The sequence below is a fragment of the Rhinoderma darwinii genome, chromosome 3, assembly GCF_050947455.1.
Source record: "Rhinoderma darwinii isolate aRhiDar2 chromosome 3, aRhiDar2.hap1, whole genome shotgun sequence".
Classification (NCBI taxonomy): domain Eukaryota; kingdom Metazoa; phylum Chordata; class Amphibia; order Anura; family Rhinodermatidae; genus Rhinoderma; species Rhinoderma darwinii.
The window spans coordinates 102,473,040-102,617,218 of record NC_134689.1 but is presented as its reverse complement, the minus strand read 5'-3'; the positions used below and the strand labels follow the sequence as shown (position 1 = coordinate 102,617,218).

General features: G+C 42.6%; 1 protein-coding gene across 1 annotated transcript; it reads left to right on the top strand.

Moving 5' to 3' along the window:
• The first annotated feature begins 56,193 nt into the window (after positions 1-56,193).
• Positions 56,194-111,944, top strand: DRD1 (dopamine receptor D1). Its single transcript, XM_075856515.1, has 3 exons — positions 56,194-56,288; positions 56,630-57,513; positions 104,236-111,944. Exon 3 carries the CDS (start codon positions 104,726-104,728, stop codon positions 106,079-106,081), a length of 1,356 nt encoding a protein of 451 aa, XP_075712630.1. The 5' UTR covers positions 56,194-56,288; positions 56,630-57,513; positions 104,236-104,725; the 3' UTR covers positions 106,082-111,944.
• The last annotated feature ends 32,235 nt before the right edge of the window (positions 111,945-144,179 follow it).

Genomic DNA, 144,179 nt, shown 5'->3' with positions numbered 1-144,179 from the left:
GGACCTAAAAGAAGGCAAACTATATATCCCTAAAGACGCCCCATTTAGGTGTCCATTAAATAGAGAGGAACCCGAGACATATACTGAAATTGCTAAATTAGACGTCCTTTTAAAAGGACACCTCTTGTAAGATGGATAACGTATCAGGATAGCTTCAGGATGTGGTTGTTTGTGTTGTTATCAAAATATATATATTCCTTTAGAAGGGCATGTTAAGTATATGCACAAATTAGATGTGGAGAATGTAAAATATGATGATAAGTTGTGTGGCAAATTTGGATTTAAAGGGAAGTTGAGTGTAATTGAATGTGATAATTCAGTGAAGGAAATTGAAAAGTTTGATGAGAAAAAGAGAAGAAAGTTCATTGTGCAAGATGATGGTTGCAAGAATCTCAGAAAAGGGAACAAGGTATAAGGTTCTGACAGAATGCTAAAATGATCAGGAATGTCAAAAGGAGGTTGTTTATATAGTTCAAGATGAAAAACTTTCATAGAACAAAATGCCGGCTGGTTAAAAGACCATGAACTGATAGGAAAAGCAGAACTATAGAAGAGTGTGTCAATAAATGTTGATATGAATAGTATGTGCATAAAAGAATAGCTTTCGATAAGAGTGACCGTACTAGTGACGATCAAGAGTAATACAGCTAGGTACATTGCAATGAGTTAGCGCCATACAGCCCCCTCTGTAGATAACGCCATACAGCCCCCACTGTAGAGAACGCCATACAGCCCCCACTGTAGAGAATGCCATACAGTCCCCACTGTAGAGAACGCCATGCAGCCCCCCTGTAGATAACGCCATACAGCCCCCTTTGTAGATAACGCCATACAGCCCCCTCTGTAGATATCTACAAAGGGGGCTGTATGGCGTTATCTACAGGGGGGACTCTGTATGGCGTTCTCTACAGTGGGTCTGTATGGCGTTCTCTACAGGGGAGGCTGTATGGCGTTATCTACAGAGGGGGCTGTTTGGCGCTATCTACAGAGGGGGCTGTATGGAGTTATCTACAGAGGGGGCTGTATGGCGTTATCTACAGGGGGCTGTATGGCGTTATCTACAAAGGGGGCTGTATGGTGTTATCTACAGGGGGGGGCTCTGTATGGCGTCCTCTACAGGGGGGGGCTGTATGGCGTTATCTACAGAGGGGGCTGTATGGCGTTATCTACAGAGGGGTCTGTATGGTGCTATCTACAGAGGGGGCTATATGGCGCTATCTACAGAGGGGGCTGTATGGAGTTATCTACAGAGGGGGCTGTATGGCGTTATCTACAGGGGGGCTGTATGGCGTTATCTACAGAGGGGGCTGTATGGCGTTCTCTACTGGGGGGCTGTATGACGTTCTCTACAGGGGGGCTGTATGGCATTCTCTACAGTGGGGGCTGTATGGCGTTATCTACAGGGGGCTGTATGGCGTTATCTACAGAGGGGGCTGTGTGGCGTTATCTACAGGGGGGGGGCTGTAAAAAAGGCACTATCTACAAGGGGGGGTTGTGTGACACCCAGGGGAGGGAGGGCCCCAGTCAAAAGTTTGCTATGGGGCCCAGTCTTTCCTAGTTACGCCCCTGCATAGAAGTCTATGGGCTCTTCCGCAAATGTGTGTCCGTAGCCGTCTTATCCGTATTTGCGGTCATACAAATTCCTTACGAAACAAACAGAGGAGGAAGGATTAGGAGAAGAAGGAAAAAGTTTGGATGTTGACTGGAGAAGCAAGTTGATAGTGGAAGTGGAGGGAAGAGTCATGATGGTACAAGACCCAATTCAAATAAATATATTAAATAATAAATAAAAAAACACAAGACACTGAACTTCGGATGAAATAGACGGCAATGTTTTTATTAAGTGTTACCATAAATTAATAATAAATAAGCATAACATTTTAATAAATAACCAATAAATACTGAAAAACCAATAAAAATATACCACATAAAATCATCCAATGTAATAAACCAGTCCACCCAGCAGAAGCTGGGAGACTAAAACCCCACTACAAAAGCATTGCGACAAAACAACACTTTTTAAAAAAAATAATAATAATAATAATTGTGAGAGAGGGCACTGGAACCCCCTCGAAACTGGACTTTTATAGTTTCAAAAGGTATTTATTGGTATATAAGGATAAAGAATGAACATACAATCATATCAAAGAAAGAAAAAACAAAAACAAAAACAGTCCACACGCAGGAGAATAGAATGAGATGGAGTTGGTACAAAATGAGGATATGAATATTGAGGAAAGCGGATGTGGAGGGACATAGGAACGGAATAAAGAAGCCAAAAATCAGAGCGACAAAATCAAAATTTACATAGTAGTCACTTAAATATAGAAAGAACAAAGTATCTCTGTATCAATAGCACACACTTCACTGGCACAGAGATATAAGGAAACAATATGTTATAATGTAACGGTATATTGAAAGTCAGGCACATGAGAGGAGGAAAGCCATGGGTCCCACACCGCACGATATACGTGAAATGAGTCCGTTCTTATAGCCTCTAATTTCTCATAGATAGCTATACTCTTAATTATGTTAATAACCGCAGAGAAATCAAGATCTACTGTGCGCCACTTTGAGGCTATATAAATTCGAGCTGCCAGTAATATATATTGGGCAAGTTTAAATTTGGAGTTTGTCATTCGGGGAGGGATAGCCCCCACTAAGCATGTGGGTAGTCGTTTTGGGGCGGTAAACTGACATACGTTGGAGATTAAAATACAGACTTCTGTCCAGAACGTTGATACTCGGGGGCAAGACCACCATGTATGATACATAGTGCCCTCAAAGGTACAGCCTCTAAAACAACTGGCAGAAACCGTAGGATAGATGGCATGTGGAGTCACTGGGACATAGTATGCTTTATGAAGCAATTTTGTGGATGTCTCTACCAGTGATACCTGACAGCTACCCTTACCTATCGTGTCACAGCACTGTCTCCATTGTGCAGGGGAGTGTGTGGTACCCATGTCCTCCTCCCATTTAAGCATATATTGTAGTTTAATATCAGGATGTGGTGTATTAAAAATACTGTACAGCATAGATAACAAACCTATTCGAGAGGGTGAGTAAATTAGCATTTTTTCTACAGTGGTGTAGGACATATTTACTTGGCCAGGAACTAATTGTTGCAAAAAAGAGAACAATTGGACGGCCCTGTATTGCTCAGAAATAGGGGAGATAAAGGTGTAATTAAAATGAACGTATGAGATCAATCGTCCCTCCCTAATAAAATCATGAACTTTGGTTAGTTGCCTAGAGTACCACCAATGAAAATTGGAGTACTGCAGACCTGAGGCGAACCCTGGGGTCCCAAAAACAGATGTCAGTGGGGAGTGACGGGATTGGAGACCATGCTTAAATCTAACTAGACGCCATAGTAGTAAAGAATGGTATGAGAGGAGTGAAAGATTCTTCAGAGTAGTCGGTAGGGGTGTAACCACCCACATCAGTGCTCCCCAAGAATATGGGGCAAATTGGGCCATTTCCAAGGAAACCCAGAGCGGCGCGTTACCCGGGGGGAGATGTGTCAACAATAGTTGAGCCACTCTAGCTGCCTTATATTATTTGAGCAGATTGGGGACTGAAAGACCCCCAATTTTCCTATGGAACATCATTATACGTGTCGATATTCTGGGGCGTTTATTGATCCAGATGAATTTCAAAATGTCCTCTTGGAGGGCTTGTAGATCACCCTTCTGAAGGGGGATGAGAAGGGTTCTAAATAAGTAAAGCAGTCTGGGGAGGGTTACCATTTTAATCGTGTTAATTCTGCCCACCCAGGAAATTGGTAGTTTGGTCCATTTAGCTAGATCAGCACTAATGGCCTTAAACAACGGAGGATAGTTACGTTTATAAAGGGTATAAAAGGTGGGAGTTAGGACTATCCCTAAATTGGGAAGAGAATATTTTTGGGTGTGAAAACCAAAATTTAGTTCCAATAGTTTTTCTAGAGAAGGTGGGACGTTACAATAAAGGGTCTCTGACTTGGATTGATTTACACGAAGACCTGAGACTGCGGAGAAGGAGTCAAGAGCCGCCAACAAATTTGGAAGGGAAGTCAACGGTTTGGAAAGAGTGAGGATCAGATCATCAGCAAAGAGACTTAGTTTATGTTCCCTGTTCTCAACATGTAGACATGATATATCTGGGTTGCATCTAATTACATCAGCTAAGGGTTCCATAGCCAGTGCAAACAATGCGGGTGAGAGGGGGCAGCCCTGCCTAGTGCCTCTCCGAATATGTATAGGATGTAATTTGGTGGTCGGTAATTTGAGGTGCGCCTCAGGATTTTTATAAATAGCCTTCACAGCTTGAAGAAAAGGACCCTTGATACCTACTTTTTCCAGCACTTTAAATATGTATTCCCATGAAAGGCTATCAAAAGCTTTTTCGATATACAAAGCGAGAAGGACCATTTGAGACTTAGAGGTATTAGCTGAGTGAATGTTATTAAGGATTTTTCCTAACATTGTCAGGGGCTTCTCGTTCTGGAATAAAACCCACCTGGTCTCTATGAACTAGTTGAGATTAAAATTTGAATATTGAAGTGAATATTTTGGTGTCTATGTTAAGTATGGAGATCGGCCTATAGTTACCTGGCATCAAGGGATCCCTTTTGGGTTTCGGAATAACTGTTATCATCGAGGAGAGGAATTCAGGAGGCATGGGCTGACACCTCATTAAATCCGTAAAGAAATTCAAAATATGGGGAGCTAACTGTTGGGAATTTTTTTTATAATATAGAGCTTTGAACCCATCTGGTCCCGGGGCTTTTCCTAATTTCAACTCTTTAATTCTGACTTCAATTTCCTCAATAGAAATCTCAGTGTTTAGTGCATTAATATCGGTTTGGGGGAGTTGAGGGATATTGATAATAGCCAGAAAGTCCTTCACCGCAGTCTCAGAAGGGGGAGAGGGATTAGCATATAAAGATTGGTAAAAGGTGGCAAAGGCATCATTAATACCTTCTGGGTTAGAAGTGATCTGTCCTGGGCGTGACTGAATACAAAACACCTGCTTAATTCTCTGTTGTGCCTTTAGTTGCTGGGCCATAAGTTTATCAGGCTTATTAGGCCATTTCCCCACCCCCAGACGAAGGCATTAGTGCTGAAACCCGTGTTGGAGCGGACGTTTGCTGTGTCTCTTGCTGCATCCATTATGGGTATGATATATCCCTTTGATATGCCTCAGTATTTCTGTGTATAACTGCTTTCCTCCTCGTTTATATGGACTTAATACATGTTTAATCACTATTCATATATTTTTTGTGCTTATGCAGCACATCATTGTATGTATATATGGTCTCCTCACTTTAGTCTATATCAAAACTTTTTGGAAGGCGTGTCATTGGTACAATTTTGTACTTTTTGTTCATCTGTTAGACTCACAGTTTATCGTCCTTTTAATCTGCTGGTTTATGGATTCCTCATTTTATCTATTGTCTTTTATCATGTAACTCAATAAAGATTTTTTCTATTTTTGCATATTCTCTTGTCTTCTGAGCATCTGTCTTTTTTAGGTTATATTTATTAGTCCATTTATAGTATTTCGATTGTGTCCATTTAAGGGCCTTTTCCGTCCTGTGGGTTAACAACATATCAATCTGAAGTTTGGTATCTTTAATAGCAGGAATAGAGAAATAGAAGGACATCTTTTATTGGCCGCTACTAAACGGGCAAGCTTGGCTTCAAGGGCAGTCTGAGCCTGGGAGCGTTCTTTTTTACACTTAGAAGCTAATGCTATTATCCTACCCCTTATAAATGTTTTATGGGCAAGCCACACAGTATGAGAATTAACATTAGGAGTGGCATTATACTCAAAATATTGAAAGAGCTCAGTCTGAATCTGTGACTGGATAGTAGGGTTGGATAATAGGGATTCATTAAGTCTCCAGGAGAAGGGCATGGTACCTCGTTTGGAGAAATCAAATTCAGCTAAGACTATATCATGATCAGACCAGGCAGACAGTACGTGTCTAGAGTAAGCCAAGAAGGGAAGGGAATTAGTAGAAGCAAAGAAATACGTATAAACCCCTCCTCTAACCATTATGTTCTCTCCAAGTATCAGCAATAGATAGGGAGCCCATAACCTTAGTGAGCAGATTGACGATGTTCGTCTGTGGGGGCAGGTGAGGAGCAAGCGATCCAATGTGGTGTTCAATACAAAATTAAAATCTCCACTCCATATTAAATGTTGGTACTGTGACTTTGCATGGTGTTTGAGGAGCCTGGACGAGTCTCCCTTGCAGCGGCCTCCTTGCTGAACCTACGCTAAGGAGACACCTCCGTGGGCGAGTACGCCATCCACTTCCGCACCCTGGTGGGAGAACTGTTGTGGAACAATGAGGCCCTGGTGGCTACATTCTGGCATGGACTGTCTCCTAAAATTAAGGATGAACTTGCCGCTTGAGATCAACCGTCTACCCTAGATGACCTCATCCTTCTAGCCACCCGGATTGATAGAAGGATCCGAGAATGTCTCCAAGAAGCTTGTTGGGAGGGAGGTCTTTCTAGTCTTGTCCCTACCTTGCAACAACCCCTGTTGTCTTCAGGTGCCGATCCTCCCAAGGAGTCTGTGAGGATGGACCAGTTTGGGCTATCTATCCAGGAGAGACAATGCAGATGCACTTTGGGACCCTGTCTATATTGCGGCCTCGGAGGCCATCTTGTGCGTCTGTGTCCCCAAAAGCCCCAAAGCCCAGGGTTGGTAGGAGAGACAACCTTGGGTAAAGAAGGACTTTCGTCTAAATTGTACATACCTGTGACCATAGTGTCCAGCGAGAAAACGCATCGGGTCTCTGCTTATCTGGACTCTGGATCTGCTGCTAATTTCATTCGTAGAGACCTGGTGAATCTTCTCCAATTGGCCATTGATGGTTGCATCAGTAAATGGACTACCTCTGCCAGACCCAGTTATAGCTGTGACCAAGCCGCTGAGGCTCCAAGTGGGAGCTCTCCACTCCGAGCTTCTATCGTTCTTTGTCTTGTCCAAGGCTGTTAACCCGGTGATGCTGAGCCTGCCTTGGCTCCGACTGCATGCCCCAGTCCTGGACTGGAAGTCTCGAGAGGTTCTCCAGTGGGGCCCCGAGTGTCGAAACCGTTGCCTGCTACAGATTAGTTCGGCTCAGCCTCATCTGCCCCGGTTATTGGCACGATTGCCTGGTCATTATGCTGCATGTTCGAACGTCTTCATCAAGAGGGAGGCGGAGATGCTGCCCCCACACTGGGCATATGACTGTCCTATCGAGCTGATTCCTGGTGCATCCCTTCCCCGTGGTAGGGTATATCCTCTCTCCCAGAGACTTTGTACATGTCCGCCTATGTTAAGGAGAACTTGGAGAGGGGCTTCATACGGAAGTCTTCCTCAACGGCAGGAGCCGGGTTCTTCTTCGTCAAGAAAAAGGATGGTTCCCTGCGTCCTTGTATTGACTACCGGAGTCTCAACCAGATCACGGTGAAAAATAAGTATCCGTTGCCACTGATCTCAGAACTGTTTGATCGTATATGTGGTGGCAAGATTTTTTCCAAACTAGATTTGCGTGGGGCTTACAACCTAATCCGGATTCGCCGGGGTGACGAATGGAAGACTGCATTCAACACCCGTGATGGACACTATGAATATCTAGTAATGCCCTTCGGCCTGTGTAATACTCCTGCAGTCTTCCAGGAGTTCGTTAATGACATCTTCCGTGACCTCCTCTATGTTTGTGTTTTGGTCTATCTTGATGACTTGTTGATTTTTTCTCCAGATCTTATGACTCATCAGAGACATGTCAGTCAAGTTTTGCTGCGGTTAAAGGAGAATCTTCTGTACGCCAAGTTGGAGAAGTGCGTGTTTGAGAAATATGCTCTACCCTTCCTGGGCTACATCGTCTCAAATCGAGGTTTCAAGATGGATCCTGAAAAAGTAAAGTCCGTTCTGGAATGGCCACGCCCTCAAGGCTTGAGGGCCATACAGCGCTTTCTGGGATTCGCCAATTTTTACAGACAGTTCATCCCAATCTTCTCCTCACTGACATCTCCTATCTCTAACCTCACCAGGAAGGGCATGAACGCCAAGGTGTGGACTCCTGAGTCCGCATTCAATAGCCTGAAGGGTGCCTTTATGTCAGCCTCTATCCTCCATCATCCAGATGTTTCTCTACAATTCTTGTTGGAGGTGGGCGTCTTGTCCAGGTCTTTCGAGACAGAGGACACCATGGAAATTCCACAGAACATTATTGACCCATCTTGCGTTGTCTCTGTCAACCCCCTGCAAGTTCGGGACATTTCTCCAGGGAGAACTTTTGTGCGCCTGGCTGACAGAGGGAGAATCCTCTGCTGGGGACACTCCTCTAGACTGGCAGGTCACGCGGGGACCCGTAAGACCCGAGATCTGATTGCCCGTCATTTCTGGTGGCCCACACTGCCCAAAGACATTATGGACTTTGTTTCTTCCTGCTCAGTGTGTGCAGCTAACAAGGTCGCTCACTCCAGACCTGCTGGCCTGCTCCAGCCATTGCCTGTGACTGATGCTCCCTGGCAGCATACAGCTATGGACTTTATCACTGATCTGCCTCTTTCTGCGTTTAGCTGTACTGTCTGGGTGGTGGTGGATCGATTTTCGAAGATGGCTCACTTCGTTCTTCTGACCGGTCTTCCTTCTGCTCCTCAACTGGCCAAGCTTTTCATCCAACGCATCTTCCACCTGCACGGCATGCCGCAGCATATTGGGTCTGATCAGGGGGGTCAGTTCACCTCGAAGTTCTGGAGAGCCCTCTGCGGACTCCTTGGTGTGAAGTTGGACTTTTCCTCGGCCTACCATGCTCAGTCCACTGGTCAGGTCGAGAGGATCAATCAGATCCCGGAGAACTACCTACGCCACTTCATCTTCAAGCAGATGATGACTGGGTGCAATTGCTCCCGTGGGCTGAATTCTCATACAATAATCACACCAGCGAGTCCACAAGGAATACACCGTTCTTCATTGTCTATGGCCAACACCCACAAATTCCTCTCCCTGTGCCTGATACGTCCGAGGTACCAGCAGCTGACACTGCTTTTCGGGACTTTCTGCAGATCTAGCAGCAGACTCGATCCTCCATCCTACTGGCAGTCGACCGCATGAAATGGAAGGCAGGCACAAGGAGAAGAGAACCTCCTCAATTTCTCCTTGGCACGAGGGTCCGGCTGTCGTCTAGGAATATCTGACTGAGGGTGCCATCATACAAATTTGGAGGAGCAATTAGAAGACCCTTAGTGGTTGGCAGGGATATATTTTTCACAACATATATTTTTCACAACAACTAATATGTCTAAGGACAATGGTCCCAATGGTCCCAATTTCCCAACAACTAGTCATGGTATGTAGCAATTAAAATATAACTTTTATTAGTATAACTTAAATAAAGGACGTACAACAAAAAGAGGTTAAAATTTATACAGAGAAGGCCAGCATATCATATGGAATAGAATGTGTGTATATAGCGTATCGCTACAATGCAGTGTGACTAACTCAGTCGGCAGCTGCAGACTGCCGTTTAAACAACAGGTCACACTGAAGTAAGGTAGATTGCTAGGCCGCCAGTGAACATTAAAATTGTGATAGCCCCCCCCCCCCGACATGTTTCACTGCAAAAGCAGTGTCCTCAGGGGATAATTTAGGGCAAATTTGCTCCAAGGTTCCTCCCGTCGAGATCTTACAGTAGATCAACCCTGTCACCTACAAGCTTCGGCTGCCTCCTACCCTCAAGATCCCCAACTCCTTCCATGTCTCCCTCCTGAAGCCGGTGGTTCTAAACCGCTATACCATGCGGCCCTTTAGACACCTTCGAGGTTAAGGAGGTCTTGGACACCAAGAAAGTAAGAGGAAAGACTTTTTATTTGGTGGATTGGAAGGAGTTTGGTCCTGAAGAGAGGCCCTGGGAGCCAGAGGAGAACCTCAATGCTCCTACTCTTCTGAAGAAGTTTCTCTCTCGCTCTGGTCCCAAGAAGAGGGGGCATAAGAGAGGGGATACTGTCATGTCCATGGTTGCGGGCTGTCAGGCTAACTCAGCCATGGGTCTACAGGGGCTGGCCCCAGTCTCCTCCTCAGGAGATGCCAGCGCTCACTTCCGCTTACTTCAACCGGGTCCCGTAGGGTGCGCGCGCACGCTCGTGCCCGCTCTTAAAGGGGCAGCGCGCGCACCGTAGTTTAATGTAAAATTAGCCCATGAGTACCCTGGACTATAAAAATCGCCCAGCCCCTTCCTCCCATGCCTAAGCGTTGTTGTCGTACCCAAAGTTTGTCTATGCAAATGGTCTCCTAGTATTTTCCAGTACCTGTATCCTGTATCCTGTATCCCGTGCTATCCTGGTCAAGTGCCGTGCTGAGCTGTAGTCATGCTGTGCTGTATTCCACGCCTGTCCTGCTACGCCACGCCTGACGTCTGCCTGCTGCCTAGTCCCAGCCAAGCCTGCCTTGCTACTGATCGAGCTGCCACAGGTACACTATACGAATTATAGACTGTGACCTGTGCCCTGTTGGCCAGCTGCCATACCGTCAAGGTGGTATGGCCCAGTGGGTCCATGAACCCAATGTGACATACACATAATGGGGAAATTATAAGTATTATAAGTATAGGAGTGGCACTTTCCAAGGTAGGTATACAAACATGAGAGATACTAGGTATACAGTAGAGTGTGTTTAATTGTATTTTTCTTGTAAAGGCATATGTGAAGGGGTAAACTTAACAAACAAATAACAATGAACATGTGTCCAAAAAATCTTTAGAGCATCCAATAAGCAGGTAGTGCCCCTAGGGGTGCACATCTCTGCTACCATGAGTCTCAAATATGAGGTTAGGATGATGGCCGGCAACAACAAGCCTGGAAAAAACACACAGCCTTATAGTCCTCCTGAAGAACAAGGTATAGCATAGGTGGATTAAGTAAGGCATAACATACTGAGAGAAAAAAATAAAATAAAATAGAGTCCTTGATAGAGAAAAATACTCATCTAAGTGCCATGAAAGAGGTGAGCACAAAAACGAAAAAAGCCCCTGGTAGTTTGCGGGCACTTGAACATCATATATACAAAATTGCCACCGGCAAAGAACCCTATTTCCCAACTACCCCTAAATAATTGTTAACAACTTTATTATGTTATTAAAGTGAACAGACGAACCACATGTATGTTTAAAAGATAAACATGCATGCTGCTGCAAGAATAGTACCATATTCTATGCCTACCACTTTTGTAATCCTATAGACAGCAAAGTCTATCAGATTAAACAATTCATAAACTGCCAAAGTAGTGGAGTTGTTTATATAGCCAAATGCCCCTGTCCAAAATTATATGTGGGCATAACCGTTCAAAAACTGAGGAGAAGAATCTCCAGACATTTCAGTGCTATTAACAATAAAGAGGATACGCCTTTATCTTGACATATTCGATCTGTCCACGATGGCAATACTCGATCATTAACATTTTGGGGCATTACCCAGATCAAGTTGGGTCCACGAGCTGGGAACCTTGATCATAAACTTTGCAAGAGGAGGCAAGGTGGGCACTCTTAGCGGCTTTACTTTTGCAGCATTCTTTGATGACTAAACAATTATATACCTGTAACGTCTATGGCCACGGTGCGTCGTTCTGCCGTAAACCTCGACGGCCGTGGCCATGGACATCTTACCTCTCTGCAGCGTCGTCCTCCTGTGAGGCGCCGGCACTCACTTACGGACTTCGAGTGTCTCCGGCGGGTGCGCACGCCCGCGCGTGCACGGTCTTAAAGGGCCAGTGCGCGCATTTTGCAGGAAGTCTGCAATCTAGCCCAGGATGCCCTGGGCTATAAAAAGGGCTCTGCCCTCTTGCTCTTTGCCAGAGCGTTGTTTGTTACCCATAGTTTGTCGTGCTAATGGTCTCCCAGTGTCTTCCAGTTTCCCAGTGTACCTTGTTCCTGTATCCCGTATCCTGTTTCCGTGCTACCCAGTTCTAGTGCCATGCTGTGCTGTTGCCGAGCTGTGCTGTGCTACAGTCTCGCTTGATTTGCTACGCCTCTCCTGACGTCTGCCCGCCAACTGGTCCTGGACGTGCCTGCCTCGTTACTGCATACGATTGCCTCAGGTACCCTCGCTGAACTATTTGAACTCTGTACTTACCTGTTTGGCCAGCTGCCATCCCTCTACGCGGTACGGCCCAGTGGGTCCACACTCCGCATCATGACAATACCATCTTAAAGACTGTTTTGTCTTTTGGGTTTAAAAATAAATCGACAATTTAACATTACAGATATATCTTCTCATCAGTTGTATGGCTCAACTGAGAGAAGTCTCTCCCTTAATGAGAAGTTTAGTTTCTTGAAATATAATATACACTGTCTATCGTTTACTTTATTCTTTGAACCACCTTGTTTTTATTACAATATATTGACAGCTACGACTTTTTCATTTTTCCTGATCTATACGTCTACTCTTTATATCCATCATGGCATATAGGTATAATCTAATATATAAATTTGCATAAATGCACAGTTGTGAAAGGTTCTTGGGATACTACAATCCCTTTAATATAGTGCCAATGGCCTTTTTTATGGCTTTACATAAAGCTCCCGTAGTGGTGCGATGATCTCTGCGCATGCGCCAGGGACACTATTATATCTCTATGTGTCCATGCAGAGACTTAGATATTCATGGCTACATGCCTCATACGCGCTTGCACCGGGAATACTGTGCTATAGACCAACGACATAGCACTCTTATTGGTCAATCCAGATGTCTGTCACACGGCGAGAGGCCCGACCTCTTTGCTTTGACTGGTTTGGCTAGCTCCTTAATGACTCTATAGGCCAATGACACGATATCCTGATTGGACAACTTAGGTGCTCGTCAAACAGCAGGAGGCTCGACCTCGCTGCCTGAATTTGATTGGCAGATTCTCTACCCGTTGAACCCTTCCGGTCTCTATTTTATTCCAGGAAAACTGCGGCACGCTATTAATAGCCCCAGTACCCCTGAGGACGCTACTCGTGTAGCAAAACATGTCGGGGGGGGGGGGGGGGGTTCTGAATAACTTTTAAATTACGTGCTATGCTGCTATCTCTTGCAACTACAGTGTTGATCAGGCTCGGCGTTCTGCAGCCGATGGCCATCTTTAACACTGTGTACCACATACTACATAGGCATTGTCCTATGGTACTATTCTTGCAGCAGCATGCATGTTTATCTTTTAAACATACATGTGGTTCGTCTGTTCGGTTTAGTAGCATAATAAAGTTAACAATTATTTAGGGGTAGTTGGGAAATAGGGTTCTTTGCCGGTGGCAACTTTGTATATATGAAAGAGGTGAGGACCCGACAAGACGTGTCGTCAGGTTATAGAGGGTTCCGGCCAGTAGGTATATTCGAGGTACTGGGTCTAGGAGTCCAATTTCTAGCCGGTCGTGGAGGTCGAGGCGGCAGAGCCGAAGAGGAATCCGCTGGAATACCTGCACGACGTAGGGCATCTCGTCCCTCTGCAGGTGATTTAAACACATAGGTTCTGTTGTTAACTTGGAAGTTGAGCGAAAAAGGGAAACCCCACCGGTAACGGTCGTGTGCCTTTTGTAGAGCTTGTGTGATTTCTCGCATGTCCCTTCTACGTTGCAGTGTAGAGGGTGCTAGATCTTCATAGAGGTGGACAGAGGGTGGCATTCCCGGTAAAGGCGAGTGGTTCCGAGCTACCAGTATTTTAGCTCTAGCCTCTGGGTAGGGAAATTTCAATATCACAGCACGCGGCAGATCTTGGTTCCTCCGTCGGTTCAAGGCTCTGTGGATCCTTCTAGTCGAAATAGAGCAGTGTCATCTTGAATCACAAGGATATGGAAAAGTGTGGTAAGAGTGGATTCCAGGTCCACAATGGTCTCCGGCAGTCCTCTGACCCATAAATTCCCCCTCCGAGATCTATTCTCTAGATCTTCTAATTGAAGTTCTAATGTCTCCAATTGAGCAGTATGGGAGTCTATATCCCTGCGGTCTGAATGCAATGCATCTGCCATGTCATCCACTCTAGTGTCCATGTCAGAGACCCTTTGACCCACATCATGGATTTAGCGGGAAAATTCTGCTACCGCTTGTGAGAGTTCAGTTCAGAATAATTTAGCAATATTCCGGAATAAATCATCCATATCAGTGTGGGTCGTTGATGCTGGAGGCAAAGGGGGTGGGGATGATTCCACCGGAGAAGGACTCTCACTAGTCTGAGCCGCGGCCTGGTTGGCCATGATGGATTGCCTCGTGGCGCGGAAGATCTCCGGTATTGTTTGGGAAGGGACTGGAGTCGCCGGTCCTCTAGGCTTGGATCTGTTGGTCTGGGTCATACTGAGCCCTACCGGACACTTTGGCTGCTGTGGAGCTGTAGAAAACAGCGCTAAGACGGCTTTATCTGTGCTGCCGGAGACAGGACGCTTAGGTGCGTCCTGTCTCTTGAGCTTCGCGCATGCGCCTCGAAACTGGACTTTTATAAGGGGGATTTTTCCCACCACTGGGGAGTAATGGCAATCAGGAACAGAAACCAGGTGCTGGGCAGAATAACAGAACCTTCTAGACGCTGCTCGTAAATTCCACAGCTGACCCAGCAGTGACCCGGTAAGTACCACTATAACAAAATAAGAAGGGGGGGGGGGGAACACAGTGGACCAAACCAACAAACAGACAAATATTAAAACATTACCAAAATGTAACATTTAACCCCTTAACGACCGCCAATATGCCTTTTCACGGCGGCCGCTAAGGGTACTTATGCCAGAGCGCCGCCTTTTCACGGTGCTGTGACATAAGCCCGGCACGGGTGTCCTGTGCCGGCTAAAGCGGGTGACAGGCGGTCTAAAGACAGCCGGGCACCTGCTCTAATGGGCGGGATTGATTTCAACATCGATTTCACCCGTTTAACCACTTAGATGTGGCGCTTAATAGCGTTGCGCCGCATCCAAGTAGTTTTGGAGGGAGGGAGCACCCTCCGGAGCACCCTCCCTCACCCCACCGGCACCCTTCAATTGCAACTGCAGGGTGTCAGTGATTTCTATGGCAGCTGGGAGCCTAACAAAGGCCCCCAGGTCTGCCTGTAGTGGATGCCTGCTAGGCCAGTTTTACACTGACCGGCAATAATATGCTGCAATACAGAAGTATTGCAGTGTATTATAAAAGTGATCAGAAGATTGCATAGTGAAGTCCCCTAGTGGGACTAAAAATAAAGTTATCAAAAACTTTAATAAAGTTAATAATAAATAAATAAAAATCCGAAATAAAAAAAAATGAAAAATCCACTTTTTCTCGTATAAAATACTTTAATATGAAAAACCCCCCCAAAAAATGTATACATTACACATATTTGATATTGCCGCATCTGTAACGACCCCACCTATAAAGCTATTATGTTATGTAAGCCGCACGGTGAACGCCGTAAAAACTAAAATAAAAAACGATGCCAGAATTGCTGTTTTCTGTTCATTCTGCCTTAAAAAAAAATTTGATTAAAAGTGATCAAAAAGTTGCATATACTCCAAAATGGTGTCAATGAATACTAAAAGTCGTCATGCAAAAATCAAACCCTCATACAGCTGCATCGGCATAAAAATAAAGCAATTATGGCTCTTAAAACAAGGCGACACAAAAACAAATAATTTTGAAAAAAAGTGTTTTTGCTGTGTAAAAGTAGTAAAACATACAAAATCTGTATAAATTTGGTATTGTCACAATTGTAATGACCCACTGAATAACGTTATTATGTCATTCATACCACACAGTAAATGGCGTAAATCTAAGACGCAAAAAAGAGTGGCAATGTAAGTTTTTTTTTTCCATTACCCCCCAAAATAGTTAATAAAAGTTAATCAATAAATTATATGTACATTTAAAAAATACAACTTGTCCTGCAAAAAACAAGACCTTATACAGCTATGTCGACTCAAAAATAAAAAATGTTATAGATCTTGGAATGCAACGATGGAAAAACGTAAAAAATTGCTTGGTCATTAAGGTCTAAAGGGGTTAAATGTGCCTGATGCCATCATGTGTCCCCCAAGCAATATTGCTCTGGGGGCCCCTATCAGGAGGAGGGAGACCAGCTGGAGAAAAGAGAACTGAAAATCTTGGCCCAGCTCTATTTTAGTTATTAAAGAATTTATACTAACTACACATCTGTCAGTTTATCTGTTAATTGCTCTATTTTGCGCTGAACTCTAATTTAAAGAACACACAATTTACATTAATTATACATCAGTAATTTCATGAAACTATTGTAGAAATGAACACAATAAATGTGGAAAACATATACAATGTTTACAATCTTCCAAAGACACATATAAGTTAAAATGTAAAATAATTGCTGCTTTTTTTTAATGTTTAATTGACTGTCAGGAATGGCCTCAAGTAGCTGCCCCTTTGATAACGAGCAGGACTGGCCTTAAAGAGGCTCTGTCACCAGATTTTGCAACCCCTATCTCCTATTGCAGCAGATCGGCGCTGCAATGTAGATAACAGTAACGTTTTTTTTTTCAAAAACGAGCATTTTTGGCCAAGTTATGACCATTTTTATATTTATGCAAATGAGCCTTTCTTAAGTACATCTGGACGTGTTTAAAGTTATGTACAAGTGGGCGTGTATTGTGTTCGTTACATCTGGGCGTTTTTACTTGTTTTACTAGCTGGGCGTTGTGAATGGAAGTGTATGATGCTGACGAATCAGCATCATCCACTTCTCTTCGTTACCACCCTGCTTCTGGCAGTTCAGACACACAGCGTGTCCTCGCTCATCCGACGCGATGAAGTTCCTGTGGGAGGAAGTGAGTGACGTCACAGCGTGATCTCGCGAGGACACGCTGTGTGTCTGTGCACTGCCAGAAGCTGGGCGTTGTGAATAGAAGTGGATGATGCTGATTTGTCAGCATCATACACTTCCATTCACAACGCCCAGCTAGTAAAACAAGTAAAAATGCCCAGATGTACACACACAATACACGCCCACTTGGACATAACTTTAAACACGCCCAGTTGTACTTAAGAAAGGCTCATTTGCATAAATATAAAAATGGTCATAACTTGGCCAAAAATGCTCGTTTAAAAAAAAAAACAAAAAACACGTTACTGTTATCTACATTGCAGCGCCGATCTGCTGCAATAGGAGATAGGGGTTTGAAAATCTGGTGACAGAGCCTCTTTAAGTTTATTCCCCTTTTTATAAAGAGCAGGACTGGCCTCAAGTAAATGCTCCTTTGATAACAGGCAGGACTGGCCTCAAGTAAATACTCCTTTGATAAAAGGCAGGACTGGCCTCAAGTAAATGCTCCTTTGATAACGGGCAGGACTGGCCTCAAGTAAATACTCCTTTGATAACAGGCAGGACTGGCCTCAAGTAAATGCTCCTTTGATAACAGGCAGTACTGGCTTCAAGTAAATGCTCCTTTGATAATGGGCAGGACTAGCCTCAAGTAAATGCTCCTTTGATAATGGGCAGGACTGGCCTCAAGTAAATGCCTCTTTGAGCATTTGTGTGCAGTGTGCAAGACTAGCCCGAATACACAGCATAAAAATACAGCTTCTATGTATAAAGGACACATAGCAGCTGTATAGTAAAAAGTTGAAACATTTTTAAATAAAAGTAAATTAGAAAAGTGCTTAAAACCCCCCAAAAACATTGAGTTAACAATAAAAAAAAATTAAAAGTGTACATAGTCTTTAAGCTTTTTTATCTGTTAATGGATGAACATGAACTCACATGTCCTCCACATCAAGACAGAAGTTCAGTGGAGAGGTAATCAGGATTACAGAAACTCCTATAAAAGTAAATACTTATAGAAACTACGTAGCCCAGTGAGTTAAACTTTTTCCGTTACTCCCAAGTTCAGAAACAGTGTAGCTCGCTGTGCTACGCTATTTCTGTAACTTACATTCACCTCAATTCAGAGGCGCAGCTAGGGGTTTAGCACAGGGGGGGGGGGGGAGCGAAACATATCTAAGCGGGCCCCAACCCAGTAGGCCCCCCAATGCATTTTTACAACTGCAGAGGCGCAACCTAATCATAGTGGTTATCATTGTAAATGCGCAAGAGTGCTGTACTGTATACGCTGCTATATTGTCCATGATAATTAAAAGTTTGAGAGCAGTATAAAAGGCTGTCTTAAAGAGGCTCTGTCACCAGATTCTCAAATCCATATCTCCTATTGCATGTGATCGGCGCTGCAATGCAGATAACAGTAACGTTTTTTTTTTTTTTTTTAAACGTTCATTTTTGGCCAAGTTATGAGCTATTATATATATATGCAAATGAGATTTGAAATGGACAACTGTGTTTTTTTTTTTCGTTATGTCCAACTGGGCGTGTATTGTGCTTTTAACTGGGCGTGTTTACGTGTATGACGCTGACCAATCAGTGACCAGTCAGCATCATACACTCATCTCCATTGATTTACACAGCAGCGATGTGCAGCCACATAAACAGAGATTAACGTTAATCAAGTGTCCTGATAATGAATACATATGACCATCCAGCCTGGACGTCATGTGTATTCAGAATTCTGACACTTCTGAATCTTTTCTGTGAGACTCCGGCAAGGGAAGCAAAATCTCGCGAGATTACGAGGTAAACGAGATTTTGTTTCCCTTGCTGCAAATCTCACAGAAAAGATTCAGAAGTGTCAGCATTCTGAATACACATGACGTCCAGGCTGGATGGTCATGTGTATTCATTATCAGGACACTTGATTAACGTTAATCTCTGTTTATGTGGCTGCAAATCGCTGCTGTGTAAATCAATGGAGATGAGTGTATGATGCTGACTGGTCACTGATTGGTCAGCGTCATACACGTAAACACGCCCAGTTAAAAACACAATACACGCCCAGTTGGACATAACGAAAAAAAAAACTACATTATGCAAAACAGTAGAAAAGAAGGGGACTATTACATTAAGAATAATTAACAAGAGAAGACACGGCAGCCATCTCAATATCAGACACATCCTAATCTATAGAAGTTTAATAGCAGACTATAATATCAGGTCAGCGGTATATGAAAAGGAGATACAAATCCAAACCAACTTGATACTTGAAAGCAGTAGACTAGTCAAATATAAGCAAGGAGAACATTGGCTCTAATCCATCACATACACCTTATCATATACAAATCCCAGAAGCAGAGCAGGTGAGCTAGAAGTACATTCACAATTAGGCCTACAGCATGGAACTATTATAATTCAGATAGAAAAACACTTTAATATGCTCACAGAAAATACATTTAAAAAGCATAGTTACTCGGTATATACAGGGATGATAGGGGGTTGTTTACAGGGATGATGGAGGTTATATACAGTTATATACAGGGATGATAGGGGGTATTGTACAGGAATGATGGGGGTTATATACATGGATAATGGTTGCTTCAGCTATCATCCCCGTATATATAACCCCATCATCCCTGTATATATCAACCATCATCCCTGTATATACCAGCCATCATTCCTGTATATAAGCGCCATCATCCCTGTATATACCAGCCAGGCTGGTATATACAGGTATGATGGGGGTTATATACAGTGATGATGGGGGTTATATATAGTTATATACATGGATGATGGCTGGTATATACAGGAATGATTATTGGAGTTGTGTACAGTGATGATGGGGTTATATACAGGGATGATGGCTGGTATATACAGGGATGATAGGGGGTTGTGCACAGAGATGATGGGGGTTATATACATGGATGATGGCTGCTCCAGCTATCATCCCCATATATAACCCCCATCACCCCTGTATATAACAACCATCATCCCTGTATATACCACCCATCATTCCTGTATATAACCTCCATCATCCCTGTATATACCAGCCAGGCTGGTATAAACAGGGATGATGGGGGTTACATACGGTGATGATGGGGGTTATATACAGTTATATACAGGGATGATGGCTGGTATATACAGGAATGATAGGGGGTTGTGTACAGAGAAAATGAGGGTTGTATACATGGATGATGGCTGCTCCAGCTATCATCCCCATATATAACCCCCATCATCCCTGTATATATCAACCATCATCCCTGTATATAACGCCATAATTCCTGTATATAACCTCCATCATTCATCATACCAGTCATGCTGGTATATACAGGTAGGTATGATGGGGGTTATATACAGTGATGATGGGGGTTATATACAGTTATATACAGGGATTATGGTTGGCATATACAGAAATGATGGGGTTTATATACAGGGATGATGGGTAGTCCAGCCATCATCCCTGTATTAACCCCCATCATCCCTGTTTAAGCCCTTAGTGACCAGCCTATTTTAGGCCCTAATGACAAAGCTATCTTTTTAGTTTTTCCATCGTTGCATTCAAAGAGCTATAACTTTTTTATTCTTCTGTCGACATAGCTGTATGAGCACTTGCTTTTTGCAGGATTAGTTGTACTTTTTAATGGCACTATTTTGGGGTAGATATAATTTTTAGATTAACTTTTATTAACTTTTTTTTCGGGGAATAGAAAAAAAACCTGAAATTCCGCCATAGATCTATGCATTTTAAATTTACGCCATTCACTGTGCGACGTAAATAACACAATACGTTTGTTCTATGGGTCGGTACGATTACGACGATACCACATATGTATAGGTTTTTTATATTTTACCAATTTTGCACAATAAAAACACTTTTGAACTAAAATTATTTCGTTTTGCATCGATGCGTTTCAAGAGCTGTAATTTTTTGTAATGTAGTTATATGAGGGCTTGGTTTTTGCGGGACCGGATGTAGTTTTGATTGGTACTATTTTGGGGTACATGGGTCTCATTGATTAACTTTTATTATGACGTTTTTGGGGGCCCTCTGGCGTGTCCTAATAGGCATATGCCCAGAGCAGACCTGGGGGCCATTATAAGGCCCCCGGCTGCCATGACACCTCATTGGAGGCCCGCAATTTCATTTGCGGGTCACTGATGGATGACAGAGGGAGCTCACTCCCTCTGCAAATGATTTAAATGCCGCTGTCAGTAATGACTGCGGCATTTAATGGTTTAAACAGCCGCGATCAAAGTAAACTTTAATCAGGCTGGTAGAGCAGTAGCCCGGTTGTCATCAGACAGCCGAGTCCCGGCTCCAGCCTACACGGGACACCCGTGCAGGGCTTAGACTGGGCCACCATGAAAAGGCGCCGGCCTAGCCTAAGGCCCCTTAGTGACCGCCGTGAAAAGGTGTATTGGTGGTCACTAAGAGGATAAAGCAGCTATTATCCCTGTATAATTTCAGAACAGGATACAGGCTTCTTCTGTTCATGGCGGGCAGCGTTAGTAGCGTGCACTAGCAGACTGCCTAGCGTACGTGCACGTCTGCTAGCTTCAATAACTGTGTGGCCGCGTACAGTCATGGTGAGAGCGACGGGAGCGGCGAGAGAAGAGTGGAGCAGTGGGAGAAGAGCAGAGTGGCGGGAGCGGTGGGAGCAGAGCGGAGGGCCCCACCATCGCCGCGAGTGGGCCCCACCATCTCAGTGGGCACGGAGCCACTGCCCATCCGCCCCCCCCTCCGGTAGCTACGCTACTGTTCAATTACAGTTACGGAAACAGCACAGCACAGCAAGCTGAACTGTTTCCGTAATCCCAGACACATTTCTACTGGGTCTCCACCTGGATGTGCCAGCCAGCAGCCACCTCACCAGGCGGAGTTGGGGGACCCCCATTCTCGAGAGAAGTAAGGGTCCTGTGGATATGCCATTAAAGTCTAAGATGGGAATACCCCTTTAATTGCAAGATAAGAAAAAACTTAATAAATGGTGGTTTGTACCTTCATGCACACAACCTCCAACTGTAAGGGTATGTTCACACGGCTTATTTATGGACGTAATTCTGGCATTTTACCCCTCGAATTACGTCCGAAAATTCGCCTCGATAGCGTTGACAAACATCTGCCCATTGAAAGCAATGGGCTGACGTTTGTCTGTTCACACGAGGCGTATATTTACGCGTCGCTGTCAAAAGACGGCGCGTAAATAGTGTCATGTCACTTCTTTAGACGTAAATGGAGCCGTTTTCCATGGACTCCACGGAAAACCAGCTCAAGCGCCTGCACATGCCGTTACGGCTGAAATGGCGGGGCTGTTTTCTCCTGGAAACAGCCCCGTAATTTCTGCCGTTATGGACGCTGCCGTGTGAACATACCCTTATGGAGACATAATACAGCACTTATAGCAGTCTATTGGGCCTGCTGTATCTCTGTATGCCTCTGGGTTAATACAGAGTTTTATTCTGTCTAATTCTTTATAATTTAGACAGCAAAACAATTGTGGCATGTTCCTTCAGATGCCGTATTTACAGATCCCGCAGGACAGAATCTTTCCGTAATATGTTCCTGTGCTGATATAGCAAAAAGTGGTAAATTTATATATTCTTTTCAGTTTTTGTTTACTATGTTTCAGTTTAACATTTTTGCTGAACTTACAAATATTGCAGAAATGTTGATTCCATAATTAGTCTATCTTTTCACCATGATGCACACCGCTTATCTTATTATCATATTTTATTTGCACACCATTGGAATTGATGTGCATCCCTAACTGCTGTGTGGTTCACTGCCACAGCTATATTTATGAATAGAATGAATGAATGCATCATTATTTTCGCAGTATGGCTGTTATATAAAATACTGTATCTTTTCTGACAGATTCACATTTTTTAACTTGGTCTCAGCGTGGGTGGCTTACGTAAGCAAATCTGGAGTTTTCTTACGAATATGTATTTATATGAACTTATTTCAAGGAGTTCTGAAGTACATAGAAGTCTGGTTATCTGTCTTCAGCAATGAAGATATTAGCCCTTGAAAATGAGCATTCATAACTTTTCACTTGTATTAGGGCTCCATGTAGCAGCGTCCGCCCGTGGCAGAAATCTGGCTCACTTGTGGTGGCCAATCGCCACATGATTTTGGCGAGTGTTATTGTGCTGCCATTCATCACAGTGGGTGTGGTTTCGGCTGCATGCGAACATGTGGGACCGTGCCCTTAGAGTGGATCTGTCAGCTTAATTAATATGCTGGCCTGTGAAATGACAGCATACGTATTACACCTACAGGTTCGTATTCCAAAACGACGCAGAAAATGTTGTGCTGTTTGGGTAATAGGAACACTCAGAGCATACACGTGCCTCATAGTTATAAGTCCCGTATTCAGGAGGGTAGTCTTCTCCCCGTTCTTCTCTGTGGTCACTGTATACATATGGTCGGGATCTGTGCGTATGGGGGTTTGCGGTTGGCAATGAAAAGGTAGACACCGTTCAAGTTTAAAGTCCACGTTTGGCTTTAATGCAGTCCAAAAATAAACAAGTGCTTATATAGCATACAAGACTTGTGGCATATTAACAAAACAAACACTGGTGGGCCTGGCTGGGCACTAACTAATCAGCAGGTTTCCTGACCTATTATAAATTATGAGTACAGTGTTCCATGGATCATGGTTTCCAAACTTTCCTTGCGTGGATTCCCAGACTCTGACCCTCTCTACACGTGCTACAGAGATTGTACGGCTCTGTAATGAGCCCAGTAGCCTCACCTAAGCCCGTGATGCCTGTAATGAAGTTCGGAAGGGAATGACAGGTCCCACTACCAGTCCTACTTGCCATTCTATAGAAATCCAGTACCACTGTAAAGGATCTGCCAGACACAGCTTCTGTGTCGACGCCCGTGGTTAATCAGTCTGCATCTGCTCCTAGGTCTAATAGAGTGACTCGATCTGCTACCACTCAGGCTGGTAGGCTGAGGAGTGGGAGAACCTATCACAGCCTGGCCAGACGGTTCTAGCTCCCACCCTCGGTCTATGTATACCTTCATTTGCTTCTTGTCTTTGCCTGTGATTCTTTCTTGTTTCCTGGCTCTGCTGTTCCAGCTATAACTATTGACCTCTGCTTCATTTTGACCCTGGCTTTACTGACTACGCTCCTGCTCTGCGTTCGGTTCCTCGTACACTCCTGGTTTGACTCGGCTCGTTCACTACTCTTGTTGCTCTTGGTGTTGCCGTCTGCAACTGCCCCATTTCCCTTAGCTTCTATGTACCCTTGTCAGTTTGTCTGTCGTGCACTTACTGAGCGTAGGGACCGTCGCCCAGTTATACGCCGTCGCCTAGGACGGGTCGTGCAAGTAGGCAGGGACTGAGTGGCGGGTAGATTAGGGCTCACCTGTCTGTCTCCCCACCCCGTCATTACAACCAAAACCACATTTTACAAAAGCCTCAACAAACGTAGTAATCCGGTGTTCCTTTATCTCACCCATCTCAACAAACTGAGTGAAATATAGACCCCCTTGGGTACTTTGTCTGCTGCGGGCTTACAATGAATACACAGCAGCCTGTCAATCACCGGCCTGCAGGGTGGGGAAAGGGGGATGGAGTGCACATCTCATGAATATGCCGGACTCATAACTATTTAAAAGTCCAGTGTATTCTTTCAGCGCTCCTATTATCTATATTCAGCTGAAAGATCCTCTTTAAGATGATCTTAAAAAAATACCCAGAATAACCCATGGGGTTCACTTTTAGCTGTCACCTCTGTGATTTTACGTTAGGAATATACAGTGAATGATAAGCATGTCACCATTAAGTACACTACAAACTACATGCATCTCCTTTTTATTTTTCAGTCTGCATAAACAATTTAGGCAAAAAGTTATTAAAGTGTTTAAAGATTATATAATAACAACCCCAGGCAGCATTAATATTTTGCCCCTGTTACTAGGGTCGGTCTGGCCCACCAGGGTACCAGGGCTTCCCCTGGTGGGCCCTAACTCTGACTCAGTAATGGGCTGTGAAGGTCTAGAAGAAAACATTGATAACTTTTGAAGCCAATCTCTTGCCACTTGAGTCTATTTATTATGGCATGATTCATAAGTAACCTATTTGAATTTATTAATATGTGCTGTGTGTGCAATGATAGCAACAAAGATTACAATGCAAATAAAAGTGGACATGTACATGTTCTGTATAGATGGAGAGTGGGCCTCAGGATTATCGCCTCAGACACCCCAGTCTAATACTGCCTGTTATCCATATAAACAGATACACTCTTTGAAGTGACAGATAATCATATACCTGCATACTATAAATAGATGCTCTAAATTGTCATTGTACCCTTGGGTTTAATAATTTATGATTTGCTTTATGCTATCTCATGGAGAGCTTTGCCAGTAAATGAAGCAGAAAAGTAATACTTTAAAGATCAAGATCCCGTAAAGAAAGCTTGTAGCCTGCAGAGTCGAAGGAGGCAGTCACAGTTTTAAATGGGTTGTCAAGTCTTAGGCAAATGAACAAGGCCGTAACAAGATAAAGTCAGGCCCCGTGCCAATAATTCCCTAGATCAAACCCTCCAAGATGGGACATAAAAAAAAAAATTACTCACTGCTCCTCTTCTCATGTCCACATGTGGCCCTTCCTAGATCCTCAAGACTGCCACAGTAAGACGTGGTGTATACAAGGTGCTGACGTCACAGAGCGCCTGGACGTTATTTTGGACGCATCACATATACTTGTGTGCTGCATCACATACAATGTCCTGACTCTGCCAGCGTCAGGGCTTTGAAGGCACCACGGTGCAGACTTTTGCCCGGGGCCTGATGTGGTAGCCTGATAGGATTCAGGGTGGGCCACCTGCAGGCCCCCTATCCCCCAGTCACAGTCGAACCCCCTGCGACTGAGATCGTTGCGCCACTGTTAATGAAGCATAATTATTGTATAATAAAAATGTATGCAACTTTCTAATATACGTTATTTCAATTCATCAACATTTTCAAAATCTTTACTTGTTGCTAGTTAATTCTTATTTACATTCAAACGCTGAAAAGATTTCTTGACCTAGTGTTACTTTCAAATAGCTGCAGTTTGTCAGATCCATAGCTGCCTCAGATGTATAGATGAAAAATATGGAAAAGCTAAAAAATTACCAAAATAAATACCTGACTGGATTATTGTCAGTACACTGGGGCATGACTGTCACTAAAACTAATGTAATATAACTACCTAGAATATCGTGAGAAAGAAAAAAATTTATGTAAAAGGCTGCAGGCCTACTCCTCAACCCAGGGATGTAAACACAATATAGCTAAATTAGCTGTAAAGGCTTATAGCATACCAATTAAAAAGCTACACATAATAAATGGAGGCAATGAATCAAAATATGTACCCATATTAGTTAAATAGATATCAATCTTTTAGACTTTAGAACACATACCATTAGCCATGGTGACTCGTTGAGGGAAGACCTGAAGGGGATGGATGAAATGCAAAAGCACGCCTCGACGCCCGTTTCTCCTGGGCTTCGTAAGGAGGCTCATATTATTATCAGCTATCCTAGTGATATGTTTGTATTGCCCTTATATTCCTATCCATCACCCTCAGATGCTGCCGCTAAACATAAACATAAATGTTAGTTTGTATTAGCAAATCTTCCATCATATTATAGTTTGGTAGTTGATGTGGGTCATTTCACATACTGCACTGTATTACCAGTGCGATATTTTTCTATACATTGCACTGCGCTGACTGTATGAATGCAAGAATTGAAAACAGAGCGGAGATCAGACTCATTGATCTTATATTGCTACACATTATCTGTTTTCAGATTTAACCTGAATTTACCCAAGAATGCCGCATACATTGTGGTTTAATATGCATGACATTGTCACTGTCTCCTACTTACATAGAGATTATTGATCTCTGGGATAGGGATAGGGTATTTACGAACACTATAAAGGGAAACATCCGTAAAAATGTGCAGTAGCCAATTGCATTTATTTATTAGAGAGCTCTTCAGGTTCCCTGATAAATCATTTCCATAAGCCCTCCATGACCATTAGTCATTAGACTTTCCATGTCTACATTCCCCACCTGACTGTATACCACACTCTACACTTCTTTTATGTATACTGTACTTACTTTTTGAGCTGTTGCCTTGTCTGTGCTTTAAAAAGCCTCCACCTTGATTCTGACATTTCCCCAGCTTTCTCTTCCTCTCTGCTTTGCTGTCAATCCCTTGATGCTTCAGTACAGCATCACATGACCAGATAAGGACCATACCATTTCTGCATGCTGGGGGACACTGTGATTATAAATCTCTTTGTATTCTTCTAAATAAGCTGAGAAACCAGCCTCAGGGAGGCTGCACTATATTCTTCTACATTATACCGGTGTGACAGAAACGTGTCTATGTATCAGTGGTAGCTGATGGCAGAAGTTTCTGTCCCCCCCTCTGAAAAACTAATGTGGTACAGGAACTGTTGAAGCCTGGGATGGGTGACACATAAATCTCCATAGACTCAAGTAGAGAATTGCTGTTTGTAAGTCTTCTACCTGTTCCTGTAAAAAACAGTCTTGTAAAAATCATTCAAAGAACACCGGGGTTAATTTCCTGCAAACGATTTCATCTGGTAGAGAAATGGATGAGGAGACGGGGCTTGGCAAAGGAGCATATTTTAACAATCTCTGTGTCCCACTGCAGACAAGGCAGAGAGGGAGGCTTCTTACGCAGCCAGTTATCTTACAGCAAAATACAGGATTGAAAGTTAGAGTGGGGACATGGCTGATCTCCTGGGACACATATAAAAAGTCTTTATATACTTCTCAGCATTTATTGCAATGCGAGACAGAATAGGATCGAAGGATAAGACTAGATTGAGGGAGGAATTGTTGAAATAATTTTTTTGGCCATTTTAGATGTTTAGTGTTTTTTTTTATAAAGGTAAAATAAAGATATTGACACTCATGTTGATAATTATAATAAGGGTGATAAAACATTTGCTACAGCAAGCTTGGAATGCTGATAAAAGCAATCTATGTTGCATTATCGTACCTTGCCTGCAAAGGTGCCTGACACTTTTTTTTATACCCTGCCTTGGCTTTTTTTTTTAAGGTCTGCAAGGATTACTATTAATCAATGTCCACCTAAAGTGAAAACTGCAGGGAAAAAATACTAGATTCTCCCACTCACTGGAACATCAATTTCTCATGAGTTTTGCTTAGATCATCCATCAGTTGTTTTAGTTTAGAGGTAGCAGAATTACTGTAGTATTTACTGCAGGAGAGTAAGGTCCTATTCACACAAAAGGGATTCCCGGCCGTGTGATGGCCGTTTTCTGAACAACCGTCACACGGCCACAGTAGGAACAATAGACCCCAAATGGGGCTATTCACACAAACGGGCCGTAATAAAATGGGCCATGCCCTATATTCGGCCGTTCTACCGGCAGCACGGCTCCCATAGAAGTCTATGGGGCCGTGTAAATCACGGCTGTCACTTCGGTGTGATCCGAGTGATGGCCGTGCTTTCTGCCGCTCGCTCTCTTCTCCTTCTCACAGTGTAAAGTGCATATGAGGAGAAGTCCCTAACTTCACCGTCCATATATGGACAGTCACGTCAGCAGTCCCCTACAGGAAGGTGGGGGGTGCCATCTATGTGGGGGGGGGGTGCAATTTATGGGAGGTGGCTATGTACAAGGGTGCTGTGTAGCACTACTTACAGGTGGGCTGTGTGGCATTACCTACAAGGGGGGCTAAATGGCACTAACTACAAGGGGTGGAATCCCTAATTCCCGGCCACAGCATTTACCGAAGCTGTGGCCGTGGATTCCGCTCCACATATAGACAGTCTTGTGAGGGACTTCTCCTGGAGCAGTCCCCTACTCCTGAAGCGGAATCCCTGGCGCTGTGGTCAGTGATTCCAATCCAGGAAAAGTCCCTAACTTCACTCTCCATATATGGACACAGTGAGATCAGGGACTTCTGAAGCGGAATCCCCAGCGCTGTGGCCGGTGATTCCGATCCAGAAGTCCCTTACTTCACTCTCCATATATAGAGAGTGAAGTAAGGGACTTCTTCTGGAGCGGTCCCCTACCGTGGCGCTATCTACAGTGAGGTAGGGGGTGCCATCTAAGGGGGGAGGTGCTATGTAAAAGAGGGCTGTGTAGCACTACCTACAGGGGGGGCCGTGTGGTACTACCTACAGGGGGGCTGTGTGGTACTACCTACAGGGGGGCTGTGTGGCACTACCTATAAGGGGGGCTGTGTGGCACTACCTACAAGGGGGGCTGTGGGGCACTACCTACAGGGGGCTGTAGCAGTATCTACAGAGGGCAGTGTGTAGCATTATCTACAAAGGGAAGTGTGTGGCAAGAATGACATTCAACCATTTTTAAAACAAACAGGGAAAAAAACGGATGCAGAACGGGTCAAAATCGTCTGTTAAAAATGGAAACGGAACGGATGTAAAACGGCCAAGAAAAACGGACCGAAACTGCAGTTTTCATCAGCCGACACTCGGACCATGTCATGTCAATATCTATACCAGGCTGTACTTCTACTCTATAAAACTGGCACAATGGTCGTGTGCATGAGGCATTAAGGCCTCAGGCCCACTTCAGTTATTTTCATCAGGGTGCTATTTGTTTTTTTTTACTGATAGCACCCTGACACATTCATTTCTATGGGGCCATGGACACTTACGTTTTTTTGACGGTTCCGTTCATCCGTTCTGTCAAAAGTAGAGCATGTCCCACTCCAGTCCGTTGATCAGTAACCGTGAGGCCCATTGAAGTCTATGGGTCCGTCAAAATAACGGACTCAACACAGAAGGCATCCGTGTGCCGTCCGTTTTTGACGGATCCGTTGCCAAGCAACTGTAGGGCATGCCAAAGTTCCCAGCATTCAAGACACAAGATGGATGTTGAGAGACTGATGGTGCATGACCACCCTGAACTCTGGGATACGCGATCAGAATGCTACCACGACCGCTATAAAAAGGACGCAGCGTGGGAGGAACTGTCCAAGGAGCTTCTGCAGCGCAGATGGGAGCAGGGAACAAGTGCACAGCGTCAAAAAATAAGTAAGTAAATACACACATTGCACTTTTGCTGTCATTTATTATTTCTGACCTGTTTTGCTATTATGCCATTAACGAATGCTTGTTTGCGGTCAAACTTTACGCACCCACGCAAAAATGTTTTGTTGAAATGAGCCGCTGTGCATGTGCGAGCGCTGCAGCCATTTCAATGACTATTGGCTCATTACAGTGCTTTTCAAACACAGTTGTATGTGTGGTATACAGTATGCGCAGCTCCAAGTGTGTCAGAGGGTAAACAGGATAATCGCCAATCGCCACGGCACCTTCAGCTGATTCGCGTGGGTGCATCTAATTTCACCGCCAACGAGCATTCATATGGCCTGTTCTATGTCTAGTGCAATAATAACGTATTTTTATTTTTGATAAAGAGGTTAAAACTCGTTGGAATTCGTGACGAGACCAATTTCAACGTGAGTGCTCACAAGTTGGAAAGAGTGGACAGCTCCATCCAAAAAAAAGCCTACATGTTCACGCAGCAGCTTATGTTCTTGACAGATGTTATGGAACTTCGGCCGTAAGTATATATTAATTTTTTTTGTGCAATTTTTAAACAATATTTTTAAACAATAACAGATTTGTGGCGTCTCCACAATGATGAGGCCATTGATAGTGGAGCGCCATTAACAAACCCGCTAAACATTAGAGGAGAAAAAACAACACAAAGCGCACATAGTGCATCAAATGATATAGTAAAAAAGCCACATATAGGTGATCAGTTCTGCTGACCTGGTTAGTTGTGCTAGGAGCACAACATCCTTAAAAGCGTGTTTTAAAATATTGCTGCAGCCTGGGTTCCGATCCGGATCCAAAGGGTCCAATGATAAATGGTAATTTGAGAAGTTTGAGGAAAAACGGATTTTCCCTGGCGCTGCTAACTGGTAAAACCCTTCTTGAGTGGTGAGGATTTAAAAACCTTTTTAAATCTTCACTTCTCGAAAAGGGTTTTACCAGTTAGCAGCGCCAGGGAAAATCAGTTTTTTCCTCAAACTTCTCAAATTACCATTTAATAAACCCTTACACTCCTGTAGCGCGAACTACGCACACTACCCATTATAGGCCTACGTACGAGTCCTCACCTAGTCTGTTCAGCAAGGATAGAGGCATAAACGTACGGCCTGATTACTACGGCCCCTCATCAAGCGGGCAAAGTTACCAAGGGAACGTGGCATACCCCTACCAAGGGCATCAACAGGGCCACCACATGTCAGACAGACATGCCCCAGGTCGACCTGCTTCATCTACTGCTGGACCATTAGGTCATGAACTTTTTGAACTTTAATTGTGTCTTGAAAAGATCTCAACTGCTGGCACCATGTTGGTGCATATGAACCATGTTGTATTTTTGTGTTTTTGTTAATAAACTTTGTTGTGTTTAAAAAAAATTCTCTAACAAAAAACAAAACCCCCAAAAAATAGCGTAATCGCTGTTTTTTGGCCATTTCATCCCACAAATATTTTTTTTTTCAGCTTCCCAGTACATTATGCAATACAATAAATGGCGCCATGAAAAACTACAACTTGTCCCGCAAAAAACAAGCCCTCATATGGCTATATAGACAGAAAAATTAAAAAATGATTGCTTTTGAAAGGTGGGGAGGAAAAAACTGAGGAGGGAATCAGCTGCATGCCTATTGTGTGGCAGAATTGTAACGTATTTCATTCTTTAGGGTATGTTCACACGGCCTATTTACGGACGTAATTCGGGCGTTTTTGCCCCGAATTACGTCTGAAAATAGCGCCTCAATAGCGCTGACAAACATCTGCCCATTGAAAGCAATGGGCAGACGTTTGTCTGTTCACACGAGGCGTATATTTACGCGCCGCTGTCAAATGACGGCGCGTAAATAGACGCCCGCGTAGAAGAAGTGACCTGTCACTTCTTTGGCCGTAATTGGAGCCGCTATTCATTGACTCCAATGAATAGCAGCGCTAATTACGGCCGTAATTGACGCGGCGTTCAAGCGCCTGCACATGCCGGTACGGCTGAAATTACGGGGATGTTTTCAGGCTGAAACATCCCCGTAATTTCAGCCGTTACGGACCCCCGCAGTGTGAACATACCCTTACAATGTAAAGGGTTAATTTGCTGTAAATCCTTAGCAAATTCTGTAACGCACACATTGAGGAATTTGGTGCACAAAATCTGCATCAAAACCGAAGGTAAAATCTAATAGTGCGTTTTTTTATAAGTTTTTAGGTGTGGTTTTTACATTTTGATGCGGAAATAGGTGCAGGTTTTATGCTGCAGATTTTTTTTTATTTTTTTAAACTAGTCAGAAACAATTCGCAAGTGGAAACGCAAGATAAATTGACATTGATCATATTTTCAAATGCGCACCGCAGGGCAATTTTTGTGCAGAAAATGCGACATATAGATGAGATTTCTTGATCTCATTTACTTTGCGGGTACTGTATTACACTGCGGATTTGCCTCACGAAAATACCAGCGACAAATTTGCATGTAATAAGTATCGTGTGCATTTGGCCTATCAGTTTTTTTAACTCACCCTAAGGGCATGACCACACGTGGCGGATTTCCTCCGCAACTGTCCGCATCAATGCCGCACAGAATCTGCGTTGCAGATTCTGCTGCGGATCTGCACAAAATGTGCAGAAAATTGATGCGGACTAGCTGCTGCGGACTGCGGTAAAAGTACTTCCCTTCTCCCTATTCAGTGCAGGATAGAGAGAAGGGACAGCACTTTCCCTTGTGAAAGTCAAAGAAATTCATACTTACTGCCCGTTGTCTTGGTGACGCGTCCCTCCTTCGGCATCCAGCCCGATCTCCCTGGATGACGCGGCAGTCCATGTGACCGCTGCAGCCTGTTATTAGCCTGTGATTGGCTGTAGCCGTCACTTAGACTGAAACGTCATCCTGGGAGGCCGGACTGGAGACAGAAGCAGGGAGTTCTCGGTAAGTATGAACTTCTATTTTTTTACAGGTTGCTGTATATTGGGATCGGTAGTCACTGTCCCGGGTGCAGAAACAGTTACTGCCGATCGCTTAACTCTTTCAGCACCCTGGACAGTGACTATTTACTGACGTCTCCTAGCAACGCTCCCGTCATTACGGGAGCCCCATTGACTTCCTCAGTCTGGCTGTAGACCTAGAAATACATAGGTCCAGCCAGAATGAAGAAATGTCAAGTTAAAAAAGCAAGACGGATCCGCAGCACACATAACATGTGCATGACAGCTGCGGACTTCATTGCGGAAATTAGAATCTCCATTGAAGTCAATGGAGAAATTCCGCCATGAGTCCGCCACTGCTCCGCAACAGACAGAGCATGCTGCGGACACCAAATTCCGCTCCGCAGCCTATGCTCCGCAGCGGAATTTTACGCCTCGTCTAAACGAACACTGCTGAATTAAAGTGTAAGTCAATGGACAAACGGCTCCGCTGCGGATTAACGCTGCGGAGTGTCCGCAGCGGAATTTAAGTGAAATTCCGCCACGTGTGAACCCAGCCTAACTCACACATGTTGGATTTGACATGGATTCCGATGACAAGCCGATGATTCTGCATCCCATGCATATGAGGTTTCTGCAACCCAGTCCACATGCTGCGAAAAATTTTCCACGTGTATTTTTGTCCGCACCATGAAAAGAAATCCAGCACAGCAATAAGTAGCATGCGACTTATATTACGTGGAAAAGCTGAGGATAAGCAACTTTGAATGACAATGGGACTTAGGCCTTGTTCACACAGTTTTTTGCAGGCAGAAAAATCTGCCTCGAAATTCCTTCAGGCTTTCTCTGCCTCCCATTGATGTCAATGGGAGGTCAGAGACGGAAATGACCGAAGAAAGGGCATGTCGCTTCTTTTTCTCGTACGCCTTTGCCTCCCGTTGAAATCAATAGGAGGCGATTTTGGCTGTTTTTTGCTGTAGTTTCTAATGCGGTTTCCTCTGCAAAAAATGTGGCAAAAAACTCTGTGTGAACCCCTAGGGCCTTATTCTTGTGCGGATCTGCTACACGCTTGTGGCACATCTGTGTCAGAAATCAAAGGGTAAGCCTCCAATTTTTGCTGTGGAAAAACACATTGAACTTTAATGGCAACGTAAGAACGGAGCACTAGTTCTTCATACATCCTTACAAGCGCTTCCCCTTCACTTAAAGGGTTATTCCCAAGTTGACTCAAATGTGTTTTTTTAGACATTCTAAGCAGGAAATGAATTTTAAAACATTTGCTGTTAAAAAATTGTAAAAATTAATTCCCTAAGTACCTTTTTTTTACACTTGATACCTCAGCAAGTGCTGGTTATCTTTTCTAAAAAGGGATGTGAGCGGCTCGATGTCAATCAAGCCGCTCTGCTCTGCATTGTGCGCGCTCCCGATGTTGCTAGATACTGTAGTTCTAGCAACATCGGGAGAATGTTCGTCTCAAGCGGGAATGGTAAGCCCGCTTCAGACGAACTTACCGTGAATGTCAACTACACTACACTACACTACATTACATTCACCCCATTTCGGCAACCAACTTTTCCCTCCCCCACCCTGTCACTACATGTAATTTTTGTAGCCGCCGCACCGGTGCTGCATCAGCACCTGGCGAACAACAAAAAATATATAAAAAAAATAAACTCACCTAAGACGTTCCTACGGAGCTCTGAAAGGTCCCGTCACTTGCCATCTTCCTGCTACTTGGCGCCGCTCGCATTCATAGTAACAATGCGTTGTGGCGCAGATGACGTAATCATATCAGGCACACGTGATTACGTAATCTGCGCCCACCGCTCTGTTATTGTGAATGGGATCAGTAAGAAGAAAAGTGACGGGACCGTTCAGCTCTTCGTGGGAACGTCTTAGGTGAGTTTATTTATGTATGTATGTATGTGTATATGTGCATGTATGTATGTTTGCATGTATGTATGTATGTATGTATGTATGTTCTCATGTATGTTGTCATGTATGTGTATATGTGCATGTATGTATGTATGTATGTATGCATGTTGCCATGTATGTATGTTGTCATGTATGTATGTTGGCATGTATGTATATATGTGCATGTTAGTATATATGTGCATGTTAGTATGTATGTTTGCATGTATGTATGTATGTATGTATGTTTGCATGTATGTATGTTGTCATGTATGTGTATATGTGCATGTATGTATGTATGTATGTATATATGTTTGCATGTATGTATGTTGTCATGTATGTGTATATGTGCATGTATGTATGTATGTTTGCATGTAGGTATGTTGTCATGTATGTATGTATGTATGTATGTTGTCATGTATGTATGTTTGTATGTATGTATGTATGTGTATATGTGCATGTATGTATGTTTCCATGTATGTACGTTGGCATGTATGTATGTAAGTTGTCATGTATGTATGTGTGTGCATGTATGCATGTATGTTATGTATGTATGTGTATATGTGCATGTATGTTTGCATGTGTGTATGGTTGCATGTATGTTGGCATGTATGTATATGTGTGCATGTATGTTTGTATGTATGGTTGCTTGTATGTATGTTTGCATGTATGTATGTTTGCATGTATGTATGTTGGCATGTATGTAGATACGTGCATGTTAGTATATATGTGCATGTTAGTATGTATGTTTGCATGTGTGTATGTTTGCATGTATGTATGTATGTTGTCATGTATGTATGTGTATATGTGCATGTATGTATGTATGTATGTATGTTTGCATGTATGTTGTCATGTATGTATGTGTATATGTGCATGTATGTTTGCATGTAGGTATGTTGTCATGTATGTATCTTGTCATGTATATATGTGTATATGTGCCTGTATGTATGTATGTTTGCATGTATGTATGTATGTATGTATGTATGTTGGCATTTATGTATGTATGTTGTCATGTATGTATGTGTGTTGTCATGTATGTATGTATGTATGTGTATATGTGCATGTATGTTTGCATGTATGTATGTATGTATGCTTGCATGTATGTTGGCATGTATGTATATGTGTGCATGTATGTTTGTATGTATGGTTGCTTGTATGTATGTTTGCATGTATGTATGGTTGCATGTATGTATGTTGTCATGTATGTATGTTGTCATGTATGTATATATGTGCATGTATGTGTGTATGTTTGCATGTATGTATATATGTGCATGTTAGTATATATGTGCATGTTAGTATGTATGTATGTATGTTGTCATGTATGTATGTTGTCATGTATGTAGATATGTGCATGTTAGTATGTATGTTTGCATGTATGTATGTTTGCATGTATATATGTGCATGCTTGTATATATGTATGTATGTATGTATGTTTGTATGTATGTTTGTTTGTATATATATCTGTATGGCCATGTATGATACTGTCTGCTGGCGCCCTGTATCTAAGTCAACTTGGCGGCAGGTTTCTATACATGGTATAACCGTCAGTATCACACATGAAACTGAAACTAAGCCTACGACATGTTTTATTTCTTTTTTTTTTTATATATTTTTTTTTACAGGTTTGGTGTTTGGACTACGTCGGTTTCGAGGACTACTTAGATGACTTTTTTTTTCTACAACAAAATGGTTAATGAGGGTTGTGTTGGGGGTGCTTTATTTCAATAAAATATTTTATCTATATCTTTGTCTTTTCTTTTCAAGTTTTATTACTACCACTTTAGTAATGGCCGCTGTCTGAGTGACAACGTCCATTACTAAGGGGAGGCTTAGTATTAGCCGGTGCAGAGGCTAACACTAACCACCATTATTACCCCGGTACCCACCACCACCAGGGGTGCCGGGAAGAGCCAGGTACGATCCAGTACCCGACCATCTGTTGTGATGGTCGGGCTCTGAGGCGGCCGCAGGCTGGTATTATGAGGCTGGGAAGGGCCAAAAACAGTGGACCTTCCCACCCTTGTAATGCTAGGCTGCTGCTGCTGTGTTGTATCTGGCTGGTTATAAAAGTGGGGGGGACCCCACGTCATTTTTTATTATTATTTATTTTTATTTTTTTAATTTTTTTAAAAGGCATGGGATTCCACCCAATTTATCATAACCAGCCACAAACAACACAGTGTTGTTAGCCTGGGAATGTACTAAACCAGTGGCCCCTCCCACCCGTGTAATGCCAGGCTGCTGTGGCCTTGTATATGGCTGGTTATTAAAAATGTGGGGGACCCAACGTCTATTGTTAAATTTAAAAAAAAAACGACGTGTAACCAGCCCGATACAACACAGCAGCCTAGCATTACAAGGGTGGGAAGGTCCACTGTTTTTGGCCCTTCCCAGACAAATAATACCAGCCTGCGGCCGCCCCAGTGCCCGACCATCACAACAGATGGTCGGGTACTGGATCGTACCAAGCTCTTCCCAGCACCCCTGGTGGTGGTGGGTACCGGGGTAATAATGGGTGGTTAGTGCTAGCCTCTGCACCGGCTAACACTAAGTACCGCCTTAATAATGGACGCTGTCAATCAGCCAACTGCCATTATCTAGGCACTAATAAAGTTTGAAAAAAACCCACAAATACATTTTTTTTATTGAAATAAGAAATCCCCAACAAAACCCTAGTTAACCATTTTATTAAAATTTGCAAAAAACGTAGATCTACGCAGTAGTCCAAAGAATCGAAGATGTAGTCCAATCCGTACATAAAAATCTGCAACAACATTAAAAAAAAGTTATCAATGTGAACAATACCAATACTTATACTCACCTACACACACACAAACAACCACACGCAAACATATACACAAACACATATAAACACACACCCATATATTACACAAACACACACATAAACACACAAACACATACACACACAAACACACACATATACACACAAACATATACACAAACACATGTACACAAACACACCCATATATACACAAACACACACACGAACACATACACAAACACACACATATACAAAAACACACACACACAAACATATACTCAAACACACCCATATATACACAAACACACCCATATATACACAAACACACACACAAACATATGCACACAAACATATACATATATGCACAAACACACCCATATATACACAAACACACACACACACACAAACATATATACACACACATGTACACAAACACACCCATATATACACAAACACACACACACATAAACACACATACACAAACACACACATATACAAAACACACACACACACACAAACATATACACACAAACACACCCATATATACACAAACACACCCATATATACACAAACACACACATATACAAAAACACACACAAACTTATACACACAAACATATACACATATGCACAAACACACCCATATATACACAAACACACACATAAACACACAAAAAAAACACACATATACACACAAACATATACACAAACACACACATATACACACAAACATATACACAAACACATGTACACAAACACACCCATATATACACAAACACATACACAAACACACACATATACAAAAACACACACACACAGAAACATATACACACACACATATACACAAACACACCCATATATACACAAACACACATATACAAAAACACACACAAACATATACACATACACACAAACACACAGATATACACAAACACACACACACAAAAATATACACACAAACATATACACATACACACAAATACACCCATATATACACAAACACACACATAAACACACACACATATACACAAACACACACACAAACATATACACAAACACAAATACACAAACACACCCATATATACACAAACACACACACATATACACAAACACACAGATATACACAAACACGCACATACACACACACACACACACACACACACACATATATATATACTTACCTTTAGCGGAGCGCAGACTTCTCGCGACGGGTGCCCTCCACTGCATCTCCTGCGCATGTGCCGAGATGCGCGTTCACGAGTAAATGACATCCTCTGCTCAGGACGCAGAGGATGTCATTACGTATGCGCGGCCACCGCTAAAGGTAAATAGCGGTGGCCGGGAACCTAGACAACGAGCAGGATACAAAGAGGGACCGACCTGGACTTCTATCAAGAATATCAAGAAAACAACATCGCTGGGCGACGGACAGGTAATTAGAAAACTTCTTATTTTTACATGGGGGAGCTTCCTAGATACATTTTTGAAGATGGGAATAACCCTTTAAGGCCCCTTCACATCATGTTGTTGCCCTAAGTTTATCGTGCACGTCAGGAAATCTCCTAATGTACACTATAAACAACGTAGACGATAATTCACAGGGCTCCATTATGTCCTTTTAGCCTACGTCGGGCTGGTAGATGTCGGTATACCTTATTTTTGAAGGATGGAATAGCGTAGTAGACTTTGCTATTCCAGGGTCCCCATGCAGAGCATCACAAGTGCTCTACCTGTGGACTTTGTCCCTGGGAAAGCTCCTGACATCACTGTCCATATATGTAAAGTGACGTCAGGAGATTCTCCAGGGCCGGAATCCCTGGACAGGGCGTTGCCGACGCTCCGACCGTGTACTCAGGCTTTGCAAAGCATCTGACGCCACTTTACGTATATGGACGTCAGGAACAGCGCCATAGTCCCTGGGCAGAGCGCTACTAGAAGGCTCCTGCCCTCTTCATGGACAGTGACTTCAGGAGTTTCCCCTGGGCCATTCCCTGGGCGACGTATCCCACTGTATGCCATACAGTCGGATAGGTTTGGGCTAAATAGATCAAAATCCAGAGCATTAACAGGTCACTGCCTGTTTCATGGTTTCCTGCACTGTAATTGACATCAGCACCAAAATCAGTTAATGCGTATAATGTACAAATGTGAGTGCCACACCGGTAATGGAGGGGGAGGCAGACATCTTGGCTGTATGGAGCTCAGAAATTCCTGATGGCGGCCCTGGCTAGCTGTATCAGGGTCAGATGGCGGGTTTATGGAAAGGGGGCATTTACGTTAATGCTAGCTGTATGAGGGTGACATGGCGGGTTTATGGAAAGGGGGCATTTACGTTACCTTAAGGTGATGATCAGTCGTTCTTCAGGGGAAATCCAGCGCCTCATATATGTGTCCCGGAGAGTAATTCCTGGACGCACAGCCTCTAGCAGAGAATCAAAGGTTCTGATTGACATACCGCAGAAATGTTGTAAGTTTTCTGGGTGCTGCTGCAGGTCACTGTAGAGGGTATGGAAATGCCCTTTAGAAGCCCGTTGGGAGACAATGGGATGGACCCAATACCTCCCTCTCAGGGGCGTAACTAGGAAAGACTGGGCCCCATAGCAAACTTTTGACTGGGGCCCCCCCTCCCCTGGGTGTCACACAGCCCCCTCTTGTAGATAGTGCCTTATTTACAGCCCCCTGTAGATAACAGCATACAGCCCCCTGTAGATAACGCCATACAGCCCCCTGTAGATAACGCCATACAGCCCCCCTGTAGATAACGCCATACAGCCCCCCTGTAGATAACGCCATACAGCCCCCACTGTAGAAAACGCCATACAGCCCCCACTGTAGAGAACGCCATACAGCCCCCACTGTAGAGAACGCCATACAGCCCCCACTGTAGAGAACGCCATACAGCCCCCCCTGTAGGGAACGCCATACAGCCCCCCCTGTAAGGAACGCCATACAGCCCCCCTGTAGGGAACGGCATACAGCCCCCCCTGTAGGGAACGCCATACCACCCCCCCTGTAGGGAGCGCCATACAGTCCCCCCTGTAGGGAACACCATACAGCATCCCCCAACCCCCCAAAAAAATGCGACCTACAGTGTGGCCTACAAAAGACATGTATCCCCTATCCACAGGATAGGGGATACATGTGTGATAGCTGGCAGCGATAGGGAGAACGGGGGACCAAAAGTCCCCTGAAGTTCTCCATGACTAACCTCTGACTTCCGGGGTCTGTGTCGGCAGCTCAATAAAAATGAAAGGAGCGCTGGTTACTCCACTGCTCCTTCTCCTCCTCGGTTCTTCTTCCAGCATAGAAGATTGCTGTCCAAAGCACTGAGAAATAAGCCAGGCTAAAAGTACACGATCAACTGGTTTGGAGCACACTTTTCAGTCAAAAAATCGCAAGAAACCAAAGCAAGACAAGCAGAGGAATCTCAAACTGTTCTCTATGCTCTGAAAGCTACAGAAAACAGCGCCAAAACGATCATGTGACGTTCCTATGGGTGTTCCCTGTGTCTTGTGACAATTTCAAGTGAATTGTAATACCTTCCATTTTTTTAACGGACCGTTTAAAATGGAAGACAAACAGAAGCACAACGTCCATTTAACCGGTTAAGGACTAGGCTGTTTTACAGCTAAATGACCAGAGCAAATTTCACAATTTTGCTATGCGCTTCTTTAGATGATTATAACTCAGCAGGTGAATAAAGTTCATCTTTGAATTTTACACTCTTTTTAAAGGACAGATAGGGCTTTGTTTTAGTGGCATTTGTCAGTATATATCATTTTTATTTTTTTCTCTAAAGTGGGCAAAACTGGAAAAAAATGCAAGAATTTAGCAATTGCGCCAGTTTATGCTAGCATTTTTCACACACGGTATGGACCACGGACAAAATTAATCTCCTTTCACATTCTTCCACTTCTCCCGTGCATGGGGATACCAAATATGTGTGCCTTATTCACTGTGCGGGCATGTGCCAGGGCTTGGCATAAAAGGAGGCTTTTCGGCCTTTTCGGTCCAGGAATTTTGAATTTGATTTTATAGCAGCATACTGTTTTCTGGGGGGCGTAATGCTGCTGAAACATTAGAATTACCCCATAAATTACTTCATTCACACAAGTAGACCCCACAAGGTTTCCTTCAAGGGGTTTATCATATTTTTAGCAAGTCCAGTTTTATTCTGAAAGTTTCTTGAATAAGATGGAACAAAAAAAAATCAGCTATTTTTTAGCAAATGCGTCAGTTTAGGCTAGTATTTTTCACATACGGCATAGACCACGGACAAAATTCATCTCCTTTCACATTCTTTCACTTCTCCCGTGCATGGGGATACCAAATATGTGTGCCTTATTCACTGTGCGGGCATGTGCCAGGGCTTGGCATAAAAGGAGGCTTTTCGGCCTTTTCGGTCCAGGAATTCTGCATTTGATTTTATAGCCGCATACTGTTTTCTGGGGGGCCTAATGCTGCTGAAACATTAGAATCACCCCATAAATGACTTCATTCACACAAGTAGACCCCACAAGGTTTCCTTCAAGGGGTTTATCATATTTTTAGCAAGTCCAGTTTTCTTCTGAAAGTTTCTTGAATAAGATGGAACAAAAAAAAATCTGCTATTTTTTAGCAAATGCGTCAGTTTAGGCTAGTATTTTTCACACACGGTATAGACCACGGACAAAATTCATCTCCTTTCACATTCTTCCACTTCTCCCGTGCATGGGGATACCAAATATGTGTGCCTTATTCACTGTGCGGGCATGTGCCAGGGCTTGGCATAAAAGGAGGCTTTTCGGTCCAGGAATTTTGCATTTGATTTTATAGCAGCATACTGTTTTCTGGTGGACGTAATGCTGCTGAAACATTAGAATCACCCCATAAATGACTTGATTCACACAAGTAGACCCCGCAAGGTTTTCTTCAAGGGGTTTATCATATTTTTAGACAGTCCAGTTTTCTTCTGAAAGTTTCTTGAATAAGATGGATCAAAATAAAATTAGCAATTTTTTAGCAAATGCGTCAGTTTATACCAGCATTTTTCACACACGGCATGGACCACGGCCAAAATTCATCTCCTTTCACATTCTTCCACTTCTCCCATGCATGGGGATACCAAATATGTGTGTCTTATTTATCACATAGAGAAGTAGGAGGGCGGACGATACAAGAAGCTTATTTCACAAATCGCTTTTTTTCAAAGCTGGTTTTACAAAACTCAACAGAGTTTCTATAACACTTCCAAAATATCTGCTCTTGAAGCAGAAATCCCAAAATATTCATCTAAGGGGTATAATGGGAATTTATTTTTTTGGGTTTTCTAAAATAAGAAATTGCAGGTTTATGCAAATGGAGCTCTCCAGCAGATGAACTTTAGAGAATATGCAAACATGACATCCACCCCCCACCCACCCATTCCCTCCCTCACCCTTGGAGTAAAATCAGGGGAAAAATAAAAACGTAATGTAGGGCAAATATATTTTCAACGAATTGACTAAAATCTAATAATTCAGAACAGTGTGGTATTTTTTAAAACATGGCTCAATGCACAGGCCTGGTTGTGAGGGACATGAGGGACAGAAATATCGGGAATCTTTGCGGTGCCCGTCTTTTCTGCAGACGCGGCACTTTTTCTGAGGGTTGCTTCTGGTTGGTGTTGGGGGAATCCGACTGATGAAGTGTCTTTCAGTCAGTCGCGTGACATCCTCAGACTGGGGGCATTCTCGGGTGTCCTGAACATCAAAAATGAGGCCTTCAATAATTTTTTCCTGGAAATCCAGGTATGTGTCTCTGCCTCTGTTTTTTTTGTAGAGCACAAATGAGTTGTGGATGGCCACCTGTAACAAATAAATGGCCACTTTTTTGTACCAGGTTTTAGTTTTGCGTTTTACTAAATAGGGCTGTAAAACCTGGTCGCTTAAATCCACCCCCCCCATGTACTTGTTATATTCGGACACACTCACTGGTTTGTGCTTGTCCGATGTTGCCCCCCTTTCCCTCACTGCCACTGTTCCTGCGGTATGAATCGTGCTTAGCACATATACATCTTTGCGATCCCTGAACTTGACCGCCAGCAATTCTTCAGATGCATAAGCACAGGAGTCCCCCTTTACCATGCGCTTCCCCACTAATTGCTGTGGAAAACCAATTCTGTTTTTGCGCATGGTACCACATGCCCCAGTCCTTGCAGCATGCAAATGCCTAAACAGGGGCACACTGGAATAAAAATTATCACAGTACAGGTGGTACCCCTTGTGAAGCAGAGGCTGCATTATCTCCCACACGATCTTACTGCTGGTGGAAAGATCAGGGGGGCATCCAGGAACATTTATTGTGCGGTCCCGCCCTTCATAAATTCTGAAGGCGGTGGTATATCCTGACCCGCTTTCACACAATTTGTAGAGCTTAACGCCATATCTTGCCCTTTTTGAAGGTAGATATTGGCGAAAGCTAAGTCTGCCATGAAAGTTGAGGAGGGATTCGTCCACACTTACATTCTGCTCAGGGGTGTAGAGTTGCAGAAATAAATTATTCAGGGAATTTATTAGCGGTCTTATTTTGAACAACCGATCCCGGTTTGCATCGGTACTTGGGGGGGCCTGTGCGTTGTCATTGAAGTGGAGGAACCTCATTATTGTCTCATAACGAGACCTACTGCAGAATATACTGGGGTGGCTTGGGCGGGTCTTGTTGACCAGTAAGACCTAATGGAGGGCTTTTTGACAATACCCATATTTAGGGTGAGCCCAAAATTTTTTTTTAATTCCAGCAAATTGGTGGGCGTCCAATCTCTGGCATGGGTGGATGAAGGTTTCTGCCTTATATATTGAGTGGCATATAAATTTGTTTCGTGGACAATCTGATTTAGGATGTCGTCCGTTATAAATAAATGGAAGTAATCCATTTGGACAAAATTTGTATTGTCCACGGTTATGCCAGGAGTGGCAGTAAATCCGTGGATTCTAGGCCCAAAAGATGGGGCAGGTGCCCATACAAGAGCCTGGACTGAAGGGACCAGGCTGTCCCTTGCTACAGCGCTACTTGGCCCTGCGCTTTCAAGTTCTGCAGTTTCAACTGCATCAGGGACAACGTCCCCTGAAGATGAACCTGAAGTGACGCTGTCATCGTCACTACCTAAAACAGGTTCCATCTCGGACGCCATCTCTGATGCGGTCTCCGACTCAGACCACAGCATGGCGTATGCCTCCTCGGCGCTAAACAACTTCCTCGCCATAACGTAACTAACACTAACTAAACAAATTGTTTGTTTTTTTTTGTTTTTTTTTATATAAAACACACAAACTAACTGCTATATATATCTACACTACCGCTAACAAAAAAATAAACCGCTATTGCTATATATATTATATATATATGTGGATATATATATAATTATATACTCCCTACCTGCCTATTCTAATAGAATAAAAGATAGAAAGGTAGATATATAGAAAAAAAGATAGATGGATAGATAGATTGTATAGATAGATAGAAATCTATCTATACAGAGAATGTTTTAGAGTGTAACTGTATTTTTTGTGTAACTGTAACTGTAATCTTCTGGCAGCAATTCTCCCGAGTCTCTTCTTCTCCTCAAACTGAAACAATGTTTGAGGAGAAGAAAAGAGGCAGGAGATTTACTGCCAGAAAAGTCCAAATAAAACAAATGTGGTCGCTGTGATAGGTTTTCACAGCGACCACATGTTCAGGGACCATCAGATTGGTCCCTGATACTCTGCCCAGTGCCCAGAGCTGTTGGTAACAGCGTGGGCACAGGGCTGTGTGCACGCGATCGCGTGCACACTGTTTTCTATGCAGAAATGCATGTGATCGCTGTGATTGGTTGTCACAGCGATCACATGTTCAGGGGCCAAAAGATTGACCCCTGACATTCTGCCCAGTGCCCATGGCTGTTAGCAACAGCCAGGGCACAGAGCTGTGTGCACGCGATCGCGCGTGCACAGTCTCTGAAGTGCCGCCGTAAATAGTCTATACGGCGGACTTTAGAGACCCTGACCGCTGGCCGTATATTTACGGCCAGAGGTCGGGAACCTGTTAAAACAGAACAATAGAACGGACACGGAGTGACAACGGAAAGCACACGGAAGTCATAACGGACACACGGATCCGTTTTAAACGGACGTGAAAATGGTGAAGGATGTGTGCATTAGGCCTTAGAATGTCTTGATAGATGTTTCAATTAGTGAAACAAATTTTCATAGATCAGAGGCAATTATTTTGGTACCGTGGCTGTAATGGATATTTTGGCTTGTTAAAGGGATTTTTATTTTAAATAAATAAAGCATAAAGGCTATTTACACTATTTGAATGTAATTTTTTTTGTGCGTTTTAAGCACTTTTGTAATTGACTTTTATAAAATACGTTTTTACTTTTTACGATGCAGCCTCTTTGTATTCCTTATACACAGAAGCTGTATTGTTCTCTCTCAGCCATTTCCTTCAGTTCAGCTGAACTGACGGCTCAATTGATAGGCAGTGTAACGGCGGTCCCCGCCGCCAGGTCTTGTACCTTCCTTGGCAGCCTGTCCTTCCACGAGGCCACCGTCATCCTCTGCTGTCTCCTGCCCGCGGCCACTGTGTACACTTTGCGCGCCTCAGCTTTGTCTTAAAGGGTTAGCGTGCGCAAAATTCAATATTCACCCAATCTGCTGCTCCCCAGGTCTATTTAAGGCACCTTCACCATCTCCCAGGTGCCTGAGCAAGTTTGGAACAACCTAGAGTTATCCTGCGAAGGTACCTATATGCACCTTATCCCATCTGCTATTGCTGCCAGTTATCATCCTGTATCCAGTTGTCCAGTACCAGCCTATGTCCAGTAATCCCCTACCGGCCTGTGTCCAGTAATCCACTATCAGCCTCTATCCAGTAATCTGCTACCAGCCTGCCTCCAGTTATCCACTACCAGCCTGCATACAGTTAACCGCTACCACCCTGAATCCAGTAATCCGCTACCAGCCTGCATTCAGTAATCCGCTACCAACCTGCATTCAGTGATCTGCTACCACCCTGCATTCAGTAATCCGCTACCAGCCTGCATCCAGTAATCCGCTACTAGCCTGCATTCAGTAATCCGCTACCAGCCTGCGTCAAGTAATCTGCTACCTGCCTGTCACCTGTTACCTGCCTGTGTACCGCTGTCTGCTATCCACCAGCCACCTGTGACCTACAATCAAGCCTCCATCCACCAAGGTACCATCTACCTGTTCCTGCCAAGCACCTGTCTGGCCAGCAGTTACTCTGCTGGGACCCCCTCAAGAGGTATCAACTTGGCAGCCTCCCCGCAGCGAAGACCATATTCCTGTATAGGGTTAAAGGGTGAAGACCGCGGAGGCTGATTAGGCAACGCCCTTAGAAGTGGCCCAAATCCAAACGAGTGGCGTAGCCCAGTGGGGCCACAAACCTGCTGGTCATTACAGGCGGGTCCTGTGTGTCTCTGACACACAGGATCTATCTTAAAGAGGCTCTGTCACCACATTATTAGTGCCCTATCTCCTACATAATATGATCAGTGCTGTAATGTAGGTTACAGAAGTGGTTTTTATTTAGAAAAACAATAAATTTTGACGGAGTTATGACCTATTTTAGATTTATGCTAATGAGTTTCTTAATAGACAATTGGGCGTGTTTTTACTTTTTGACCAAGTGGGCGTTGTAAAGAGAAGTGTATGACGCTGACCAATCAGCGTCATACACTTCACTCCATTCATGTACTCAGACATCGTGATCTTGCGAGATCACGATATGCTGTCACTTACTCACACATTAACTTTACTAAAGTGTCTTGAGAGTGAATAGACATCGCTTCCAGCCAGGACGCGATGTCTATTCACAATCCCGACACTTCGGTAACATTTGTGTGGGACTTACAGCACATCGAGATCACGCTGTACTGTCCTGGCTGGAAGCGATGTCTATTCACTCTCAAGACACTTCAGTGAAGGTAATGTGTGAGTGACAGCACATCGTGATCTCGCAAGATCACGATGTCTGAGTACATGCATGGAGAGAAGTGTATGACGCTGATTGGTCACTGATTGGTCAGCGTCATACACTTCTCTTTACAACGCCCACTTAAAAAGTAAAAACATGCCCAATTGTCTATTAAGAAAGTCATTTTCATAAATCTAAAATAGGTCATAACTCCATAAAAATGTATTGTTTTTCTAAATAAAAACCACTGCTGTGATCTACATTACAGTGCCGATCAGATTATGTAGGAGATAGAAGGCACTTATAATGTGGTGACAGAGTCTCTTTAAATTGATCACACCTAAGTTGATGGAAAATTAATAAAAGTCAATTTAAAAAAAATCCATTCATAAGTGTACATATATATTTATATATATATATATATATATATATATATATATATATATATATATATACACACATATATATACACGGCGCTGTCAGGAAGGTGTTCCCGCAAACCACAGTACAGCTGAATTATACAGCTGGCACCCTCCTGTAACTGCCAGGACCGGAACTATTCTCTGATCCGGCCGATTAACCCTTCAGATGGTGCGCTCAATAGAGCGCAGCCTCTGATGGGTTTTAACCTGACCAGCAACCCAGCGACGCAATCGCTGGGTTGCGATGGCAATCGGAGGCCAAATAATGGTGTCCGTGTCTGTCTTGTACAGGAGCCGATGAGGACCCACCTGCTGCGGTTCCTCATAGGCTTGCTGTCAGTGAATAATAGAGTAGTGATCGGGGCATCAGGTCCTCAAGTCCCCTAGTGGGACAAGTCAGAAAAGTTAAAAAAAGTTAATAAAAATGGCATAAAACAATGAAAACACACAAGTTTCAAGTAAATAAAAGCTAAACTGCCTTTTTTCCCATAATAAGTCTTTATTATGGGAAAAAACGTAAAAAATTAAAAAAAACTATATATAATTGGTATTGCCGCATCTGCAACGACCCAAACTATAAAACCGTTATGTAATTCATCCCGCATGGTGAAGGCTTAAATAAAACCCATGAAAAACAACACCAGAATCTTTGTTTTTAGGTCACATCTCCTCCCAAAAAATGCTATAAAAAGTGATCAAAAAGTCACATTTACTCCAAAATAGTACCAATAAAAATTACAATCCGTCCCGCAAAAAATAATCCCTGACACCGCTTTGTCCACACAAAAAGAAAAAAGTTATGGGTCTTAGAATATGGTGACACAGAAAACAAATGATTTTATAAAAAAAGTGATTTTATTGTGCAAAAGCTGCAATATATAAAAAAAACTATATAAATTTGTTATCGCCGTAATCGTATTGACCCGCAGAATAAAGTTAACATGTAATTTATGGCACACTGGGGATGCAGAAAAAAACTCCAATAAAACACTATTCCAGAATTGCTTGTTTTTGGTCATTTCCTTTACCAAAAAATGAAATAGAAAGTGATCAAAAAGTCGTATGTGTTCGAAAATGGTACCAATAAAATCTACAGCCCGTCTCGCAAAAAACAAGCCTGCACACCACTCAATCAACTGAAAAATAAAAAAGTTATGGCACTAGTAATGCGGTGATGAAAAAACATCTCAATGCGCAGGCCGGAGGCAGTGCCGCATCTGCCATGAGGCCAGGTGAGCCGACGGCCTCAGGCGGCACCACCTACCCAAATGGGGGGGCGGCATTTTCAGCCCGGGACGGACTGGACCGGGGAGAGACGTGCCGAACGTCTGTAATACTCCTCCTCCTCTCTGACGCTGCACACAGCACATGCAGGCAGAGAGGAGCAAGTCTGCAGGAGGAGCGACGAGCAGCAGAGGTAAGTTCCTGCCTTGCTGGGACCGGGACCCGTGACGTGAGTATACTGCAAGGGGGGGTCTGGCCATTTTACCAACAGCAGAGGGCTCTATGGGGCTGGAATAATCCACCCCATAGAGCCCTCACATCACTATAATGCAACGATTAGTGTGGGTGGGGGAGGGTCTGACTTACTGCAGAGAGCTCTATAGGGGGGGATTCTGCCCCCCCCTTTAGAGCAGTCAGTCAGATGCTCAGACCCCCCTAACCTTTCAGTATACTAACTAGTCAGGGCTCTATGTTGGGGGGGATAATTCCCCCCTATAGAGCCCTCTGCTGTCAGTAAAACGCCCCCCCCCCCTTGTAGTATACTCCTGGCTTTGTAGCTTTCCTGTGCTTAATTAGCGTGGGAAAGCTACAAATAGGGCTGTGACTGGTGAGTCTCACAGTCACTCACAGTGCACACTGAATGCGGCAGCTGCGGCAGCCAGTCTGACTGTGAGTCTCTGACCAGTCACCACCCACACGCAGCAGAGAGACAGGAGAGACTAATAGTAAACCCTCAACTACTACAGTTTCACAGGGATTGTCTATGACAGCTTCTATTGTGTAGTGGTCAGCTTGTCTGCCTTATACATGGAAGGTTGCTGGTTCAAATCCCAGCTGGGGTTTTTTTTTTTTTTTATATTAATATCTTGTATTGGGCTTTGTTCACACTAGCATTAATATACATTTACCTCTCTTCCGTCAGAGGGCGAGGATCGATACGTTAAACGGAAAGCAACGGTTCCATTAGAATTACCATTGCTTTCAATGGTAATTCTTTTGTATCAGTTGCTTTCCGTTTGTCTCCGTTCACTAGGTTTCCGTTCTTTTGAACGGAAATAAAAGTTCTGCAGACTGCACTTTTGTTTCCTTTAAAAAAAACTGAAACTTAGCGAACGGAGACAAACGGAAAGCAACTGATACAAAAGAATTACCATTGAAAGCAATGGTAATTCTAATGGAACCGTTGCTTTCCGTTTAACGTATCGATCCTCTCTTCCTTTGACGGAGGAGAGGTAAACGTATATTAATGCTAGTGTGAAAGAAGCCTTAGGGCCTGTTCACATCAGCGTTGGCTTTCCGTTCTGGGGTTCCGTTGGAGGTAACCCCGCAACGGAAAGTCAAACTGAAACCACAGCTTCCGTTTCCGTCACCATTAGCGCAGTCGACTGCGCTATTGATTCCGTCACAAAAACGTAAACCTGCCGGAATGGTGACGAACGGAAACCATTAGCAATGTTTCCGTCACCATTGATTTCCTTTGGTTTGACTTTCCGTTGCGGGGTTCACCCGACGGAAACCTCCCATGGAACCCCGGAACGGAAAGCCAACGCTGATGTGAACAGGCCCTAATCCTTCCACATAAACCTGCCCCCGCTAATTAAAATAAATATATTATATAATGTATATAGCGCTGTATCCTGTATCCGTCAGGTCAGCAGGACTGACTGATTCAGTGTCAGCGAGTCCTGCAGGATCGAGCTGTTACCGATCACATCTAAGTTCATAACTTAGATGTGATCAGTAATAGGCGACCTAATGCATTCAGGTCTCAGCGCTATATACAGCTGCGCTGTATACAGGATACAGAGCAGCTGTATCTCAAAAAGTACAAATCATTTTCAATAAAAAGTAATTAAAATTTGCACCAATCGCATTAATAGATATCTTTATATATCATAGTGACATGTCCGAAGTTTTCATCGGTGGGGGACCGAGCGCTGAGGCCCCCACCGATCGCTAAAACGAAGCAGCAGAAGTGCTCGGGTGAGCGCTGTGCCGCTTCATTTATGATCGACTTTCAGCCGAGTGAGCGGTGTACGGACTCCTAGACTTTCTATTGAGCCCGTACACTGCTCCAAGGAAAGCCAAACAGAATTGAAGTGGCACACCGCTCACCCGAGCACTTCTGTTGCTTCGTTTTAGCGACTAGTGGGGGGTCTCAGTGTTCGGACGCCACTGATCAAAACTTCTGACATGTCAAAAGTTTTTTAAAAAGTTGTTACACTTTAAAGAGAATCTTTCACCTGCCCACAGATTTACATTTGAGTGCAGCATGTAATGGTCTGGGGCACTTTAAAAAAAAATTTCCTACCCTCTTTCCTTACTTAGATATCGGTGCCGTAATGTTTGGCGCCGATATTTAAATAACCCCATGAACTGCCAATGGGGCGGTAATTGGCAAGGGGGCGTGTAACATCGCTGTGACACTGTCCAATCAGCTACGGACAATGTCAACAGCAAGAGCTGGAGAGAGGAGAGCATGTGCGCGCGCACGCTCTCACTCTTCAGCTCTCGGCAGGCAAGTACAAGACTGTGATCTCAGGTGAGAGATCAGTCTTGTCGTCCTTGTCTGCCGAGAGCTAAAGAGTGAGAGCGTGTGTGCGCGCACAGCTCCGATGCCATGAAACAGAAGAAGAAGAATTCACACTCTTCTTCTGTTCCTTAGTGGTGGCGGAGCTGCGCGCTCGCGCGCACGCGCTCTCTGTCCAGCTCTTGCTCTGAAACTGTCTGTAGCTGATTGGACAGTGTCACAGCGATGTTACACGCCCCCTTGCCAATTACCTCCCCATTGACAGTTCAGGGGGTTATTTAAATATCGGGCACCAAATATTACAGCACCGATATCTAAATAACGAAGGAGGCTAGGAAAAAAATGGAAAGTGCCCCAGGGTTTGTGCGGCCCTCCCCATTACATGCTGCACTCAGCTGTACATGTATGGGGAGATGAAAGGTTCTCTTTAAAAGAAAGGTGTTATAATTTTTTTTTTTCTTATTTGATATGTTTTATTTTATGGGCCTAATTTTTCTTATTATTTTAATATGTTCCCGAAGGTAGCTATTTATTCATATGTTTGTACGTCTGTGTGGGCAGCCAACTTAATATTAATTTTCATACTGCTAATTTTAGTTTTGTAGGTTCCGCTGGACCATTTGGACTACGTCGTAGATTCGTTGGACTACTTCGCTTTTTTTCTTTTTTTTTTTAATAAAATGGTTAAAGTGGATTGTGTGGAAGAGTTGTCATTTCAATAAAATAAATTACTTTATGTCTCTGTTTTTTAATACTTCATTACCGCCTTAGTAATGGCTGCTGTCTGATCGAGAGCGTCCATTACTAAGAAGGGGCTTAGTGTTAGCCAGTAATAAGGCTATCACTAACCCCTATTATTACCCCGGTACCCACCGCCACCAGGAGTACCGGGAAGAGCTCAGCACCCGACCGTCTGAAGAGAAGGGCACTTGGGTGGCCACAGGCTGGTACTATCAGGCTAGGAAGGGACAAAAACCATGGCCCTTCCCACCCTGGTAATGCTAGGCTGCTGCTGCTTTATTGTATCTGGCTGGCTATGAAAAATGGAGGGGATCTCACGTAATTTTTTTTTAAATGTATTTTTAAAAAATGACGAGGGGTTTCCCCAATTTTTCGTAACCAGCCAGATACAATAAAGCAGCTGCAGCCTAGCATCCCCAGGGTGGGAAGGGCCACTTTTTTGGCCCTTCCCAGCCTGATAATACCAGCCTGATTCCTAACAGTCGTTTCAGATGGCCAGGTACTGAATCGTACTCGACTCTTCCCGGTATCCCTGGCGGCAGTGGGAACCGGGGTAATAATAGGGGTTAGTGATAGCCTTTTTACTGGCTAATGCTAAGCCCCAGCCTTAGTAATTGAACGCTGTCAATCAGGCAGCTGCCATTACTAAGGCCATAATAAAGTATTAAAAAAAAACAGACATAAGATTTTTTTTTTATTGAAATCAAAACTCCCCCATGCAACCCTCTTTCACAATTTTATTTTATTTTTTTAACGTAGATCATTGAAGTAGTCCAATGAATCTACGACGTAGTCCAAATGGTCCAGCGGAACCTACCAAAAAAAGGTTAGCAGTATAAAATGTAAAAAAAAAATGAATTTGCCACAATAGAAACCCCTGCTCCGCCGTTTGCTCTTGTAGGCCACAGCCTGGTTTAGGCCTTAGGCCTACAAGAGATCGGGAGCACGCTGATGACGTCAACTGCCCGGCACGATGACGTCACTGCATCATGCCGTCCACGCCGGGCCACTGAACTCGGTTAAAAATCATAAGTCAATTAGGTAATAAAAAGGGGGCATAGAAGATGTTAAACCATTTTCAGTGTTAATGCTGCGTTGCTGATCTATGATACTAAAGTAATACAGTAAAAAGAGTTCTTTAAATCTTCTCTATACATTAAACATCACTTTACAAATAAACAACAAATGTTTTCCTTTTTTTTTTATATATATATATATTGCGTGTTTTATGTGTAAAGGTAGTAATGAGAAAACTCCAATAGATTGGGGGGCACCTTTTTATAGTTCGCCTCAGGCAGCAGAGGGGCTAGGTTCACCCCTGGCCGGAGGGGAACATTCCTTCAGTTTCAGGGCCCTAGTATTTAGGAACTAGGAAAGGGAAGGAACATGGCACATCCGCTGGAAGCGAGGGCGCCCGTATTATACCAGCGCAAAACTTTCCCAGCAATATTTCCCAAACTACGAAGGAGAAAAATTCCCCAATAGGTGCAGAGCGTTACAGAAGGGGGATAAGAAAGAAAACCGTTTATCAGTGTGACACCGGCCTGCGCATAACGGATCGCTTCACAGCGTAACACACATCTATGGATAATTGTATTATTTACCCCATTATTATACCCTCTTATTATGCCCTGATGTACTCCGCACAGATTACATATACCCTGATGTACTCCGCACAGATTACATATACCCCTGATATACTCCGCACAGATTACATATACCCCTGATGTACTCCGCACAGATTGCATATGCCACCACATTATAAACTGAAATACCAGCAAAACCCCAAACAGAACTATTACCAAGCAAAATCCATGCTCAAAATGGCGGTCTATTCCTTCTTAGCCCTACAGTGTGCCTAAACAGCAATTTATGGCCACAAGTAAGGCATTACCATACCCGGGAGAACACGCTTAACAATTTATGGGGTAAGGTTCTCCAGTGGTACAATCTGGGCACAACATATTGTGCGGTGAATAGGCAGATCAATGGAAAAATTGCAATTTTCACTTTGCACCATCCACTGCGTATTAATTTCTGAAAAACACCTGTGGAGTCTAAATTCTCACTACACCCCTTGATAAATGCCTTTAAGGGCGTAGTTTCTAAAACGTGGTCACTTTTGTTTGGTACATCAGTGGTTTTGCAAATGCAACATGGCGTCCGCAAACCATTCCAGCAAAATCTACGCTCCAAAAGTTAAATACCGCTCCTTTTCTTCTGAATGCTCCCATATATGTAAACAGCCTATTATAACCACATATGGGGTGTTACCGTACTCGGGAGAAATTACTTTACAAATGTTGGGGTTCTTTTTCTTCTTTATTCCTTGTGAAAATGAAAAATGTTGATCTAAAACTACATCTTATTGTGGTTATCCGGTTTGTGAACTTGGATAGAAATGAGATAAATAAGCCAAAAAAGCAATACTTACCTATCCTTGCCCCCAAAAATCCAGCGCTGACGCTCTGACGGCACTACCGATGGTTATGTACATGCATTTTCTTCCAGTCAATAGAATTTTGTCCATGGTCATGTGATGGACACACAAGGGCTGGGGTCATTAGAATACACAGCTCTGATCTACATACTGTAATTGTAACAAGCCATGCACCTGTGTGTCCATCACATGACCATGGACAGAATTTTATCCACTGGAAGAAAACAATGAATGTTTCTACTGAATGACAGCAAGCAGAGATCTTGAAAACCATGAGGAGTTAATACAGAAAGTATATAGAAAAATTGTATAACTTTTAATTATGCAGAAAATAACATTAATTTGCTGAAACCGGACAACCCCTTTAACTAGCTAAAATACCTAAAGCCAAGGTAGGATTAGGGTCGCTTTGAGATGTTGTGGTTAAAATGCATATGAAGCCTGCAATACCTGGACCCCGTGCGATTCTACTAGACGGTACTTCGATCACCATAGCAGCGCTAGTCTTGAAATAAAAAAAATACTAAATTCCGATAGAAACCTGATGGCTCTTTTATAAGTTAATGCCATCTGACAGGATTTGTTGGGATCCGTCACAGCTGTCATGGCTCCGTTATAAACTGAAGTCCCGATGCTAGTGTGAACAGAGCATTAAAGAATTTTCACCTCAAGGAAAGTGAGAATATGCCATCATGTTCTGATTGGTCAGGGCCTATCTCCTGGGACCCCCACCGATCCTGTGAATGTATAGGTCCCCTTGCTGGTTTAGCTTGAATGGAGCTGTGTTATAGTTACCTGCACAGCGGTTGACTGGGAGTACAGGGGAAAATTGCTAATCCAGGGCTGCAAGAACTTCTTTCCTGGGATCGGTGGGGGTGATATCCTAAGGAAATGCATCGCTTTCTATGATAGGAAAACCATTAAAGTAAACCTACATTGTATAATAGTAAATTGCTATCGAAGGCATTCTCGAAAATACGCTTTTTTCCTAGAGTATAAATTCTCAGCATCTTACTTGGTCCATAAATATATATTACTGAGTTGCTATATATACCATTTCTTAATATATTTAACATAGGTTCATCACTTTATATGCATATCGCATCCCTCTGTTCCCTACAAATGTAATTTGCCCAATTTTGCACTGAAATGTCAATCGTTCACCCATCTACTAATGCAGTAAATGAAATGAAGTGTATGAATAGCTACTAAGTTTAACACCTAAGTGCTAAATAATTAAATGAGCCCTGATAACCCAAAGGGTATGTTCCAAAATCTATTGCATCGCAATGAATGTTATTTTGTGGAGTGCCTTTCCATTTTGGACCACTAGAGGGCGATCTGAATACATATTCTCTGTACAGGACGTCAGATAATTTAACAATGGAATGAAGAGCATAACCAAGCTGGGAGATACAGCAGCACTCTCAAAGTGAAGAAGACAAGACAGCATTGTTTTAATAGGAAGGCTACTTTCATCTACAACAAGATGAGGTCGGAATCATCTTGAGGATCAGATGAATTCTTCAAGATCCATGTAAGTGATGCCTGCTGGATGAGTGATATGCTGAAGCTTAGTTCTTCATGTCTGCATATAGTGTACATTTATTTCTACTTAATGTTATAGAAAGGTAAAGGAATAATATATATGGGTGACATTTACAACCTACATTTTTTAAAGTTTTTTTTATTCTTTATTAATTTGCATGTCATTTTATATTGATTTATTTTTTTAGTAGGTTTTTGTCTATGGTGGTGGTGGTGGCTTCATTCAGTCTCATGAGTGTGAACACACATAATAGAATAATATTTTTTTCTGTTATTTTTCACTGAACTATATCTTTGTGTCTTGTTACTGTGTCATGTATATAATCTTAGGAGGAACTGAATAACCAAAGATTCTGGACACTGAATGTGTGAAACTTAGGTAGACTTGAGGAACACGAGGCCATGATGATATTTCATAGAAGAGGACCATGCAAAGAATAACTTAACTCTTCTCTCATAGTAAATTGGTTCATTCTGGATCAGACGGATGCCGCTGGTTAATGTAAAGATGCTGAATGATGCAAATCAGTCCGAAAACGTAACATCTGGAGGACAGAAGCCGGGTACCTCCTGCCTGGACCCCTCTTTTATGTACACAAAAAAAACCTTCAGAGATCCAAACATTTAGAGCCAAACCATGATCCCGAGATGAAACTTTTGGCTACCATCCTAAACTGCTTGTGTTGATACTTTCTAAGAGCCGACTTTGGAGATCGTCTATGGACAAATATTGAAGAATACTTTCGGAGTGATGCAGATGAGGCTTCTTGATATGACCGCCCCTGAGGCATAGAATCTATTCATTTTCTTTGGCTGACTTTGAAATGATTTTGCACTTTACATAGAAACACATTTGACATGTGGCATCGTTCATACTGTTGCTATTTCTTAGAGGATCTCACCAGAGGCAATATGATTAATCCCAAGGTTCAGTTGGTCGTTGGCATAAAGGAATTGGGACGGTGGTGAAATATAAGCTCTGGGGACAAATATATATTGTCTGAATATTTTAGGAAATAAATATGAAGTTTACAGAGAATTAAGGAGCAATTTGAACTCAAGCCTTTTAAATGACAAGCGAGAAGAATGTAAAAGTACAGTCAAACTGGGAGAATGGTCCGGGATGAAAATCTATTATCAAGTAAACAGAAACTCTGACACGGCAAGATCCTCTGGTTCGTCTCCTATGAAGGCTCGAGCTTCAGGTCCTCCAGGTACAGTATGATCATTATTTCACAATGCATACATGAAATCTGCTGTATATCAAAGCAGATAGGCAATGGAGAGTGGGCTTTAACAACATCTGCAGCATCGAAGGCATATCAAATAAATAAATAATGCAGTGACATTTATTCTGTGTGATACATTTAGGGCTGCCTACAGTGTCCTAGATATGCAGACCGGAATAATGAAGCCTCCAATGTGGGCTTTTAATGGCTGAAGATAAACTGAGCTCTATGGGAGCTTATAATGAGGAGATTCAAGGGTAATTGGGAATCATTTGATCTTACAAATATACAAACCTACTAAGATGCCAATGTTTGATAGCTGATGTGTTGAAGATAGTTATATCTGATAGCAATAATTGTCCTTCCAGTGAAAAGACATCTTTACAAAGTTCCTTTGGCCATAGCGACATCCGAATGACAAACAATTTAAAGGAAAAACGGATTAAACATGTGATTCATTCATTACTTGTTATTTATATAGCACCAACATATTATGCAACCCTGTACACAGGTTGTAATTACTCACGTTAATCCCTAAATCCACTGGGGCTCACAATACACATATATACATATACATATATACATATATGTATACACATACACACATACATACATACACACACACACACACACACACACACACACACACACACATACACACATATATATATACACACACACACACACACACACACATGCATACGTACACATACACACACACACACACACACACACACACACACACATACCTACACCCACACATATACACATATATACACACACACACACACACATACATACATACACATATGCACATACACACACACACACATATACACACATACACACACACACACACACACGCACACATATATATACACACTCACACATACATATATACACACACACACACACACACACACACACGCACACGCACACAAACACACACACACACACACACACACACACACACACACACACACACACACACAGTATATAAAGTTCTAAATCAAAACGTTGTTCATGTCACAAAGCCTTTATTATGTTAGATAACCGTAAATAAAGTTACTATTTTGCAGTTGTACTCAATTTTAAGCCACTGAAGGCATGCTGGGTTTGGCATGGCGATTTTGGTTTGTTGCCGTTTTACACTAAACGCCAGATGCTAATTTACAGTAAAATATATGAGAACGCCTACGTACACAGCTTTTTGGTTTGTGGCTTTTTTTGTGGAGTCTTTGGGGTTAGTGACATTTTGTTTTTTTTCAAAAGCACAGCAAGCTCTGGGTGTGTTTTCTTTCTGGAAATTAGTTTAATAACTTTCTTTATAGGACATGAAAAACGCGTGTTGAAAAAGTTACAAAGTGACAGAAACGCCACCAGAAAGGCCTGTAAGGCCAGGATCACACACACACACACACACACACACACACACACACACACACACACACACACACACACACACACACACACACACACACACACACACACACACACATTCTATTGTGTCCACTGCTGTGCTTCGCTCAAAGAGCTGACCCAAAAACTGCCTCAAAACTGTGTGTGTGATCCTGGCCTCAAAACACTGAAAGAAAAACCAGGTGTGAATGAGGCCTACGGAAAACAAGTTCAACCAGCCATTCATTTATATTATGTCAAGAGCAATAACATACTTTTCCAAGTGTCTTGAAGAACTTTGATTGAGATCTAATACCTTGATTTACTACATGTGAAACATTTTGTTGCAAAATAAACAGTTCTCTGCTATAACATATGTAGCAGAGCTGAATATGTCATTTGAGTCACTAGGGCTGCATTGGGCTAGCTCTCTAAATAATTTACTAGGTTTACCTGCATACCTATTGTATTTAAATCCAAAGATAACACCTAGTAGCAAAATAAGTTGTACCAAATGGCAAACTCAGCTCTTCTTCATCCATAGCACAACGCGATTGGTTGATCTTCTTAATAATGATCTTTCTATTAACTACTGTTTCTCTTGCTGTACTAAAAATGTTTTCCCTAATGGAATTTTTGCATATTAAAACACTAAATATAGAGATTAAGTCTAGAAATAAAAGTCAGCGTGCTTTTATTTCGCCAGACAATCCGTAATTAGCAAGCGTCATCATTTTACCCGTTGGACTTTTTGCTGTGCCCTAGAAGTATTTGCATTACATAATGAATGTCATTACAGAGAAGCAGCTCCTGAATTATTCTCTAGTGTTGCTGCATGAAGAATACTTTAGATGACAGCAGATTTCATTTATGTTTGTATAGTGGACACCAAAAGCCAAGAAATGTAACAATAAACAGACTGAAAATGGCCATGTGCATCCATGTGTTCTGTAGACAAATGAATCCATCTTCCTGTATTGAATGAGTCAAGTATTATGTAAGAGCCCTAGACTCAGATCTAGCATTATAAAATGGTAACCAAGCATTAACTGTGTAGATACAGCTGCAAAATATATACCAGCTATATATCATTACATTACCCAAAATAGAGAAATGCAAGTATCAAAAATGTACAGCATCATCATTATATTCTCAGAGGAAGGGTATATGTCATTAGAGCTCATATAATAATAACTAACAAGATAATGGTCCCTCTCATTAACACTGGTATTATTTATATATATATATATATATATATATATATATATATATATATATATATATATATATATATATATATATATACATAGATATAGATATATAGATATAGATATATAGATATGTAGTAACGGCACCAGGACTTCAAGATAGATGAAAGCAGGGTGGATTTATTCACCACAATAATACAAGCCATCCTGGCTTGAGAAAGGTTCCTGTTGAGCCGAAACGTCGCTGTATTGAGGTGAATAAATCCACCCTGTTTTCATCTACCTTGAAGTCCTGGTGCCGTTACTGCGTTCTATGTTTTTCTCTATCTTAAAAAAGGGGAATTGATACATCCCCTGGTGACGAACACATGGCCTGATTCTCTGGATTCATGGAGTGCTGTGTTCACTTGTATCTGGACTGTATATAGATATGCATATACATATATATATATATATATATATACATGTATATATGTGTGTGTATATATATATATATATATATATATATATATTAGCATAACCCTTTCGCTAGGGCTCCATGACGTCTTCTGTAAGTTGTGGTAAAACGAAAGGATTACTGCAACCACATCATGACGTGAATTTTTTGCTATGGAGAAAAAGTTGCAAACAACCTTATACACATGCAAAAATCCGGGCCTGTTAATCCTGCGATTTTACTGTGACTCATGGGCGACACTGTGTCACAGTGTGGCTTCAGTCCTGCACACTAAACCTGAAGTCAATCTTATCTACATTGTATATGTAGTTGAATGAAATCCATTGTTCCCTGTTACCAGCCATTTCGGGCTAGGGTGAAGCTGACTATGCTGTCCTTCTTTAGGATCACTGACATCTAACATATCTTCAGACTTGAGAGCCTGCAGAATCACTCCCATCCATATATTGGAATGGTATTTCACATCACTAGTAATGAGTGGCAGTTTTATATGCTTTGTACTTAAGATTTACTGCTCCTTAAATAGACAAAAAAACATAGTACACAGGCTGGACACAAGATACATGTGCTTCTTGCTTTACATCACTAAGGGTATGTTCACACGGCGGGGGTCCGTAACGGCTGAAATTACGGGGATGTTTCAGCCTGAAAACATCCCCGTAATTTCAGCCGTACCGGCATGTGCAGGCGCTTGAACGCCGCGTCAATTACGGCCGTAATTAGCGCTGCTATTCATTGGAGTCAATGAATAGCGGCTCCAATTACGGCCAAAGAAGTGACAGGTCACTTCTTCTACGCGGGCGTCAATTTACGCGCCGTCATTTGACAGCGGCGCGTAAATATACGCCTCGTGTGAACAGACAAACGTCTGCCCATTGCTTTCAATGGGCAGATGTTTGTCAGCGCTATTGAGGCGCTATTTTCGGGCGTATTTCGGGGCAAAAACGCCCGATTTACGTCCGTATATAGGCCGTGTGAACATACCCTAAGAGTAACATTCTGCTTGCATAATGAGGATGTGAAGTTACAATCTACTAAGTTTATTAAAGGCTATGTACATTTTCAAAAGATTTTTAAAATTTAAATCACTGAGCTGATTTTGAACATTTTTTAAGTGACTTTCAATTAAAAAATATCGATCAACTTAGATGTGATTGATATTATGGTGATTCAGTTTGTTAGTGACACAGGACCCACTCTCAGTTCAGCTGTCAGTTCAGCTGAACTGATGGAATTGGCTATTTGTGAACGATACAGCTTCTATGTATCGAGGACACATAGAAGCTGTATCGCCCCAAATTTTTTTTTTAATGAAAGTCAACTCAAAAATTTTGTATAATCATCTAAAACATGAATTTAATAATTAGATATAAAATTAATTCAAAAGTGTGCATAGCCTCTAAAGCATTCATTTAAAAAATATTGACTTGAAATTACAATCTGTTGGTGATTTTTCTTCTTCATGGACATCCGGATTGTCTAAGGGCCAGTTTACACACGTTTTTTGACGCGGAAACTGCGTCGAAAAGCGCGGCAAAAAACGGCCGAAAATGCCTCCCATTGATTTCAATGGGAGGTGGAGGCGTTTTTTTCCCCGCGAGCTGAAAAACCGTCTCGCGGGAAAAAGAAGCGATATGCCCTATCTTCGGGCATTTACGTCCCTGACCTCCTATTGACATAAATGGGAAGCAGAGAAGGCGTATTTCGCTGCGTTTTTTGCCCGTGGCACTCAATGGCCGCGGGCAAAAACTGCTGCAAAAAACTCTGTGTGAACATAGCCTAAAAAGGAATAGTCCAATAGAAGGCTGTGGATCAGTCGGTGGTAGTTCAGGTTTCCACATCCCCTTTCTACGGCTGTCAGCAGTTTTAGAAGAGGGTCAAAACTGTTGACAGACTCCCTTTAAGTTGGCCAGACACCTTAGATAGCTGTCGTCGGTATGCTTGAATGGCCGACAGTTATTCCTCCAGACCCCTCCATACACATGCACGCTTGTCTCGGCCAACACCCCTTGCAGCGGTTTATCCCCCTAAGATTAAAGGATCAGGTTGAAATCCAACATGCCTGAGCCTTCTTTCCCCCGACATCTGACGTTGGGGAGAGTAAGGACCAGTGGCAGATTAAGTAGACCATAGGCCCTGGGCTGTTCCACAAGCTTGGGCCCCCCTCTCCACCACCGCCCTGCCGCACCGTGTCTATAGTGAACACCAACTTTCTGTGCAAGCATTGACAAATGGCTGTTACGATTCCCCTTGTCAAAGGGCTGTGTCCCTACATACTGACAGTCTTCAACCATTGCTGACAGCATAACACTGTGTAGGGACACATCCTCTTGACAATGGGAATGGTAACACGCATTTGTCTATTAGTCCTGGGTACACAAGGACTTTATGTGGAATACAAGGATTTCCTATAACATACTTGTCAAGAGAGGGGACAGATCCTCTATAGATCCAGTGACTCGCAAGTGATTTCTTCTCTGATGGGAGTCGTTCTCTTTTCTTCTCTTCTCCATCTCACACAGACCAGTATGGCGACTTCTCCTGATGACTGCAGAGTTTTCTGTTGAGAAATGTTTGCCCCACGCAGCAATTTTCAGAGTCTATAACAACACAAAAATTCAGAAACGAAACACCCTAAATTGTTTTATACCCCAGACCAAACCCCTAAGCAAATTAAGACCCTAGGCCCATACATTAACTCAGACCAATAAATTCAGCCCACAAGGGGTAACTCAACTTTTAAAAAGCATTTGGTGTGCCATAGTGATATGTCTGAAGTTTTGATCAATGGGGATCCGATCACTGAGACCCCCACTGATCACTAAAATAAAATGACAGAAGTGCTCGGGTGAGCGCTGTTCCACTTAATTTCCGATAATCTTTCCATGGAGCGGTGTACGGACTCATAGGCTTTCTATTGAGCCCGTACACCCCTTGCTCGGCTACAGAGGAAAGACGATCAGAACACAGTGGCTCAAAACTCACCTGAGCGCTTCTGCCACTTTGTTTTAGCGATTGACTGATCAGAACTTTTGACATGTCACTATGACATGTCAATTTTTTTTTTAAAGTTTAGTTACCACTTAAGCAGTCAGACACCCCTCTTCAGTGCATCTGACTGACTGCTCTATGGGAGGGTCTAAGCGTCTCACTGACTGCTCTATGGGAGGGTTTGAGCGTCTAACTAACTGCTGAGTGCTCTATGGGAGGGTCTGAGCGTCTGACACTTATGGCTTTGGGGGGAAGGAGTTATCCCCCCATAGAACCCTCAGCAGTCATTCAGACGCTCTTACCCACCCCCCCGCTCTTGCAGTATAATAACTACTGAGAGCTCTATGGGGGGGATTATACTGCAAGGAGGGTTCTGTGCATCAGACTGACTGCTGAGTGCTCTATGGGTGGGAAATTATTTCACACACAAAAATTTGGAAACTAAAGACCCTATTCACACTAACATCACACACTATATATTCAAACTACACACACTACATGCATACATTTACACTATATAGACTTACATTATACACAATATAAACGCTACACACACACACACACACACTATATACACTATACACACACACACCCACACACACACACACACACACACACACACACACACACACACACACACGCACGCACACAGGCACACACACTATATAGATTTACATTATACACACACACACACACACACACACACACACACACACTATAAACTCTATACACACGGCACACACTATATAGACTTACACTATGTTCACCATATACACACACCGCACCAGAGCCTCTTCCTCTGCGGTGCTTGTGCTCTGGTGCAGCCTTTCCGGACCTTAATCATGTGACTGTGATGTCACCACAAGTCCTTCACCTCCCAGTTGCAGTCTTGCCGTTGTCAAGCAGTCGCTGGAGATTTAGATAGATGGGACAGTGCACAGCAGCACAGAGGAGCTGACTGTCAGGAAGAGTGACTGCCCATCACTATGTCTGACAGTCTGCTCTGTACAGCTGATGTGCTGTGCCGGCCGCCCCCTGTTCCCTGGCCGCTATTGACTCCCCCTGCACATGCCTCCCCAACTTCTCCTCATCAGCAAGTGGGGCCGATGACCGCAAGAATGCGGCAGGCAGCAGCCCTGGATAGTTTTTTTTAACTTATGTGCGGTTTGGGTGGCCATGGGCCCCCTGGGAGCCATGGGCCCCGGGTGGCCGCCCGAACCACCCATATGAGGATCCGTCACTGGTCAGGACACCCTCATACACATTAGAGGGTTAGCCGAGGTTATTCTAATGTGTTTAGGCACCTTTAGACATTACATATCTGAAATCTACATTTTTTCAGATAAAAATAAAGTTAGTGGAGGGATATTAACCCCTTCCCTCTTTGGCCACTTTTGACTTTCTTGACAGAGCCTAATTTTTCAAATCATGACATGTTTCACTTTATGTGGTAATAACTTCGGAATGCTTTTACCTATCCAAGCGATTCTTCCCATATGTCTACTTTAGATTGGCATCGTTTTTTGAGCATCCTTTTATTTTTCTAGTACGTTACAATGCTTAGAACTTTAGCTGCAATTTCTCACATTTTCAAGAAAATTTCAAAAGGCTATATTTTCAGGGGCCAGTTCAGTTGTGAAGTGGCTTTGGGGGACTTATATATTAGAAACCCCCAATAAGTCACCCCATTTTACAAACTGAACCCCTTTAAAGTATTCAAAACAGCATTTAGAAAGTTTCTTAACCCTTTGGACATTTCACAGGAATTAAAGCAAAGTAGATGAGAATTTTACAAATTTCATTTTGTTTTTGCAGAAATAAATTTTTTATCCATTCTTTTGTAACACAGAAGGTTTTAAAAGAGAAACACAACTCAATATTTATTGCCCAGATTCTGCAGTTTTTATAAATATCCCACATGTGGCCCTAATGTGCTTATGGACTGAAGCACAGGCCTCAGAAGCAAAGGAGCACCTTTAGGATTTTGGGGCCTCCTTTTTATGAAAATATATTTTAGGCACCATGTCTGGTTTGAAGGGCTCTTGTGATACCAAAGCAGTGGAAACCCCACAAGTTTAAGTTTTATTGCAACAACTTTACCATCTTTTGTTGCAATAAAACTTAAATTTGTTTGCATCTGGATCTTTTGCGTACCTCTGTGAGTGCTGGGGTTATATATTTTCAATATTGTGGGATTCTCGTCCCTACCTTACTAGCACCACGCCAATTGATTGAGGAGTGCATCCCAATATCTATTTTTGAAACCCCACAAGTGACCCCATTTTGGAAACTACACCGCTTGAGGAAATGATCTAGGGGTATAGTGAGCATTTTGACCCCACAGATTTTTTGCAGAAATTATTGGAATTAGGCCATCAAAATGAAAATCTAAATTTTTTCCAATAAAACGTAGGTTTAGCTAATTTTTTAGGAGAAAAAGCTCCACAACATTTGTAAATCAATTTCTCTCGAGTAAAACAGTACCACACATATGGTTTTAAACGGCTGTTTGGACACACGGCAGGGCTCAGAAGGGAAAGAGCGCCATTTGGCTTTTTGAGCTCAAATTTAGCAGGAATGGTTTGCAGAGGCCATGTCACATTTGCAAAGCCCCTGAGGGACCAAAACTGTGAAAACACACATAGTGTAGTAAGCATTTTGACCCCACAGGTGTTTCATAGATTTTATTAGGATTGGGGAGTGAAAAAAAATAAAAAATCCTTTTTCTTCAACAAGACGTAGCTTTAGCTCAAAATTTTCATTTTCTCAACGAATCCCAACATTTGTAAAGCAACTTCTTTAGAGTACGGAAATACACTATACTTGGTCATAAACTGCTGTTTGGGCACACAGCAAGGATAAGAAGAGAAGGAGCGCCATTTGGCTTTTGGAGCACAGATTTTGCTGGATTGATTTCTTGGCACCATGTCGCTATTGCAAAGCCCCTAAGGTACCAGTACAGTGGAAACTACCCAAAAGTGACTCCATTTACGAAACTACACCACGTGAAGAATTAATCTAGGGGTGTAGTGAGCTTTTTGATCCCCACAGGTGTTTCATAGATTTTATTAGGATTGGGCAGTCAAAATAAAAAAAAACATTTTTCTTCAATAAGACGTATCTTTAGCTAAAGAATTTTGATTTTGTCAACAAATAAAGGAAAAAATTAACCCCAACATTTGTAAAGCAATTTCTCCCGAGTACAGCAATACCCCATATGTGGTCATAAACTGCTGTTTGGGCACACAGTAGGGCTCAGAAGTGAAGGAGCTCCATTTGGCTTTTGGAGTGTAGATTTTGCTGGATTGGTTTCTGGGCGCTATGTTGCATTTGCAAAGCCTCTGTGGGACCAAAACAGTGGAAATCCCCCAGAAGTGACCACATTTTGGAAACTACACCCCTCAAGGTATTCACCTAGGGGTGTAGAGAGCATGTTAACCCCACAGGTGTTTTGCAGAAATTAGTGTGCCCTCGATGTTGCAGAGTGAAAATTTTATTTTTTCCATAGATATACCAACATGTGGTCCCCAGCTTGTGCCACCATAACAAGACAGCTGTCTAATTATTATGCAGTGTTTCCTGCTTTTAGAAACACCCTACATGTGGCCTTAACCCCTTCCCGCAGCAGGCCTTTTTCAGATTTTCATTTTAGTTTTTTCCTCCCCACCTTCCAAAAGCCATAACTTCTTTATTTTTCCGTCTATATAGTCCTATGAGGGCTTAATGTTTGTGGGGGGAGTTGTAGTTTTTGTAGCACCATTTATTGTGCCATATAATGTACTAGGAAACGGGAAAATAATTATTTGTGGGGTAGAAAATGAAAAAAACTGTGATTCCTCCATTGTTTTTTGTGCGTGGTTTTTACAGAATTCACTGTGCAATTAAAACAACATGTTAACTTTATTCTGTGGGTCAATACGATTATGGCGATACCAAATATATATCGTTTTTTCTATATTTTACTACTTTTACAAGTAAAAACCTAAGTGTAAAAAATAAAATTTATTTTGTGTCACCAAATTCCGAGAGCCATAAGTTTTTGATTTTTCCGTCGATTAAGTGATATGAGGGCTTATTTTTTGCGGGATAAGCTGGTAGTCTTTAATAATACCATTTTGGTGTACATGCAATGTTTTGATCACTTTTTATTTAATTTTCTGTGGGAGATGAGGTGCAGGTTAAATAATGATATATTGTAATAGTTCAGACTTTTACGGACGCGGCAATACCAATTATGTTTATTTATTTATTTTTTCACTATGCTCTAGGGGGAAAATGGGAAAAGAGAGGTTTTTTGAACTTTTCACTTTTTAATTTATTTTGTACATAAAAAAAAAACTTTAACTCATTTTTACTTTTTTTATTAGTCCCCCTAGGGGACTTCAACCAGCGATCGCTAGATCGCTTGCACAATATTCTAATACTAATGAATTGCAGTATATCGTGATTCGGACAGGCATCTATTAAGCCCTTAATAGGTGCACAAAGATGGCGGACCTGGGGGCCTTCATTAGGCCCCCAGGCAGCCATAGCAATTATAGCCCCCCCCGCGATTACGTTGCGGGGGGTGCAATGAGCGGTTAGAGGGAGTCGCCCCCCTCTTTCTAACAATTTAAATGCTGCGGTCGCTATTGACCATGACATTTAACGAGTTAAACGAGCAGGATCGCGCTCGAACGCGATGCGGCTCGTTACTCTGAAGTGAGCCCGTTCCATACTTCCCCTACCCGACTTTGGCGTATGGATACGTAGAATGCCGGGAAGGGGTTCATCTTTTTCCTGGACATTCGACCAGGCTCAGGAGTGAAAGAGCACCATACGAAGTTGAGGCCTTATTTGGCGATTTACACTGTATTGGTACAAAATTGCAGAGGCTCTGATGTGGAGTATATAAAACAAACCTTTGAGAAGTGATCCCATTTTGGAAACTGCACCCCTCAAGGCATTTATTAAGGGGTGTAGTGAGCATTTTCACCCCACAGGTCTCTTCTATAAATGATTGCGCTGCGGATGGTGCAAAGTAAAAATTACAATTTTTCCCTAAATATGCCATTTCAGTGGCAAATATGTCATGCCCAGCTTGTGCCACTGGAGACACACACCCCAAAAATAGTTTAAAAGGGTTCTCCTTGGTATGGCGATGCCATATATGTGGAAGTAAACAGCTGCTTGGGCACACTGTAGGGCTCAGAGGGGAGGGAGCAACATTTGGCTTTTGGAGCGTGGATTTGCTTGATAGTAGTTTTGTTTGGAGTTTTACTGGTATTTTAGTTTATAACGTGGGGGCATATGTAAACTGGGCAGAGTACATCAGGGGCATAGTCAGGTGGTATAAAAATGGGTAAAATAATCCATAGATGTGTGTTACGCTGTGAAGCAATCCTACGATAAATGGTGTCCTTTCTTATCCCCATTTTGTTACACACTCTGCACCTTTGCAGTTTGGGGAATTTTATTGGGAAAGTGTTGTCCTGGTATAATATGTGCACCCTCGCTTCTAGCAGATATGTTTGGGCCCTACCCTTCCTAGTTCCCTAATTTTAGGGCCTTGATAACTCGCCTCTTGAAACAGAAGAAATGTTCCCCTCGGGCCTGCACAACCGCATATTTTTCTTTCCTGACTTATTGGAGCCTTAAAGAGGCTCTCTCACCACATTATAAGTGGCCTATCTTGTACATAATGTGATTAGCGCTGTAACGTAGATTACAGCAGTGTTTTTTATTTAGAAAAACGATCATTTTTGACGGAGATATGACCTATTTTAGCTTTATGCTGATGAGTTTCTTAATGGACAACTGGGCGTGTTTTCCTTTTTTCGACAGACCTTATTTTATTTTTTTTAGAACTGTGTGTTGTTCTTTTCCTTTCTTTTTATGAATAAACTGACTAATGGGCGTTGCCGTTCTCAATAATGAGGCGCATTTACTAATACTGGCATGTCACCGAGCATTACGTAGTGTATTCACAGTGTAGCATGCGCCATATTTGGAAATTCTGCACATACTACACTGTATACTACCACTATTGGCGGTCAGCCAGTATTGCTAAATGTGTACCATTGTGCATTGTTGCAATTGGCAAAGATCACTGTTAATTTTCTGCATGAAGTTTCCAAAAACTTTGTAAAGAAGTGACTCCCAGCATGATCTTAGAGCAACTCCCTTTTTTCCCAACAAATATGAAAAATTTGTAGGTGTTGGGAAAAGTGGTGTGGACTTGATAAATATGGTGTTCATCATGTAGGCCATTCTTTTTAATGCAATTACACCAGAAAACTGGTGTAATTGCTCTGATAAATATGCCGATGAAATGGTGTCAGCAAATCAAACTGAAGGGCTTTAGCTTCAGTGCCATTAGCGTTAAGCCAGGGCTATACAGTGACATCTGTTGTCTTCAGCCACACTGGCAGAATAGGCAGCATGTGATGGCTACAGCACACTACACTTGTGGGACAGCTTCCTATTGTTTTCACGTGACTGGTCTACGGCACTATGCAGCATGGAAGCAGGGCTACATTTTACCTCTTTGCAGATGGATATGTTCACACACAAACTCAAAAACGTCTGAAAATACGGAGCTGTTTTCAAGGGAAAACAGCTCCTGATTTTCAGACGTTTTTTGTGCCACTCACGATTTTCGCTGCGTTTTTCGCTGCGTTTTTTTTACGGCCGTTTTTGGAGCTTTTTTCCATAGAGTCTATGGAAAACGGCTCCAAAAATGTCCCAAGAAGTGTCCTGCACTTCTTTTTCACGGCCGTTTTATTTACGCATAAAAAAAACGCCGCAAAAAACACTCCGTCGAAAAATGGCTGAAAATAGGCCGTGTGAACATACCCTAATACAACGCTGATGCTTTGACAGCATGAAGCTTCGTGTAACAAAATTAAACCCCATATCTCAATCTACTCCGTTCTTACTCAGAGCTTTAGAACATACTTGTAATGTAGTTCTAAAGTTTTATATAATGAAAGCTTATTTGTAGAAGCACTAGCTAGTGATATACATCATGTCAGAATTATAATGTGGCTTATACCAAACAGTATCCAAATAAAACTGCTATACAATATATAAATAAAGCCGCCATACATTGTTCAAGTAACAGTGCTATACAGTGCTGAATTTACAGTGTCAAGCTGCGAGCACTGCTAACTAACCTTGGGTTACCAAGTCAGTCCATGCAGTAGAGATATGTAGTTAGCCACTGTTCTAGGATGAGGGACTGTTTTCATGGCTTTTAGTAGTTGTGTATATATGGAAGTTGCTGATGAATAGCAGCGGAACTGCACTCATTTTTTCTCATTCAGAAGTTTCACAAATTATATCACAAAAAAAAACAAACATTTTAAATAGGATTTGTCACCTCTCCTGACATGTTTAGTAAATTCTTGTATTCCCCATTGAAATAACAATGTTGGAGCAGATTTTTTTTTTTTTTAGAACTGTGTGTTGTTCTTTTCCTTTCTTTTTATGAATAAACTAACTAATGGCCGTTGCCGTTCTCCTTGCCAATAGAGTGGGTCCCTGCACACTCTGACATGGTCAGTTGTCGATTTAGTCATACTGTATATTTCCAGGAAGAAAAACAGAGTAACTAATACAGACACGTCAGAAAAGCTGACGTGATCTTTTTAAAAGCACTGGAACTTTAAGAAGTAGTTGAATAAGTGCACTAGAGGTCATGTATAGTAGAGAGTTGGCCCCATGGCAAAAATCCCTCTCCCCTGAACCAGCTTCACTCTAAAACATCTCTTCCTGGTACAAAATGACCCAGTGCTTGCTTGGCCTTCTCTTTCTGACCCATTTTCTTGTAATAGAGATGGGCAACTTGACCCACAAATTGGTTAAACTCTTCCAACTTTTTTATACTTGTGGAGAAGGGAAAGCCAGTACAGATTCTCACTGCCAATGGGGGAGGGGTGATCGTGCTAATCTGAGGTTTAAAATAAAACATTCAGATGATCCAATATTAAAATGTTACATATTTTTTTCAATATGGCTGAATTTTCCATTATCCTTTAAATGCTCCCAGGTTTATAAAAAAAAAAAAAAAACACCATCCATTACTCTAAAGTATAAAATCTATTTACAAGCCATGATGTGTTGAGCCATTTTCCAGCAAAGTTATGTTACAATGCTATCCTTTGTTGGTAGTCGCTCTTCAAAGTATTACCAGGCTACCAAATGACAGGCAGTAGCAGCTTACAGCTAGCCTGGCACTGTCTATGGTAAGAGATATGATTCAAACATAAACAAAATTGGAATCACAAAAAGTCTACAAATAAGAGCCAGGGGATTTCAGCCTTTTACTAGCCCCCAGACCCATATAAAATAATATAAAATAATTATAAAATGTCTGAATGACTTGTCTCAAAATTCTGAAATGGGATCACCACTTCTAAGTGCACAAAAAAACCTGTCAGTATTATTTTAAAGACGCCAGACTAAAGACCCCTGTTTAGACATTTAGGGCACATTCACACGTGGCGGAATTGCTGTGGAATTGCGGACAGTCCACAGTGGAATTCTGCAGCAGCCGTTTTTTACATTTATTTCTATACATTTTTTATGAAACTTAGTTCAGACGTTGCGGAAAATAACTGTGCGGAAATTAGGCTGCGGTGCAGAATTTTCCCTCCGCAGCATGCACATGACATTGCGGAGAAGAAGCGGAATTTCACTGCGGATTTCAGCCTTTGCAATGCAAAAACTGAAATCTGTGGCAAGTCCGCTGTGATATCCGCAACGTCTGAATTACCTGTCAAATATGCAAATGTTGGTGCAGATTCGTTGCGTAATTCCCCCAAATCTGCACCAACATTTGCAGCCGAAAAATTCTGCCACATCTGAACATGGCCTAAGGAAACATTAGAGAGCATACTGTAGTAATTTCCTAAAAATGTCTACATGTTAGAATACGTCTTTTTATAGTATTTCTGTCTCTATTTAGCATTAAGGAGAGGAGGCGACAATTTTTAAGATTTTAACATAGAAACATGAAATATAAAAATGTCATAACCAATGAAACATATTTCTTTGAAACTGAAGTTTCCTCGTAGTTCTGTGGCTGAAAAGTCTTTTGTTGTATCTGTATTTTCTTGTCATTGTCCCTCTCGGGGATTATCTATCAGTGTTCAAGCTTTAAATAGATAACTACAAAATATTTCACTTGATACGACATTCTTGCAAATCTCCCGATCTATTTTTACGTTGCTTATATTTTAAGAAGAAGCATTTTGGATGTGAATTTGGTAGGAGGGCTTTATATGTCTATGCACAGATAAATGTCAGATTTCTAATCTGTTTAGTCCATATTTTGCTACAGTAGTTTATGATTGTGTTTGTCTATAATTGATATTGCTTGTTTCTACCAAGCCATAAAGTACTGAATTGTAAAGGTAAAGTAAATTAAGTTATGTTAAACTATTGGATAAAAGTGCAGTAAAGTTTCAAGTCTAGCAACAAGTGGTATAAAAAATAAGATCCAGTGGTGCAGAAAGAAAGCCCTGGAAGTTTCTGGTGAATGTGTTTTTAGTAGAGGGAAGATGTATAAAGCTTGATTCGTGTATCTACATTGGTCTCCTTGAGGACTTCTGTGTAATGTTGCATCCCTAGGAGTCAGGTTTTTTTTATTGAATATTTAGACTTTTCTCTAATGTGTATGGTCAGCTTTTACGCTCGTTTGCAAGTGCTTAAAAGGGTATTTCCATCTTGTAAAGTGAAGGCATATTGTATGGATATGCCATTTCCTTATAATTCTTGGGGGTCCACATAGATCATGAGAATGAAAGGGCCACAACACTGTTTTTGTCCTGCCCTGTGACACACCGGCCACCCACTGTGAAGGGAACATTAGCACATTTCCATTCAAATGAAATTGGACAGGCTGCAGTTCCCTGCAATGTGGGGTGGCCAGGAGCACTGCTGTGCAGAGGTACTTTAGAAGGTGAGGCAGACCTAAATTAGAGCTATGTATATATGAAACGCTATATAGTTGAGTGGGGTCCTATGTATATATATATATATATATATATATATATATGTATATACATACACATATACAATAATTAGAGTATTTTTTTTATTAAAGGCAAACATTTTTTAATGGAGGCAAGATGTAAGATTGTGTATGCTTTGTGGCACCCCACTATACAGTGTTATCTCAAGTTGATAGGAGCTCACTGCCTGCAGAATCAACTCTTTGTATCAGATTTGATGACGACCGGAGCACATAACATCATTGCCAAAAATTTCATGTTGTAAAAGATGTATATAAACCATAAAGATGTATATGGTATAGTCGGGGCGTAGCTAAAGGCTAAAGGGCCCCTGGTGCAAATGTTCTTCTTCCCCCCCCCCCAACTTCTCTTCATGGCCGTCAGCCCAAAGCTTTTCGCTGCATTGCCGGGTCTCCTAAGTGACCCAACGATGCAGCACTAGCAGATAAATGTATGTGTGTGTGTGTGTGTGTGTGTGTGTGTGTATATATATATATATATATATATATATATATATATTTATATATTAGGTAGAAAAAAGCAGCACTTCAGAGAATTCAAGTATCACGGTGCTATGCGTCCTTTACCGTCAACCACACGGTCCTGAATTGGATACACAAACGAGGAAATAGACACAGCACTCCAAAAGTAGTTGCAAAGATAGTGGTTTATTCACCCATGTACAGAAATAGCTACGTTTCAGTCAGGGGCATAACTAGGAAAGACTGGGCCCCATAGCAAACTTTTGACTGGGGCCTCCCCTCCCCTGGGTGTCACACAACCCCCCATTGTGGATAGTGCCTTTTTTACAGCCCCCCTGTAGATAACGCCATACAGCCCCCCCTGTAGATAACGCCATAGAGCCCACCCTGTAGATAACATCATACAGCCCCCTGTAGATAACATCATACAGCCCCCCCTGTAGATAACGCCATACAGCCCCCCTGTAGATAACGCCATACAGCCCCCTGTAGATAACATCATACAGCCCCCCCTGAAGATAACGCCATACAGGCCCCCCTGTAGATAACGCCATACAGCCCCCCTGTAGATAACGCCATACAGCATGCTGCGCTATTTTTCCGGTATTTTCGGCAGAATCTGCGATGGATGCCCCTAACGGAGTCTCCAACGCAGATGTGAATTATGCCTGTGGGCCTATGGGTGATGGATGCAAACATATGGCAACCGTCACAGGTATATGTTCACCGTATACCTCGGTGAGCTCCCGATATCACTGTCCAAATATGGACAGTGACGTCGGGAGCAGTGCTGGAGTCCCCGGGCAGAGGGCTAGTGCCTAGTGGCAGATATAAGTCTGGATACAGGGCACAGTAGACAGTATCACACCACGTGTGATTACGTTCTGGGCCCTGTATCTAAGCTTACCACATGGTAGACTTAGATACAGGGCCCATGTGTGATCCTGTCTGCTGCACCCTGTATCTAAGCCTACTACATAACAGGCTTAGGTACATGGCCCATGTGTGATCCTGCCTGCTGGGCCTTGTAACTAAGCCTACCACATAAGATTCTACAAAGGTTGTTTTGAATGTTTTTAAGGGTTGCATAGAGCGGAGTATTGAAATAATACATCATTCTTAAGGGCTTATGCATATCACAAAGCTTTGTGCATGGAACTAGTATTGCAATGTATGGCGGTCGAACAACTTCTCATAATAGAGGAAAAAAACTAGTTCCTACCTACCTTGAATTCATTTTATAGGCCAAGGCCAAAAAGAGAGAGGTAAGCCTTCTGTTGTACAGGTATAATGTTTAGTATAGGGACCCCTTTATGAGGTCGCCTCATCATAGCAGATGGGCTCACAAAATATAGATTTGCTAGATTTACTATACTGTACTTATAAATGTGAGGTTCTTAGGGTACATTTTGATCAAATTGTGCAAGCCCATTTGCCACAAAAAGGCAACTTTATTCAGATGAGTTATTGCACTAAACTGTTTTTAATTAGTATAGAATACAAATGGTCCCTACCTAACATGAATATATTTTGTAGGCCTAGGCCCAAGAGGGAGTGATAGGTCTCTTGTTGGACAGGTGTCATGCTTAGTTTAGGAACCCCCTGTACGAGTTTGCTTTGTCTTGGCAAATGTGCCCCCACAATTTAATCAAAATGTTTGCTAAGAAGCTCACATTTCTAAGTAAAGTCAATATAGCAGTAATACAATATAATACAGTAAAAATATAAAAAATATACACTTACTTTAATGCCTGCAGGGTACATTTGCATCTTTGTATTTGCTTGCTTTGCATTGCAGTCAGTGGGGTAACTACCGCTGTAGCAGTCGTAGTGGCATGAGGGGGCCTGTGCCACCCGCCGACACCCCCATATGCCCAGTGGCACCACTAGCAGCCATTATGGCTGCTACAGCGGTACCGAAGCTACTACGGGGCCCACGCCACCGAGCCTCTAACATTTATGGGCCGGGTGGCAAGGGCCCTCTCATGTCTGGTGGCGTCACTAGCACCGGAGGTGGCCCCGCTGCTAGTTACAGTCACCCCCTCTTGCAGTAATTGTACCTGCGTCTATAGCACCGAGGTACAAAAACATGCATTAGCGATAAATGGCCGGGCCTTACAATGATGCTGATTGGTGGGACAAAATTACTTGCCCCGCCAATCAGTGTCTTTCAACAACGCTAGCGGCGCGATGATGTCATTTCGCCGCTTCCGTGGTTGAAAGGCGCTGATTCACGGGTCAAGTCATTCTGCCCCACCAATCAGCGCCTATCAACAACGCGTCGTTCAGCTCCAGCAGACTTGCTCAGAAGAGAGCAGATCTGCATTGCCACTGGACGGCACGGGAAGCGGATCAGGGTGAGTATGTAAAGTTTTTTTTTCTACTATAATTGTGAGTGGAATTATCCCCAGTGGGGGCTCTATCTACAGGGGGGGGACTATATGTGGGGATGTGGAGCACTATATACAGGGGGAGCTATATGTAGGACACTATCTATAGGGGTGGGCTATATGTGGGACACTATACAGGGGTGGGTTACCTGTGGGGCACTATCTACAGGGGGCTATATGTAGGGCACTGTCTACAGGGGTGGGCTATATGTGGGACACTATATACAGGGGGGAGGGGTTACCTGTGGGGCACTGTCTACAGGGGGGCTATATGTAGGGCACTGTCTACAGGGGTGGGCTATATGTGGAGCACTATCTATAGGGGAAGCTATATGTAGGGCAGCACGGTGGCTCAGTCGTTAGTACTATTGCCTTGCAACTCTGGAGTCCATATGTGGGCACTATCTACAGAGGGCTGTATGTGGGGCACTATCTACAGGGCCTTCTATGTAGGGCACTATCTACAGAGGTTCTATGGGTGTCACTATCTACAGGGGGCTATGTGGGCACTATCTACAGGGGGCACGGTGTGTGTGTGGCAGACAGTGTATGGTACTATTATAATCAGGGACACAGTGTATGGCACTATTATAGTTAGAGGTGCAGTGTATGGCGCTATTATATTTAGAGGTGTTGAGATTTTATCTTCGTTTATAGGTGCAGAAATGTTTTAAAAGTGAGAAGCTGAAGACATCTGAGCGTAAAACTGCAGAAATGGGATGTGGCCGGGAGAAATTCATCATATAGGTCTGGACCTGAAGGAGAAGAAAAGAGAAAAAGAACTAGAATCTGAGACGTCACCGGTGAGTCACTTAATGTAAATGTTTATTCTGCCTTTAATCAGTACTACAGTCACTGTATGATATGCAACGAGATGATGGGTGGTATGATTTTTTTTGTGAAACAGCATCTCCCAGCATATCCTTAGCATTGTTTGGGCCATGCTGGGAGCTGTAGTTTTACGCCGTAAAAACCTATACGGCAGGGGTTGCACTAAATTGAGCTGTATTTGTTCTTGTGTCGTATATATGTACTAAGCTTGGTTCTGCGGCTATATATATGTACTGAGCTTGGTTCTGATTCTGTATTTAAGTACTGAGCTTTGTTCTCGTGCTGTATATATGTATGAGCTTAGTTCTGCTACTGTATATATGTACTGAGCTTGGTTCAGGTGCTGTATTTATGTATTGAGCTTTGTTCTGGTGCTGTATTTATGTGCTGAGCTTTGTTCTGGTGCTGTATATATGTACTGAGCTTGGTTCTGGGGATGTATATATGTACTGAGCTTGGTTCTGGTTCTGTATTTATGTACTGAGCTTTGTTCAGGGACTGTATATAGGTACTTATCTTGGTTTTGGTATTGTATATATGTACTGAGCTTGGTTCCGGTATTGTATATATGTACTGAGCTTGGTTCCAGTGCTGTATTTATGTACTGAGGTTGATTCTGGTGCTGTATATACGTCAGAGCTTGGTTGTAGTGCTGTATTTATGTACTGAGGTTGGTTGTGGTACTGTATATATGTCAGAGCTTTGTTCAAGTGCTGTATTTATGTACTGAGCTTGGTTGTGGTACTGTATATATGTACTGAGGTTGTTCTTGTGCTGTATATATGTATTGAACTTGGCTCTAGTGTTGTATATATGTATGAGCTTGGTTCTGGTACTGTATATATGTGATGAGCTTGGTTCTGGGGCTGTATTTATGTACTAAGCTTGGTTGTGGTACTGTATATATGTACTGAGCTTGTTTCTGGTACTGTCTATATTTCAGAGCTTGGTTCTGGAGCTGTAATTATTTAGGATATATTTATAATAACAAAATTGCAGGGCAGATGGAATTGTTTTCAGTTCATTGTGTATTTAATGGAAACCTGTCTGGTAGTTTTAACCCCTTAAACCGCCACCATGCGGTAATACATGACCTGACAATATTTCCAAATTTATGTTTTTTTCAGATGCAGCAAAATCTATAAAATCAACTTTTAAAATGGTGCACACTATATGCTAATTACTCATTAAAGGGTCATGGGGCAGTGCCGCTATCCTGAAGATCTGTAGGAGAGAAAAATAAAAAAATGCATGACGTCAACATAGTGCATATAAAAATGGTGTTAACAGAACAAAACAAAGGGTGAGGTATAAGCTCACATATAAGAGTTGTGCTTGGTCAGGCACAACTCTGATGTGTGCATGGGTTAATAGGAAAATAGCTGCTGCCGAGGTCCGATCCAGGAAACAAGGATTGTTACCGCCAGAGTATAATGAGAAAAATACCAAAAATGGACCTATAACGGCGCTGCTGGAATGAAGTTTAAAACATCGAAGTATAAAAATAAAAAATAAAATAAATTAAAAAAAAAAAAATATATATATAAATATCGAAGTACAGAACATTTATTTTTATTTATATACTTCAATGTTTTAAACTTCATTCCAGCAGCACCGTTATAGTTCCATTTTTGGTCTTTTTCTCGTTATCCTGTATGCTGGGTTTGCAAGAAAAAGGAGTCTCCACGGGCGCTGCTGCACTTCAGTTAACACATCAATACATGAGTAATGATGAGTGATACGAGAGGAAATATTATAAAGATTTATTAATATAATGAGGCTACGCGTTTCAATGCCACACTGGCATCTTCATCAGGCCTGAAGAGTCACATAGTCCTTTCCTCGAAACCCACCTTTCCATGTTTGATTGACGTCCCCCTGGCTGATACAACTTTCTCGGATGTGCCATTGCCTTGTACTACTTTGGGGGCTGTGTGGCACTATATACAAGGGGGAGCTGTGTGGCACTATACACATGTTGGGAGCTGTGTGGCACTTTATCCAAGGGGCTGTGTGGCACTACTAAGGGGGGGGCTGTGTGGTACTATCTACTAGGGAGGCTGTATGGCACTATTTACAAGGGGGAGGGCTGTGGCTCTATATACAGGGGGCTGTGTGTGGCGCAATCTACAGGGGTCTGTGTGTGGCACTATTTACTAAGGGGCTGTGTGGCACTATATACAAGGGAGGGAGGCTGTGTGGCACTTTATACAGGGGAGCTGTATGGTGCTATATACAGGGGCGCTTTAAGGTGATATTTACAGGGGCGGCAGTATGGCAATATCTACATGGGGAGGTGGGGGGCACTATCTACAAGTGGGGTGTGACACTGTCTACTTGCGGGGCTGTATTGCACTTTCTCCAGGGGGGATGTATGGCACAATCTACAGGGGGTACTATCTATAAGGGGACTGCGTATAACTCCTTGGGGGTGGCCCCAGTCAAGTGTTTGCTATGGAGCCCAGTCTTTCCTAGTTATGCCCCTGATTGCAGTCACAGCAGATTTTCACCGGCTTATTTATTTCACTTTATTAGGAGGTTCTGACTAACTTTGTATTGTATAATACTGCAGCTCAAACTCATTCAAACCTCATGCACACGGCCACATTGCAGATCTGTGTTGTATTCTTGTTTTGAGCCCATACTGTACCTTTGTGTACCTCTGATTTTATACAGAGGTATCTGGAGGTTTTCTGGATGCCATATGATGAAGGTCTTCTCCTCTAGAAGCATTGCCCCCAGTGGAGAATATAGTTTCTAATGGCATTATGGGAGTACAGATAAATTTTTAAGGATATGTCGGTTTCCAATAACAAAGCGCTTAATTAGAAATATAGCTCTGAGGTAAAACAAATAGAATCAGTGCAAAATAAGTGACAATGTATTAAAAAAGTTACACAGCTCATTATAATGTTTTTTACATTACTGTTATTATTTAACCCCTTCCCTCTTTAGCCACTTTTGACTTTCCTGACCGAGCCTCATTTTTAAAATCTGACGTTTCACTTTATGTCGTAATAACGTCGGAATGCTTGTACCTATCCAAGCGATTCTGAGATTGTTTTCTCGTGACACATTGGACTTTAAGGCTGTGTTCACACTGAGTTTTTTTGCAGGAGGAAAATTCCTCCTGCAAAAACTGCTCCAGTAGGTTTTTGCACAGTGGTTTGACAAAAACTCGTCAAAACACTCGTCGAGGTTTTTTTTTCCTCTTTCTGACTCATTGAAATGGGGTTTTGGAGGCGGAAACCGCCTCAAGATGGGTCATGTTGCTTCTTTTTACCACGACGAGTTTTTTTTACTCGTGGTAAAAAAACTCGTCTGCCTCCCATTGAAATCAGTGGGAGGCATTTTCGGGCGTTTTTTGACGAGTTTTGCAGAGCGGTTTCTGTGCCAAAAAACTCGTCAAAAAACTCTGTGTGAACAGGGCCTAAGATAGTGGTAAAATTTGGTCGATACATTAAGTATTTAATTGTGAAAAACATCAAAATCTAGTGAAAAACTGCAAAAATAGCATTTTTATCAATTTAAATGTATCTGCTTGTAAGACAGGCAGTTATAACAAACAAAATTGTTGCTGATTAACATCCCCCATATGTCTACTTTATATTTGCATTGTTTTTTGAACATCCTTTTATTTTTCTTGGACGTTACAAGGCTTAGAACTTTAGCAGCAATTTCTCACATTTTCAAGAAAATTTCAAAAGGCTATTTTTACAGGGGGCAGTTCAGTTCTGAAGTGGCTTTGAGGGCCTTATATATTAGAAACCCCCAAAAAGTCACCCCAAAACTGCACCCCTCAAAGTATTCAAAACAGCATTCAGAAAGTATTTTAACCCTTTAGAATTTTCACAGGAATTAAAGCAATGTAGAGGTGAAATTTACAAATTTCCTTTTTTTTTGCAAAGTACAGTAAAAAATAGTGTAGTACCGTGTTAGCCAGACACAATATGAAATGTTAAATACTTTTGTGTCAAAAAAGACAAAAGTATAATAGGTATGATACCTTTATTGGCTAACCATAAAAGTTCTATATGCGGCTTACAAATGAATGACTTAGAAAAAAGCACAACATTTAGATGTTACACAAAGACAATTAGTACATGAGGTGATACATCTTTAAGATAAGCCGGGGCAATAAAACTGAGGTTATAGGGGTGATGACTTAGGAGTTAAGGCATCTGGAGTCAGTCTGATGGGGGACGTGACGTGTGTCCATGTAGTGGCTCATAAATCCTGGTGTTAGATTGAGGCCTTGTGTCAATGACTGGAATTTTATCATCATCTTGAATTCCCAAATTTTTCTTTCTCTGTTGTTTTTAAAATGACCCTTCAGAATGAGTACCTTTAAATCTGCCAAACTGTGATCAGGTCCAGAGAAGTGTTTTCCCACGGGTGTATCCACCTCCTGTTTTATTGCATGTCTGTGAAGATTCATCCTGGTTTGTAGTTTTTGTATTGTTTCTCCAATGTAGATTCCTTTATTGATGCACCTTGTACACAGGATCATGTATACTACATTGGAGGATGTACAGGAGAACGTGCCAGTGATTTTATAGTCCTGCTGCGTGTTTGGTATCTGCATGGTGTTTGATGACCAGATGTTGGTACAGGTCTTGCATTTTCTACTGTTGCAAGGAAAAGTGCCAGTCTCTGATTGTGGTGAGAGGGCACTTCTGACCAGGAGATTCCTTAGGTTTGGTGGCTGTTTGTAGGCAAGGAGTGGTAAATCTGGGAATATTTCCTTCAGTTTATTGTCTTTGTTAAATATGAGTTGGAGATCAGCAGCAATTTTCTTCAAGATGTTCATTTGGGGGTTGTATATGACCACTAGGGGAACCCTGCTGTTGTCTTCCTTCTTTTTGTACTCCAGAAGATTGCTCCTTGGAATTCTTGTTGCTCTGTAGATCTGATCATCTATAATCCTTGGATGGTATCCCTGTTGTAAGAATGTATTCCTCAGTGATAGCAGGTGTTGTTTTGTGTCTTCACAGTCTGAACAGATCCGTATGTATCGCAGAGCCTGGCTGTAGATGATGGATTTCTTTATGTGTCTCGGATGGAAGCTGTTCCATCTCAGATATGCTGGACGGCCTGTAGGTTTATGGTAGATTGTTGTTTGTATGGTATTGTCTCTCATGTATATGGTCATGTCCAGAAAATGTATTTGAGATGTAGAGTAGTTGAGAGTGAGTTTGATGGTAGGATGGAACTTGTTGAAGTTTTTGTGGAAAGAAAGCAGTTCATGTTCAGAGCCTGTCCAGATTATCAGCAGGTCATCAATGTACCGGAAATATGCTAGAGGTTTAGTTGCGCAGGTTGATAAAAACTCTTCCTCTAGTTTGGCCATGAACAGGTTAGCATATTGTGGTGACATTTTGCTACCCATAGCGCTTCCCATACATTGCAGATATATGTCTTTGTCAAATAAAAAATAATTGTGATGGAGTACGAACCTGATGAGTTGTAGGGCTGGCTCTGTCGCTAGATTGTTCTTTTGAAGAAAGTGTTGGCATGCGGCTATGCCATCCTCATGGGGGATGTAAGAATATAAAGATTCCACATCCATAGTTGCCAATATTGTTCCCTCTGGTAGTGGACCTAGGGCTGAGAGTTTGCAGAGGACGTCTGTGGTGTCCTGAACATAACTGGGTGTGCACCTCACCAAGGGCTTTAGAAGATTTTCCACCCTAGGTCCACTACCAGAGGGAACAATATTGGCAACTATGGATGTGGAATCTTTATATTCTAACATCCCCCATGAGGATGGCATAGCCGCATGCCAACACTTTCTTCAAAAGAACAATCTAGCGACAGAGCCAGCCCTACAACTCATCAGGTTCGTACTCCGTCACAATTATTTTTTATTTGACAAAGACATATATCTGCAATGTATGGGAAGCGCTATGGGTAGCAAAATTTCACCACAATATGCTAACCTGTTCATGGCCAAACTAGAGGAAGAGTTTTTATCAACCTGCGCAACTAAACCTCTAGCATATTTCCGGTACATTGATGACCTGCTGATAATCTGGACAGGCTCTGAACATGAACTGCTTTCTTTCCACAAAAACTTCAACAAGTTCCATCCTACCATCAAACTCACTCTCAACTACTCTACATCTCAAATACATTTTCTGGACATGACCTTATACATGAGAGACAATACCATACAAACAACAATCTACCATAAACCTACAGGCCGTCCAGCATATCTGAGATGGAACAGCTTCCATCCGAGACACATAAAGAAATCCATCATCTACAGCCAGGCTCTGCGATACATACGGATCTGTTCAGACTGTGAAGACACAAAACAACACCTGCTATCACTGAGGAATACATTCTTACAACAGGGATACCATCCAAGGATTATAGATGATCAGATCTACAGAGCAACAAGAATTCCAAGGAGCAATCTTCTGGAGTACAAAAAGAAGGAAGACAACAGCAGGGTTCCCCTAGTGGTCATATACAACCCCCAAATGAACATCTTGAGGAAAATTGCTGCTGATCTCCAACCCATATTTAACAAAGACAATAAACTGAAGGAAATATTCCCAGATTTACCACTCCTTGCCTACAAACAGACACCAAACCTAAGGAATCTCCTGGTCAGAAGTGCCCTCTCACCACCATCAGAGACTGGCACTTTTCCTTGCAACAGTAGAAAATGCAAGACCTGTACCAACATCTGGTCATCAAACACCATGCAGATACCAAACACGCAGCAGGACTATAAAATCACTGGCACGTTCTCCTGTACATCCTCCAATGTAGTATACATGATCCTGTGTACAAGGTGCATCAATAAAGGAATCTACATTGGAGAAACAATACAAAAACTACAAACCAGGATGAATCTTCACAGACATACAATAAAACAGGAGGTTGGATACACCCGTGGGAAAACACTTCTCTGGACCTGATCACAGTTTGGCAGATTTAAAGGTACTCATTCTGAAGGGTCATTTTAAAAACAACAGAGAAAGAAAAATTTGGGAATTCAAGATGATGATAAAATTCCAGTCATTTTGACCCCACAGGTTTTTTGCAGAAATTATTGGAAGTAGGATGTGAAAATGAAAATCGAAATTTTTCCCAATAAAACATAGGTTTAGCTAATTTTTTTTCATTCCCACAAGGACTAAAAGAGAAAAAGCACCACAAAATTTTTAGAGCAGTTTGTCCCGAGTAAAACATTACCCCACATGTGGTCATAGACTGCTGTTTGGACACACGGCAGGGCTTAGAAGGGAAGGAACGCCATTTGGCTTTTGGAGCTCAAATTTAGCAGGAATGGTTTGCAGAGGCCATATCACATTTGCAAAGCCCCTGAGGGGTCAAAACAGTGGAAACCCCCCATAAGTGACCCCATTTTGGAAACTACACCCCTTGAGGAAATTATCTAGGGCTATAGTGAGCATTTTGATACCACAGGTTTTTTGCAGAAATTATTGGAAGTAGGATGTGAAAATGAAAATCTACATTTTTCCCAATAAAATGTAGGTTTAGCTAATTTTTTTTCATTCCCACAAGGACTAAAAGAGAAAAAGCACCACAAAATTTTTAGAGCAGTTTGTCCCGAGTAAAACAGTACCCCACATGTGGTCATAGACTGCTGTTTGGACACACGGCAGGGCTTAGAAGGGAGCTCAAATTTAGCAGGAATGGTTTGCGGAGGCCATGTCGCATTTGCAAAGCCCCTGAGGGGACAAAACAGTGAAAACCCCCCACAAATGACCCCATTTTGAAAACTGCACCTCTTGAGGAAATTATCTAGGGGTATAGTGAGCATTTTGACCCCACAGGTTTTTTACAGAAATTATTGGAAGTAGAATGTGAAAATGAAAATCTAAATTTTTCCCAATAAAACGTAGGTTTAGCTAATTTTTTTTCATTCCCACAATGAGAGGCATTTAAATAGTGGGATGCTGGTATAGAAGTTATCCACGTAAAGGTGATAACCCTGGTCCAGCAGTGGGTGCGTCAAGTCCCACACTATTTTTCCCACTAACTCCCAGGACAGGGGGGCATTCTGGAGGTTCTATCCTGGTGTCCTTCCCTTCATAAACCCGAAACCTGTAGGTGTACCCTGAGCTGCTCTCGCACAGCTTGTACATTTTAATTCCATACCTCGCTCTCTTGCTTGGCAGGTATTGGCGGAATTTTAGTCTCCCCTTAAAATGTACAAGGGACTCGTCTATTGCTATGTTCTTTTCGGGGGTGTACACTTCCTGAAATTTGGTGCAGAAATAATCAATCATTGGCCTGATTTTGAATAGGCGGTCGTATGTGGGGTCATTACGGGGCAGGCACTGTGCATTATCATTATAATGCAAAAATTTCAGAATAATTTCAAATCGTGCCCGGGTCATTGCCATGCAGTATAATGGTGTGCTGTATAAAATGTCCGCACTCCAGTATTGCCTAATCTCTGTTTTTTTTACTAGGCCCATATGTAGGACAAGGCCCCAAAATGTCATCATCTCCGCTGCCTCTATGAGGGTCCACTTAGCAAATGATGACGTGGGGTTTTGGGCTAAAAATTGTTGGGCATATAAATTTGTTTGGGCCGCCATTACATTAACAAAATCCTCAGTGAAAAAGAGCTTGAAATAGTGAATTTCTGCGAGGCCTACAGTCTCAAATCGAATTCCTGAGCTCCCTGTGAAATCTGGAATGTGAGGCTCATAATTATCAGGGGGTGGGTTCCACAGGGTATCACTCATTTGGGGGGTTGCCTCAGCTGATGTCCTGGGGCGTCTTTGCGGGGGTTCTTCATCACTGGATGAGGATGATGTGGTCAAGATGAATGGGGCAATTTCCTCTTCTCCCTCGCTGGCCGATTCAGTGTCAGAGGCCAGGATAGCGTATGCCTCCTCAGCGGAGTAGAGCCTTTGAGATGATTGGGCCATTTTTAATAGGGGGGTATGTAGTGCTTCAACACATGTAATACTCTTTATAGAGGTGGTTGTGTATGTTGTGCTTTTACACGTGTAATATCAAATTTATAGGAAAAAAAAAAAAAGAAGAAAAAGAAGAGAAGAATAAGAAAAATGTAGGAGAAAGAAATTTATGGAACGTTCAATATAGAACTGTAAAAAAAATTGAGCTACAACTGTGTCGCTACGCTATCAAAAATGTAGTGAACAAATTTCAGTTAAAAAAACCTGAATGTATGTCACTAAACGGACGCTGACTATAACGCTATAAATTTATACTAACTGTTGCTACGCTATCAAAAATTTAGTGAATGAGCTTCAGTTAAAAAAAACCTGAATGTCCGTCACTAATTGGACGCTGACTATAACGCTATAAATTTATACTAACTGCCGCTACGCTATCAAAAATTTAGTGAATGAACTTCAGTTAAAAAAAAACTGAATGTCCGTCACTAAACGGACGCTGACTATAAGATGTAAATTTATACTAAAACTGTCGCTACGCTATCACAAATTTAGTGAATGAACTTCAGTTAAAAAAAACTGAATGTCCGTCACTAAACGGACGCTGACTATAGCGCTATAAATTTATACTAACTGTTGCTACGCTATCAAAAATTTAGTGAATGAACTTCAGTTAAAAAAAAACTGAATGTCCGTCACTAAACGGACGCTGACTATAACGCTATAAATTTATACTAAAACTGTCGCTACGCTATTAAAAATTTAGTGAACAAACTAAATGTCCGTCACTAAATGGACGCTAACTATAAGAAGTAAATGTATTCAAACTGTATAAAAAAATATATAGCTATAACTTCTGCTATATATCTTTTTTACAAAACGGACGTCAGTAAACGTCCGCTACTCTAATGCTACTCTTTTTTTCTACAGTTTTATAAAATCAAGAAAAATAGGCCAAAAAAAACCTGCGTAAACAAATTACCACTGAGGCTGATTATTAGACTCAGCACTCGGTAGCCGCAGGGCGCACGCAAAAAAAAGGTGCAGTAATAAAAAAGGCAAAAAAATAAAAAAACTTGCGCCAAAAAAAATGACCACGGATGCTGATCAGTGATGGCGGTCACTGATCAGCACTCAGTGGCCACAGGGCACACACAGGGATGTGCAAAAATACAAAAAAAAAGAAAGTCCTGTGCCAAAAATTGGCGCTCAGTGATGGCGGTCACTGATCCGCACTCAGCAGACGCAGGACGTAAAATGGAAAAGAGGGGGAGGGGGGGATGGGGGGAGGGTACAGGGATAAGAAGTTTAGGAAAAACAAGTGCTGCTGCTAAAAAAAAAAAAAAATCAGCAGCAGCACAGATGATGATGATGACGGTTCACTCTTCTGCAGGAAGCAGTCGGATGAAGACGTCACAGCAGGATCGCAGCACAGAAGGCCTCAGATTCGGTAAGTATGGCTCACAGACGGTCACACCAGCTCTGCTCACCGTTCCTAACCGGAATGAGGTGGGCAGCGCTGGTGGAGGGTGTTTCAAACACCCGCCATGGCTGCGATTGGTCGGTCGGTGCTGACCGACCAACCGTAGCGATCGGGGGGCTGGCATCACCGACATTTTTTACATGGAACATGGTAGTCATTGGTGCTGTCCTAGACAGCACCAATCACCACCATATCACTGTGCCCTGTGGCACAGTGATTGGCAAAAGCCGCAACAGCCGCAATTGGCCGGTCTGAATTGACCGGCCAATGGCGGCGATCGCCGATGCGGGGGGGATGCGACACCGCCCTGGGCATCGTGTACAGATGGCCTGCTGTTATGAACAGCAGCCATCTATACTTTAAAACTTTTATTTTTGACACGGTAACCCCTTCTGCATTTGGCGTATGGGTACTTCAAAATGCGGGAAGTCAATGCTTTCCATGACGTACCCATACGGCAAATGTCGGGAAGGAGTTAAAACACTGTTCACAGGTGAACCTTTAAAGAATGCCCCCTGCTGACTTCCTTTCCACCCTTCTTCCAAAATCACTAAAACATAAAATATATCTGCCATGTAATCCAAAACCCCATGCTGGCTTTCATCTTCTGCTGGCAGTACATGTAAGTTTGTGCTAGCAGCACATCTATTTCTAAAGTTTGATTTCGGGTAGACTTCCAGTAGGGTCAAGGTTCCAGAACATAGGTTTTATTTTGTCATTTAAAGTGGAGGTAATATTGGTCCAATAATCTGGATTATCTGAGCTTCACTGTAGGCAATTCTTAAAGGGGTTTCCTGGTCACTGTGAAGTCACATGACCACAATGGCAGTATTGCCAAGCGATTGTTGAAATGGTCGTGTGTTTGTGGAATCAGTGGATGGCGGCACCTGTCCTGGATCACATATGTTATTAGTAAATTGCTTATTTATGTAATAAAGGTTTTTAAAATACAAAATACCTCTTGATAGAAGAAAGACCCTTTTTGCTTCTATTGTAGAAGGTGCTAGATTTTACAAATAACTGTGATTTGGCCCCTTTCACACCACCATATAAAAGTATATGCAAAAACGTGTGCAACTGTATTCCATACATTTGCATATGTCTTTCATTATAAAAAAAAGTACTCTATAGTGTATATGTAGTCAGCTTACTTCACTCGATATAGCAAAAAAAGTTTCAATATGATTACCTGTCAAATATATGTTTTGAGGACACTGTCAGAATACGTTTGGCCCATAGAAACCACATTACAATATAAGCTTGGAACCTTTAGGGCATGGCCAGATGTGGCGGAATTGCTCTGGAATTCCGCTGCGGCCAGTCCGCTGCGGACAGTTTCTCCATTGGTTTCCACACCTTCTTAGTTAGGTTCGTGCACATGTGGCGGAAAACTCTGCTGCGGACCATAGGCTGCGGTGCGGAATTTGGTGTCCGCAGCATACACTGGCTGTTGCGGACGTGTAGCGGACTTGTTGCGGACTCATTGCGGAATTTCTCCATTGATTCAAAATTCCGCAATGAAATCCGCAGATGTTATGTGTGTTGCGTTGCGTATTGGTTTTAAGAAAAGGATATTTCTTCGTTCTATGTATTTCTAGGTCTATAGCCAGACTGAGATGAAATGGTTTAAAAGACAGCAGGAAGTACTCTTCACCTGAATACGCAACGGCTAATCCGCATCAATTTACTGCACATTTTAGGCAAAGCCGCAACAGAATCTGCTACGCAGATTATGTGCGTCATTGATGCGGTCAGTGTCGGTAGAAATAAGCCACGTCTGGCCATGCCCTTATTGTTATCCATACATATCCTTCTTTTGTAGCGAAAACATGTGTGAAAAGGGCCTAAGAATTCTCAGCAGCCAGTTTAAGAAAATATGTAAGATGAGGAGCATTGCACAACGCACTTCTAGGTTGCATGAAGTGAATGGAATGAATGATTTTTGGGCCAGGTTCACACTTGATGTTTTTTAGCCATTGTCATGTGAGGGTGCAATAACTGTTAGTGAATAAGAAATGTGATTTTCTATTAACACATCTATTTGTAAAGTACAGTTGTGGTCACTTTTAGGGCATTTTGCATGTTATATTTTATTTAATTTGCAATATGCTTTAGTATAGCTTTTTTTTTCTGGCATTTTTGTTTAACGTCGACTTCAATGAAAATAAGTAAAAATGTAGCATAAAAATAGCTTCCCTGCACTTTATTTCAAAATAAAAAGGCCCTTATAATTGCAAAAGCAAACTTATGTTAACCCTGCATTTAAAAAAAAAAATGTCTCATGTGCTCCAATAAAGGTCTTTTTACACCAGCCAATTTTGCCCATAACAACGAACGCCAATCAACTAGACAGCGCGTTGTTCGGCGCTCATTTGCTCCTTTCAGCTATGTATGGGGATGAGCGATCATTACTACGATCGCTCGTCCCCATGAATTACCATCATGTTGTCAGTGCGTCTGCTTGTTTACACAGGGAGATGTGCTGCCGATCACGATAATATTTCGGGAACGAGCAATCATATGAGCGCTCTTTTGCCTGATAATTGGCCTGTGTAAAAGGGCCTTAAGGTTCTATTCACATGTTGCGACGTGTGAATAGATGCTCAAAATAACCAGTCCCAACTATGTGTGAAAGTTTAAGCAAGACCTCATACATGTCACGATCCAGGGGTATGTGGACCCACTAGGCCGCTCCGCCGTAGCGGAGAGGCAGCTGACCAACTCACAGTCTATGCACAAAGTCTATGGTAAGAGTGTAAGACACAGGTACCTGGGATAGTCCGGATGGCGGCAAGGGCTCTGACACAGATGGGGCTGGAGGTGGTGGCTTGCGCCAGACGTGGTGGATGGTATCCAGAAGGACAGACGACAGCCGACGTGGAGAATTCCAGCAGGCAAGGCAAGGTACGGCTCAGGTACTACACAGGCTAGGAACAAGGCACAGCACAGGATACAGGATATAGGTGGCAGGACAAGGGAATACTGGGAGCAGGAAAACACTAAGGGATCGTTTGCAATACAGACATGGGAAAACTACAACAACGCTCAGGCAGGGAATGGAAGGGTGGAGCCCTTCTTATCATCCAGGATGTGCAGGGGTTGATTAGGGAACTTTAAGCATGTGCGCTGGCCCTTTAAGGCCGGGACCACGCGCACGCACCTTACCACTGAGAGCAGGACCAGCCGGCCGCGAGTGCTGGCGTCTCCCAGGAGGGAGATGCCAGCAGGAAGATAATGAACTGTAGTCGCGGGAGTTGCCAGGTAAGGAACGGCGGCGGTCCGTGACCACGTCCGTGACAGTACCCCCACCTTATGCCCCCTCTTCATAAATCCGGAGCGTAAGAGGAACTTCCTTAGGGTAGGATCATTGAGGTTCTCTTCTGGCTCCAAGGTCCTCTCCTCAGAACCAAACCCTCTCCAGTTCAGGTTCTTCCTTCTATTCTCTTATAGTCCAGAATCTCTTTTACCTCAAACACTGCTGGCTGTACATGATGTAGAAGGGAGACGGGGCAGTAGACTCACTTGTGTGATTATTGTACGAGAACTCCACCTGACAGGTTGCACAGAGCTCTCCAGAAATAGATCATTTGGAAGAGGTTTTGATGTTTGGCATCATCCCCCCTAGACTTGCCTCTCCAACCAACCCTAGGTGCTGGAGTTTCCTTGCTTCTGTGGACATTGGCGCACGAAATGGCCCATAATGCCGCAATACAGGCATAAACCAGAAGAGCGTCTGCGCTGTTTCTCCCGCTCAGAAAACTTGACTCTGTCTACCTGCATCGGTTCCTCAGGTAGCGCAACAAGGGAAGGCAATAGTGGTCTCTGGGCCAAGGGTGCCAGTCTATAAAACCGTCTCTTCTGCCGAACCTCCTGAGTGCGTTCTTGAATCCTCATTTCGACTTGGGTGGCCAAGGTAGAAGGAAGGTCGCGGGCTGCTAACTCATCCTCGATGTGAGAGGACAATACCTGCCAAAAAGTCGCCACCAACACCTCGTTCCACTAACTCTGACGCCAGGGTACGAAAAGAGATAGCATACTCTCCTACTGTGGAGCCTCCTTGTTTGAGGGTTAGCAGAGTGGCTGCAGCAGAAGAAAGACTGCAGGAACAAGGCTAGGTCCAAGGATTCAGGTCCCTGTTGTTCCAAGATGGGGTTCTCCCATATGAGGGCCTTGCCAGCGAGGAGGGAGATAATTAATGCCAACTTGGCCTCCTCAGAGAGGAAGAAATGAGCTCGTAGTCTAAAATGAATGATGGTGCATTGATTGATGAACCCCCTACAGGCTCTTGGGTCATCGTCATAGCGAGGAGGAAGAGGCAGTGAAACTGTGGATCCGTAACAAACAGGAGGAGTAATGGGCAGTGGAATGGCAGCATTGTCTGGAGGTGGAAAAGGGTGTTGATCCATGATGGAGTTTACAGCCTCAAGGAGTTGATCCTGACGTGCCCGTAAGTCATGCATATCCGTCTGTATCCTCTGGACTGCGGTCTTAGGCTGGCCAGCGGGTTCCTTGACCTGAGCGCACTGTCACGATCCAGGGGTATGTGGACCCACTAGGCTGGTCCGCCGTAGGCGGAAAGGCAGCTGACCAACTTACAGTCTAATCACAAAGTCTATGGTAGGAGTGTAGCACATGGGTACCTGGGATAGTCCGGATGGAGGCAAGTGCTCTGGCTCAAATGGGGCTGGAAGTGGTGGGTTGCGCCAGACATGGCGGATGGTATCTAGAAGAACAGGCGACAGCCGACGTGGAGAATTCCAGCAGGCAAGGCAAGGTACGGCTCAGGTACTATACAGGCTCGAAACAAGGCACAGCATGGGATACAGTATATAGGAGACAGGGCAAGGGAACACTGGGAGCAGGAAAACACTAAGGAACCGTTTGCAATACAGACATGGGAAAACTACAACAACGCACAGGCAGGGAATGGAAGGACATAGCCCTTCTTATAGTCCAGGATGGGCAGGGGTTGATTAGGGAACTTTAAACATATGCGCGCTGGTCCTTTAAGGCCAGGACTGTGCATGTGCACCTTACCAGTGAGAGCTGGACCAGCCGCCCGCAAGTGCTGGCATCTCCTAGGAGAGAGACGCCGGCAGAAAGACAACGGACTGTGGTCGCGGGCATCGCCAGGTAAGGAATGGCAGTGGTCTGTGACCACGGCCGTGACAATACACATTAATGTATTATAGCTCCTTACAGCCTTTGAGCTGTACAGAGCTGTAATGCAGCAACCATAGGCTTCTATAGCGCCTTACTGTACCTCTGTATGCCTCCAATTTCATACAGAGATAAGCAGTGATTTTTTTTCTGTCGGTTTAATATATAGTTTTTTTTAACTAAGTGGAATGTTAAAAAAATTTATTCAGCCATTGTTTTTTGGTGTTTTTTTTTCATAGTTCTCTGAACACTGTAAAATTATGTTTTAAATGTTTTTTTCTGGGCTGTATTCTTTAAGGGGATATATAATACGTGGATTTGTTATGTTTTATGACTTATTTAATATAAACCTTTTTTTTATATTTTTGTGTTTTATTATTTACTTTTTATGTTTTAAGTTTTCTTCTAACTGATTATTTTTTTTAAATATATTTCATTTTTTTTCTGTCTCACAAGAGAATGTTTACTTTGAAATGCATTACAATACCTCCGGTATGCCCTAACAGGGATTATCTCTGGACAGTCCTATGGTCCTTTGTTATGTGCCGTGAAAACGAGTGCTGATCAACGATACATCTCTACGGCACTATGATCGCTTTTCCCTATACATTTCTATCATGTTACACAGGGAGATATGCTGCCGACAACGATAATATTTCTTGCAGTATAAACGATACAATGATACAATACTAGCATTTGCTCCTTCATCAGCTGGTCATTGCCCTGTTTACACAGGGCAATGATCAGGAATGAGCGTTCTGTGAGCGCTCGTTTTCCTGAGAATTAGCCCATGTAAAAGGGCCTTTAGGCTCACGGCTGTCCATTTAAAACCATCAGCCCCGGCAGTCACTACCTTGTGGCATTACAATACTTAAACATTTTGATTTTGCTGCAGATTCACAGCAGATTTGCAGAGGCTTTGTGGCCATATCCGAGGTGGAAAAGTCTGCCACGTTTAAATTCACAGAGGTGATGGATTGTAAAATCTGCTAAAAATTTACAGAACAATGTTGAATGGGGTTTCAGGGCATGCTGTTTATTTTCAAATCCACAGCATGTCTATTATGTGTCGGTCTTGTGGATTTCACCCTCTTGCAAAGCAAATGTATGACTCATCCATAAACTAGCCTATATGGGTGGGTACATGTAATACCGTCTCGTTCGAAACTGCAGCCCAGGTGTCAAATATCAGGAAGTTAGATGGCAACATACCCTTTAGTTAGAGTGCATAGAACCTCTATAGTGGTCAGAAGTAGAGAACATTATACTACCTATGACAACTACTTTACGTCTGGCAATATAGTCGCCTATGCCTGGCAATATAGTTTCATTACAGGAAGGTTGTGTATAAAATGGGTTTTGGACATGGAAATGTTGGCTCATCACCTGATCCTGCAAGTTGTGCACTGAAAAATTGTTTTTGTCGGGAGTGTAAAAGTTAAAATGATTGAGATGGTAATGTATCCATTAACTCTTTATAGTAGCTTTTTACGTAATGACGCTTAATAATCTTTCCTCTCTCCCCCACCACCAGTATGGCTCTGTGTTATGACTAACCCGCAAAGAGTTATTGTCCATTGTAGTCATTCAATGGCCTTTAGAGTGAGTGACGTTTTATCCATAGTGACGTAATGTCTTTTCCTTTTACTATTTTATGAAACATCCCTTCGGCCTAGTCATAACACAAAGCTTTTGGATACCCTTGGTGGGGACAGATAAAAAATGAAAATGGTAAGTATAGAAAGTATTTTTTTTAAATCGTATATAGGTTCATCGGGTTCTTTTAAAACACCCCACATCTCAGGTAACCCCAAAATGCCCATTGACATTGATGGCAGATTCTCCAACTTTGTAGGGATCTGTTGAGAATTTAATGTCTATGTGGTGTGAAAAATCAACCAAAGGTAGAAAAGATGGATTTATTCTGAATGACCCTTTTGTTTTCCATTGAGATAGGGGGTGAAAGGGTTGTCTGGCAGCTGCCTACCTTGTGCTGCTCTATTGAAATAATATTCATGTTCAGCTGAGCCGAATGTACATGTTAATGGGAGAATCAGGGCTGATAACTGTAGTATGAATAATAATTTGTCCGACAGCTATAGAATGTCTTATCGTATGAATTATTTTGATACTTCTGTTTTCTTTTTCTCATTAGTGGTGCTCCTCAGGTAGAGGACATTGACAGAAGATATTGTTCTTCACTACACAGCTTGATACACCATTATATTTCAGTTGAAGTTAGATTTACATCCTGAAACTATAAGCCCCCAATGAAAGGATGAACAGCTACTTAATATTTTCTTGTGACGGATGAACCTGCTGTACTTTATAACTTGTATTTCTCTCGATTTCTGCTAGATCCTTTAATTATACAACTTGTGACTCTCTTTTTATGAGGAAAAAAGCAAACTATACGTCGACTTGTTAGATAATTGCAGAAAAATCATTAATATGCTGCCTTGTGTATTGACATTTTGTCCAGACAAATGTACCACTTAAAAAGCTTGTTCGCAACATTATGTACCGGCTAGGTCGACTTGAGATCTTATTTTTATCAAAATAATGGTGGAGACTTACTAATAAGGGCACACAGTAGGAACTGTGTGCCATTCTCTCCTCCAATGCTCCGTTCCCCAAATTCATCAACAGGACATGCTTGCAAATCTGGCAATACCCTAAATGAATCACACACGGTGTGACTCTACTGCGCTGCACACTTTTTTCCCGACGCACTGGCGTAAATACATTGATAATCTGCGCCAGTTAATTTTTTTTAATATGATTTATTCACAATCTATATATTTATCATACAGTTATTCAGGATATTAAAAGTTAGGGCTTCTATCTGATTGTTAGGAAAATCTTTATGCCAGCAAGCAGACCGAGTCATATTGTTGCCTAAGGAGAGAAATAAAGTGACAGTCTTATCAGATTGATTTTAATGGTATAAGACAACACTAATATCAATTTGATTAAAACTATATTAAGGTTCAACATAACTTTTAAAAGTCCTAGGGTATTCTTCCAGCAACAAATCCTAAATACAATGCAATTTTTTCTCCTTTGCTATAAAAAACTGTCAAAAAGCAATTCCGTCAATATTTGTAATCTTGAAATTTGGTAATTTGTATTTACATCTCAAAAACTGAAAGCCATAATCCCTGCAAATTAGATAGTGAAAGCTTTAGTTACCTGAGCTATACGCTGTACCTAGGTATAAACATGTGTTAGTATAGACAATGAATGTGAAAATGTTGGTGCAGATTTGGGGCAATTACGCAACAAATCTGCTCCATTTGCATATTTGACAGGTAATTCAGACGTTGAAGATATCACAGCGGACTTGCCACAGATTTCAGTTTTTGCATTGCAAAGGCTGAAATCCGCAGTGAAATTCCGCTTCTTCTCCACAACGTCATGAGCATGCTGCGGAGGGAAAAATCTGCACCGCACAGTTATTTTCTGCAACGTCTGAACTAAGTTTCATAAAAATGTATAGAAAGAAATGAAAAAAACGGCTGCTGCAGAATTCCACTGCGTAATGTCCGCATCGGAATCCAACAGCAATTCCGAAACGTGTGAATGTGCCCTTACAGTCTTTAGCTGCAGATTTTCCACCAGCAAATCCAGATTGAAAATCCGCAACAGATCCAATATGTGTTCAGGGGGGCTAAAACGCGAATAAAACCTTATTTTTTTTAATGTAATATATGTGTTTTGGCATCCTAAACATTTTTCTAGTGTCGTTTTATGAAAATGATATTTCATTTTTAGATTGAAGCTTCTATGGGGTGTCGCTAGGGTCTTCAAAGATCAGGTTCACAAGCCCCAAGACATATGTTGCCCCCCCCCCCTCAAAAAAAAGATATCTATCTATCTATCTATCTATCTATCTATCTATCTATCTATCTATCTATCTATCTATCTATCTATCTATCTATCTATCTATCTATCTATGAGCATAACCATATTGCTACACCACTGGATAGAATTAGATACATTGTCACAGCGGACAGTATCAGACATGATTAGATACAGCAGCTCACAAACAGTATTACACATAATAAGATTAGAAACAGCAGCTCAGCAGACAGTATCAAGCGATAGCCTTAGATACATCAGCTCTGCAGACATTATCACACATGATAGCCTTAGATACAATGGCTCAGCAGACATTATCACACATGATAGCCTTAGATACATCAGCTCAGCAGACATTATCACACGATAGCCTTAGATACATCAGCTCAGCAGATATTATCACACATGATAGCCTTAGATACATCAGCTCAGCAGACATTATCACACATGATAGCCTTAGATACATCAACTCAGCAGATATTATCATACATGATAGCTTTAGATACATCAGCTCAGTAGACATTATCACACATGATAGCCTTAGATACATCAGCTCAGCAGATCGCATCACATGATAGCACATGATAGCCTTAGATACATCAGCCCAGCGGACAGTATCACACATGCTAGGCTTAGATACAGAGCCCCAGCAGTCAGTATCACATATGATAGGCTTAGATACATGGAGCCAGCAGATAGTATCACACATGATAGTCTTAGAAACCGGGTCCTGGCAGTCAGGATCTTTGTACTTACCCGCAGGGACAGATTTAGGCATTTCTGGGCCCCTAAGTAAAATTATGCCTGGGGGCCCTAATCAAAGAGAGTGCCCCACATAGTGCCCCATGTAGATAGCGCCACACACTCATGTGTAGTGCCACACGCGGTCCCCCTGTATAGTGCCACACACAGTCCCCCTGTAGATTGTGCCACACACAGTGCCCCCTGTAGATAGTGTCACACACCCCCTTGAATATAGTACCACACACCCCCTTGTAGATCATGCCACACACCACCCTTGTAGATAGTGACCTGGGTAGATAGTGCCACATTGCCCTCTGTAGATAGTGCCATACCCCCTTGTAGATAGTGTCCAGGGCTCCCTGTAAATAGTGCTACACCCACCCCATGTAGATAGTACAACAAATCCCCATGTAGATATGGTCACACATGATGCCGCCTGTAGTTATTGCTACACAGAGCTTGTAGATAGTGCCACAATGCCCCCTGTACATAGTTCCACACACCCTGTTTGTAGATTGTGCCTCACACCTTGCCACACACGACCCTTGTAGAAAGTGCCTCAGTGCTACTGGTAAATAGTGCCACACCACCTGTAGATTGCACCACTCCCATCCCCGTGTAGATAGTGCTACAAACCCCCATGTAGATAGTGCCACACACGGTGCCCCTGTAGATATTGCCAAACTCCCCCTGTGGATAGTGCCATACCTCCTTGTAAATTAGTAGTTCCACACCCTCGTTTGTAGATTATGCCACACACCTTGCTGTAGATAGTGCCACCCGACCCTCATAGAAAGTGCCTCAGTTCCATCTGAAGATATTGCCACACCCCCTGTAGATAGTGCCACACCCACCCATATATGGGGCCACACACCCCATTGTAGATAGGGCCACACCCACTATGTGTAGATAGTGCCACCACCCCTCCTTCTGCCCCGGATGCCGTATCCTAGTGACGCCACTGATGTATCCACTATAAATAGAAGCTGCATAAGCTGAATCTATCAGTCAACTGGACTGACGTCTGACTGACGGATTGGCATTATGCAGTTTCTTTATGTAGTGGATATGTAGAAGCTGTAGCGCTAAAACAGTACATTTTTTAATAAAACAATATTAGAAAAATGTTTAAAATGTGAAAACACTTACTATACTATAGCCTTTGAAGCAGCTTCATACTGTTTATTAGATTACGTGTAAGACACTGAGCTGATGAATTTCATGTCTTACAATTACTGGCGGATTATCAGAGACATAAGAGGGTGCGTTATGCTGAGCAATTCGAGGGGCCATATATTGTTCATGCACGAGGCCCCCTCCTGTTTGTATCCAACTCCCGCTGCAGCCCTTTTAAAAAACACAGATCTTGCATTGTGACATCAGGATGATTTGAGTTAGATGACAAACTCAGCTGTACTCCATTTTTACATATGCCTAGCATAGCCTACATAATGTTATGCCCACTATCTATATGTTTTACACAACAGCCCTTTGAGTTGCACAGGTTTGCATCTGCCATGAACAGGCTATTGTTAATAGTAAATTCCTCACATCTCTCTCATAGCTACTTGTTCACCCAGTGTCTCACTATTATGTTCTCTTTCCATAAGTATTTCTTAAATCCGGTCTGTATGCAATGCACAGGTTGTTTCTAGAAATGAGGATGTATATCAATAAAACATACAATGGGCCTTCTGATGATACTTTATTATATGTTGAATGGATATTCCATATGGGTATTTTGGATATATGCACATATTTGAGATGTATAAATTATGAATTATAGGTTCATATATTGATATAGTGTTACTGTATGCACTTCCTATTTATACTTGGCACTTTGCACTTTGTAACTGCTTGAGAAAGGTTCGTATGTGTACCAAAATGTCCAACATCTTCTCATTTACTCTGAGGTCCTGGTGCTGTTACTTCTACGTTCTCTGATTATATATATATATATATATATATATATATATATATATATATATATATATCCAAAATCCAACAAAAGGACGAACACAGCCCTCCTCAAAACACTTTAAATTAGGCCATGTGCACGTTACTGCAAGGGATGAACCTTGTAGCTTGAAATGGATAGAAGTAACTCTAGAGAAAGTAACAGCACCAGAAATTCAGGTTGGATGAAAAAAAAATTTGATTTGATCCTCAGAAAGTGAGTGACGTTTCAGTTCAAATCTCAAGAAAAATAAACCTTTTTCTTGAGAAGTACTGGTGCTGTTACTTTCTCTACAAGTGCATATATATATATATATATATATATACACACATACATACACTGCATATATCGCTGTTTTAATTTTAGTGGGGGTGTTGTTGGCATAAGCTAGCACGAGAAAGAGGTTCTATCTGATTTTTATACTATATTTTTTCATTTGGCTTGAACGAGTAGCGATTGTTAGACCCAGTTCACATGGAGCTGATTTTGATGCAGAAACCGCGTCGGAATCAATGCCAAAAAAAGTCTGAAACCGCCTCCCATTGATTTCAATGGGAGACGGAGGCATTTTTTTTTCTGCGGCGGCTTTTAGCGGCATTCTCTTTATTTCCGCGGTTATGCCTCTAATCCCCCCAATGTGAGGCAGGGAAGGTGTTTTTCACTGCGTTTGTTTGCCTGTGGCGCTCAATGGCCTATGGCGAAAAACTCCACAAAAATCGCAGCAAGAAATTGCAGGCAGGTCAAAATCAGCCTCATAATTCCTAAGAGAATTTTGAGGCAAATTTTTCAGCCTGCAAAAAATACTCTGTGATTGTTTTTTCCTCCTGTCCCAGTGGATAAAATAACCATAAGTCGGGTGCACATATATTTTCCCATTAGATCCAGAGCACAACAGTCTTATGATCAGTCAAACGGAATTCTCTGATCTAAAGAATGTTGCTCATGTTAGCTGATGCAATCTGAAATATTTATCTGACATTAAATGACATACATGTTTACAGCCTATGAATAAAATATGTTAAAGAAAGGAAGGAGTTTAGACACAAACAGGGGATAGTCAATATTCTAAACTGTTACCAGAGGAAGTGTTCTGCTGTCTAAGACAAGGACATAGCATCCTAGACCTAAAGAAGACAATGACCTACTGCATAGTTTTTCTGTACTTTTATTGAACACAATTTCTTATTTGTATTACAATGCAACCAATGTAGCTACACCATGCGCCTACCCTATAACGGTTATTCCTATCTTATAAAGTGATTGCATATCGCTAGGATATGCCTTCACTTTATGATCGTGGGGATGAGATTTCTGGAATAGCGATGTGTCCCCTTCTAAGTTTTCCAAGCACAGCAGTACACCGGCCATCCAGCTGTGTAGGGTACTGCAGCTTGCCCCATTCACCTAAATTGGGTCGTGATGCAGTTCCCTACACAGCGAGTGGCTGGAGCGCCAATGTGCAGGAAAAAACAGTGATGGGGACGTAGTGCTAAATTAGCACTGCGGTTCCTTCATTCTCAGGATCGGTGGGGATCCCAGAGGTCAGACACCTACGATCATAAAAGTGATGGCCTATCCTAGTGATAGACTTAAAGGGTTACTCCCACCTTATAAAGTGATAACATAACGCTTTACTACATGTACTGTAAATATAAAAGAGGGTTTACGCATACCTCCAGTGATCCACTTAAAAAAGAGTAGGATGATTCCAGTTAGTGGATTAGGAAGGAGAGGTCTGCAGCAGAAATGGCTGAGCGTTGAAGTGAAAGACTTTACATAGGTACTGCACATGAGGATCTGTGAAGTTTTATTTTTCACTGGCTGTACGTAAACCTAACATGTACATGTCACTGCAATATCTCTACATACATTTCTGCATAGGTTTACATACAAATTCTAGTGTGTATTTTCATATTTAAATAAATTGATGACTCCACAACATCTTTTCATGAAATTCACGATGGATAGGGCACATATTGCAATATCTCTGGTCATAATTTCGATGATCAATATGTACTAACTATATGTGCGAACTTGGTCTTATAGGTTTCCCTCACAGCTGAGAGTTTGATACTATTCTCTGTGAGATAAATAGCGTGGAAGTTTATACATTTCACCTACACTTATACATTGTAGCAAAACATGAAGGCAGAAGAGATTAATGGTAATGCTTTCATTGCAAATAGTTTCCGTTTGTCTGCGTTTCATAAGGTTTCTGTTTTTTTAGTGGAAACAGTAGCGTAGTTGACTACGCTATTGTTTCCGCTAAAAAACGGAAACCTTACGGAACGGAGACAATGGAAACCATTTGCAACGGAAGCATTATCGTTGAAATCAATGGTAATGCAAACAGAAGCTATGGTTTCCGTTTGTCTTTCTGTTAACGGGTTCCTCAGACGAAAAGGTCGAACGGAGCCCATGAATGGAACTCGACGCTGATGTGAATGAGGCCTTATATATCCGTCTCACAGGACTGAAAGCACGAATTTGAAGAGGTCCTGTATCTGTCACATGGCGGACACTAATAGCAATGTTAACTTATAAGGCCCCGTTAACTTATAATGGGGTCCGTCAGTTTCCGTCATGGTGTCCGTAATTTTATCAGAAAATTAACAATGGATGCTGCATTTTTATTTATTTTTTGCAAATGTGACGGAATCTGCGATATGCCTTTAACACATATATGATATGAACAGGGCCTTAGAGAGTTTTATAATCTTTCATTATGCAATAATCAAGCTTACATCAGCCTGGAAAATCTTTTACTCCACTTTTACACATGCATACTGTATATTCATCAGTATTTTGCATCAGCCAAAACTAGGAGTGGGTCCAAAACACAGAAAAGGTACACATTTTTCAATTATAGTTTTTTATGCTTTACTTCTGGTTTTGGCTTACAAATACTGATGCAAAATACTGACCAAAACACTGCCGTGTAATACTGGCCTAAGGCTGCCTACACACAAGCAGTTTTATTATTATTTTTTTAAATTACTTTAGCCCAAACCAAGAATGGATCCAAAAGATTTTGGATCCACTAAAACGTAAAAAAAAACCACCTACATTTGTGCATATATCCTCGGAAATTAGAGTCAGAGTTTTCCACCCGGCAGAGCTACCACTATGCCAGGGTAGATTCACATACAACGTTTTAAGGAAAAATGCCACTTTTTTGGCTTTTCTTTTTATGTTTCTTTGCGTAAAAAAAATGCTGCGGACAGATCTTAGCTTGAAGTTAATAGAGAATTATTAAACATACTACAAACAGTGCATTTTTTTATTTTTTTTTCTATTTTTTCTTGCGTTTTTAGAATCAGTGGTGTTTTTTCAAAATCGCCTCAAGGCAGGCCATAGTGTTTTTTCAAGCATTTAGTAGTGATTTTCTTCCATAGACCTCCATAGGTTTTGCCTCTCCAAAAATACACAGGTGTCAATGTGTGTGGTATTTTTCATTTATGGCATTTTTTGTGGGTTTTTATCCAGAATAAATCATGTATTACAATGAGGAATCTTTGCATCATATGATATTTGAATCACATAATTTGCCATGTGAGAAATGCAACCTAAAAAAAACTGGTAGTAAGAAAATATATATATATCAAAACTGGTGCAGAGGAAAAGTGGAGTAGTTGCCCATGGCATTCCTTTGAACCTGTTTTTTAAAATCTCCATTATTTAATAAAAAATGCCAATAAATACGCCATAAAAAACGCATGTACCATTTTACCAAAAAGACTTACAAAAAGTGTGTGTGAAGGAAGCCTTAGTCGGGAAAAAAGAAAATCACTAGTTAAATAACATCTCCAGTTTGAAGACCCTGAAAGACAACAGGCCATTGAAACGGATGCCTGCAATGTATAGCAATTTAACTACTCTTTCTTGTTATTAAAACATTGTCATCTTCCAGCCAGCTGTAGTTTTCGACATTGATTTATTGTAAGTGGTGACAGCAGACGTTTGATACTTTGAAGAACACATTGTGGGATATATATATATAAAGACTGGTGTGTCAAACTGTAGTCTTAAACTAATGTACGTCAGCAAAAAATACGCCAAATATGGCACGCACACCTCTTAATTTATTTTGTGCATCTTTGGCTGTCCGTGCGATAGAAATTTACTGCATTTTTTAATGTAAATTATGATAAATCTATTGTTACGGTCGAGGAAAGCATCGATCCTTTTTCCTTGACCCTTTCGGAAAGTGCCGAGTAAAATACAAAAGTCGCAAATTATCGCAACTATGGAGTGCACCAAAATTTGTGGGTTTTTTTAAAGCCAGAAAACTGGCTGTAAATTTGTTGATATATTTTCCCCATTGATATTTCTGACGCCTTTATTGAATGTAGGTTTTCCTTATTGTAACTGTTCTAATGTTTTATATTAAATTTTTATCACTGTGGAATGTTTCTTTAAAATACAATTTTGCAGAATCACACAAATCTAACAATAATTGTGCATCTTGAATTTTATATTAGAAAATGAATATAGAGTGGCATTCGAAAATGGCTTGAATTTCATGTAATAAGAGGATACAAGTTCCACAATGCAACATTCAAAACTAACAGTAAAGAAAAAAAATGAATAAAAATATACATATGCTTACATAGTCTCTTCCTTGTAATGTTTAAGCATTTGCAAATCTAGCCCAAGACGTAGGTGCTGAAATAACATTTCTTGTCACATTGTCTTAATGACAATAAAAGTGCATTACAGCACTTAAGAGTTTTCCAAGGATTCAAAGAAATGAGCTTTAGAATAGTGTAGGAAGGACTTTTACATGCAACATTACTTTGCGAACATAATAAAAAAATGTACTCTTTTTCTTCTTTTAACAGCTTGATGAAAAGATCTTTTGGTAAACTAAATCACAGTAACACGGAAAACATCAACCAAGATGAACTGACCATTGTTGCACTGATCTACACACCAAGATGGCCTCTGAATGCCAAGCTTAAGGATTAATTCAAGGCCGAAAACAGAAAAGAAAAAACACAGTCAAAAAGAAAGGGCCAGTCATAGCGATGACTAGTACACTGGATCGATAGCTTATTTTCGACTGCTGTAAAAAGAGCAAAGGATGTTGCATATGTCGATTCTACACAAGAATGTCAGTAAAGTAGACTGAATGGTATCTCTTACTCAAAAACAACTGTTTAATGGAGCCGGCCTGTATGTGAACATTTAATATATCACTAATGGTTCCTTCATGGGGTCTTTTTCAGATGTTTTGGGACAGGCGAGCCACCAGACAGCATGGGGACTTAATTGGCCATATTTGCTAGCAATAACTGTGACTTCTGAGAGGACTTTATTTTACAGGGCAACATGACTATAAATATCACCAGCATGGATGGAGACATGATATTTGCAGAAAAAGATTCATCTTTTCGCGTCCTAATGGGCTGTTTACTCTCCGTTCTAATACTTTCAACTCTCTTTGGAAATACTTTGGTCTGTGCAGCTGTCATCAGATTTCGTCACCTTAGGTCGAAAGTCACAAACTTTTTTGTGATCTCCTTAGCTGTGTCTGACCTTCTGGTAGCAATGTTGGTCATGCCTTGGAAAGCTGTTGCAGAGATTGCCGGCTTTTGGCCATTTGGTTCATTCTGTAATATTTGGGTTGCTTTTGATATAATGTGCTCAACAGCATCAATCCTAAACCTTTGTGTCATCAGTGTTGATAGGTACTGGGCGATCTCCAGCCCATTTAGATATGAGAGGAAAATGACCCCAAAAGTAGCCTTTATAATGATAAGTGTTGCATGGACCTTATCAATTCTGATATCTTTCATTCCTGTGCAGCTTAACTGGCATAAAGCAAAGACTACAAGCTTTTTTGACCTAAATAATACCTTCCAAGGTAGCGCAATGGATAACTGTGACTCCAGCCTAAACAGGACATATGCAATTTCTTCATCTCTTATTAGCTTCTATATACCAGTGGCCATTATGATTGTAACCTACACCCGAATATACAGGATAGCAGCAAAACAAATTCGCCGTATCTCAGCTCTGGAAAGGGCAGCAGTACATGCCAAAAACTGTCAAAGCAGCACAGGCAATGAAAGTAGCATTGATTGCCAACAGCCTGAAAGTTCTTTTAAGACCTCATTTAAAAGGGAAACGAAAGTCTTGAAGACGTTGTCAGTAATTATGGGAGTTTTTGTATGCTGCTGGTTGCCCTTTTTCATATTGAACTGTATGGTGCCATTTTGTGATCCAAGTGTACCCACAAGTGGGGCAGAGCCATTCTGCATTAGTTCTACCACATTTGACATTTTTGTGTGGTTTGGTTGGGCAAATTCTTCATTGAATCCAATCATATATGCTTTCAATGCTGATTTCCGCAAGGCTTTTTCAACATTATTAGGCTGCTACAAACTCTGTCCTACATCCAACAATGTTATAGAGACAGTTAGCATAAACAATAATGGGGCAGTACTCTATTCATGTCAGCAAGAGCCCAAAGGTTCAATTCCAAATGAGTGTAACTTAGTTTACCTAATTCCACATGCTATTATTTGTCCCGAAGAGGAGGTTCTAAAAAAAGAAGAGGAAAGTGGTTTATCTAAGAGTTTGGACAAAATGTCTCCTGCATTCTCTGGGATCTTGGACTATGATGCAGAAGTTTCACTAGAAAAGATAAATCCTGTCACACAAAACGGGCAGTCCAAAACCTGAAAAACAGCTTAGGTGGGCTTATCTATTAAACTATGAATGATGGCTTCTTGATGGACACAATTTCAGATCCTTGTTAAATATGCCATCTGACTTTCAAATAGATTTCTAAAATGCATTCCAATGTATTTTGTATACGTGTTTATTTTTGTGATGTTCACAGGGAAATAAGCTTATAAATACGAGGCCATTAGTAAATATTTTTAGACGGTACATACAGTACATACTGTATTATGAGAATGTGTTTTTGTTTATTGTGCAGACTTTTGACAGGAGCAAAGTCCATTACTGACAATGTACATTGACCTGAGCCATTAAAGTGTGCAAAAGGTTTGGCATATAGTGTAGACCAAGCTGAACCACTAGGTGGGAAGAGTAAATCCATTTTATGAGTAGTCGATATCTGAAGTTTATGTTTGTATTTTTTTATTTTACAAAGGTATTGCTATATGAACAATAGAATTCATTATAAAGACTTGGGACCCAATGAAGTCTGTCCATTCACAAATTACCAAACCTTTTGGTTCATCAGATAGACAGAAGTATATGAAAATGTATTTATGTCTTAGCTAAAACCACTGACAAGCAGACAGTGGGGGGAATTTACTATGACTAGCCTTTTGTTATACACCAGTCTTAAACTGCAGTTCAATGTTATACGCTTCTTAATGTATTTGGCACATCTTTGGCATTCCATGTGCCAGAAATTGCTGTGGCAGGCTTAGATTTGTGCCATAATTTACGCGAATTTCTGATGTAAGTGATGGTAAATCTGCAGTCCTGCAAGAAGCCCTGTCCTTCGCACTAAACCACTCACACTTTCTTGCCACTTTTGAAAAGTGTTGAGAGGTGTAAAAAAGTCGCAAATTATAGCGCAGATATGGCATGCGTCATAATTTGCAAATTCTCTACTTAAAAGTGGCATGAAGTCTTTGATAAATTCCCCTCAGTGTCTTTCCTATTGTCCTCTTCCCCTCTATCCTCTTTCACACAACATGCCAAAAATTGAAGAATTATCTAATGCACCCCTTCTAATGCTAGGAACCACCATCTATCCCTCCTCCTTCAAAATGCAAAGGGATAAAGCAACTTGTAATATAGAAGACACCTCTCTCTCCGCAAGAGTGTATAGATTCGGTGTGGTCACTACTAACCAAGTGGCGTGTTGCAAGGCAACTGTCTGAATTCATTCCCTTGCTGCCTGACAAGCCTGGAGTTTGCAGGGGGTTATTATACCTAAGAATCTGAAGGTTTATCCGAGTATTAATAACAAAGCCAGGAACACACACACAGTTTTGTTGCAGTTTTTTGCTCTGTTTTTTTTAGCCAAAGCTTGGAGTGGATCCAAAAGGAAGGAAAGGTATAAAGAAACCACTGATGCATCTCCTTTCTTTTGTGTCCACTCCTGTATTTAGGTAAAAAAAAAGTCAAAAGGAGTTAAAAACTGGACTAAAAATGCAATCAAAACTGTGTGGGTGACCCCGTGAACCTTTTTACTCTCTATTAAAAAGAAATTATAGGGAAAAACTTCTACCACAATATGTTCCTTTAGTTCTTGGTTCACACTGTGCATTTTTGGTGCAGTTGTTGCATAAACTATTTTTTTTTTAGCCATAATCAGAAATGGATCCTAAACAGAAGAAAAGTATAAAGGAAAAACGTATTCTCTTTTTTGGATATTTTTTGAAGGAAAACATATTAAAAATACATACAAATGCACTCTGTGAACAAGAGCTTAAATGGGTATTCCAATAACTAACATTGATGGCATATTGAGAGAATATGCCATTAGTATCTAATTGGTGGGATTTTTTCTCACCAGACCCTGTCTCTGGAATTGCAACACAGCCACACAGAGAACGTGGCTTTGTTGCTGTTCTTACAAAGGCCTGGGACAGAATTGGCACTATATAGGAGAATAGCTGATGGTGCTGCTGCACTCTGCCGAGAGTTGTGGCTCCTTCATTCATAGCTCCATTGAGGGTCCCAGAAGCTGGACCCGCACAAACAAAATAATGATGGCCTATAATATCAATATGCTATCAGCATAAGTTGTTAAAAAGCCTCTCTAGTGCCAGTCAACTTAGTTGCCATTTAAATTTTTTAATAAAAAACATTTCCATATATTGTTATTAAATTGGTTGTCCAGGTTGGAGGCTGTTATTTTATACTGCTGACCTATCTACTGGTGAATAGGAGCAGAGCTGCAGTAACCCAGAATGGCTGCTATACAGTAATGGGAGCCGTCTGTTTCTCGCACCGACCCCTGCATAGCATCCCGAGGCTGCCTGAACAGCTAATCAGTTTGGGGTCCGGATGTCAGACCCCCACTGATCATATACTGATGACCTATACTGTGCTCATCAGTATAAAAAGCAGCCCCCAAACTGGACAACCCCTTTAATGTCACAAAGTTAGTCCATGTTTCAAGAATTGCATTCCATTTTTTCAGACTTCAACCTCTACCTAGTACAACACCAGGTCTGTCGTGGCACTCCCCTTCTCCCCGCCGCTGTAGTGTAGAGTGGGAGGCAGCTAATGTCCGATCCATACCGGAAACTGTGCTATATTCTAAAATTAGTTAGTACAGTCTATAGAGGTAGGTTCAGACTACAACTTCCTCTTATGTCCCCGTAGTCCGAAGTTATGTTGATATCAGTTGCCACAACCACTGCTATTATCAACTATATACAGCTACTCAACTTGAGTTTAAAGGTAAACAGTTCAGTTGACAGTCTGTTAGACAGTCCATTAACTGTAAAAAAATATTAGGCCGTTTAGGCTGGATTCAAACATTGCATATTTGTTGCAGATTTTTGAGCCAAAGCCAGAAGTCGTTTAGAAAGTAATGAGAAATATATAGGAACTTATACTTCTTCTTCCTCCTGGATTCACTTCTGCCTTTGGCTCAAAAATCTGCATCAAAATCAGCAACAACTACACAATATGTGAATCCAGCCTTAGGGCTTCTTTTTTTGTATGCCCAAACAGCCATAAAAAAAAAAAAGTCACTTTGAAATACAAATCCTTATTTCTGTTTTGCGCTATTTTCCAGTTCTCTGAAAGCATCCAGCAATGTAAACAATTCATTTATTTATTCTGGTTCTCATGGCTATATTTAAGGACATACTGACAACTACTGTAATAAAGACAAACAATTGCATGGTGACTAATAAAGTATACTTTTTTTAATTTGCAGATCTAGTACTCTGGATACAACTATGACAACCAAAATAAAAATATCCATTGTTTACATTCCTGGCTACGTTCTGAGAATAAAGGTTAAAACATTAAAGAGGCAGTAAGATTTCTGAAACACAGCCAACATTCATTCTATATGTATGACATGTACAGGGGCTCTGAGAAATATATGAGAAATATAAATATGGCAAACCTAAAAAAGCAGTGAATGTGCTCTGACCTTCTCTATAACAGCGGCTCAGCATGGAAAGAGGCCTGGTGTCTGGTATCAATGTGGTTTTCACGTCTTGTCTACAGATATTGATTACATCCATATGCGTCTATGATTGTATACCATGTAATTGTAGTAGATGCAAGCAACTATACCAGCCACTGCAGCCAAAGGCGTACACAGAAATCATACGGCCCCATAGCAAAACTTAGTATGGGCCCCAACCCCACTAAGGGCTTCAAGAAATTGACACATTCTTTATTAAGTTAATGTTCACTGCTCAATCTGAACACCATATTTTTTTATGTATTTACACCAGACACCTGGCATACATACATTGATAAATCTCCCAAACACCGCTCTAAATCCCCTGCCTCCCTTCAGACAATACTTGTACATTATAAAACTGGCTGCCTGCAGCCACCACTAGGGGGAGCTCAGTGCATATGAATGTATTCAAGTCCCGTTGAGCTCAATAGAAACTGTAAAAATCTCTGTGCACTGAGCTTTCCCTAGTGGTGGCTGCAGGTAAATGCTATGGCTGTAAGTCAGAAAGCAGGAGGAGTTCAGAGCTGGACCCCCTACTCACCATTGGCCCCATAGCAATGGTGGGATCTGCCTCTATGGTGAGTACGCCGCTGGCTACATCCTCTGTACCAGAGATCAGTGCAACAGCATATTAGAAGTTAGTTAAAGCATTTCCCATCTTCTTTTATTTTAGTCATATTCTCCAAGTGAACTTTAAATATGGATTGAGAATTAAGAAGGATCTGGATACAGGTGAAAACAATAGTGCCCATTGGGTTAAGTCTGGCCTACCCCCTAAAATTCTTTATGTGCCCAGGTGATCCATCATTCAGTATTCAAGTTTTAGTAATATTACTAATTACATTTTTATTTAGAAGCAATGTTATGAATTGATACATATAATATAATAACAGTAACCTCCTAGTTTTATATTTGAACCCTTTCGCCAACTTCTTACTGCTTTTTGACGATGGGTGGTGAAGGTCTGGAGCTCACAGCGACGTCTTTTGGTGTTGCAGTAGAAAAGGCTTATGAGCGGTCCAGTGATCGCTAAGGGCATGACCAGACGTGGCGGAATTGCTCTGGAATTCCGCTGCGGACAGTCCGCAGCGGAAATCCGCAGCGTACACGTTTCTCCATTGTTTTCCACATCTTTTTATTTGGGTTCTTTAACACGTTGCGGACAATTCCGCTGCGGACCATAGGCTGCGGTGCGGAATTTGGTGTCCGCAGCATACACTGACTGTTGCGGACGTGTAACGGACTTGTTGCGAACTCACTGTGGAATTTGTCCATTGACTTCAATGGAGAGTCAAAATTACGCAATGAAGTCCGCAGATGTTATGTGTGCTGCGTAGCGTATTGGTTTTACTAACATGACATTTCTTCATTCTGGCTGGACCTATGTATTTCTAGGTCTACAGCCAGACTGAGGCCCCATGCACACTAACGTAAAAACGCCCGTAATCACAGGCCGTTATTATGGCACGGGCAGGCCCATAGAAGGCAATGGGGCTCCCGTAATTATGGGTGACTACGTGTGTGCACCCGTAATTACGGGAGCGTTGCTAGGCGACATCAGTAAATAGTCACTGTCCAGTGTGCTGAAAGTGTTAAACGATCGGCAGTAACTGTTTCAACACCCTGGACAGTGACTTCCGATCACAATATACATCAACCTGTAAATAAAATAGAAGTTCATACTTACCGAGAACTCCCTGCTTCTTCCTCCAGTCCGGCCTCCCGGGATGACGTTTCAGTCCAAGTGATGGCTGCTGCCAAACACCGGCTGCAGCGGTCACATGGACTGCCGCATCATCCAGGGAGGTCAGCTGGATGTCGAAAGAGGGACGCGTCACCAAGACAACGGCCGGGTAAGTATGAATTTATTTTACTTTTACTAGGGAAAGGGCTGTCCCTTCTCTCTATCCTGCACTAATAGAGAGAATGGAAGCCCTCTTCCCCTCAATACGCAACGGCTAGTCCGCATCAATTTAATGGCCATTTTAGGCAAAGCCGCAACATAATCTGCAATGCAGATTCTGTGCGGCATTGATACGGACAGTGTCTGCAGAACTCCGCCACGTCTGGTCATGCCCTTATTCTCTAAGCAGGAGCTGTTACTAACAGCTCTTGTACTTATAGAAGCCTTAAACAGCACGTCCTTCTGTTTAACCCTTTGATTGCCGCGGTTCGTGACCAAGCCAAGATCAAAGAGGTGTCTGTTCTGTAAGCCTGCTGTTAGGGCACACTGTGTGTTTCCCTAACAGGAGAATATCTCATAGTGATACAGTATAATAGTAAAGTATAAAACAAATTTAGGAAAAAAAAGTTATCTCTTCATGGGATTAAAAAGAGTGAAATTATATAATTAATTATAATAAAAAAAATTTCCACAAAACAAGTCATTGTTTAGTATAAAATATATTTTATTGCCCATACATTAAATAAAAACAAAAAACCTACACATATTAGGTATCTACATGACTGTAACAAACTGAAGAATTAATTTAACAGCCAGTTTATTTAGGATGTAACATGAACGGTATAAAAAAAAAGCAACAAAAACAGCAACAACTATATTCATGCCGCAAAAATGTATTACTTAAATTCCACAGTAATTTATTTGTACCACTAAGCTGCACAGAAAAAAAAAATAAATTTCTGCAATATAAAGCAAGACCTCATTTAGCCATATCAATGAAAAAATAAAAAAGTTATGGCTGCTGAAAGGCAAGAGGGGAGAAAACGAAAAATGTTAGCTAGTCACTGGTCATTAAGGGGTTAATGCCACTTTTTTTTTTTTACATTTTCAGGACTGTCTAGGAAAGTACAGCAAGAAAAAAAACTGCAATTAACTGTAAAGATTTGTTAAGTATAAGATGACAGATTGTGTAAAGTATTACGTAAATGCCTTTATAATGTCATGTTTTAAAAAAACACAAAAAGCGGAGCCTTATAGTCAGAGTTGGTATTTTTTTAATGATTACCGAAAGATTATTGTAAGCATATGCTACTATTATTTATTATTTTACATAAATATTTTTAAGAGATAAAATGTACTCTATAAAGATTTTATCCAAAATTACTGTTTGTGACCGTTGTGTAAGGATTTACTTTTGCATTCACTGCTGTACATTTGGTATTTAATAGATAAGAAATCATTTTCTCACGGCAGCCATCCTTATTTCTGTGATTTCTCTCTCGAGTAGACTTTATCAAAGTACAGTATATTCAGTAGCTTTATCAATAATGTCTCATTACTGGAAATCAATGGTACAAGTAAGACATGTCATTCCCCTAATCCATTCTGAAACTCTGTGTAGCACTGGAAGGAATGTTACCACATCAATAATTTAATTCACTTAGGCCTCGTTCACATCTGCGTTGAAGGCTCCGTTAGGGTCCTCCGTCACTGATCCAGCTAAAAAACAGAAACAATAGTGCTGTATGATGCACTATTGCTCCCTGTAAAATTACGAACACCCTGACGGAAACCCAATGGAACTCATTGCAGTTAGTGGGTTCTATCGAGGGCCGATGGTGTCCGTCATACAACGGAACCAACTCTTCCGGTACTTTCGTTGTTCTGTGCTTCTAATTGTGCAGAACAATGGAAAGACGGATGAAGATATGAACGAGGCCTTACTACCTGTGTTTGTCAACTAACCTCAGTGCCATGCCTGTAGATGCAACGCATCAAAGGGAAATTCCATAATATGCTTGGCTCCGAATTAGGTACCAGAATTCTCTAAGCAAAGTGTTGCTGGGAACCTTAATTTTGGGATAGTCCAGAAGAGAACTAAGGTGGAATTCCCCAGTAATGACTTGATAGAGCAACATATACATTTTGCAGAATAATAAAAATGTATTTACCAAATCAGCCTTTCTAGACGATGGTTGGCAGTCGGGATAAGAAGTACAAAATCCTCAGGGCCCGGTTTGTGCAAATAATGGCTGTCAATTGAATGATTGTCAGAGGCTCTTTAATGGCTTCAAATAATTGCTGATTATTTCAGAAAATATATATTCTGCAGAAGTCTCTTTATGGGGTTTTCTAGGAATTGACCTAAAACATTAGGAGCTAAAATAGAAAAATAATAAACTTTTCTATATACTGTGATAACTGAGTCTCCCGAGTCCCTGTCATTCTTTGTTTCTGTATGATGTATGATGACGTGTCATCAATACCGATGACATAACTCATGACCTCAGCAGGCAGTGATTGCCACATCATCACTAAGAATGACTTGTCACCATGCACCCTCAGAAACAAAGAGCAACAGGGGAAATACTGTAGCAGACTAACGCAAGGGGATTTAGGAATCACTAAGGCAAGGATATAGAAACGCTTATTTGTTTTTTTTTATCTTTTGTCAATTGAAACCCATTCAACTACAAGCTGAGTTTTATCGTGTAAAGCATCACCATCTTATTGTTTGTGCTACAGTCCTATGGACAACTAAGTTTACATTATGCATCCATAAATGGACAAGTTAATCGATATTGTTATTAAGCATATATTGTGCTGTTATACTAAATACAAATGAAACAAAGACGTAAGGATCATATTCAATGTAAGAATTAAAATTCAACACGGTCACAAGTGTGTGGCACTAAAACACAAAAGAGAGGAGATTACTCCTATATTTTAGCAGTATACATACGTACAAATTTGTCCAACTCCATAATTTATGGTGCTGCATGAATAAGAGGCTATATGGATAGTTTGTGTGAATGATTAAATGAGTGGGTACCCACTAAGACGACCTAGTCTGTGGACGACAGCCCTAAAGACTGTATGTAAGGCATTGCCTGTAGTGGACAAATGGGCAGCTCCATTAATAAGGAAAACTCCCAAGAAGGTGGTGGATTGTCCATTAATTCAATAGTGTCAGCATCTTAATGTGGTTGTATCCTTTCATCTGCTAAAGTAATCGTTCTGATCTCTCTTAAATGGATCCAATGCATAAACCATGTTATCTACATAGGGAACATAATAATGTGGTGGTGTTATATTTCCTATGAAGATATATTTCCTATGTGGGATTTGTCAATGAGAGACAAGGTTGTTGTTCTTCAGCTACAAACTGGCTTAAATACCCGTTTTAACCTGTTTAAATGTATTTGCTGCACACGGTGACAAATCAAGTATTAGCAATCACTCATGAACCATAACAACTGCTTTTCTCCAGCTCATTGACTTGTGCAAATTATAGTCTGTAGACATTAGAGTGAATGGATGTTGCATACTTGTTGCAGTCCAATATGAAAAAGTTTAAATAATTAGATGAGAAAGGTTGTTGGTTTTATTTTTGTTACTAAATAATTTATTGAGTGTACTGTCTATTTTATTAATTAAAATGTTTATGCAAAATATTTTTTTGTAATGCTCACATTTATATTAACCTATAAAAAAACATGAACAGATTGCGACTTTGGAGAGACATGACTTATTACAAGTTATTAATGAGGTTTCCAAATGTTTGACGTGTGAACAATGGAAAGATAAGAACAAACTAAGTATTCTTACTTTCTGAGGTAGCAACTCTCTTCAGGATTTTTGTGCTTTCCTTGATCCAGAAGACTCAGGCAATGCAACCCCCTCCCCCAATACCCAGCTGGTCTATCTTCGGTATGTCAAATGGCAGCAGGTGCTAGGACTTCATGCTGTGAGTTTAGGCAACTGTATTTCCACTAACGCCCTATCAATGTAGAGTTTCCCCAGTTTGAAAGGAGATAAACAGCCCCAATTGTACGGTTGTTTTATCTTAAATCCTAATCAAATACTTTTGACTGGAGAACCACGTTTGCGAAAATGTAATATTAATTTAAGGCTCTGTTCACATTAAGTTTTTCTTCTACATTTAGCGTCTGTGCCATGAAAGGTTCCGATGTACATGCTAAACGTGTCCATAGAACTCCAGTGTCAGACATAGACCAAAAGAGTGTCTGACAATGTGTCTGGCCGGTATGTCGATACACAGCAAAAAAGAAAAGAAAAGTGGAATAGCGTAGTAGATGTATGATATTCAATCCCGTAGAGTCTAGTTAAAAAACATAAACATTTACTGGATGCCATATTAGCCTATGGCATCGGTCACTGGCCTCCATTAAAAGGTATGGTCTGTAAGCTCCAGTGACCTCACAGTCTATATGTATATACTGGACCTTTCCCAGGTGATCCTGTAGCCTTGAGAGGTTGATGAATGCGCCGAGCCCCGGGGAAGCTCCATTGATTCCATATATGTTAACTATTCATATATGGACAGCTACATCAATGGAGATTTCCTGGCTGGGAACGTCATTCTCAGGACCCACTGTGGACTTAGTTGGCTCCTGATTGCATGGCAGGTTGCAGAGGGAAGCTATGGTGGCAAGGAGACAGGAGGGAAGCTTCCATGTGGCAACAGTGGGGAGACAAGATAAAGAGCTGCGGGAAACCGAGTAACAGGAGCAGCAGAGAGGTGAGACATAAAAAAATATATTTTTTAACAAATTGTTTTTTCTTTGTAAAAGTAGCACATCCTTTCTGCATTTGCTATTGCCTTAATCATATTGATCCGCAGGATAAAGTTAACATGTTGCTTTTACCGCACGGTGAATGCTCTACAAGCAAGACCCTGGAGAACAATGGAGAATTGTTTTTTCCCATTCCACCCAACAAATATTTTTTTTCAGTTTCTTAATACGTTATATGGTAAATTAAATGGTTCTTTTAAAAACTACAAGCTTGTGCCGCAAAAAACAAGCCCTCATACAGCTATGTTGACGGAAAAATAAAAAGCTATGGCTCTTGGAATGCTACGATAGAAAAACTAAAATGAAAAACAAAAATTGTCTGTGTCTCCAAGGGGTTAAATTGAATTTGCAAGTGAATTAGAAATTACATTAAGAACAGAGTGTCTGGCCTCAATTAAATACAAACAATGACTGCACTACTGTATTTTCATTCATATACACCATTAGAAAGTTGGCAAAAGGACCAATGACCACAATTAGACTTTCATTTGGGGGCAAAAAATAAAAAAAAATACATATGTTCCTGGAAAACAATTCATATTCTCTACTGCACTGATTTTATTAGCCTTTGTTCTCAATGTATGTACCACACACAGATATAATCCAATGTCAGGGTATGTACACACGTAGTGTTTTCAGCCGTTTTTCGGGCCATAAACGTTACGAAAAATGGTTGAAAAATTTGGAAGCAGAGCGCCTACAAACATTTGCCAATTGATTTCAATGGGAAATACGGTGTTCTGTTCCGACGGGCGTTTTTTTTACGCCTCGTTTTCCGAAAATGGCGTGTAAAAACGCCCGCAAAAAAGAAGTGCATGTTACTTCTTGGGAAGTTTTTGGAACCGTTTTTCATTCACTCAATTGAAAAAAAGGTTAAAAAAAGCGGCCGTAAAAAACGCAGCGAAAAACGCGAGTTGCTCAAAAAACTTCTGAAAATCAGCAGCTGTTTTCCCTTCAAAACAGCTCCGTATTTTCAGACGGTTTTTTATTTTGTGTGTGCACATACCCTTATACAGTGTGTATTATACTCTACTCACTTTTATAAAGCTAGTACGTAGACGGACTTAGGAAACATGTTTTTGCTGCTATTTATAATTGCACTTATTCGCTTGCCTGTCTAGACAAAAATGGACTTGAAATTGTATGCTTTGAGAAGAAACTACATAATGCAAGTTTTGTTTTGGTACTTTGCTGTTTTGACACAGTATTTACTTGGAAACGTTGAAAAAAAGACAGCAATTTTAACCCCTTTCAAACCTTGCTCTTTGACCCAGAGAAAGCAAAACAGCCCCCTCATTGCCAACTATAGCCAGTTATGTCGTAGGAGGGGGGGTTCTTCCTGTGTAACATGTCAGTCAGATAGTTGCCCTGATGTAATGAGGGTATGTGCACAGGTTAAAAACCGCTACTGCAGAAACCTCTACGACAGAAATGTATCCCACACACCTCAACATTTGCTGTAAGGCCGGATTCACACTGTGCATTTTTGTTGCGTTTTTAGAATTAAAAGACATGGAAGCTTGACTACCAAAAAAAAACCTGCATGTTAAAAATGCAACAAAAACGCACAGTGTGAACCCAGCTGTCCATTAACTATACTGGCACTCATCTTTCTGCCCCCAAGATCTAGTATCCAGGGAGCTCCTATTTTCAGGCTTGAGCACTAGGGGAATCAATAACATTGTCGTCATAGATCCGGCAGAGTTTCCGGAGACAATAGTGCAGCACGCTGCGCTATTGTGTCCGGTAAAATCACGGACACCCCGACGGAAAGCCGACGGAACCCATTAAAGTCAATGGGTTCCGTCGGCAACTGGCGGTGTCCGTTGCGCAACGGAGCCGTTGATTCCATTATTCCCTTGTTCTGCTCCTCTGACGGAGCAGAACAACGGAACTGCACAACGCAGATGTGAACATAGCCTTATAAATGCCTACAGTACAGTGTTCTGCTGTATTGTATTATACATTGTCAAGTAAGCACACAATTTTAAAATGTACATTTAAACATTCCTTTAATCCAGAAATCCAGTAATGTATCTTGTATCTTTTAATGAATTTATTCCAAAAGAGGAAAAACTACCTTTAGATATAATCTTGAAAAGAAGCAAGCTGATACTGCTTCCCTTCTACTAGTAGCAGACTGTAGTATTGCCTAGCAGTCATACTAGCTGTCATAGGTAATAATAGATTCAAGCCACCTACTCTAAAACTGGAACTAGTGCGGCCAATGCATTAGAACCGTACACGCGCCGTGAGGTTCAATTTAGCACACAACTGTGCTTACCGGCAGTAATAGAATATACAATTAATAAACCGAATTGAGAGTCCCTGATGATGTGTCACATGTATTAGTGGCACGGAAACGCGTTGGACTGTCTCCTATGTCAGTGAGGTGCGTCAGTGCAGTATACTATAAGTGGAGAGGTTTTGCTCGGTGTTTGGAATAACGTCATCACACGAGTTTTCCTCTCTTCATGACTGACCACCTTATCTGAGCCTGTTCTATTGTAATTAGGGCTAGGATAGCCCATTTTTAATTATTATCAATTAAACAATATTTTAATCGTTCTACTACAGGCAGTAAATTTGAATCAATAACGGAACGAAATAATCTTATCATTGTGCATATTTTGTTACCTTTAGATATAATCTTGAAAAGAAGCAAGCTGATACTGCTTCCCTTCTACTAGTAGCAGACTGTAGTATTGCCTAGCAGTCATACTAGCTGTCATAGGTAATAATAGATTCAAGCCACCTACTCTAAAACTGGAAGGTGAGATAAAATGTTAAAAATTAGTTGGTGTCATTGACGATGTAAAGTGGAGTATACATCCTGTACATTAATACTCCTCTATCCATTCCTCTCCTACTTGGTGTAAACACGATAAGGTCAAACTCAATTTCAACTTAGAATATGTCATACCCACTACTTGGAAATAGCAAATGCCTTCAAGCAGTATAGTAAAATAATCATACACATAATATAGTAATCTAAGGAGAGAATAAAGTCAAGTCTTTAGGCCCTGTTCACATCTGCGTTAGGGTCCTCTGTCGCAGATCCGGGATAGATTACTGAAAACAATAGCACAGCATGCTGCGCTATTGTTTCCGGTAAAACCACAGACAGCTAGACGGAAAACCGATGGAACCCATTAAAGTCAATGCAGGATCTGCCTGTTATCAATTATGAATTTAGATGTAGTCGATAACAGGTGGATCCTGCGTGGACCCGCTGTTACCGAAGCCGACAGTCCCACTGACCTGATGGATTCAGGTTCCAGAGCAAGATACAGCTTTTATGTGTTCAGAATATATAGAAGCTGTATCTCACAAAGTTAAATTATTATTTTTTTTAACAAAAAACAATTCAAAAGTTGCATTAAACACCATAATATATTGTTTTATTTTAAAAAAAATGCCCAAAGGTTCACATAGTCTTTAAACAGTATTTAAGGAAACTGCATTATCAGCAATTCTTCAACGTGTATATCGTCCTTTACTCCTATAAAATAGGGCTCAGATTGCCTATTTCAGCACTGTACGCCTATTAGACAAACCATCAAAACTATAATGAATGTGCGCAGGACAAACATATATTCACAAAAGCTAAATTAATTTTATTATGGCAATCAATAAAAAATTCTCATGTTAAAGAGGCAGAACATCTAACAAACTAAGCGGAAGCCATAATGGTTGTAATAATCACATGTAAACATGAAGAAGCAACGATGAAATGCATGTTGGAGTGCGGTTGCCTTCTTTGGTCTTTATACACATTACTTTTTGGTACTAACTGCAATTTGTTTGACACTTTAGGCAGGGCCGTATTTAGAGTTGATGCTGCCCTAGGCACTTTTAGTGCTAACGCCCCCATTACTCACAGCATAGCTCGCTGACAAAAGATAAGTAATAATTGTTTTACTTTTTTATGTGCTACTAATGTTGTTTTTTTATGTTTTTACAAGTTCGGTTCTTGGACTTCTTCGGATTCGAGGACTACTTCGATGACAGCATTTTTTATTTTCAATAAAAAGGTTAACAAGGGTTGTGTAGGTTCTTTATTTCAGTAAAATATTTTTCTGTGTGTCTGTTTCTTTTTAATTTTATTACTATCGCCTTAGTAATGGCCACTCTATGATTGACAGCGTCCATTGCTAAGGTGGGGCTTAGTGTCAACCGCAGAAAAGGCAAGCACGAACCCACATTATTACCCCGTACCCACTGCCACTAGGGATGCCGGGAAGAGCCGGGTACGATACAGCCACAGGCTGGTATCATTAGGCTAGGAAAGTCCAAAAACCATGGGTCTTCCCACCCTTGTAATTCTAGCCTGCTGCTGCTATCTTGTATCTGGCTAATTATGAAAAATGTGGTGGGACCCCATGTTGTTTTTTTCAATTATTTATTAAAAAAAACAAAAAACAATGTGGGTTCCCTCCAATTTTTAATAACCAGCCAGATACAACAAAGGAGCAGCAGCTAAGCATTACCAGAGTGGGAAGGGCCTCTGTTTTGTGCTTTCCCAGCCTAATAATTCCAGCCTCCGGCCTCCCCAGTGCCCGATTTTTGCTGCAGATGGTTGGAAAACTGGATCGTACCCGTTTCATCCCAGTACCCTTGGTGGCGGTGGGTACAGGTGTAATAATGGGGGCTTACAGCTACTCTTTTCACCGGCTAACACTAAGCCCCTCCTTAGTAATGGATGTTATCTATCAGACAGCGGTCATAACTAAAGGCAGTAGTAGTAGTAATTTTTTTAAAAAGCATCAAAATAAAAATATTTTATTAAAATAAAATCCCCCACACAACCCTTGTTATTTTATTGAAAATAAAAACGCTGTCATCAAAAAAGTCCTCCAATCCGAAGTAGTCCAACAACTGAACCTGTAAGAAAAAAAAAAAAAAAAAACATTAGTAACACTAAAAAATAAAAAAGCAAAACAATTATTATACTCACCTTTCTGGATTCGTGACCGTTAATTAAGCAGTGACAGCTCTCAGCTGTCATTGGATAGTTTACATCAACTGGTCCCAGTTTATCCCCGGGACCTTGGCCTACTTTTTAAAGTAGGCCAATGAACTTAGGTAACCAGCCACCATGTGATGGAAACAAACCAATGACAGCTTAGAGCTGTCACTGCTCAGTTGACTGAGCCTTCTATGTGGTGCAGGATCACCCAAGATGCGCCAGAATTTTGGAGCATCTCGAGTGTGTGCCACTATGAACCTAGTCCTTTAGATACAAAGGAATTCCCGCACTGGGAGTTACTAACGTCACCATTTACATTTGCTGTTGATGCAGGCCTGGTCTTTTCAAATCGGGCCTGCTCCAGTGGAACGATGCCAGATGGCACGATGACGTAATCGCGCCGCCTACGCCACAAGAAAATCGTTAAATGGCGAGGAAGGGAACTGATGTTTCACTTGCCTTGCCTGTGATTTCAATTGAATTTGCGTTTTAAGGATGCAGATACAATTGAAGCTACCCTCTTGTCCCGGGGCTGTGACATACAACATTGTAAAATAATACATACATTACCTGGTGCCGTCCAGTTGTGCTGTGGATCAACTGTGTCCCTCAGCACTGTCCAGAAATGTCTACAAAGCTACATAAACTATGTTTGAGCAAGGCTGGCCTTAAGTTGGAATGCGCCCTGTGCAAGACTCTCTATTGCTGCCCTCCACAAACCAAAAATGAACCACATATATACTGTACGGATGTAGCCATTATATAAATCAGGAGCGTAGCTAACCCCCTTAGCTACGCTCCTGAATTATATAATGGCTACATCCGGGGGCAACTAGGTGGTAGGGAAGTAGGGAGCGCCGCGAGCAGCTGATCACTGCTGAGAGACACCCTGTATGTCTGACACCTGCAGCAGCAATCAGCTTTAGGAAGAGCCAGGAGTTCATGCAGCGGCATTCTGACTAGGGTCTGTGAAGGCCAGGGAGTGGACCAGTCCAGTCACCTGACCTCACGTTAGTGACATGACGTCTAATGACTCAGGTCAGATGACTGGACTTGTCCACTCCCGGGCTAGTCAGAAGGAACTCCGCCGCATGAGCTCCTTGGCTCTTCTGGTAAGTCACGTCAGGCAGAGCGGAGAGTGGTAGCAGTTTACAGTGTGGCGCTAAGTACAAGGGGGGAGTGAGGCGCTATTTAAAAGGGGGGGGGGAATGTGGCACTATTTACAAGGGGGGAGTGTGGCGCTATTTACAAGGGGCAGCTGCCTGTGTGTGGTGTGTGGCGCTACTTACAAGGGGCAGCGGGCTGTGTGGCACTATCAACAAGGAGGGGAGTGTACCGCTATTTACAAGGGGTGGAGTGTGCCACTATCTGAAGGGGGGAAGCGGACTGCGTGTGAAACTATCTACAAGGGGGGCTGTGTGTGGCACAATCTACAAGGGGGGCTGTGTGGCACTATTTACAGTCGGGGCTGTGTGTGGCGCTATTTACAAGGGGGGCTTTGTGGTGCTATTTACAAGAGGGGCTTTGTGTGGCACTATGTACAAGGGGGGCTGTGTGGCGCTATTTACAAGGGGGGCTGTGGCACTATTTACAAGGGGGGCTGTGTGTGGCGCTATCTACAAGGGGGCTGTGTGTGGAATTATCTACAAGGAGGGCTTTGTGTGGCGCTATTTACAAGGGGGGCTGTGTCTGGCACTATCTACAAGGGGGGCTGTGTGTGGCACTATCTACAAGGGGGGCTGTGTGTCACTATCTACAAGGGGGGCTGAGTGTGGCACTATCTACAAGGAGCGCTTTGTCTGGTGCTATTTATAAGGGGGGCTGTGTGTGGCACTATCTCCAAGGGGGCTGTGTGTAGCACTATCTATAAGGGGGCTGTGTGTGGCGCTATCTACAAAGGGGCTGTGTGGCACTATCTACAACATCGGGCTGTGTGTGGCGCTATCTACAAGGGGTGGAGTGTGCCACTATCTACAAGGGGGGTAGCGGGGCTGTGTGGCACTATCTACAAGGGGGCTGTGTGTGGCACTATCTACAAGGGGGGCTGTGTGGCGCTATTTACAATCGGCGCTGTGTGTGGCACTATTTACAAAGGGGGCAGTGGCGCTATTTATAAGGGGAGCTGTGTGTGGCACTATCAACAAGGGGGGCTGTGTGGCACTATTTACAAGGGGGGCTGTGTGTGGTGCTATTTACAAGAGGGGCTGTCTGGTGCTATTTACAAGGGGGGCTGTGTGTGGCGCTATCTACAAGGAGGGCTGTGTGTGGTGCTATTTACAAGGGGGGCTGTGTGGCGCTATCTACAAGGGGGGCTGTGTGGCGCTATTTACAAGGGGGACTGTGTGTGGCGCTATCTACAAGGGGGCTGTGTGGCGCTATTTACAAGGGAGACTGTGTGTGGCACTATCTACAAGGGGGGCTGTGTGGCACTATTTACAAGGGGGGCTTTGTATGGCGCTATTTACAAGGGGGGCTGTGTGTGGCACTATCTACAAGGGGGGCTGTGTGTGGCGCTATCTGCAAGGGGGGCTGTGTGTGGCACTATCTACAAGGAAGGCTGTGTGTGGCGCTATTTACCAGGGGGGCTGTGTGTGGCGCTATCTACAAGGTGGGCTGTGTTTGCCGCTATCTACAAGGAGGGCTGTGTGGCGCTATTTACAATCGGGGCTGTGTGTGGCACTATTTACAAGGGGGGCTGTGTGGCACTATTTACAAGGGGGACTGTGTGTGGTGCTATCTACAAGGGGGGCTGTGTGTGGCACTATCTGCAAGGAGGGCTGTGTGTGGCACCATTTACAAGGGGGCTGTGTGTGGCACTATCTACAAGGACGGCTGTGTGTGGCACTATCTACAAGGGGGGACTGTGTGGCGCTATTTACAAGGGGGGCTGTGTGATGCTATTTACAAGGGAGGCTGTGTGTGGCACTATCTACAAGGGGGCAGTGTGTGGCACTATCTACAAGGAGGGCTGTGTGTGGCGCTATCTACAAGGGGGGCTGTGTGTGTCGCTATCTACAAGTGGGACTGTGTGGCGCTATTTACCATTGGGGCTGTGTGTGACGCTATTTACAAGGGGGCTGTGTGGCGCTATTTACAAGGGGGTGCTGTGTGTGGTGCTATCTACAAGGGGGGCAACTGTATGGGGGCATTATACTGTGGGGACAGCTATGGGGGCATTTTATTGTGGGGGCAACTATGGGGGATTATACTATGTGGGGGCAGCTATGGGGGGCATTATACTGTGGGGGCAGCTATCGGCGGCATTATACTGTGGGGACAGCTATGGGGCCATTATACTGTGGGGGCAGCTATGGGAGGCATTATAATGTGTGGGGGCAGCTATGGGAGGCATTATACTGTGTGGAGCAGCTATGGAAAGCATTATACTGTGTGTGGGCGCTATTTACAAGGGAGACTGTGTGTGGCACTATCTACAAGGGGGGCTGTGTGGCACTATTTACAAGGGGGGCTTTGTATGGCGCTATTTACAAGGGGGGCTGTGTGTGGCACTATCTACAAGGGGGGCTGTGTGTGGCGCTATCTGCAAGGGGGGCTGTGTGTGGCACTATCTACAAGGAAGGCTGTGTGTGGCGCTATTTACCAGGGGGGCTGTGTGTGGCGCTATCTACAAGGTGGGCTGTGTTTGCCGCTATCTACAAGGAGGGCTGTGTGGCGCTATTTACAATCGGGGCTGTGTGTGGCACTATTTACAAGGGGGGCTGTGTGGCACTATTTACAAGGGGGACTGTGTGTGGTGCTATCTACAAGGGGGGCTGTGTGTGGCACTATCTGCAAGGAGGGCTGTGTGTGGCACCATTTACAAGGGGGCTGTGTGTGGCACTATCTACAAGGACGGCTGTGTGTGGCACTATCTACAAGGGGGGACTGTGTGGCGCTATTTACAAGGGGGGCTGTGTGATGCTATTTACAAGGGAGGCTGTGTGTGGCACTATCTACAAGGGGGCAGTGTGTGGCACTATCTACAAGGAGGGCTGTGTGTGGCGCTATCTACAAGGGGGGCTGTGTGTGTCGCTATCTACAAGTGGGACTGTGTGGCGCTATTTACCATTGGGGCTGTGTGTGACGCTATTTACAAGGGGGCTGTGTGGCGCTATTTACAAGGGGGTGCTGTGTGTGGTGCTATCTACAAGGGGGGCAACTGTATGGGGGCATTATACTGTGGGGACAGCTATGGGGGCATTTTATTGTGGGGGCAACTATGGGGGATTATACTACGTGGGGGCAGCTATGGGGGGCATTATACTGTGGGGGCAGCTATGGGCAGCATTATACTGTGGGGACAGCTATGGGGCCATTATACTGTGGGGGCAGCTATGGGAGGCATTATAATGTGTGGGGGCAGCTATGGGAGGCATTATACTGTGTGGAGCAGCTATGGAAAGCATTATACTTTGTGTGGGCTGTATGGTGGGCATTATACTGTGTGGGGGCAGCTATGGTCGGCATTATACTGTGGGGGCAGCTGTGTGTGACACTATCCACAAGGGGGGCTGTGTGCCGCTATTTACAAGGGGGACTGTGTGTGGCGCTATCTACAAGGGGGGCTGTGTGTGGCGCTATTTATAAGGGGGCTGTGTGTGGCACTATCTACAAGGGGGGCTGTGTGGCACTATTTACAAGAGGGGCTGTGTGTGGCGCTATTTACAAGGGGGGCTGTGTGGTGCTATTTACAAGGGGGGCTGTGTGTGGCACTATCTACAAGGGGGGCAGTGTGTGGCACTATCTACAAGGAGGGCTGTGTGTGGCGCTATCTACAAGGGGGGCTGTGTGTGGCGCTATCTACAAATGGGGCTGTGTGGCACTATTTACCATTGGGGCTGTGTGTGGCGCTATTTACAAGGGGGCTGTGTGGCGATATTTACAAGGGGGTGCTGTGTGTGGCGCTATCTACAAGGGGGGCAACTGTATGGGGGCATTATACTGTGGGGACAGCTATGGGGGCATTTTATTGTGGGGGCAACTATGGGGGATTATACTATGTGGGGGCAGCTATGGGGGGCATTATACTGTGGGGGCAGCTATCGGCGGCATTATACTGTGGGGACAGCTATGGGGCCATTATACTGTGGGGGCAGCTATGGGAGGCATTATAATGTGTGGGGGCAGCTATGGGAGGCATTATACTGTGTGGAGCAGCTATGGAAAGCATTATACTGTGTGTGGGCTGTATGGTGGACATTATACTGTGTGGGGGCAGCTATGGTCGGCATTATACTGTGGGGGCAGCTGTGTGTGACACTATCCACAAGGGGGGCTGTGTGCCGCTATTTACAAGGGGGACTGTGTGTGGCGCTATCTACAAGGGGGGCTGTGTGTGGCGCTATTTACAAGGGGGCTGTGTGTGGCACTATCTACAAGGGGGGCTGTGTGGCACTATTTACAAGAGGGGCTATGTGTGGCGCTATTTACAAGGGGGGCTGTGTGGTGCTATTTACAAGGGGGGCTGTGTGTGGCGCTATTTACAAGGGGGGCTGTGTGGCGCTATCTACAAGGGGGCTGTGTGGCGCTATTTACAAGGGAGACTGTGTGTGGCACTATCTACAAGGGGGGCTGTGTGGCACTATTTACAAGGGGGGCTTTGTATGGCGCTATTTACAAGGGGGGCTGTGTGTGGCACTATCTACAAGGGGGGCTGTGTGTGGCGCTATCTGCAAGGGGGGCTGTGTGTGGCACTATCTACAAGGAAGGCTGTGTGTGGCGCTATTTACCAGGGGGGCTGTGTGTGGCGCTATCTACAAGGTGGGCTGTGTTTGCCGCTATCTACAAGGAGGGCTGTGTGGCGCTATTTACAATCGGGGCTGTGTGTGGCACTATTTACAAGGGGGGCTGTGTGGCACTATTTACAAGGGGGACTGTGTGTGGTGCTATCTACAAGGGGGGCTGTGTGTGGCACTATCTGCAAGGAGGGCTGTGTGTGGCACCATTTACAAGGGGGCTGTGTGTGGCACTATCTACAAGGACGGCTGTGTGTGGCACTATCTACAAGGGGGGACTGTGTGGCGCTATTTACAAGGGGGGCTGTGTGATGCTATTTACAAGGGAGGCTGTGTGTGGCACTATCTACAAGGGGGGCAGTGTGTGGCACTATCTACAAGGAGGGCTGTGTGTGGCGCTATCTACAAGGGGGGCTGTGTGTGTCGCTATCTACAAGTGGGACTGTGTGGCGCTATTTACCATTGGGGCTGTGTGTGACGCTATTTACAAGGGGGCTGTGTGGCGCTATTTACAAGGGGGTGCTGTGTGTGGTGCTATCTACAAGGGGGGCAACTGTATGGGGGCATTATACTGTGGGGACAGCTATGGGGGCATTTTATTGTGGGGGCAACTATGGGGGATTATACTATGTGGGGGCAGCTATGGGGGGCATTATACTGTGGGGGCAGCTATGGGCAGCATTATACTGTGGGGACAGCTATGGGGCCATTATACTGTGGGGGCAGCTATGGGAGGCATTATAATGTGTGGGGGCAGCTATGGGAGGCATTATACTGTGTGGAGCAGCTATGGAAAGCATTATACTTTGTGTGGGCTGTATGGTGGGCATTATACTGTGTGGGGGCAGCTATGGTCGGCATTATACTGTGGGGGCAGCTGTGTGTGACACTATCCACAAGGGGGGCTGTGTGCCGCTATTTACAAGGGGGACTGTGTGTGGCGCTATCTACAAGGGGGGCTGTGTGTGGCGCTATTTATAAGGGGGCTGTGTGTGGCACTATCTACAAGGGGGGCTGTGTGGCACTATTTACAAGAGGGGCTGTGTGTGGCGCTATTTACAAGGGGGGCTGTGTGGTGCTATTTACAAGGGGGGCTGTGTGTGGCACTATCTACAAGGGGGGCAGTGTGTGGCACTATCTACAAGGAGGGCTGTGTGTGGCGCTATCTACAAGGGGGGCTGTGTGTGGCGCTATCTACAAATGGGGCTGTGTGGCACTATTTACCATTGGGGCTGTGTGTGGCGCTATTTACAAGGGGGCTGTGTGGCGATATTTACAAGGGGGTGCTGTGTGTGGCGCTATCTACAAGGGGGGCAACTGTATGGGGGCATTATACTGTGGGGACAGCTATGGGGGCATTTTATTGTGGGGGCAACTATGGGGGATTATACTATGTGGGGGCAGCTATGGGGGGCATTATACTGTGGGGGCAGCTATCGGCGGCATTATACTGTGGGGACAGCTATGGGGCCATTATACTGTGGGGGCAGCTATGGGAGGCATTATAATGTGTGGGGGCAGCTATGGGAGGCATTATACTGTGTGGAGCAGCTATGGAAAGCATTATACTGTGTGTGGGCTGTATGGTGGACATTATACTGTGTGGGGGCAGCTATGGTCGGCATTATACTGTGGGGGCAGCTGTGTGTGACACTATCCACAAGGGGGGCTGTGTGCCGCTATTTACAAGGGGGACTGTGTGTGGCGCTATCTACAAGGGGGGCTGTGTGTGGCGCTATTTACAAGGGGGCTGTGTGTGGCACTATCTACAAGGGGGGCTGTGTGGCACTATTTACAAGAGGGGCTATGTGTGGCGCTATTTACAAGGGGGGCTGTGTGGTGCTATTTACAAGGGGGGCTGTGTGTGGCGCTAACTACAAGGGGGGCTGTGTGTGGCACTATTTACAAGGGGGGCTGTTTGTGGCGCTATCTACAAGGGGGGCTGTGTGTGGCGCTATCTACAAGGGGGGCTGTGTGGCGCTATTTACCATCGTGGCTGTGTGTGGTGCTATTTACAAGGGGAGCTGTGTGGTGCTATTTACAAGGGGGGCTGTGTGTGGCGCTAACTACAAGGGGGACTGTGTGTGGCGCTATCTACAAGGGGGGCTGTGTGTGGCGCTATTTACAAGGGGGCTGTGTGTGGCACTATCTACAAGGGGGGCTGTGTGGCACTATTTACAAGAGGGGCTGTGTGTGGCGCTATTTACAAGGGGGGCTGTGTGGTGCTATTTACAAGGGGGGCTGTGTGTGGCGCTAACTACAAGGGGGGCTGTGTGTGGCACTATTTACAAGGGGGGCTGTTTGTGGCGCTATCTACAAGGGGGGCTGTGTGTGGCGCTATCTACAAGGGGGGCTGTGTGGCGCTATTTACCATCGTGGCTGTGTGTGGTGCTATTTACAAGGGGGGCTGTGTGGCGCTATTTACAAGGGGGACTGTGTGTGGCGCTATCTACAAGGGGGCTGTGTGTGTCGCTATCTACAAGGGGGGCAACTGTATGGGGGCATTATACTGTGGGGACAACTATGGGGGGCATTATATTGTGGGGGCAACTATGGGGCATTATACTATGTGGGGGCAGCTATGGGGGGCATTATACTCTGGGGACAGCTCTGGGGGCATTATACTGTGGGGGCAGCTATGGGAGGCATTATAATGTGTGGGGGCAGCTATGGGAGGCATTATACTGTGTGGGGCAGCTATGGAGCGCATTATACTGTGTGGGGGCTGTATGGTTGGCATTATGTTGTGTGGGGGCAGCTATGGGCGGCATTATACTGTGGGGGCAGCTATGGAGGTATTATGCTGCATGGGGGCAGCTATGGGGCATTATGCTGTATGGGGAATTTGGGCATTTTACTGCATTGGGGCATCTGTGTGGGCATTATACTGTTTGGGGCATCTGTGTTGGCATTATACTTTATGGGGCATTTGTGTGGGCATTGTACTATATAGGGCATCTGTGTGTGCATTATACTGTATGGGCCATCTGTGTGGGTATTATACTGTATAGTGGCAGCTATGGGGGCGTTATACCGTGTGGGCTGAACCGGGTGTGTAGCGGGGTTTGGGTGGGGTTAGAGGCATGGCTTAAAAGAAAAAAAAATTGCCACTGAGCGCCACATCGATTGTCCCTCTTTGTGATACTTGAAAGTATATCACAGTTTACAGGGAGGGCTGTATAGCACTGTATGGGGAGTCTGTATAGCAATGTTTACAGGGGGGGCTGTATGGCACTGTCTACAGGGGGGGCTGTATAGCACTGTCTACAGAGGGGCTCTATAGCACTGTCTACAGGGGGTCTGTATACAGGGCCGCCATCAGGAATTTCAGGGCCCCATACAGCTACATTTTTTGGGCCCCCCTACCGTGGCACCGCCTGTTAACGATACTCCGTCCAGCACTATATCATGCTACCCAGGGCCGCCATCAGTGGGGTATTAGGGGTACTGATGTGAGGGGCCCGACCAAACCTAATTGAAAGGAGGGCCCGGCAACTGCCGCGACTTGCCTTTGGTAGAAAAAAAACAGGCCCCTGCAATGGGGCTCGTTTTTTTCACCAAAGGAATGTCGTGAGCTGCGGGGCCCCCCTCTCGTCATGTGGGCCGTCAAACACCGCCCGCGTGACCGATCACGCGCATCCGCAAACTCCCACGCACCCGCGACCGCCCGCGCATGCGTCCACCAGCACGCACCAGCGACCGCACGTACCCGTGACCGCCCGCCCGCGCACCCGCGACCGCTTTGAACCGCGCACCGAATTTTGAGGCAGATTTTGACCTGCCCACACTATCTTGCCGCGTTTTTTGCCCGCGGCGATTGAGGACAGCAGACAAAAAAATGCAGCGAAAAATGCATTTTCTGCCTAACATTGATTTCGATGGGAGGTCAGAGGCAGAACCGCGGCAAGAAAGGACGCGCTGCTGTTCCTTTTTTCCGTGACTGGCTCTCATTGATTTCAGATTAAATCAATGGGAGGCGGTTTTGGAAGTTGTTTGGTGCTGATTCTGACGCAGTGTCCGAGTCAATATCAAGGCCCAAAAACTCTGTGAACTGGGCCTTATTGTTAGGGCTTATTCAGACGAACGTGTAATACATCCGTTTTATTTATGTTACTCTATGGGGCCGTGCAGACTGTCAGTGATTTTCATGCAGCGTGTGTCCGTGTGTCCGCTGCGTAAAACTCACGACATCAATGGGAGGCAGAAAATGCATTTTTCGCTGCGTTTTTTGTCTGCTGTCCTCAATCGCCGCGGGCAAAAAACGCGACAAAAAAACGCGGCAAGATAGTGTGGGCAGGTCAAAATCTGCCTCAAAATTCTTTAAGGAATTTTGAGGCAGATTTTTTTTTGCCTGCAAAATACTGTGTGAACAGGGCCATACATAAACAGCACTTTGAGATAATTTACTCACTGTGTCAGAAGAGCTGCTCCCACTCCAGTCCTCTTCCGGCGATGTCTTCCAGGCGAGGTCTCCGGTCCAGATGTCCAGTCCTTCACCTCCAGCCAGGCTCCAGGTAAGTTTTGTCCATGTGTGTCCGCGGGTGCGCGCGCGGGCGATCGCGGGTGCGCGCGCGGGCGATCGCGGGTGCGCGCTTCCGGGCTTTCGCGGGTGAGCGGGCGGTCGCAGGTGCGCGCTCGCAAGTGCGCACGCACGGGAGTTTGCTTGTGCGCGCGATCGGTCGCGCGCGCGGGCGGACGGTTTGACGGCCCCCCATGACAAAGGGAGCTCACGACATTCTTTTGGTGAAAAAAACGGGCCCCATTGCAGGGGCCCGTTTTTTCCTACCAAAAGAATGTCGTGGCAGTTGCCGGGCCCCCCTTTCAATTAGGTTTGGCCGGGCCCCTCACACCAGAACCCCTAATACCCCCCTGATGGCGGCCCTGGCTGTATAGCACTGTCTACAGGGGGGCTGTATAGCACTGTCTACAGGGGGGCTGTATAGCACTCTCTACAGAGGGGGCTGTACAGCACTGTCTAAAGGAGGGGGCTGTATGGCACTATTTACAGGGGGCACTATCTACAGGGCCAGGCTGTGAGTGGCACCCAGGGGAAAGTTTGCTATGGGGCCCAGCGTTTCCTAGTGACGCCCCTGAACACACATATACACAGTACAGATAATGTAGTAGACGTTAGTCATACGTAACACCACAGATAACACACAGTGATAACTGCCTGAGCACAGATAATGTAGTAGTGTTACCTGCAGTCCTATGTAACACCACAGATAACACACAGGGATCGGCGATTAATCAAATAAATTCATATTCATTTGATTAATTCGACCTTTGATTGAAGCATGATTCTGATTCTAATCAGATTAGCCGCGACCCTATGGCAGCGGCTTCTCATTATGGAAGGAGCAGCAGCGACTCCAACGCCAGAAGGTTCTCCGAACTTAAACCTCCGACCTGTTTAGCATCAGCTTACCCTGACGTCTTCATCTTCCTCCGCACACCTGCCAGGCCGCCTCACCACACAGCACAATTGTTGCTGCCTGGCCCTGCTCCCATGTACTGAGGGGAAGACGAGAGGATAAGGAACCCGAGGACACACACTGGATCCTGCGGGCTCTCAATGAAAAAGGAGAGACCCAAGGAGGAGGAGGAGGATGGAGGAGGAGGAGACACTGCAGCCAGGTAATTATGAAGGACAAGGAGGAAGACCCCCACACCCTGGAGACTCAGATAGGGGCTGTCTAATGTAAACAGAGAAGAGAGACTTTCTTAGTTTTTCTCTCTCTCCTCTATTTACATTAGACAGTCTCTCTCCTGTCTGATATACAGAGAGGAGAGAGACTGTCTTATATACAAGGAGCAGATACTTTTTGTTAGCCTGCTTTGTAGTCAGAGTAATTGAGGAATTACTGTGCATGCATTTCCCTTATCTAAAAAAACACACCAAGACACAACTTTTTTTTACATAAGAGAATTGCAGGCACAGTTATTTCATAATATATACGGATTATCAGGATTGTCCCTTTTATAAGTGCAGTAAAATGCTTGCTTCAGTGTGCTATCTGTTTTTTTAAATGGATAGCACACTGACCCATTCATTTCTATGGGGCTATGCACACTTCTGTTATTTTAACGGTTCCATGTGTCCGTTTTTTTGAAAAATCGCCCAGCCCTTCACACAGTGATAACTATCTGAGTACAGATAATGTAGTAGCTCTTACCTGCAGTCCTATGTAACACTACAGATAATACACAGTGATAGCTCTCTGAGTACAGATAATGTAGTAGATGTCACCTGCAGCCCTATGTAACACTATAGATAACACGCAGTGATAACTCTCTGAGTACAGATTAATATAGCAGTGTTACCTGCAGTCTTATGTAACATCACAGATAACACACAGTGATAACTCTATGAGTACAGATAATGTAGTAGATGTTACCTGCAGTCCTATGCAACACCACAGATAACACAGTAATAACTCTTTGAGTACAGCTAATGTAGTAGATGTTACCCGTAGTCCTATGTAACACCACAGATAACACTCAGTGATAACTCTCAGAGTACAGATAATATAGCAGTGTTACTTGCAGTCCCATGTAACACCACAGATAACACAGTGATAACTCTCTGAGTACAGATTATGTAGTAGAGTTAACTGCAGTACTATGTAACACCACAGATAACACAGTGATAACTCTCTGAGTATAGATAACATAGTTGATGTTACCTGCAGTCCTATATGACACCACAGATTACCCACAGTGATAACTCCCTAAGTAAAGATAATATAGCAGTGTTACCTGCAGTCCTATGTAACACCACAGATAACACACGGTGATAACTCTCTGAGTACACATAATGCAGTATATGTCACCTGCAGTCCTATGTAAGGCCCCATGCACACTACAGTAAATTTGTCCGGAATTATGGCCCCACTCAGTTCTATTGACCTTTTTGTATTGCTACGGATGGGTGTCGGTAGAACTGTGCCGGGTATTATAGAGCATGACCGTTTTTTAATGTTTTACAGGCCGTGCTCCCATACTTTGTATGGCAGCATGACCCGAAAATGCAGGCGGCCGTTTGTGCCCGCAATTACGGGCCGTAATTACGTGCACGTCCATGTCCATGGAGCCTAACACCACAGATAATCCAGTGATAACTCCCTGAGTACATATAATTTAGTAGATGTTACCTGCAGTCCTATGTAACACCAAATATAACACAGTGATAACTCTCTGAGTACAGATAATGTAGTAAATGTTACTTGCAGTCCTATGTAACACCACATATAACAGTGTGATAACTCTCTGAGTACAGATAATGTAGTAGATGCACACATATAGAAACCCACACGCATACAGACAACATACACACGTACAGATAACATACACACACAGACAAATATACACGCACAGAGACATATAGAGGCACAAACAGCAAACAGATGAGGCACTCACCATCTCCTTCCTCACAGGCTTGTTGCAGGGTGGGCTGTGGGCGGAGCTTCCCCCTCCTCTCTTGCTTCTTCTGCTGGTGTCTCCTCCGTGCGGGCCCTGAGTCTGAGACATTCCAAATGCTCTTGGATTGGCTACAGCTGCTCATGTGAGAAGTTCTGTCCAATCCATGAACAGAGGGCTTGTCTTAGAAGCGGTGGGGTAATCCACCTCTGCCCCTGCCCTGTGAGTAGCTTGACAGTCGTTCAGGTCATAAAGCAATTTTTTTTAGGAAAAATATTTAAATAAATAAACAATCCTGCAGCCGCCCACCCCTGCTGGACGCCCAAGGCACTGCACCACTAGTGGCAAATACAGGCCTGCCCTCATGGCGTTTGTACAGGCCTTCGTTTTTGAGATATTGTACTACTCAGAGATTCTGATTGGTATAACATGGACGAATCTTTGTGCTTAGTAATTCTCTATTGTAGGTTATTGTTTACATGTGATTATTACAATTATTACAATTTTTAACGTGTATTATTAATGGTTGCCAACACAGGACCAGAATACTCATCCTGAGTGGCGGGTGCGGGGCAAAGGCTGTAACAGACAGTCGCAGCCTCGCTCTAACGGCGGAGGGAAGAGAAACCTCTTCTTTCCGTCATTAACGTCTTAAAGGAACAGTGTCATCACAATTTTTTTTTTTATATGTTAAAGATGTTAGTGCTTTATTAAAAACGTTTATATTTATTTGTGTGTTTGTGTTTTACTTTTTCTTATTTTTACACTTTTTCTACCCTATGGGGGCTGCCATTTTTTTCCATTTCTGTATGTGTCGATTAACGACACATACAGACATGGAATATGGCAGCCACAGTCCCATAGGGACTGCGAACCGGTCCCGTCCCATCCACTTCTGTGTACGCCGTCTGTGTGGGAACTGCGCATGCGCCGCTCCCACACAGTCCAATTTGAAATGCGCGCCGTCCGGCGCCATTTTCCTGTGGACCGGAAGTCGCGGCCGGACAGTAAGATTACTACTTCCGGTCGCGGCTTCCGGACTTGTGCACTTGGACCAGCGGCAGCAGACGGAGCGGACGGGCCGGAGGGAGCCGCTGCGGCAGGAGCAGGTAAGAGATTTCTATGTATGTTCGTGTTTGTGTGTGTTTACTACTGTATGTAAACCTACTACACTGTGTGTTAGCTCAAAAAATGGCGACACACAGTGTAGGAGGTTAGACCGTTCAAACCCCTCGTTTATCCCGGCACTAGCCAGGATAAAGGAGGGGGGGATTCTCAGAGCTCACTAGAGCGAGTGCTTTTTTCCCAATTTTGCAGCAAAAAGCAATGTGGTTGCTTTACCACATGCAATGCTGCAATTTTGGGAATAGCTCCATCTAGTGACCAGCAATGGGAAATATTATAAATTAGAATCTAATTTATAATATTTCCTGACTCGTGAAAAAAATTAAAAAAATTTGAGCAATGTTTAATCACCTACACACTAAATGTTTAATTAAACAAAAAAAAAACATGTTTTGCTGGCAACACATTCCCTTTAAATGCCGCAATCAAAGCTGATCGCTGCATTTAAAGTGAAAATGAGAAGGGGCCCCCCCATTGATCGCGTTACAGGGAATTCCTGTGATGTGATCGAGGCCCATACCTTGTATGGCCAGACAGCCCAGGGTCCATTGAAGGACCCCAGGGCTGTCTAACCATATTTCATGTTGTTAGGCAGTATGCCCTAACAACTGCCTGTGTACAATCAGTACGCAGGCTAATGTACTGACATATAGATATAAGCCAGGACATTACAGTTAAAAAAGGAAAATTGGAATGAAAAATCCCCCTATGGGATTAAAAAAAAAAGTTACATTAATTAAAAAAAAGTGATGTTAACTCCTTTCCGCCCAGCCCTTTTTCAGATTCTCATTTTCGTTTTTTCCTCCCACCTTCCAAAAGCCATAACTTTTTATTGTTCCGTCAATATAGTCCTATGAGGGCTTGATTTTTGCGGGACGCGTTGTATTGTTTCATAGCACTATTTATTGTGCCATATAATGTATTAGGAAACGGGAAAAAAAAAATATTTGTGGGGTAAAAAAATGAAAAAAACTGTGATTCCTCCATTGTTTTCTGTGCATCGTTTTTATGGAATTCACTGTGCAATTAAAACAATATGTTAACTTTATTCTGTGGGTCAATACGATTACGGTGATACCAAATATACAATACTGTTCAAAAGTTTGGGGTCACCCAGACAATTTTGTGTTTTCCATGAAAACTCACACTTATATTTATCAAATGAGTTACAAAATTACTAGAAAATATAGTCAAGACATTGACAAGGTTAGAAATAATAATTTTTATTTGAAATAATAATTTTCTCCTTCAAACGTTGCTTTCGTCAAACAATGCTCCATTTGCAGCAATTACAGCATTGCAGACCTTTGGCATTCTAGCTGTTAATTTGCTGAGGTAATCGGGAGAAATTTCACCCCATGCTTCCAGGAGGCCCTCCCACAAGTTGGATTGGCTTGATGGGCACTTCTTGCGTACCATAAGGTCAAGCTGCTCCCACAACAGCTCTATGGGGTTGATATCTGGTGACTGCGCTGGCCACTCCATTACAGATAGAATACCAGCTGCCTGCTTCTTCCCTAAATAGTTCTTGCATAATTTGGAGGTGTGCTTTGGGTCATTGTCCTGTTGTAGGATGAAATTGGCTCCAATCAAGCGCTGTCCACAGGGTATGGCATGGCGTTGCAAAATGGAGTGATAGCCTTCCTTATTCAAAATCCCTTTTACCTTGTACAAATATCCCACTTTACCAGCACCAAAGCAACCCCAGACCATCACATTACCTCCACCATGCTTGACAGATGGGGTCAGGCACTCTTCCAGCATCTTTTCAGTTTTTCTGCGTCTCACAAATGTTCTTCTGTGTGATCCAAACACCTCAAACTTCGATTTGTCTGTCCATAACACTTTTTTCCAATCTTCCTCTGTCCAATGTCTGTGTGCTTTTGCCCATATTAATCTTTTCCTTTTATTAGCCAGTCTCAGATATGGCTTTTTTTTCTTTGCCACTCTGAGCTGAAGGCCAGCCTCCCGGAGTCGCCTCTTCACTGTAGACGTTGACACTGGCGTTTTGCGGGTACTATTTAATGAAGCTGCCAGTTGAATACCTGTGAGGCGTCTATTTCTCAAACTAGAGACTCTAATGTACTTGTCTTGTTGCTCGGTTGTGCAGCGGTGCCTCCCACTTCTCTTTCTACTCTGGTTAGAGCCTGTTTGTGCTGTCCTCTGAAGGGAGTAGTACACACCGTTGTAGGAAATCTTGGCAATTTCTCGCATGGAATAGCCTTCATTTCTAAGAACAAGAATAAACTGTCGAGTTTCACATGAAAGCTCTCTTTTTCTAGCCATTTGGAGAGTTTAATCGAACCCACAAATGTAATGCTCCAGATTCTCAACTAACTCAAAGGAAGGTCAGTTTCATAGCTCCTCTAAACAGCAAAACTGTTTACAGCGGTGCTAACATAATTACACAAGGGTTTTCAAGTGTTTTCTAATCATCCATTAGCCTTCTAACACAGTTAGCAAACACAATGTACCATTAGAACACTGGAGTGATGGTTGCTGGAAATGGGCCTCTATACACCTATGTAGATATTGCATTAAAAACCAGACATTTGCAGCTAGAATAGTCATTTAGCACATTAACAATGTATAGAGTTTATTTCTGATTAATTTAACCCCTTCCCACTCCTTGACGTACTATTACGTCATGGCAGCTGTATCGTTCGCGCTCCATGCCGTAATAGTACGTCTCGGGAGTAACGGCCGTTTCGGCCGTCCTCCCGACACATACAGGAGCTGTGACGCTGCTGTCTTGTTCAGCAGCTGTCACAGCTCCTACAGCGGGGACCGATCGCTGTGTCCCCGCTGATTAACCCCTTAAAAGCCGCGTTCTATAGAGATCGCGGCTTTTTAGGGGTTAAGCTGCCATCGCCGGCCTGCTACGCGATAGCGGCCGGCGATGGTGACTATGGCAACCGGACACCAAACAATGGTGTCCGGCTATGCCATAGACGGAAGCCTAGTGGGTCCTGACAACGTCAGGACCCACTAAGCTTGCTGTCAGTGAGTAGCTGACAGTTCTAATACACTGCACTACGCATGTAGTGCAGTGTATTAGAATAGTGATCAGGGCCTCCTGCCCTCATGTCCCCTAGTGGGACAAAGTAATAAAGTAAAAAAAAAGTTAAAAAAAGATGTGTAAAAATAAGAAAATAAAAGATTTAAAAGTAATAAAAGTAAAAATCCCCCCTTTTCCCTTATCAGTCCTTTATTATTAATAAAAATATATAAACAAACAAATAAACTATACATAATTGGTATCGCCGCGTCCGTAACGGCCTGAACTACAAAATGATTTCATTATTTATCCCGCACGGTGAACGCCGTAAAATAAAATAATAATAAACCGAACCACAATCACAATTCTTTGGTCACTTCACCTCCAAAAAAATGGAATAAAAAGAGATCAAAAAGTCGCATGTACCTAAAAATGGTTCTGATCGAAACTACAGTTCGTTACGCAAAAAATAAGTCCTCGCACGGCTTTATTGATTGAAAAATAAAAAAGTTCTGCCTCTTAGAATAAGGTAACACAAAAAGTGAGTGATTTATTACAAAAAGTATTTTATTGTGCAAACGCCATAAGACATAAAAAAAAACTATAAACATCTGGTATCGCCGTAATCGTATCGCCCCGCAGAATAAAGTGAATATGTCATTTATAGCGCACGGTGAACGCTGTAAAAAAAACGAAAAAAAAACAATAGTACAATTGCTGTTTTTTAGTCACCACGCCAACTAAAAATAGAATAAAAACTTATCAAAAAGCCGCATGCACCCTAAGAAAACTACAATGGATTCCTCAAGGGGTCTAGTTTGCAAATTGGGGTCACTTTTGGGGGGTTCCCAATGTTTTGGCACCACAAGACCTCTTCAAACCGGACATGGTGCCTAATAAAAAAGAGGCTTTAAAATCCACTAGGTGCTCCTTTGCTTCGGAGGCCGGTGCTTCAGTCCATTACCGCACTAGGGCCACATGTGGGATATTTCTCAAAACTGCAGAATCTGGGCAATACGTATTAATTTGCGTTTCACTGATAAATCCTTTTGTGTTATAAAAAAAATGGTATAAAGAGGATTTTCTGACAAAAAAAAATGTAAATTTCACCTCTACTTTGCTCTAAATTTTTGTGAAACACCTAAAGGGTTCATAAACTTTCTACATGCTGTTGTGAATACTTTGAGGGGTCTAGTTTCTAAAATGGGGTATTTGATAGGGGTTTCTAATATATGGGCCCCTCAAAGCAACTTCAGAACTGAACTGGAACCTAAAAAAATAAATAAATGAGGCAATACTTCGCTTCTTACATTATACTGATAATGAGCCGTGCCCACCCCGAGATGACCCCAGTTTTGACCGTTTGTATAAACGGAGACCCCTATTAGACCATTCCAGTGCCCGGTTTTCCCAAGCATACACCCCCGAGAAGTGTATTTCTATTGATGAGTCCCTGGTACAATTTAAAGGGAGGGTTCAATTCCGCGAGTACCTGCCGGGTAAGAGGGCAAGGTATGGCGTGAAGATGTATAAGCTGTGAGAGTGCATCAGGGTATACCTACAGGTTTAGGATATATGAAGGAAAGGCCACCCCCAAACCAGACTGCATCCTGGACTACAATAGGTACATGGGAGGGATGGACGTGTAAGATCAAGCCCTGAAGCCCTACAGCGCCATGCGGTGTGGTATAAGAAGCTGGCCGGGCACATCATACAGATGGCATTGTACAATGCGTACATGCTACGTCGATGTGCAGGCCAGACGGGAACTTTCCTGGAATTTCAAGAGGTGATTATCAAGAACCTAATCTTTAGGGACCAAGAAGGGGGGGCACCCAGTACTTCTGGAAGCGAGCCCACACGCATCGTACCAGGGCAACACTTTCCAGGAGAAGTTCCCCAAACTGGCAAGAAGGGAAAAAGTCAAAAGAGGTGCAAAGTCTGCTATAAGAGGGCGATAATGGATGACACAATATATCAATGTGACACGTGTTCCGAATAACCAGAGCTCTGTATGAAAGTGTTTTAAAATTTATCATACATCCCTTGGTTTATAATTTACCCCAATTTTACTTACCCTGATGCACTCCACACAGCTTATCCCCCCTCGTCTTTCCCCTCTGGGCCCTGCTGTGTGTCCAGGCAGCTGATAACAGTCACATGTAGGGTATTGCCATACCCAGGAGAACCCACATTACAGTTTATGGGGTGTAGGTCTCCGGTCAAAATGCTCACTACACCTCTAGATGAATGCCTTAAGGGTGTAGTTTTTAAAACGGGGTCACTTCTTGCGGGTTTCAACTGTACTGGTACCTTAGGGGCTTCTGCATACATGACTTCTCACTAGAAAATCCCCAGTAGGCCAAATGGTGTTCCTTTCCTTCTGAGCCCTCCCATGGGCCCAAACGGCAGTTTATCACAACAAATGGGGTATTGCGGCACTCAGAACAAATTGCGCAACAGAATGGGGTATTTTGTTTCTTGTGAAAATAAGAAATGTTCAGCCAAAACTACATATTATTTGAAAAAAAATAATTTTGTTTTCATTCCCAGCCCAATTCAAATAAGTTCTGTGAAAAAACTATGAGGTCAAAATGGTCACAACACCCATAAATGAATTCCTTGAGGGGTGTAGTTTCCAAAATAGGGTCATTTGTGGTGGGTTTCTATTGCTTTGATACCTCTGGGGCTCTGCAAATGCGACATGGCACCCGAAAACTAATCCAGCAAAATCTGTACTCCAAAGAACACACAGCGCTCCTTTCCTTCTGAGCCCTCCCATGGGCCCAAACGGCAGTTTATCACCACAAATGGGGTATTGCCTCACTCAGGACAAATTGGGCAACAAAATGGAGTATTTTATTTCTTGTGAAAATAAGAATTTTTGAGCTAAAATGACATATTATTGGAAAAAATATATATTTTTTTAATTCCCAGCCCAATTCAAATAAGTTCTGTGAAGAAACTATGGAGTCTAAATGGTCACATTACCCATAAATGAATTCCTTGAGGGGTGTAGTTTCCAAAATGGGGTCACTTCTGGTTGGTTTCCATTGCTTTGATACCTCTGGGGCTCTGCAAATGCGACATGGCACCCGAAAACCAATCCAGCAAAATCTGTACTCCAAAGAACACACAGCGCTCCTTCCCTTCTGAGGCCTCCCATGGGCCCAAACGGCAGTTTATTGCCACAAATGGGGTATTGATGCACTCAGGAGAAATTGGGCAACAAAATTTAGTATTTTGTTCCCTGTTAAAAAAAGAAATTTTGGTAAAAAATTACATCTTATTAGAAAAAATTTCATTTTTTTTATGTCACAGCCCAATTGAAATAGGTGCTGTGAAAAAACTGTGCGGTCAAAATGCTAACAACAACCATAAATGAATTCCTTGAGGGGTGTAGTTTCCAAAATGGGGTCACTTTTGGTGGGTTTCCATTGCTTTGATACCTCTGAGGCTCTGCAAATGCGACATGGCACCCGAAAACCAATCCAACAAAATCTGGACTCCAACAAACATATAGCGCTCCTTTCCTTCTGAGCCTTCCCATGGGCCCAAACGGCAGTTTATCACCACAAATGGGGTATTGCCACACTAAGGACAAATTGGGCAACAAAATGGGGTATTTTGTTCCCTGTGAAAATAAGAAATTTTGATCACAAATTACATTTTATTGGAAAAAATGACATTTTTTTCATTTCATAGCCCAATTCAAATACGTGCTGTGAAAAAACTGTGCGGTCAAAATGGTAACAACAACCCTAAATGAATTCCTTGAGGGGTGTAGTTTCCAAAATGGGGTCACTATTGGGGGATTCCTACTGTTTTGACACCTCAACACCTCTTCAAACCTGGCATGCTGCCTAAAATATATTCTAATAAAAAAAGAGGCCTCAAAATGCACTAGGTGCTTCCTTGCTTCTAGGGCTTGTGTTTTAGTCCACGAGCGCAGTAGGGCCACATGTGGGACATTTCTAAAAACTGCAGAATCTGGACAATACATATTTAGTAGTGTTTCTCTGGTAAAACCTTCTGTGTTACAGAAAAAAAAAATGAATAAAATTGAAATTCAGCAAGAAAAATGAAATTTGCAAATTTCACCTCCACTTTGCTTTAATTCCTGTGAAATGCCTGAAGGGTTAAAAAACTTTCTAACTGCTGTTTTGAATACTTTGAGGGGTCTAGTTTTTAAAATGGGGTGTTTTATGGTGGTTTCTAATACATAGGCCCCACAAAGCCACTTCAGAACTCAAGAGGTACCTTAAAAAAAAGGCTTTTGAAATTTTCTTAAAAATATGAGAAATTGCTGTTTATGTTCTAAGCCTTGTAACGTCCAAGAAAAATAAAAGAATGTTCAAAAAACGATGCCAATCTAAAGTAGACATATGGGAAATGTGAACTAGTAACTATTTTGGGTGGTATAACCGTCTGTTTTACAAGCAGATGCATTTAAATTCTGAAAAATGCAATTTTTTCAAAATTTTCTCTACATTTTGCAATTTTTCACCAATAAACACTGAATATATCGACCAAATTTTACCACGAACATGAAGCCCAATGTGTCACGAGAAAACAGTCTCAGAATCGCTTGGGTAGGTTTAAGCATTCCGACATTATTACCACATAAAGTGAAATATGTCAGATTTGAAAAATGGGTTCTGAGCCTTAAGGCCAAAACTAGGCTGCGTCCTTAAGGGGTTAATGTTATCGTCATTGAAAAAAACAGTGCTTTTCTTTCAAAAATAAGGAAATTTCTAAGTGACCCTAAACTTTTGAACAATAGTGTATATATAGTTTTTTTCTATATTTCACTACTTTTAGAAGTTAAAACCTAAGTGTCGCCAAATTCCCAGAGCCATAACTTTTTTATTTTTCCAGTGATTTAGTCGTATGAGGGCTTATTTTTTTGCAGGATAAGCTGTCGTTTTTAATGATCGTATTTTGGGGTACATGCAACGTTTTGATCACTTTTTATTGAATTTTTTGTGGGAGATGAGGTGACCAAAAAATAGAAATTCTGGCGTTTACAATTTTTTTTTTTTATGTCGTTCACCGTGCGGGTTAAATAATGATATATTGTAATAGTTCAGACTTTTACGGACGCGGCGATACTAATTATATTTATTTATTTAATTTTTTACTATGCTCTAGGGGAAAATGGGAAACGTTTTTTTTTGGAGCTTTTAATTTAAATTTTTTTTTTACATAAAAAAAACCTTTATTCGGCAAATTTGTACTTTTTTTATTAGTCGCCCTACGGAACTTCAACCAGCGATTGTTAGATCGCTTGCACGATATACTCCAATACTAATGTATTGCAGTATATCATGATTCTGACAGGCTTAATAGGAGCCCCAGGCAGCCATAGCAACCATCGCCCCCCCCCCCCTCCGATTGCGTTGTGGGGGGCGCGATGAGCTGTTAGAGCTCTTTCTAACTATTTAAATGCTGAGGTCGCTATTGACCGCGGCATTTAATGAGTTAAACTAGCGGGATCCCGTGACCCCGTTCCATACTTCCCCTACCCTACTTTGGCGTATGGATACGTCAAATGTCGGGAAGGGGTTAAATAAATAAAACAATTTGTAAATAAATACACAAAAAATTCAGATTTTTTACAATTAATACATTTTACAAAATATAAGTCCCAAAACAAAAAATAACATACACAAATTTGGAATCGCTACGACCGTAACAACATGCATAACCAAATGTATAACATTATTTATGATGATTGATGTATGATGTAAAGAAAAATAAATTAAAACTGCAGCAGAACTGCTTTTTTTCTGCATTTTTGCCAAAATAAACATGCTTGACAAAGGTGGGTTTGCCTACCGAAACGTGTCAGCATTGTTTGCCTATTTTTGATGTACCTGTTTGACTAAATGGTG

What these genes read in the sequence shown, in the direction of transcription:
- DRD1 (XM_075856515.1), top strand. Translation starts at nt 104,726, where the DNA reads ATGACTATAAATATCACCAGCATGGATGGAGACATGATATTTGCAGAA.